General features: G+C 43.7%; 2 long non-coding RNA genes across 3 annotated transcripts; both read right to left on the reverse strand.

Annotated features, from left to right (window-relative positions):
• Positions 1 to 10,498: 10,498 nt before the first annotated feature.
• Positions 10,499 to 23,842, reverse strand: LOC132653068 (uncharacterized). 2 transcript variants are annotated; one of them, XR_009590728.1, is made up of 6 exons: positions 23,081 to 23,842; positions 21,565 to 21,716; positions 20,561 to 20,634; positions 19,146 to 19,306; positions 11,282 to 11,344; positions 10,499 to 10,825 (listed from the first exon to the last, which is right to left on the reverse strand). It is a non-coding gene; the product is annotated as an uncharacterized LOC132653068 (long non-coding RNA). The 2 variants fall into 2 exon arrangements; XR_009590729.1 differs by having other exon boundaries at positions 11,243 to 11,344.
• A 13,454-nt stretch (positions 23,843 to 37,296) lies between these two features.
• Positions 37,297 to 66,473, reverse strand: LOC132653069 (uncharacterized). Its single transcript, XR_009590730.1, has 5 exons — positions 66,136 to 66,473; positions 53,303 to 53,393; positions 52,342 to 52,465; positions 39,768 to 40,014; positions 37,297 to 38,719 (listed from the first exon to the last, which is right to left on the reverse strand). It is a non-coding gene; the product is annotated as an uncharacterized LOC132653069 (long non-coding RNA).
• Between the last annotated feature and the right edge of the window lie 77,706 nt (positions 66,474 to 144,179).

Genomic DNA, 144,179 nt, shown 5'->3' on the forward strand with positions numbered 1-144,179 from the left:
AAGCTGTCACAGTGGTCGGTCCTCTGACATTATAATCCTCATATATTTCTTTTGTTTGTTCCCTCCACCTTTCATTTTGTTTCTCACCTTTTATGCTTTCCAATTATACTCTACAAATACAACTGAAATTACAGGAGGTAGCATACAGCATTGTGCTTAAGAGAAGCAGCTGTGGCCCCAGACAGGCTTTAGCCAGCAAAAAACGACCTTGGGAAATTCACTCAGCTCCCTCGAATTCCATCTGTAAAGTGAGGTTAATATGATGCCACTTACAGAATGGCTACAAATATTTTAATTTAGTTAGAGCACATGTGTAATACATATTCTACATAGAGAATACTTGTATTTTGTGGCTGACATCAGCAGCAAAGCAGTATGGAGCAGAATATAATATCTCTACCGTTTAGATTAAAGGAGAAATTACTGAAGTCACGAACATTCTGGGATACCTTCAATGGGCTGCAAAGGATACCCGAGTTTTGACAAGTAGATTAGGAGGGGGGGGGAGTATGGTTTTGCATGTCTGAAACCTCTTCATCACATGTAAGACAGAGGTCACACGTAAGATCTCCACTCTGAATGTGAACGGCTGTTGGTATGTCTGATGAGTAGAATACGGGAGAAATGAGCCCAAGTGACTTCTGACACTAGACTATAAAATAATCCTTAGAGCCTGCTTGTTACTCTGTGGTCCATCTACCATTATCCACCATCATCAATAATCTACCTACATATCTATCAGTTGGAAAATGGCCCAAGAATGGAGTTGTGCAAGGAGAATTCTGAGTCCCTGTGAAAAAACTCCGAGAAAATAAGACAAAAGTCTTGGGGACTCTTTGAGATGATGGCACACCCAGCACTTACTGTATCTGAGCATAAGGAGATCAGAGACTTCAGGCCAAGCAAGTGACCTGGCTGCTGACTCCAAACTGTGTGTATTTCCCGGTGGAGAGGAGGAATCAGGGAGCTAGGGATGCACAGTTTCAGTTCCAGGCCCCCTGCAGATGGCTCCCAGATCCAAGAGACACACACAGTCCTAGGCTCCCAGCTCCCACGGTGCCTACCACCTACTCACACAGGACTCCCGAGGTCCAGAAGCGTACTGCTCCAGCATCCAGACCCAGCCTCCTTACATCTCCCTAAGGACAACTCCTGGAGACCAAGAACATGGTCCCAGCCTCCAGTCCACAGTTTTGTCAGTCTCCCTGCAGAGACTGGCTGGACAATAAAAACATACAAGGTCCTGATCCAAGATGGCAGTGCCTGGTCTGAGCACCAGGAACAGTGTCTGAAGGGTGAGCAAGCTTCAGTGCTGCTGACTCCAAAACTTAGCATCTGTTTGTGTTTTCCTGGAGAAAAGAGAGGATCCTGGCTGCCATGCACAGTAGCACCCTCAGCCCTCCCTACTCCCACTATCCTGAGGTTGACTGATTCCACAGACATGCAAATCCAGCCTATGTTTCATGGTCTACTGGCTACCTTAAGGAAACCTGCAGGAACTCACAGGATCACATAGGTTAGAAACCCATACCCTAATTCTTTGTCTATAGGTCCAACTGGGACACAACCAGCAGAGTAGAGCTGTAGGCTACTAGAGGAGATTCAACCCTCAGCCCATAACCTAGGACTCCCTCCCACCCCTGCAGGCCCGAGAAGCCCAGCAGTTTTAGGAACAACAAGCCAATGCCAGGGACAACCAGATGCCTAAAGGCCAGCATAAGGACATAATCAACAAAACTCAGGGCAATATGGAAGCAAGCTCTGGATATACTAATACAGCTAAAACACAGGAAAATGACCTTAAAACCATGCCTATGAAGATGGTTGAGGCCTTTAAAGAGGAAATTAATAAATCCTTATAGAAATACAGGAAAATAAATCAACAAATAAAAACCTTTAAAGAGGAAACAAATAAATCACTTAAAGACATATAGAAAAATACAATCAAACAGGTAAAGGAAATAAATAAAATGGTTCAAGACTTGAAAATGGAGATAGAATCAACAAAGAAAACACAAACCAAAGAAATCCTGGAGATGTAAAACTTAAGGAAGAGAACAGGAACCATAGATGTAAACATCACCAACAGAATGCAAGAGATGGAGGAGAGAATCTCAGTTGTAGAAGATACAATTGAAATTGATACAGCTGTCAAAGAAAATATTAAAATGAAAAAAATTCCTGACACAAAACATCCAAGAAATCAAAGACAACATGAAAAGAAAAAAAAAACCTAAGAATAATATGAATAGAAAAAAAAGAAGATTCCCAGCTCTGGGGATCAGAAAATATTTTCAACAAAATCATGGAAGAAAATTTCCCCAATCTAAAGAAAGATATATCTTTAAACATACAAGAGGCTTACAGAACATCAAATAGATTAGACCAAAAAAGAAATGCCTCCTGCCACGTAATTATCAAAACAGTAAATGTACAGAACAACAACAACAAAAAACTGCAGGAGAAAAAGGCCAAGTAACATATTAAAAAAATACCTATCAGAATCATATCTGACTTCTCAACAGAGACTGTGAAAGTCAGAAGGGCCTGGGTAGATGTCTTGCAGACCCTAAGAGACCATAGATGTCAGCCCAGACTATTATATCCAGCAAAGCTTTCAATTACCATAGATGGAGAAAACAAAATATTCCATAACAAAACCAATTTTAAACAATATCTATGCAGAAATCCAGCCCTACAGAAGACACTAGAAGGGAAACTCCAACTCAAGGAGGCTAAGTACACTCCAGAAAATATGGGATATAAATATCTTCACTACAGAAAAAACAAAAGAACATAGGAACAAAAACACACTGCTACCACCAGCATCATAATAAAAGGAAATAACAGTCATTGCTCATTAATATCTCTCAACATTAATGGACTCAACTATCTACTAAAAAGACACAGACTAACAGAATGGATGCATAAACAAGACCCAACATTTTGCTGCATACAAGAAACACACCTCAGTAACAAAGGCAGACATTACCTCAGAGTGAAGGGCTGTAAAAAGTTTTGCCAAGCAAACAGATCCAAGAAGCAAGCTGGATTAGCATGTTAATATCTAATAAAATGGACTTTCAACCAAAATTAATTAAAAGAAATGAGAAGGACACTTCATTCTCATCTAAGGAAAAAAAAATCCACCAAGAGAACATCTCAATCCCAAACATCTATGGCCCAAATACAAGGGCACCCACATTTGTAAAAGAAACATTATTAAAGCTTAAATCACACATGGATTCCCACATATTAATAGTAGGAGACTTTAACACCCCACTCTTACCAATGAGATCATCAAGACAGAAACCAAATAGAAAAATAATGACACTAACAGATGTCATGAGTCAAATGGACCTAATAGATATTTACAGAAAAATTCACCCAAACACAAAAGAGTATACCTTCTTCTCAGTACCACATGGAACTTTCTTCAAAATTGACCATATAGTATGTCCCAAAGTAAACCTCAGCTGATACATGAAAATTGGATTAACCGATTGTATCCTATCAGATCACCATGGGTTAAAGCTGGACTTCAATAACAACAGAAATAAATAAATTAAAGTCTACACACTCATGGAAATGAGTGAAAAAAAAAACCCTGCCCAATGACCACTGGTTCAAGGAAAAAAATAAAGAAATTAAAATGAAGGCACAACATGGGACATAATGAAAGCCATGCTAAGAGGAAAGTTCATAGCACTAAGTGCCTTCAAAAAGAAATTGGAGAGAGCTCATTCTAGCAACTGAACAGCTCACTTGAACACTTTAGAAAAAAAGAAGCAAACACACCCAATAGTAGAAAATAATCAAATCTAGGGATGAAATCAATAAAAAAAAAATGAGAACAATACAAAGAATCAACGAACCCAAGAGCTAGTTGTTTGAGAAAATCAACAAGATAAACAAACCCTTAGCAAAACTGACTAAAATCCAAATCAACAAAATTGAAATGAAAGTGGGGAGCATAAAAACAGACACTGAGGAAATCAAAGAATCATTAGGTCGTACTTCAAAAGCCTATACTACACAAAATATCGAAAATCGAAACAAAATGGACAATTTTTAAAATAGATATCACTTACCAAAGTTAAATCAAGATCAGGTAACCAAGTTAAATAAGCCTGTAACCTCCAAGGAAATAGAAGATATCATTAAATGCTTCCTATCCAAAAGACCTCCAGGGCCAAATGTTTTCAGCACAGAATTCTACCAGACTTTCAAAGAAGAGCTAATATAAATGCTCCTTAAACTATTCCACAAAATAGAAATAAGAGAAACATTACCAAACTCGTTCTATGAAGCCACAGTCACCCTGAAAGCTAAACTACAAAGAAAAACAAATGTCAGGCCAATTTCCCTTATGAATATTGATGCAAAAATACTCAACAAAATACTAATAAACTGAATTCAAGAACACATAAAAAAATATCATCCATCATGATCAAGTAGGATTCATCCCAGGCATGCAGGGGTGGTTCAATATACAAAAAATTTATCAATGTAATCACTATATAAACAAACTGAAAGAAGAAAAACCACATGATCATCTCATTAGATGTGAAAAATCATTCAACAAAATTCAACATCTCTTATATCAGTCATACAAGGCAAATACCTAAACATAAAAAAAGCAATATACAACGAGCCTAGAGCCAACATAAAATTAAATGGAAAGAAATTTAAAGCCCTCTGACTAAAATCAGGGACAAGTCAAGGCTACCCACTCTCACCAAATCTCTTCAATATAGTACTTAAAGTCCTAGCCAGAGCAATTAAACAACTAAAGGAGACAAAAGGGATACTAATTGGAAGTCGAAGTATCTCTATTTGCAGATGATATGGTAGTATACACAACTGACCTCAAAAATTCAACCAGAGAACACCTACAGCTGATAAACACCTTCAGCAAAGTGACTGGGTATAAGACTAATTAAAACAACAACAACAAGCCAGTAGCCCTCTTGTGTACAAAAGACAGACAGGCAGGGAAACAATACCCTTCACAATAGCCACAAATAATATAAAGTATCTTGGTGTAACACTAACTAAGCAAGTCAAAGACTTGTATGACAAGAACTTTAAGTCTCTGAAGAAAGAATTTGAAGAAGAAATCAGAAGATGGAAAGATGTTCTGTGCTCATGGATCAGTAGGATTAACATAGTAAAAATAACCGTCTTACTAAAAGCCATCTACAGATTCAACAACATTCCCATCAAAATAATAGCACAATTCTTTACAGACCTTGAAAGAACAATTCTATACTTCATATGGAAAAAACCAAACCAAACCAAACCAAACCAAAACAAAACAAAAAACCAACCCTGAATAGCTAAAACAATCCTATACAATAGAAGAACTTTTGAAGGCATCTCCATGTCTGACTTCAAGCTATATTACAGAGTAATAACAATAAAAACTGCATAAACAGACTGGTTGATCAATGGAATTGAATCAAAGGCTCAGAAATAAACCTACACATCTACAGAGACTTGATTTTTGGCAAAGAAGCCAAGCCATACAATGGAAAAACAGAAATCATCTTCAACAAATGTTGCTAGTCTAACTGGATATCTACACGTAGAAAAATGCAAATATATCCATGTTTATCACCCTGCACAAGACTCAAATCCAAGTGGATCAAAGACCTCAACATAAAACCAGATACACTAAATATATTAGAAGAGAAAGTTGGGAAGAGCCTTCAACTCATTAGCACAGGAGACAACTTCCTAAACAGAACACCAATAGCTCAGGTTCTAAGATCAATAATAAATAAATGGGTCCTTATGAAACTGAAAAGTTTCTGTGAGGCACAGGACACCATCAATAGGACAAAACCATAGTCTACAGATTGGGAAAAGATCTTCACCAACTCTACATTTGACAAAAGGCTAATATCTAACATATATGAAGAACTAAAGAAATTAAACACCAAACCCCCCCAAACAATCCAATTAAAAATGGGGTACAGGGCTAAACATAGAATTCCCAATAGAGGAATCTCAAATAGCTGAAAGGCACTTAAGAAAATGTTCAACATCCTTAGTCAACGGGGAAATGCAAATCAAAATGACTCTGAGATTCCAGAGTCCAACTATACCACTCATGGGCATGTACCCAAAAGATGCTCTACCATACAAGGACCCTTGCTCAGCTATGCCTTGAGGTAGAGCCATTCCAAATTATCTGAGAAAGTGACAGCTTGATGTCCAAAGTGGTTGTACAAGTTTGCACTCCTACCAGCCATTCGGACAGGCACAGGATGGAATCTCAGAGTCATTTTGATTTGCATTTCCCTGTTGACTAAGGATGTCGAGCATTTCCTTAAGTGCTTTTCAGCTATTTGAGATTCCTCTGCTGAGAATTCTTTGTTTAGCTTTGTACCCCTGACAATAGTAAAAATACTCTGCTATGCTTACAGACAGGCGTCTAGCATAGTTGTCCTCTGAGAGGCTCCGTTCAGCAGCGGATTGAAACAGATGCTGAGACACACAGCCAAAAATTGGGTGAAACGTAGGGAGTCTTGTGGAAAAGTGTATGTGTGGGGGAGGATAGAGGGCCCTGGAGGTGACAGGAACTCCAGAAGAAGGCCAACAGAGCCAACTAACCAGGGCCCAGGGGGGCTTGCAGAGGTTGAACCATCAACCAAGGACCATGCATGGACCAGACATAGCCCTGATGGGCAGCTCAGGGTTCATGTGGGTTCCCTAGTAAGGGGAGTGAGGGCTCCATTGCCTGCTTTTTGATCACTTTCCCCTAGCAGGGCTGCCTAGCCAGACCACAGGGGAAGGGGATTCTCTCACTCTCAGTCCTGATAAGACTTGAAGAACTGGGATGGATTAGTGTGTGTGTGTGTGTGTGTGTGTGTGTGTGTGTGTGTGTGTGTGTTGGGGGGGAGGCTCCTGTTTTCTGAGGAATAGAAGAGGCAGCATGGGGGAAGAGAGAAGGAGGGTGGGACCAGGAGGAGAAGAGGGAAGGGGCTGCAATCAGCATGTAAAGTGAATTAATGAATTAATAATAAAAAAGCAAGAGTCTTGTGACTTCACTTTAAAAAACCATACACACAGAGAATTGTTCTTGGAATGTATTTTCATGTCCCTCAGGTGTAGCGGGTATGAGTAAGTTTGCTTTGGACTATTCTTTACAACTGGCTGTTGTTATTTGTTTCCATGGAAAAACATGTTTTTGTCATGTTCAGCTTGTCCACCATGTATGGCTTATCCTTTTGATTGCACCCTTTACTCATGTGACCCTTCTTAACCCTCAGAATATAAACTGTGTGATGCTCTGGATGAAGTTGGCTTTTGCATGAGACTTCAGTCTGCCTCATTTTTAGGATGTGCTTTCCCAGGTTTACCCCACCAACCAGAGCGGCAATCACCTACCTAGTTACCTATCTATAGCTGGTTAATTAATGTGTTTATGTAGCTACCTAGATCTTCCTCCTTCCCTCCTTCTCTCACCCTTTTTCTTTGTTTCTTCCTTTTTTGAATTCCACTTATATCAGTGAGAATTCTCTAAAGGAACAAAACTGATTAAACAAACAAACAAACAAACAAACAAATAAATAAATAAATAAGTGTGTGTGTGTGTGTGTTATTTTTTAAGGGGGATTTATTAGAGTGGCTTACAGACTGTGGTCTTTTCTGGCTAGTCCAACAGTGGCTGTCTCCTGCTGGAAAGGTCAAGAATCCTATTTGTTCATTTCAGTGACTGGGTGGCTCAGCAGTCCCAGTCTGGTGCTGGAGGTCCAGAGGATTCCTTAGAGAGGTGCTAGTTTTCAGTCTGTGTTGGAATCTTGAAGGTGTTGGTTCTCATACCTGCTAAGGAATGCCTCGGCAACAGAGTAGATGAACCTGTCAGCAAGAGTGAGAGCAAGCAGTTATTAAAGAACAAAATCTTCCTTCTTCCATGTTCTTGTGTGTAGGTTGCCACCAGAAGGAGTGACGCAGATTTAGGGTCAGTCTTTCATGTCAAACGAGCCAGTCAAAAAAAAGATCCCTCACAAGTGTGCCCAGCTGTTTACATTTGAGTTGATATCAGGTGTTGCCGCACTGACAACCAAGACTGATCATCACACCACTCAACTCTGTTTGAGCTCAGGTGACTGTGTAAAACGACCACGAGATCAGGTGGGAAGACTTGCGGACTTAGATTTGGAGAATCACACCTAGGCAGCCGTGGCTGCTCTAATCTAGCTCTTTCATCCTCCCAGTTTTCATCGGACATTCGAAAAGCCTCCAGAGAGCTCCAGTCCCAACCCCCAGAGTCTAGTAACTGAGTGAGAGCTGCCATATCGAATCCAGTCACCCACAAGAACTCTGAGCCATAACAGTAAACTGTTGTTTGGCTGTGAAACTTGGGAGTGGTTCTTTACCGAGCCACAGTGAACGGAGCAATCGCCAAAGGCAGCATAGCATTTCTAAACCAAAGCAAATCTACAAATGCAACCGTAAAACTACAAACAGTAGCATTCGGTTTACACCAGTGAGGTTATTGTAATAGACGATGCTCTATGGGATCCCATCTGATGCTGACATCAATGTGATGTTACAGGGCTCACCGCTGAGAAATTGACATTCACATGCTGTGTGCCAAACTACCCCTCTGCCAATTCTGACTCCAGTCCAGCTAGCAGGAAACCTGTGCTGTTGCTGGTACAGAGGTACCTGGCTGGCACGCAGCAAACAGAGCCATAGCAACATGGCATTCTGTCCTTTCCCCATCAACTATAGCCATGGAAGTTGTTCTCATTGGCTGTAGTGGGATCTACACACACTGAGGTCAATTGTCACATTCAGTTGTCAGGGGCCAGCTAAAGGGTCCCGAATTAAAAATAAATATATTCAGAGTCCAGATGGAAGAGTGGGGGGATAGAAGGACCTGGAGGGGACAAGAGCTCCACAAGCAGACCAACAAAGCCAACAAATCTGGGCCTGTGGGGTGGAGGGGCTTCAGGGACTAATGCACCATTCAAGGACCATTCATGGAGAGGACCTAGACTCCCTGCTCAGATGTAGCTAATAGGTAGCCCAGTCTCCATGTGGGTTCCCTAGTAAGGGGAGCAGGGGCTGTCTCTGACATGGACTCTGTTGCCAGCTCTTTGATCACTTCCCCCTGGCCAGCCCACAGAGGAAGAGGATGTAGGTAGTTCTGAGGGGACTTGATAGGCTAGAGTCAAATGGTAGGGGAGGAGGGCAAAGGGAGGGGGTAGGGGGAAATGGAGGGAGGGTGAGACAGGGAGGAGATGAGGGAGGGGCCACAATCGGGATATAAAGTAAAGAAATTATAAAAAATAAAATAATAAAAATAAAATAAATCTATCCATCTCATTTTATGTTAGCTTGAAAATGAAAATGAAAAATCTAAAATTCTCAAAACTCTTATATGGGATTATCAAGCTCATGGAAAGCTCAGGGAGTTTGGTGGCCTGGAAGGGTGGAGCCTCCAGATCCTTGTAAGTGAAAGCTGAGATGAGCTAGGGTTGTCCACAACAGAAGACTCTGAAGGCCACCATCTTGAGTCTGCACTCTTAACTGCAGCTGTCATTGATCCTTGGGTAGGGGAGTGACAGGATGGAAGTCTGGAGGTTTAACAGAATTTACCTCACTGGCGTGTGCATAATAAATTTGACAAAGGTGAGCTTGCAGTCAGGAGGACTACACAACCATCTATCCTGCTAATGCCAGTACTCTGTAAAGAAAACAGTGTTTGAAAGGGCACACTTTGCTCCGTAAGTATGTGTAATCACTGTATCAATTAAAATTAAAAACAAAAATTAAACAGAAAAAAGTGGGTGCTCATGGAATTCTCGTGGAACATGTGATTCTCCAGTGAGCTTTTTGAAAGCTACAGTGTACATTGTGAGCTGATGGGTTCAGGACTCTGAGATTTACAGAGCTCTTCCCTCCACTCCCGCTTGTCATTGACAAATGATACAGCCTTGGTCAGACCATTCATGCCCCAGCTCCTCAGAGCCTTCATTTATCAGGCAAGGAATAATGATATATACATCCTACCCATGTTATAAATATTAAATATATATGTCCTAAATCTTCAAGGAGCTTCAAGCCTTCACAAAGTAGAATGAGTTTATATCCTTTAGAGGACACTTCAGCGTTAGATCCTACTTGTCGGGAGACATTTAAACTGTTGCCAGAAGAGATGATTTTTTTTTATTGCAGAAAGTATATTGTAACAGCATTGATACAAATTTCAAAAATGAAAATGAAGTCCTTAGACTTCTACAGTCACCAACTGTCAGTGTTTTTATTCTTCATGTTTCTTGCCTGTGTGTGTCTCTCTCTGTGTATGTGTGTGTCTACACTCACAATGCCTAATACAAATGTACTGTTGCATTTTTAATGTTAACACTAGGACTTTCATGGCATCCTACACTGCTCATAATGATACTCTTATAATGTCCATCACGTGCTGAGCAAAATTGATTAGCTAATTTCCACACTGGAGCACATGTGTGTGTGTGAACCTCCCTCCCCCTGCCTTTTTCCCTCCCTCCTCTTATCCTTAGAAGAGAAAAAGCAGTTTACAAAGCACCAAGGGTGTCATTATTGAGGCAGAGAGAATGAATATTTTTTAAAAACCATTTTTTTAATACCCTTCCTGTCAAACTCCATAAGAGGGCATTACGTGTTTTTAAAAAAGTTAAGACTCTGGACTATAATTGAAAATTCAACTTTGATGGGGTTAATTAATAGGTCCTTCATTAAAATACTTAATTGTCGGTCCTTGGGGTTCTTTTCATCAGTGAGATGGACGAAGGCAGGCGGCACTCTCCCATCCACTCTGAAGAATCTGTTGAGGAGAATTTCTGTGATTACCAAGCAGGCTGCTGTGGGCATGAGGGCTTGCTGAATGAGTTAAGCCAGCAGCGATGGGTGCAGCCCTGACGGACGTGCACTTTGGAGTAAGTACGGACTTAACCCAACAATGATGTCAGACAGAAAATCTGCACCCCCAGTCAAAGCAGGTAAAGCTCCCAGATTAATCTGCGGTTAGGTAAATCTCCCAGATTAACGTGCAGGTTAGCTGCTGTACTCAGGAGTGAGCAGAGGTCTGTCTCCTGCGTGCATCAATGACAGGGGACAGCTGCTGGCCACCCAGCAGTTGCACAGGACACCAGCCCTTCTGAGAGCCAGGCCCAAGGTCACCAGCTGCCTGGAAGCATGCTCAGCTGGAGGAGTATTATCCTGCTCCTCCAGATTTTCTTACGAGTCACATGGTCGGAGATTAACGAACTGTGATCTGGACCTTGGAGTCAGAATGCTTGACAGTCCGTCCCAAATCCGTGAATCAGGTCATCCAGGCAGGAGGCTAAAGCAGGGAACAGAGACAAGAGTATGATACAGCAAGTTTCCCCACGTGGCCCCATGCCAGCCTTACTTAACTGTGCTGTATAGAGTGTGAATATGAAGTGTGTTTGTGCGCCAAGCCTCGGTGAGGGAATACTGAACCAGTGGTGATGACAGCCTCCGAAAGAGCAGTTAGTCAGGTGAATTTTTAAAAGGTTCCAGTTTTGTTCTTTGTCTTTGATGGACGTATGGAAGCACCTGCTTCTGGGGGTAATGCGTGAGCGTGAGCACCGCAGCTCTCTAACACATCATCACTTCCAACCCTGAAATACGGAGAGCCCGGTCCTGTCCGTATCTACCGCATTGGAAACTTCCATGCATGTTCCGCTTTGGATCACAGCTGAGGAGCACTGGCTTTGTACTATTGTAAGAGTCTTGTGGAACCCAGATTTACAAGTAACAAATGCTGACTGTTACCTCTGAGTGCATGTTCCTGTGCTTGGTGTGAAGAGTATGGTGGCTCACAGCTCTCCCCCACCTCAGGACTAGCTACTTATCTGCAGTGCTCAGCGTTTATTCCTCAATTTTCTCCCAAACCGCAATTTAAATGTAGTCAAGCACCACCTACAATATCTCCTAGCGCAGGAGCCGCAGTGTCATTAAATAGCTAGGAGAGTTCTGACTTCTCTTGGAGAGAGGGAACGGCGTTCTCTGCCAAAGGTGGAGGCAAAACTTGGAGCTCACTCAGCTCGGAGGGGCTGGAGGGACTCCAAAAGAAGCCAGCAGAAAGGCGTAGAAAAGCAAAGCTGGCTGTGCTGTCTCACCACAGGCTCCAAAGCAGCAGAGCTTACCAACCACAGACCTGAACTGTGAGAAGCCATAATAAACCTTTTATCTTTTTAAGATGGTTGTCCAAGGTGTTCTGTTGCAGTGATTGAAAGCTGAGTAATATATAGCATAATGCTTAAGGCACATTTTGAACACAAAGAGGGAGTCAATCACTTCTTTGAGGAAGGGCTGGATAGAGAAGATGGCTGAGGGGCCTTACAGGCCAAGTCTAGGAAAAGAAAGAAAGTTTGCCAGATAGGAAAGAAGGTTGGGAGACAGTGGAGGAGCTACTGTGAGCAGAAACACACACATACACACACACACACACACACACAAAGGAGGAGCACATAGGGGCTTCAGGGGAACTGTAAGAAGATCTTTATGTTAGCATATAGAGCAGGAGGTAGGAGGCTGTGGAAGCTCTAGGAGAGCTTGTGGGTCATACAAAGGGACATGGAGGTCTTTTGTACATTGGAAAGCCATTCAAGAGCCATAATTCCATAAGAGATGTGATCAGATGTGTTCTTCAGGTTGGCCTGAAGTACACTCTGGCTGGCTCTCAGTTATTTCTGATACCACTGGTGGCCTCCCACATGTGACAGTCTCCCGAGAGTAGTCACGAGCAATAACTGGACTGTTCATTTTCCCTATTCAAGCAAGCACATTGGAAAGCACTAACCAGAGGGCTTCAGAGCACAGACGAAGACAGTAGCAGCCTGTCTGCCCTAGACTTGAAGGGAAAAGCACACTTCTGCTCACTCTTTTTCTCTCCTGGACTCCTAACTCCCCCACGGGACCAAGCCTGGCTTCCCAGCTCTGGGATGAGAGCTTGTGTAAACCAGCTCCAAGCTAGCTCTGCCACCCGAAGAGAGTCCTGGGTGTGAGTGAAAGAACCGAGCCATGCCAGTGAGCACTCGCAGAGCCCAGCCCAGGTTTCCAGCCCACTGCGAGGGAAAGAAACGGTGGCTCTTTAGTGAAGCTGGCTGATTAGCCTAACTAGTAGTTAGGATGGCTGCTTGGAATAAGTCAGCTGGAAAACTGCCTAGTGGATGGGATAAGGATGAGGTAGTTCTGACCGTCTGATCTGTCACAGAGCCACTCACAGCCTTTGACTCACAGAAGTAACACATTGCTTGGGACACGTTGGGATGCGACAGCATGAAGAGTGGGTCTCAGAGCTGTCCTTCAAAGGCTTCTCACCCTTAGGGGAGCTGAGATAGACAGGTGTTATCCCACACTCCCCCAAGCACCACTGAAAACTCTGGATTTTACATATAGAACAAAGAAGACTGGGAAGGGTGGAGGGAAACACACACCACCTGTGGAGCCCGGGCTCAGAGACCAAGGGTACTTTTTGGTCCATCTGCCCTGGACTTGGACTTGAAAATGGCACTTTGGACATGCTAGCAGACACAGGCAGAGAGTCCCAGTGCAGTATGTTCTTTCTAGTCAAAAGACCAGAAAGGAAACAGCCTAGCAAGACAAGCTTTCAGACAATGACCATCTTCCTCAAGTCAAGTGTCACTGGAAACCCTGTGGCCCCCTGCTCCAGCCACTATTCCCACAGGCTGTTTGAGAGTCTGGATCTCTGCCCTGGAGCAGCACTGATGAGGGAGGCGAGTCAATGTTCCCACGAGGGAGAGAGAAGGAAACAGGTCAGAGGAGACTAGTAGTAGGAGGGGACTTTCTTCCTGACAGCTGGTCATAAGCTGCTCCCTACCCACTCTGTGACAGTGGGGACCATCTGGGAGGTAGGCTTCCATCCTGTCCCCTGTAGCATTAAGGAGTCTTCCTCCCTCCCTTGGGGATGATGTCACAGGAGACCAAGTGGAAAGGCAGGACTATCACGGCTGCCAGCAGTAAAGAGGCCACCCCACTAGCGCTGGCAGCAAAATCCACACAGAAAGCCAGGGCTCCCCTTTGTCTGGCAGCAATAACAGAGCCCTCTTTGGCAAACAGGAGCAGCTGGGTGGAGAGCATGGCCTTCGACCGTCACCTGGCATGAATATTGCAGCATTCTTCATCCCTTTCCACTGGGGTGGGAGTGGAAGTGGAGACAACAACAGAAGGTTAATAAGACCAGCGTCTCGTGACATAATATGAACATGGCTGTCAATAGCAAATCACTCATCATGGCAACAGTTGGCAAGCTCATACACGGACTAAAAAGACCCAAGGTTGACAGAGACGACAGAATCATGTCATAAAGATTTCTGAGCAGCTGCGGAAAGAACGCTCCCAGCAGCAGTTAAGAATGACCACGGCTGGCACAAGTGGAAAGGCAGAAAGCCTCCGCAATGAATTGAGAATAGAAAGAAGAGTTGATCCAGGTGTGGCGCCTCACACCTGTAATCCTAGACCTTGAGAGGATGGGCAAGAGGATTGTCACAGGTTCAAGGCCAGCCTGGCTACAGGATGAAATCCTGCCTCAAAAACCAAACCAAATCACCATCACCACCAACAAAGTGAAAGGCAGGTGTAGAATTGAGCAATATAGTCACAAAATAATCACAGTGGATAATGGGGATAGAGAGAAACAATATTCAACTGTTAGCCAGAATAATAAAAATGCCTACCTAAACAGCAAAGAGAAATGAGATGAATGAACAATGGGTAGGATTCTGGGGAGCAGGGGATGCCAGGAAGGGCAGAACGCCGGAGCACCTGGGTCCCTAAATCAGAGGGGCTACTTAGCCTGCAAGCTTGCTGTTTGCCTTGGAGACATGGCTCTGGCCTGATTGGAGCACTCTTGCATTGCTGTGGGTCTGTGAAATGTCTTACAGAGAGAATGGGGTGGAAAGATTGTGGGGGTAGCCATAAAAGTTCAGTCTGAGCATATTTGTGATGAAGTGTTCCATGTCTTGACGGTATCTACGCTTCTGTCCTGGCTGTGTGACTGTGTCTTGATCTTACTTAGGTTACCACAAGGAACTGGGGAAATTGCTGTGTTTCCTTTTTTTTCCCTACTCCTTTCCTTTCTCTTCCTTCTTCTGTGCTTTCCCTTTCTCCCTCTTTCATTTCCGGTCCATGGTCTTACTGTGCATCCTGAGCTGACCTCGAACTCACCATTCTCCTGCTTCAGCCCTCACAGTGCTGTGACTGCAGATGTGCCCCACCCACCCTGCCTCCCTTTCTCTCTGTGTGTACCCTTTTCTTCTCAACTACTTGTGAATTATACAATTACTCCATGATAACATTTAATAGGATAGGTTTATCTTTGAGGTGACTATACTGTACAGATAATGGCACTCCATGGAAAACACTTCTACGAGGAACCATGTTCAGCAAGCAGAGAACAGAGGACAATCAAAGCTGGCCAGGTTTCTTTGGACTGGGTTCCTCAGAGGCTACATTTGCATGTTCTGCTGTGACATCTGTGATCTGCTGTGGAGGATTTCCCATAAGGCTGTTGTAAGAATCCAAGGTGATGATTCATGGCGGGTGTTCACTTCCTGACACAGACAGGAAGGTTCTCATCATTGTGACCTCATTCCCTATTTACAGTGATCCTGTCACTTGGGCCTGGCCATATTAAGTTAAAAATAATGAAGTTAAGGCTTAAGGAAATTTTAGGATTTGAAAGGGCACAGCTGGTAAAAATCAGACCCAGGGTTTGGTCTCCAATCAGTTTCCTGATATCTACTATGAATTTTGATGCAATACTTTCTCAAACATTTGATTAAAAAGTACCCCAAAGTACTTTAAAAGATAAGATGGAAAGCAGGAAAAATCTTACAACTGTTTCATTTAAAGGGTTTTGTTTATTACTATATAAACAGCCTTCATCAATCAATAATCAAACTTACCAATACAATAACAGGTGTAATATCAACCCACCAGTTAATGATAGTGGACAAAGGATATTTAAAAGTGTTCAAATTCAAGCTATATATACATAAATAGATAGATAGATAGATATACACACACATATATATGATTTCTAATCAAATAGACAAATGTCATTCTTCTCTATTTCTTCCCCAACTTGATAAAACTCTTAACAGTTGGTGGCCCTAGAGAAGCATATACAACTGACTTGCATCATTACCAGCACAACTTTGGTGGTGGGTAGTTTGACTTCAAATTCTTTGGCCTATTTACTTAATTTCTAGAAATTAATGTGATTAATTAAACATTTGAAAACAAAGGCAGGCTTTCTACTAAAGGCAATGTACAGATTCAATGCAAACCAAAATTCCAGGGCTGTTCTTCACAGACATAGAAAAAAAACCATCCAGTGTTTATATAGAAGGACAAACTATCAAGGGGATCCAAAGAAATCTTGTCCAAAGAAAAAATACTACAGGAAATGTCACTCCACCTGATTTCAAATTATACCACGGTGCTATAGTAATTAAAAGCAGCATGATACTGGCATGAAAGCAGCGACACTGATCAATTGAATAGAATAGAGGACCCAGATATTGATCCACACAAATATGCTGTCTAGTTTTTGACAAAATAAAAAAAAAAGCCAACAATGAACACTAAGTAAAAAAAATAGAATCTATAACAAATAGTGCTTAGCAAGAAAGATTTTAACATGCTGAAAAATGAGCCTGGACCTTACTTCTCACTCTGTAGGACACTCAACCCTAAATGGACCAAAGGCCTCAACCTAAGATCTGATACTCTGAAAGTGCTGAAGGATAAAGTATAGGTAAGGACTTTCTGAGTGGGACTATATAGTGCCCCGAGTGAGACCAGCCATCAACAAATAAGATCTCATGGACTTAAAATGATTCTGTCAGCAAAGGAAGCCACCAAAAGAGTGAACAGGAAACTCATAGGCTGGGTTTCCTTTGCCTAGAATAGCCAAAGAACTTTAAAAATTCAACATCAAGAAATAAACAGCTCAGTTAACACACTGTGTGTTATGTGTGCTATGAAAATTATCAAAACAATAACTACAAATGGCTAGTGTGGCGTTTTGAGTGAGTAATGTCGATTATAGGCTCATAGATTTGGACATATTATTCCCAATTGGTGGACCATTTGGAAAGATTATGGAACTTTTAGGAGGGGTAGCCTTGCTGAAAGAAGAATGTCACTGAGGGTGGGCTTTGAGTAAGCATACTTGGCCAGGCTTCCTGTTTGATCTGTCTGCTTCCTGTGTGTGGATGAAACGTGATCTGCTTCCTGCTGTCATGCTGTCACCACCATGATGGACTCCATCCCCCTGGATCTGTAAACTAAAATTGGTCCTTTCTTCCCTAACTTGTCCTTGCTTATAGTATCTTATTACAGCGACAATAACCCATAGAGCTTAGAAACACCTTTAGAAGTGTTCAACAGCCTCAGTTATCAGAAAAATGCAGATGAAAACTACCTTTAGAGTAGTTTCCTGCCCTCGTCAGAATGGCCAAGATCAGGACTACAGATGACAAGTGCCGGTACAGATGTAGGGAGAGTGGAACCGTCACATCCTTAAACTACACTACATAAACTAGTGTAGCCACTATGAAAATCAGGAAAATAGAAATAGAACCAGCATATGATCCATCTGTACCGCTCCCAGTCATAAAAAAGACCTTATATCCTACTAGTGCACATCATGTTCATTGTGGCTCAATTCACAGGAGATGGGAAATAGAATCCGCCAAGATTTTCATCACTTGATGAACAGGTAAGAAACATGTGGAATGTTTATATACTACAGGATGGAGTATTACTCAGCTATAAAAAATATTAACAATTTAGGTAAATAGATAAAAACAAAAAATACACAGAGAAGGTCATCTAGTTCCAGAAAGACATACGAATATGTTCTCTTTTATAAGTGGATCCTAGCTTTAGAATCTTTTGTTTTAAATGTCTAATCTGGAGTATAGGCAGAAGCCAGGAAGCTGTTTCTAGCTATTGATGGAAACAGAACTGTTCAAGTGTGGAGGCAGGTAGGAAACGGGGAAGTGAAATGTTGGTTGATAGAAGGCTTAACCAAAATGAAGGGTGCATGAAAACGCTTTATGGAAATCTATGACTTTATAGACCAAGGTATGGGGGCACTCAGTTAGAGGAGATAGAGCACAGGTGACGTGAAAGGAAAGGGGAGATACACTGAAGGTTAAAGATTTAAGTGGAGATAGGAATCTTGGGAGAGGAGAGGGTGGGAGTGGGCTAGTTAAGGATACACGAAGACACCCTATAGAAATCCACTAAATTTAACAGAAACATCCTGCAAGATGGACAATGGTTCTCAGAAGACATGTGTTATTAAAGTCCAAATAGTCTATGCTAGCAGCGTCCACTAAGGGCTCTTTTCTTATAGACTGCTTAGCTTCGTGTTGTGCCAGAGGGACCTGAGGACTCAACGTGGATGGACACCAACCCTATGTACCCCAGTGAGCTAATCATCTCCTGTAGGCCTCACCTCTTTATTTTTCAAGAAAGAAAATGACCATTTATTCATACATTTAAATATCTGTAGGCATACACAGAAACAAGAAATTTCAGTCTTAGAATGAGAAAGGCTGGCTACTAAAACTGACCCAAAAAGCTGGGTATGGTGGGGCAAGCCTGTAGTGCTGGTGCGCAGTGGAAGGAGGCAAGAACATAGCATCTTTCAGGTCAAGAAAGCCCAGAACTAAGCAAAAACAAAACCAATGAAACAAAAGCAAATCAGAAATTGCCCAGATTATAGACTTAGTAGACAAGGTTATTAAGATATCATGACTGTACTGAGCATAAGGAGTTACATAAAATGGTGCTACCTATGTCGGAATATAAAAGATAAAAATGACAAAAACTTATAGATAAGGAAAATGAAAGGTCCAAAAAAATATACTATGTGGGATCAACAGATTAGAATCTTTAGAAAAAAAGGACTGGTGAATTTGAAAACAGTAATAGAAACTAACCAACGTGACATATAGAAAAATAAGCTAATCCTCTCACCCTCAATGCCCATTATCAAAGACAAAAAAAATAGAAGAAACAGAGACAACATTATGAATTGATTTTGAGGTAGAAAATATAGGGTAGGGATGATGGCTCACTCAGTAAAATGCTTGCTGTGCAGTTATGAGGACTTGAGTTTGAATCCCAGAAACCATGTATATTTCCAGATACTGTGGCATGTACTTGTAATCTCAGGCTATGAGCCAGAGCCAGAAAGATCACAAGGTCTTGATGTCCAGAAGGTCCATCCACGTGGACTCTGTGAAAACAAGAGGGAGAGTAACAGAAAAACACAGGACAATGGCCTCAGGCATCACCAGGTGCATGAACAGATCCACTCTCAAATGTGCTCATGGATGTCACACAAACAAATTTTATGCTAAAAACAGGAGGTGTGTTTGTTTTTTTAAACGGTCAATCAGTCTAACTGACCACATTCATAGGATAAAAATAAAAAAACACATAAGATGTGGAAAATTGTGTTTAACAAAACCTCATACCCACTCTTGATACGAACTCTCAGAAAGCTAGAAATGGAACTTTTTCAAGTTGATAAGGGCATTTGTGAAAACCACAGATAGGAAAACCACACATAGTTATTGGGAAGCATGTTCATGGCAGCACTGTGCTCTGGCTATGACAATAATGGGCAGAGCTAGTAACTCGGCTTAATCGTCAATCAGCTTAAGCTTCAGGCAGAAAGCAACAAGCAAGTGTGCTTCTTATACTAACAAAAATTAGAAATTGAAATGGAAAAAATGACCATGGCTAATATCACAAAACAAGAAATCTTAGGGATAGGTATTGCAAAATACATTCAAGTGACACCTTTAAAACATCAGGTAGGGGATGTAAAGAATCATTGTTTAAATGAGAGTTATCATGTTTGTAGATGAAAAGATTCAAAGTAGTCGATGCCAATTCTTTTCAAATAAATTCAACATAGTTTCATTGAAAATTTTGATTGTTTCTTTCATAAATTGACAAAGAAATAAAATATAGAAATCTTACAACAGTCAAAACAATATTTCAAAAGTTCACAGACCAATGATAATATATAACAGTAAAGACAGTATGATTATGGTATAGACATAAATGGATCTTTACCAAAAATATGAAGAAATAAACCCCCATGTACATAGTTGTTATAGTTTGGATATGGAATGTTCCCCAAATGCACATGAGTTAAAGGTTTGGTTCTCAGGTTAGTATCAAAGATAGAAACACTTTTCTTATGACAGATTTTCAGTTATCAAGTGCGTGACCTCAAAAAGCGTGTGGGAACTTGCTCTCTTTCTTTCTCTGTTTTCTACCCAACCTGAACTGATAGGCCTCAACTCTTAGTGGCATCACTGGTTTAAGATCCAAACACATGAGTTTGGGGAGTAGAGACACCCAACACCAGGTCCACAATAACTCTTGCACACTTCCAACCTTTCCTGGTATCAGCCTTGCTCCCCCAAATGTGCTCTAACTCACTTGTGTTTTGCAAGCCCTGGTTATCTGGACTTACCCGTTTGCCTTAGATGTTGCTCTACTTCCGCTCCTGACCTGAGAGTCTCTTCTCTGTCCAGTAACTCAAGTGACCTGTCAAAACATGTAGGTCAGAGCATGCTACAAGCTTCCTCTAAGCTTGCTAATGGCTTCTCATATGCTTACGGGGGAATCCCCACTAGCTACACGGGTGTCAAGACTGTTTCTTTCACTTGGTTCTCTCCACCAAGCGCCTTGCAGAATCTTTTTACTGGCCCTGGGGGGTGCCACCATCATGTGTCTGTCCTCCTTCTCCCTCTGTCTGAACATTTCTCCTCCACGTCCATTCATGTCTCATGTCTCATTCATGACTTCACTCATAGACCACCTCTTCATCGGTCACCTTCACTAACTCACTCTCCCTTCACCCTGTCCACCTGCCTCACTCATCTACCCTTTCACAAGGGTGTTTTCAGGCAGATTAATACCTGCCTGCCTTGAAGGATAAGCGTGCGCAGCAGGACTCGAGTCCATCCTGTGTCACACATACCTAGAAGACTACTTGGCAGGTAGAGTATATATTAAATGAAAGAATATATACTTAACGTTTAAAAGTAGGCATTCTCTTATTTGACACCCACTGAATACTCCAAATCTCATCTATCATCTAAAAACCGTTTTCAAACACAGCTAGATTAACCCAGGGATGAAACCTATTGATCACTAAAACCGAGTGACTGCTTATCTTCAGTCGGTGGCCCCACTTGGTCATCAGAGGATTCTGTACGTGCAATGGAGTGACAGGTAATGGAGAATTGACGGTGGGACAGGACTGTGAGTGTGGGGGTCCTTGAGCAAAGCATAGCCTGCCAGGGCGATGTGGGAACAGAGAGAGGCTTCAGGAGCAGCTCGCAGAGATTGCAGATGTCAAGCCATTTTGTAAATTGCCAGAACAGCAAAGAGGAAAAGCCTTAAACCAGAGCAGGAAGTGGGAGGTGACACAGGTCACGAAAGCAAGAAGTTAGACTAGGCGACCCTGCTCACCTCCGCAGTCAGGGTTAACGCTGAAGATGGAGCCTGGCTCTGAAGGCGCTGGTAGCAGTCCGCAGCCGAGTGGGCTGTAGCTCAGAAGCATCTCCATCCCGCCCAAGGTCTGCTTGGCTCTTGAGCGGTACCCCACTGACATCAGAAGAGCCCTGTGTGGAGAGCCGTAAGAACCTCACTAAACCCGAGCACCACACCGTGGGCCTCCGGTTGTTAGCGGACGGCTCTAATAAGCAGCCAGAGCTGCGAACCTCGTCTTCACGGACCGGGGCAGCCTGAGCCACACATGGAGGGGTCGACAGGATCCCTGCTGGTGGGAAGGGGCAATCAGGAGGACTTGGAAATGAGGCAGAGTCTGTTCAATTCTACTCCAGCGCAAACGGCCTTTGCTCGATAGTATCAGAAGATAACTTTTGGAATTTTGCTAGAACTGATTTCATTATTTATGAAGTGCAGTTTTAATTTTTCATGTCATAGGGAGACTGAACTTCAGTGCTGTGGCTTGGGGCCAACATAGGCGCTAATTATTTTGTTAGAAGTGGTATTGCTTAGTAACTAGGAAAGCAAGCTCTGGAGTCAGACAGACTTAGGTTGAGGCACGGCTTGGCCACTTTTTCAATCTCTCAATGAGAAATGAGATTAATAGCAGAGGCTATCTATCTGAGGAGGTCTTTGAAAAGATTAAGGAGGCTTCTATATGTAAAGCAGGTCGCCTGGTAACTAACTCAATTAACAGAGCACTCAGCACCCCTCCCTGGCCGCCGTGCTATTTTTTTCTTAGCCGAAACCTTTCTTTAAAGATGACATCTTTCGTTGTTTTCTCTTTATGTTCGTACTACCCTTTAGGTTATTTTCTATAAACTTTCAGAACATCCTTTTGTGTTCATTGGGGTTCTTTTGGTCACAAAGAACAGCAACCAACCCTGCCTCATGGAGGGAGAGAGAAGGTAAGTTGCTGGGAAAGCTAGATCACACACAATGAGGGAAGAGCTGTGTTAAAACCACTCACACTGGTTCAAGATAGGAAAGAAAATAATGTAACCCAACGTAAAGTTCCCCAGCCTCGTGTCTCTTCCAGACTTTACGTCTCTGCCACCTCAGTGTTTGAAGAGGAGACTGCAGGAAGTCACCAACATGCTACACTTGTTTGGTGTCATCACAAGACATGTTAGCTACTGCCCACGCTTCTGTGACAAACGTTATAACCCTAAAGCAACGTAAGGGGGATGGGTTTGTTTGGGGACATAGCTTGAGAGTACAGTTCATTGCTGCTCACATGGGATCTGCAGTCAGGAAGCAGAGAGAGGAATGCTGGTGTGCAGCCCACATTTAGGGTCTTCGCACCTCAATTCATGTAATCCAGAAAGCCCCTCACGCACATGCCCAGAGGATTTGATTGATGGTAGTTCTAAATACTCAAGATTAATTTAAGATTAACTTCCACCAAATCATTACAAAATCCAGCAGCTTTTTAATGATAAATTCACACCATGGATAGGAACCCGGATATACTTACCTGGGTCCTATACTCAAGGTGTCATCTAGCTGGGTTCTTGCCTGGAGACTTTGAAAACAAAAAAAAACATCCATTTCCAAGCTCATCCAGGTTGTTGGGAGCATGCAGTTCCTTGTGGTTGTAAGAATGAGTTTCTATTTTTTCACTGGCTGTCAGCTGGGGTCATTTTCAGCTCCCCAAGTTCACTCTCAGTTCCTAGCCATGTAGACCTCCCAAACAGGGCAGAGTCCTTGCTCAAGCCATCAGGTAAGGTGCTCTTCAGCTTGCTGTGACCTAATGGGAACACAGAATGGCATTCCACCTGCCCTCAATGGTGTGCCCTGCATAGGGTGTACAGATACTAGAAGGCAAAGATCTTGGGATACTGCAGTGGACTGGCTTGTGCTGCCCCTGAAGCCATGGCTCTGCAAAGGCAGTGAATGTGGGCCTACTTGGAAACTGGCTCTTTGCCAATATGATGGTGCTACGATGAAGTCATACTAGAAGGTGCGGCAAAAACCTGATGGCTTTTCCGTACGGAGAGGGAAATTCAGTCTCAGAGATGTAGGGATGAAGGCTACAGAAATATCTAGGAAAAGCTAGGGCTGTGCTGCCGTGAGCCAAGGATTCAGGCAGCTGTCAGAAGGCAGAGGGATTAAGGAAGGAATCTTCCTGACATTGGAGGGACCTTGGCTCTTTCTAGCCTTTAATGAAAGGACCTCCCTGCTGTTTAAGCTCCCAGTTTGTATTAGTTCACTAGGGAAGCCTATGAAAAGTTCTTCCCATGACTATGAGAATGGGTGGCCAATCAGGCCTTATAAAAGAGACAATCATCTGTTGAGGGTGACGGGTTATGGAGTACATTCCTCCACCTTCCAAAAATATGTTCACATACTTTTTTCTTTAAGGAAAAACATCATGTTCACAGTGACAAGAAAAGCACCATGACTCCTGCAACTGATTTGCAAGGACACACCTATGTTTGTTTGTTTGTTTGTTTGACTTTTTGCATATTTTCTGCCTGAAACCATGGGCGGGATAAAGCGTTGAGTGAGAAAGGGGAGGAAAATAGTTAAAGTATTCACCATCCCTGGCTTTGTGATTTGATAAATGTTATTTTTAAATACCTTGAGCTTCCATTTAATCATGCGCAAAATAAGACGAGTGTTGCCCTTACCTCAAGCAAGTTGGCATCAGATAAGGAAGCACCAGAAAGCAGTGGCAGCGAGCCTTCACGCACAGGGCTTTTCAGTTCTTCACTCGGGTTTTGAGGATTTTTTAAAGTGAAGATTTCTCTGGCCTCCTTCACTTTAGAAGGACGGCTCTTTCTGGATTCTCCTTCCTCCACGGCAGGTATCTCAGGCAGCAGCTGTCTCCCGAGATGAAGGGGTCAGCTTCCCGTTGATAATTTGTGCTGGCCTTTGCACCTCTGCTTTCTCACAGAGAACCCCCAGGCTCTTGAGATGCCAGACCTGCCCCCCTCCCCACCCCACCTCCGGAACAGCTGCTGTCCCTGGAAGGTGTCTCTCAGGAGTCTTATGGTCCTACTGAACACATGACACTTCTAACCCTCACCAACTCTCCCTCCTTCCATATGGGCAGCCATGCTCTCTGCTATAGCTCTTGTGTTCTCTGCTTCCACATTGTCATGCACAGGACTTACCACTGGAGTGGTAAGTTCTGGAGTGTTCCAGGGGTTGAATGCCACAGTCACTCAGGCATGCTAATTGGGATAAGACAAAAGTACATATACCCTTATTTTCTTAGGACAAGTCTGTCTAAAGGGGCTCTGAAACCTACTTCTCCTCCTGGGTTCCCAGATAGTCTCCCCTGTCCTCCAGAAGTGCGTAGATGTTTCTGAGTGCTAGCAATGACCACAACTGGAGCTGTTTCCAGGAGGCTCCTTAGTAACCATGACAACAGACCTCAGTAAGCCTACCTGTCCCCGTAGGGCCAGACCGTACAGTGAGCAGAGGCTTAAGTCAAATATCAACATCAAAGCATCATTTAATTCCCTTCCTGCTCTTCACTGATCATTTGTCCTCCCATTATTTCCTGTATCTTCATCAGAATTTTAATCCAAAGGGTATGTCCTTCTGAATTTTCTTTTAACAAAGGAAGAAATCCAGAAAGAGATAAAGGCAGCGAAACAGGGACATCAACCGAACAATATATTTACTTCAGTTGAATTTATCAACTTGGCACTAATAAGAAATATTATGGTTGAATAGGAACAAATGGAGAAACACAGTTTTCTTCCCCATAGTTTACAATTCACAGCAGCATAGGCATTCTGTCTGCCATTTGAAATGTCCCTCGTGGGATACATTCAAAGCCTAAATCTCCACCAGCAATGTAATTCAGTACTTAAGAAAAATAACTATGTGTCAGGCATTCCTGCTGGAGAAATGTTCCAAAGAGGAAAGCTTGGTCCAGATAAAACATACACCTCACTGACTCTGGAAGACTCCGCTTCACAGTTCTTTGTTAGTGGTTTCTCTGAGGAGCCTTGAGGTTCTAAGACTTAGGAGGCAGACAGTTATAGTCAGTTTTTCCATCTTTCTCAAGCATGTACAAATATCTTTTTTAAAAAGTGGTTTGTTAAAGTTGACATATAAAAGAAAATTCATTTTAATTCACTGATGAACTATTGTATGCCAGTCATATGATAATCTGAAAACAAACTTCCTTCAGTGAGGGATTTAAAAAAAAAGTATCCACATGGAAGAAAGCTAATTAACTAGCACTATTCAAAAATAGGAATTTATTGCATATTATAGTGCTATCAGTGTCAATTTGTCCTTATCTACACCGTTAGACTGTTATCTGAGGTCGGATTTAGTCACTCTTAAGCAAAGAACGCTGTGTGGAGGTTGTTCTTTAAATCCCACCTAAAATCTGCCAAGAAGAAAAACATATGGGATCTGACAGCATGAACAGCACGTGTGCGCTCCAGTGCGCATGCTCTTGGGAAGGTCCGTGGGAGCCTGATGAGAAGCCAGGGAAAGAGCAAAAACAATGATTAACTGACACAGGCTGCAAGTCAATTATCTGCATCAAGCAGATCCAATATCAAAGGGATCCCATCTCACTCTGTGAGAACTACAAGCCCGGAAACAGAAACAGATGACGGCTTCTTCCCTGAGTTCCACCTGTGGGTAGGGAAGCGATTGAAAGATGCTCCAGATTTCTGGCTATTATGAATAAAGCTGTTACAAACATGGTTGAGCAAATGTCCTTGTTGTATATTTGAGCAACTTTTGGATATATGCCCAGGAGTGGTATAGCTGGATCTTGAGATAGTACTATTCCTAATTGTCTGAGAAAGCGCCAGATTGATTTCCAAAGTGGGTGTACAAGTTTACATTCCCACCAGCAATGGAGGAAGGTTCCCCTTTCTCCACATCCTCTCCAGCATGTGCTGTCACTGAATTTTTGATCTTAGCCGTTCTGATGGGTATAAGGTGAAATCTCAGGGTCATTTTGATTTGCATCTCCCTGATGACTAAGGATGTTGAGCATTTCTTTAAGTGTTTCTCTGCCATTCGATATTCCTCTATTGAGAATTCTGTTTAGCTCTGTACCCCATTATTAAAATTGGATTACTTTATTTATTGCTGTTTAACCTATTGAGTTCTTTAAATATTCTGGATAATAGAATCTGGAAACAATCCAGATGTCCCTCAATTGAGGAATGGATACAGAAATTGTGGCACATTTACACAAAGGAATACCACTCAGCAATTAAAAAACAAGGAAATCATGAAATTTGCAGGCAAATGGTGGGAACAATCCTTCTAAGTGAGGTATACCAGAACAGAAAGACACTCATGGTAGATACTCACTTATAAGTGGATATTAGACATATAATATAAGATAATCATACTAAAATCTGTATACCTAAAGAAGCTAAGCAAGAAGGAGGACCCTGGGTAAGATGGTCAATCCTCATTCAGAAAGGCAAACTGGATAGACATTGGAAGAGGGTGAAACAAGGAACAAGACAGGAGCCTACCACAGAGGGCCTCTGAAAGACTCTACTCAGCCGGGTATTAAAGCAGATGTTGAGACTCATAGCCAAACTTTGGGCAGAGTGCAGGAATCTTATGAAAGAAGGGGGAGATAGAAAGACCTAAGGGGATAGGAGCTCTACAAGGAGAGCAACAGAACCAAGAACTCCAGGCCCAGGAGTCTTTTCTGAGCCTGTTACTCCAACCAAGGACCATTCATGGGGGTAACCTAGAACCCCTGCACAGATGTAGCCCATGGCAGCTCAGTATCCAAGTGGGTTTCCTAGTAAGGGGAACAGGAACTTTCTCTGACATGAACTCAGTGGCTGGCTCTTTGATCACCTCCCCCTGATGGGGGAGCAGTCTTATCAGGCCACAGAGGAAGACAATGCAGCCAGTCCTGATGAGACCCTATAGGCTTGGGTCAGATAGGATAGGGTCCTCCTCCGCTATCAGTGGACTGGGGAAGCGGCATGGGAGGAGAAGAAAGAGGTAGGGAGAGCGGGAATGGGAGGGGTAGAGGGAGGGGACTAGAGCTGGGACACAAAGTGAATAAATTGTAATAAATAAAATAATAATAAAAAGGAAAGATGCTCCAGGGTCAGGTGCCGGCATCCAGCACCCAGAACAGGTGCTCCCTGTTCCTGGGCCCAAATTCTGATTTCAAATGCTCCTTGGCAATGTGATGCTCAACGAGCAAATATAATCCGAAGTTGTGCCCCTGTCCCAGCCACACAGAAATGCTTAAATGTGGCTTTTTAATTATCTAGCAACATGTTGTTTACTGGCAGATGAGAACCCAGAAATCTTTGAAAGGAGAAGTGTTTCCAGGACTATGAGGCTAAATTGGAAAAATGCAAATTGGTTATGGTTGAGTAAGTATCACTGCCTGGGCTTTTGTTTTTCCAAAGCAACCTTATCTTATCTTTCTTTTGTGAGGGAGAAAGACATAGAGACATAAACCTCCCTCTTTATCTAAGTACCTTTTCTTGGTACAGAGAGAGAGGGTCTTTTTTTTCTTTTTCTTTTTTCTTCTACTTTTTTTTTTTTTAAAGAAATCTCAGGCTGATTTTCCAGAGGATAAAACAGAAAGATTAAGATTATGTTGGGAGCTACTTCTTGTACCTGAAACTACCTCTTTTGCTTCATGGTCAGGTGAGAATAGGGTGAGTGTGTGTGTGTGTGTGTGTGTGTGTGTGTGTGTGTGTGATGTGAAACAAAGAGGAGATGAGACAGCAGCTCTGAGGCATGTCATTCTGAGTGCATGTCATTCTGTCATTTCTTAGTTCTTCTACATAATCTCACTGGCCCACTAACTTGAAGATACTAGGAATTGAATAAATATATGAGTTAGTTTCTGTTTGTTACCCCCAACCCCCAGCTTCTAGGAAATCCTATAGAACCTCTCACAAAGAATCTTCCAGAAGCAAAGAGGCACATTATAGCTGTTAGGCTGAGAGAGTGTCACAGAAGGAAGAAAATGGGACTACCAAGTTTGGAGGTTGGATTAGTCAGGATTTGCTATTCTTATAGTCATGGAAGACAATGCAGCCACTCCTGATAGGCTAGGGTCAGAGGGAAGGGGAGAGGACCTCCCCTATCAGTGGACTGGGGGAGGGCCATGGGAGGAGAAGAGGGAGGGAGGGCAGGATTGGTAGGGCACAAGGGAGGGAGCTACAGCTGGGATACAAAGTGAATAATAAACAAAAAAATAAAATAAAATTTAAAAAATATTCAACTCTTGCACAAGGGAAAGAAAAACTCTGGAGACTCTGGGGTTTTAGAGCTGGGTCGGTGGTTAAGAGTGCATACTGCTCTTGCAGAGGACCCCAGTTCAGTTCTCAGCACCCACATGGTGGTTCATGACATCCTGAAACTTTACTTCTAAGAGATATGACATGCTCTTCTGGTTTCTAGGAACATCGGGCACTCACATGATACACACATGTGAGCAAACACTCATATGCATAAGATGAAAACAAATAAAAACAAACCAACCACTTCAGACTCAATGCAACAGAAAAGCCCCATGCAGCTACACCTGGTTAGGTGTTTCTTTGGGTGGCTGTGCTGCAGGCAGTGACCCAGGAATCAAGGATATTCCATGTAGCACTCTTGTCATCCTCCAGGTTGTAATTTTCTTATCCTCTATATGTTCCAAACAGCTAAACACAGAGCGAGAAGAACATGTATTGACTACCTTCTTCTAGAAGGTGTGACTCTCTTTCTGGGTCAAAGTTAGTCTGCTAAAAACTATTCACATGGCTCCAGAAGGCACGAGAGGACTCAGAATATCTCTCTGAGAGAGACAAAAAAGTTTCGTGAATATCTAGCTAAGCTTTGTCTTGCTAGAAACCTGATAACAGTACAATAAGGAGAGTAGCCAGACAGAGTTAATGACCCCAGAAGCCTGGACCGTGGTAATATGTGTTGGTCAGTGGTCATAAACAAAACTCCAGAGAGAAAAATGAAGGCCAGTGCAGCCACACTGACATGTAGCAGATGAGCAGAAGCTAAGGCTAGGTGTTAGACAATGAAGGCCAGGGCCGAATAACGTCTGCATCTCCAAGGAACAGTTATGGTATTGCTAAGAAAAGGAAGTTCCTTGGAAGGTGGGGTTTGGGAAGGAATCCTGCTACATAGGTGGCTTTCATAGTTAGCTATTTAGTGGCAATAATCTCTGAGTTTCAGACAGATGGAACTTGTTATGAGTCAAATAAACTTAAAGCTACATGTGTACACAAATACACTAGTATCTTTCATTGATCAAGCACCAACTGTTTGCCAGGTACTACACACACACACACATACACACACACACACCACACACACACACACACACACACACACACATCTTGCCCTTCCACTCTTTCTTCAATCTACTAGTTTTCCTGATTTGTCGTGAAAACACACACACACACACACACACACACACAAACAAACTATCTTGCCACAGAGTCTGTAAGTGGTAAAGCTAGGATTTGCGCACTTTAAATCCTACCCGTTATCCCAAGGCACGACACACTAGCGTCCATGCCCACACACCCTGAAAAAGCACATGCATATGTAAAATGAATATTTAATGACACAGAGAATCAAACAGCTATTGTTGCATAACAAACCTCCCCAAAATATAGTGCTTTAAAAACAATTCGTCATTATTTCCCACAAAGCTGTGGGTTGGCTGGGCAGTTCTGCTGCTGTGGCCTAAACTTGGCTGGCTTGGGATACTGTCTTCCCTGTATTTATGGGCAGTCGGCAATTTGACTGAGGGACTGGCTGGTCCAGAATGGCCCCAGTTGGCCTATCTGCCTTAGCTACCCTTGGCTTCTCTTCCACCAGGGTTTTAGTCTTGTGTTAGTCACACAGTGAAGGCAAACTTCAAACCACCATGCTTGTCTTGTTGGCCCAAGAGACCCACAAGACCAACCTGTATTCAAAAATAGTTAAGAATAATCCATTTATTTATTTATTTATTTATTTATTTATTCTGTAGAAAAAGTGCTGAAAAGTCACTTTCTCTCAAAGGCCTGAGTAGAATGAGGGTTAGAGATTAGGGCCTTCCCCATCTCCCAAATCAGCTTACTGAACTTAATATCTCTAGACATTTTTCTTCTAAGAATGCTATCCTAAGATATGGTTGCAACGTTTAATCTTTTTGTGCGCTAGGCTGGTTTTAGACACAGCTCCGATGTGCCTGTGATGATGTTTCCAGAGAGTATTAACTGAGGAGGGAAGACCAATTTAAAACTATGTGGCACCATCCCTGAGCCTGGGATCCCAGACTGAACCACAGAAGAAAACTGAGAACAGCGGAAAACCACCACCATGCCCTCTCTCTGCTTCCTGCTGTAGGGAACCTGTGAGCAACGCACCACCATGTTAACCCCTGGTCCTCTCTGCTGTGCCTTCTGCACTGTGCAGGATGCTATACCCCACTCTGTGAGCCACAGCCATCCTTCTTGTGCTTATGTTGCTTTTGTCACGTGTTTGATCCCAGTGACAAGTGACCAGCACAATGGTTTTTCCCAACCTGTGCAAAAGCGCCCCAATCATCTAGGTTGTATATGTTATTCCTTCCCATTGGCCTAAGAAGTGTAGAAAAGTGTTAAACGGATAAACAGCTCTTTTATGCAGGGAGGCAGGGCATGAAGATAGCTACTTCTGGGCACATAAAATAACTTTGCAGTAGAAGATTTTTTAAAAGGCGAAACAAAACTGAAAATTTGACTTCCTGTATGCCCTGCAAAGAAAAGTGGGGTGAGGGAGGAAGCTGTGAATGTGTGATGAGCAGCTGGCTTTTATTTTTAAACATGTATTATTGCTACACAGATTGTGTGTGTGTGTGGAGGGGAACTCACTGAGGACTTCTAACAAGCAGGCATACCATTTCAAGTGAGTGCTATTGAGACTGACTTGGTATTTTCAGGATAGAGTAAGTCTTTGCTTTGTAACCTTTACTTCCGCCTTCAGTAGATAAAACCCAGAAAAGAAACAAAACAAACGATGAGAGATGCAAGTGCTCTGGAGTCTCCCTAGGTAGCCAAGGAATGTTTGGAAGCCCTGAGTCGAGGCTTTCTTCATAGTGGAAACAGATCGTCCTACGCAAGGACCTACAGGGAAAACATCAGGGATGCTCATGCGCGAGCTTGTTAACACTGAGCGCTGCTCGGAGGGAGGAAGGCCAGGCCACCTTGGGAACCAAGCTGCTGCAGCACTGCTACTCTGAGCTGCACGTGTCTGAGCAAAATAAAAGGATAATAGTGACAAAATGCCAGAGAGCCGGGACCAAAGGCCCCGTTCTTCATGACACCTAATGGTAAGGCAGCTGACCCATAGTCAAATTGTTTTGTTATTATTTATTCTTTCCTTCTGCTGGAGACAGAAGATACCGCAGACTGAACGTGAGGCCCTGTGCACACTGAGCGAGTGCTCTACCTCCTGAGCTTCCTCTCTGCCCCATCCTGGTTTTCCAGGGATTCACTGAGTTTAATTCCTGTAGCTCTCTCCAAGGCCGAGTGGGAAAATTGTCCGCAAAGGTGAGGAGGGCAATGCAAAAGAAGGAGGGGAGAGTCATGACCACAGGGAGCTACATCTAAAGAGCACTGAATCCAGTTGAGGGTGGGGGAGGGCCCTGTGCAAAGCAAGCCAAGAAAGCCTGTGGGCAGACCAGCCTGCTGGTGCTGATCCGTGGCCCCTGCCCCATCCCCTATGTTCCGGCAACAAAAATCTAGCCATTCCTAACCATAGCTTACCTTGTCCCAAATCAGCACAAGGAGGCAAGAGAATTTTTTTTCCTAATTACGATTTTTACTCTTTCTTCTGGAAAAGGTTAAAATAATGTTGCAAAATTATGTGCCATTCTCAAGAAGCTTGTTAATACCTGATTGGCAACGCAGAACTGTCACCTTGGGCTTTTCTGTGGGGCTCAGCACCCACATCAGGAAAGCAAAATACACATTTAGGGGTAAGAAAGATTCTCAGACCTCCTATTTCCTCTTGAAACATGGAGCTTTAGACAAAAAAAGTTATTGTTTTTAAGTTATGTAGGTAGGATTTAAATAGTACAATTGTGAAGACAGACTGTAGCAGGAGACCCCAAGGATTCAGCTTTTACACACTGATGATGGAAATGGCAGAAAACAAATCCACGCTAGCTTACATGTCCTCCAGTGGTGTGAAGAAATCGCCATTTTTCTCACTTAAAAAAAAATCACTGAAAACATGACTACATTCTTTTTGATTAATTTTCCAACCACATCCCCCAGGGCACATCTTGATTTCTGTCACAGCTATTGGAAAAACCAGCAAATTTTATTTGTTCATTCGTTTGTTTTCTTAAGGAAGGACCTCACTCATTTCCTATATGGCTTGAGCTGGCCTGGAGCTCACGTCATCCGGCTACAGAGTCTCAAGTCCTGGGATTACGGGTGTGCACCTCTCTACCTGGTGGTCCAGAATTTTGTGACGCTGTCTGTGAAACCATAACTGAAAATGTCCTCTCAAGGATTGAGCATCCATTTGGGTCAAAACTAGGCCACCTGCCTCCATTTTTGTTGGTCTTGTTGGTGTCAACCTTTGATGTCCACGGCGTGAGTGTGCTCTGCTTTGATTCTTGAAGGTCTTTGAAAGGAAGTCCCCAGCCAGCATCCGTCATCACAAGGACAAGGCAGTGTCCTCAGGAAGAAGCTCATCTTGTGTTCAAGATCGAGGCTGCTCTCTTACAGATGCCACCAGCTGACTGCTGACTCATTTTGATAGAGATCATTTTAGTTCAGGGTGCCTTCTCCAGACTGCCTCTAGCAAAATACACTAAATGATAGAGGGCTTGTAATATGTAGGGTGGGTTGATTCCTGGCTTCTCTGGGAATGTTTTTGAGAGAGAACGCTTATGTTTCCAATACACAGGCACGTGTGCGCACACACACACACCAATCAAACCATTGCCGTGTTATTTAGTCTTACAGAAAAGATCAAAGGAATGGAGTGGGACAATGTTCGTAGAGGGTAGCAAAACCTCCTTGTCTGGCCCCCGCCTCTGCCTCACCCACAGGCAGCAGCTGCGACTCCAGTTTATCCCCTAGTTTATCCTCACTACAGAATCAATCCCCGAAGCACCCGCTCAGTGTCACCCACGTGTCAGTGGCTGACAATCTGCTGTTTTCTCTTCCATCTCTGCCTTCCTCTCACACCTGCAAAGCTCATCTTTCCTCTCTGGCCCCTACCTGCACCCCAGAGACTCTATTTATGCTCCTCAGACCGTACTCTAATCTCTTCCGCCAACTATTTTATTGGGGGGGGGGGAATCTGCTCATTTCCCAGATGCTGCAAAAAGGTAAGTACAGGTGCGGACAACCAGAGGGCAAGGCCTCTCGCTTCTGGAGGGGCAGAGAAAGCCAGTGTGGCTAGAGATCTTCTCTAACTGCCGCGTTCCTGTGCGTCAGCCTGTGGAACCGTACAGCCGCTTGCCAGCCCTGCAAGCCGCTAGGATGCCGAGATCTCAGACTCAGCTCTGGTGCCCTGTGCTGACTTCGCACGTGTGTTTCCGTGAACACTGGATGGTGGGGCGGTGTAAGCTCGCGCTCCAGAAACAGGGTCGGCTGGCGGAAGCTTTGCCTCACTCGGTCTCCACAAAAGCGGAGAGAGAAGTAATTTTGAATCAATTCTGGGGATGTCCACCCATACCCTGTCCTGATGATTCATAAACTAACTTCAGAGAACAAGCAGTCCCGAGGGTCATGAACCAGGACGGAGCTGAGATGGGTAATTCTTTTGCCTGTCTGGCTTCAGCTGGGGGAAGTCTGTGGTTCCCAGTCCCCTGGAAAGGCCCGGATGCCGCCGGGCACTGTGCTGGAAATGCTCGCTTCTCTGGCTTATCTGGAAGACTGAGGTTTGGGGTCCAGAGATCAGGACCCTCAGGATCCTCAGGCTCCAGGCGGGGAAGGGTGGAGCTCAGAATGAGTTCCATGCCACAGGATTTCTGGTTCGGCCAGAGAGGTGGGAGAAGAGATTTCTGCTCGACGAAGTGTTCCGGCTGTTTTAGCTGGACTGCCCACACCCGATTCGGGCAGCTGCTTCAGGGACACTCAGATGGGCACTGAGGGAGCAGAGCGGCGCGAAAGACCACAGCGGCGCTCAGCTGACTCCTGATGAACAGCGGATGCCCACGGCGACAGCCTGGTCAGGGCCAGCGGTCCAGCGCTGAATTCTTCGGGGAGAAGGGGAGCCCTTCTTTTCCCAGTGTTACAGCCCCGAATCAAACAGCCAGTCTCAGATGCTCTTCGGTGAAATAGATGCTGTGCGCTTCGTTTTATGTGAAATAGGGACTTACAGACCTTGGGGGTTTGGGGTGTGAATGCGTTTCGGTGGCTGGGACTAGGATGCTATATCGATGCTCTGTTTACATCGGGGAAAGACAGCAGGTGGCAAGCCCACCTGAGTGACCGCCTGTAACCACCTTGGGGCTGTGTCACGTGCTCCTGAGGCAGCACAGAAACGGGGAGAGAGCTTTGTCCCATACACCTTCCGTTTTCTCAGGATGAGGTTTTAAATCTCACCTATTTGAACAGGTTCCATCTTGCCGGTTCCATGCCGATTCGCTTGTAGGCACAGTCCACAGAAAGTCAGTTGAATTCAGTGGATAGCCGATCTTCCCAAGAGCAACTAAGTCCTTGTAGCTTCCATGCCTGGTCCCTAGTGGTAACGGCTCCACCTCGCCTCTCTCCTCTCCATTGCTCTCAGAGCCTTTCTCCGTAATCTCTCTAGGGTCTTCAGACTTTTCACAACGCAGTTCAGGGATTCAAGACTTGGGTATTCCAAAGGACAGAGGAGGAATACGAATGCCCTGAGAGCTGAGGCAGAAGTGGACACATTCATCGCGTTCCGTTGGCTATAAGCATCAGACACATAACATCCATGAAGATACAGCTTATGTTTTTTTTTTTCTTTTCCATAATAGGAGCTGGCAAATTGTGGCCTTCAGATCAAAACTGGCCTGCTTCCATGATTACAAATATAGCTTTTTGGAAACAGTTGGAATTATTAGTTATGTGCTATCTGTGACTATTTTCACACTACTGTAGCTGCTATGGAGATCACATAAATCATGAAGTCTAAAGTATTTACAGTATGGCCCCTTTTAAAAAAGAATAATTTACCAATCACTATTCTATAGCAGCTTATCACTGAAGAGTTTCTTTGTGGCCCCGGTAAGCTGCCTAGCAGGGGAAGGGGGTGGGGCGGGACAGGAGAAGAGGAAAGGAAACCACAGACATATAAATTTTCCACTCAAGATGGCAAGCGGCTTGCTCAGCTGACGGTCTTAGTGGTCCTGGTAGCGGAGAAGAGAAGTCGTCTAGACAACCTAGGCTCAGGCACTGCCGTATGAGGGTGCACACTACAGCACACGGCTGAGCTGCACACACTTGCGTGGCGCTGGCATGGGGTCGTTAGTCCCTATCAGCTTCAGCACAGTGTGCACAGAGGTGGACGGTCCTGGACCGGCTTGGAGAGTTTACAGTGAGGGAAAATGTCTGGAACAAGATGCATATCTGTGGTCGGCATTCTGGGACTGGACTAGGGTTTAGCTTGCAGCAGAGGGGGGAGAGTCTGCAGCTTCCCTCACGCACACAGGCCCTTCTGCTCTATGTGGCTGTTCCCCTCCACAAAGGGTCAGAAGAGGGGGAGCTGAGGCCATAAATTGTGGCAAATTCATTTTTTTTTTTAAATATGAGTTCCCCCTTGCTACTCATCCAAAAAAATGTCGGCTTATGTATTGGAATCAGACTTCACTATTGTTTTTGTTTTGTTTTGTTTAGTTTTTTTGCATGCCTGCATGTAGAATATAAACCTTAGGCCCTGGTGCTGGGACAGTCTATGGGTTTCTTTGATTCTTTTAGATTAACTCTATACTAGGAAGGCTATCATTGCCAAGCCTTAACTTTAGCCTCCTAAGTAGCACTGGCATGAACCTCCTCTTGGGGAGATGAAGCCCATTCCTGTGGAGGGTCATAAAGTGCAGTTTATGAGCCCCTTGGCCCGGATCCACTGGAGTTTGGATGCATAATGACCTTGGGCACTGTAGTGCAATATTAATGGTGAAGGGAAGCCATTAATGCCAGGCTCCTACCAAGAAAATAACAGTGGGGTTAATTCAAGTGACTCCCTCCAAAGTTCCAACCTCCATCCCAACAACAAGATCACTTTGTTTTACAAGTTAAAAGCTTCAAGGCCACTTTCTTTTTTCTTTGCTAATGAGGAAATCACTGGGTGCCTGAGAACAGAGCAGGAACAGTAGTTTTCCACTGGCTGTTTCAAGCATAGAACATGGGGCCCTGTTCCTTTTTTTCTGATGGGGCCCAACATAGTTGACAGTAGTTGCCTGAAGACCTGGGGGGGGAACCAATTTTTAAGGCAGGTTGTACACTACTGTGTATCAAATAAACCTCAAATCTTAGTGCTTTAATCAATTTTCTACATGCTTGCAGTGCCTTGGGGTTGACTGAGCTTGGCTGGGAAGTTCTGAGTCATCTTGAGCCACAGGCCTCTGAGACTCACCTAGTTTTGGAAAATCCAAGATGGTGCTACAGCCACAGAGGGAGCTTGTTATGAAAGCGCTGAACATTTCTTATCTTCTTAATCATCATGAGGCCAGGCTTTCTCAAAGCATGGCAGCTGGGCTATAAGAGGAAGGAGCAGGAGTTCCTGTCCTCTGAAAGCCTGGACTTTCAGGATGCCATATCTGCCATATGCCACTGGCCAAAGCGATTGTAGGACTAGCACATATGCCAGAGGAGAGGGAACAGTACATTGCTACTAGGTATTGAGCCTAGGGCTTCATGCATTCCAGGCAAGTGCTCCAAGACTGAGTTATAGCCACAGCTCTCCTTATTGCATGTTATTTTGAGACAGGGTGTCATAAATTGCCCAGGATGGCATTGGACTCACTCTGTAGCCTAATCAGGCTTTGAATTTCTGAAAAGCCATATATACCCTTTGACATGAACAGTGACATGGGAACCCATGGAGGGATGACTGAAGGCTTATCAGTCAAGGTTCTTCAGAGAGATAGAATCAGTGGGGACAAAACCTATCCTATCCTGCCCAGACTGATGGGGCACACATCAGAAAGCAAGACAAAGGAGAAGTAAGGGGAGTGTGAAAGAGGGAGCCTGGGAAGGGAGAGAGAAAGAAGGAGGGAAGAAAGGAAAGAGTGATGGAGAGAGGGAGAGAAGGAAGGAAAGAGAGATAGAATGAGAGAAAGAAAAGAGGAGGGAGAAGAGCTATCACCAAACTTTGCAGGAAAGGCAGTCCAGTGATCTGCCCCAATCTTTTCTCCTTGCTCAGAGGAGGTCCACCTTTTCCTACTAAGGTCTTCCACTGATTAGCGGCCCGTGAGCACACACAATGAAAGGTAACCTGCTTTACTCAACATTCACCGATGTACATGTTAACCTCATCCTTCCCCTGCCAAAAACGGACCAGAACCATTCCCACAAAAAACATCTGGAACTGTATTTACTGAAGTATCTGGGTACTTTGACCCAGCCAGGCTGATATATAAGATGTTGTATCTATCACCAGGGCCAATCTTGGAGCCTGGCAACCACAGCAAGCGAGGGGTCACCACTTCTTCACATCCTCCTACCCTTTCTCTGTTTGTATTTTTCCTTTATTTCTTCCTAGGTTTCTACCTCCAGGATTCTCCTCTGCACCTAAGCCTCTGGACCTGTGGTTTCTCCTCTCTTCTATCCGTTCATCCTTCAAGGTCATCACAGTCAACACAATCCCTCTGTCCCTGGCTGCTGGATAGGGGTGTCCCCTTTGTGTGGCACTTGGGGGGGGTGCAGAGTTCTGAAGATCATGGTGAGTGAGGCAGGAAGAACACCAGATTAGATAACCCAGCAAATGTCAGCCCTGGGTACCCAGGCCTGGTGGCCCTCCCTCTCCCATCCTGAGCTTCCCCACCTTAGACTTACCATTCTAAGACCTTCAGCCTTAAAAGTCCCAGGTTAGCCTGTTCCTCTCAGATCCCTCATGTGCTCTGCAACAGGGCCCACCTGGAGAGATGGCTGTCTTTTTTTCTTTTGCTTTGATTTTAAAAGGCGTGAATTTCCTAGTCCATAGAAGGAGAGAGCAGCACCTGTCTGGGCTGAGGGGAGAAGGTGAAATTTTAGTAGGTGAAAGTGGGCTGGTGTTAGGCGAAGCTTTGTGGTGAACAGCCCTGCTCGTGTCCATGTGGCAGCACTGCTACCCTTCAGGGCCGGGTGGGACACTTTGCTGTCACTTGCGTTTCTTCCTTTCCACCCGGCACCTGGCTTTGAATGCCGAGAAGTGGATCCACCCGAGCATGCTCCTAGAGCTTTTCTACTTCATACGCTTTGCCTAAGGGAAGTCCTTTTGTTTGAACTTTTCTTTCTTTCCCGCAATGCTTATGGCAACCCAGGGCTTTGTGTATGCATGCACGTACACACAAAGACATTTCCGAATCGCCCTTCAATAGGTCGCTGAAGAAAAAGAACTCTTGAACCATGACCAGGCAGAATCAGAAACGCTATCTAGGTATCTAGACAGCAGTAGCGTGTGCAGTGAAAAGTCAGAGTAAGGAGGAAGTGTGAGGTGGTGAGGGAGGGTGAGGCGCTTGCCATGTAAACATGAGGATCTGAGTTTGGATTCCCAGCACCCATGTAAAAGCTAGGTGTAGCTCATGTCTGCAATTTCAGTGCTGCAGAGGCAGAGACAAGTGGATCTCTAGAGCTCACTGGCTGGCCAGACAAGCCAAATTGGTGAGCTATAGGTTCAGTAAGAGACTTCATCTCAAAGAGTAAGGTGAAGAGTGGTGGAGGCAGACACCCAGCATGGACCTCTGGGTTCCATCCGTGTGTACACGTATGCATATACACGTGCACATACATATGATCATATATATCACACACATAATAACTATGCATGGGCATATCTACAAATATATATGTAAATGCACACAAAATGTTCTGGAAGGATACCTACCTAGTATAACCATGGTTAGACTGAGAAGGGTATCGGATGGAGAGGGGACATTTTACATTTTGTTCTATGTATTTATATTCTTCTTGTATCTTACACTAAGCAAGAAAGCAGTTATTTCTTCAACTTGAAACCTTGTAAAGCAGGCATGCGCTAGCTTGTTGTTAGGGCCGGAGCTATAGGATATACTCTACCTTGAAGGACAGTGACATTAGCTCACTGGAGTTCAATATCCAAGTGCCAGCAGGACAAAGGTCTAGTCATTCTGTGCCTGTAAGGTGGGCTGGGCATGAGCTTTCACTTTAGCAGGGAAGTGTGGCACAGGACAAACCAGGTGATGTAGGTAGAAGGCTTCATCTTGCACAGAGGCCTTGCTCAAGCTCTGGTAGCCATGCTCTGTGAAAGCACGTGGAGTCCGATGCCAGGAAGCAACACCTGGAACTGAGTGGAGAGGAGACAGGCATTGAGTCCTTGTGACCAAGAGGTGACAATGGCACATCCAGCTTCCTCTTTAGAACCCTAAGGTGCTATCATCACTTGAGCCTGAATAGAATTTGCAAGTTTTAAAGTTTTAATTCAGTGAACAGGAAGACAATTTCCTTTGAATGGATCTTTAATTATTTTCTGTGTGCCAAAGCGTGATCTAGGGGAGGCATAACAGCTGAGGGAAAACACATTTCTGACCTTGGCTTAGAGCAAGAATCCATGTCCTTATTGAGTCACAAACTCTTTGTAGAATCTGATTTTAAAAATAAACATAGATGTTTGCTTCAGAAAAGGCACCTAGAAAAATTTGCATATAGTTTCTAGGTCATAAGTCTCATTTGATAATCCTTTTCTCTTTTGCCTGCATATTTAGAAAGTGAACCTAAGGTCAAAAGACAAACCCTTGACCTCTGGGATGTATTCCCAGTCATCTTTTCTTTTCTTTTCTTTTCTTGTTTTGCTTTGTTTGGGGGTTGACTAAGATGTCAGGCTGTTATATATATATATATATATATATATATATATATATATATTAATTACAGTTTATTCATTTTGTATCCCAGCTGCAGCCCCCTTCCTCATTCCCTCCCAATCTCACCCTCCCTCCCTCATCTCCTCCCATGACCCTCTCCAAGTCCACTTAATTAAGGAGGTCCTCCTCCCCTTCCATCTGACCCTAGCTTAACAGGTCTCATCAGGACTGGTTGCATTGTCTTCCTCTGTGGCCTGGAAAGGCTGCTCCCCACCTCAGGGGGAGGTGATCAAAGAGCCAACCACTGAGTTCATGTCAGAGATAGCCCCTGTTCCCCTTATTAGAGAACCCACTTGGATACTGAGCTGCCACGGTCTACATCTGTGCAGGGGTTCTAGGTTATCCCCATGAATGGTCCTTGGTTGGAGTATCAGTCTCAGAAAAGACTCCTGGGCCCAGATTTTTTGGTTCTGTTGCTCTCCTTGTGGAGCTCCTGTCCTCTGCAGGTCTTACTATCTTCCCCTTCTTTCATAGGGAATTAGGGATTAGGGAATCCTATGAAATTTGCAAAAAAAATAAAAAAAAAATAATAATAAAAATAAATAAATAAAAATATGCCCAAAATTTGATTATGAGTCTCAGCATCTGCTTTGATACACAGCTGGGTAGAGTCTTTCAGAGGCCCTCTGTGTTAGGCTCCTGTCCTGTTTCCTGTTTTCTCCTTCTTCCGGTGTCCATCCACTTTGTTTTTCTAAGTGAGGATTGATCATCTTACCCAGGGTCCTCCTTCTTGCTTAGCTTCTTTAGGTGTACAGATTTTAGCATGTTTCTAAGTGGATATGTCTAATATCCACTTATACATAAGTTAGTATATACCCTGTGTGTCTTTCTGCTTCTGGGACACTTCACTCAGGATGATCTTTTCTAGTTCTATCCATTTGCCTGCAAATTTCATGATTTCCTTGTTTTTAATTACTGAGTAGTATTCCATTGTGTAAATGTACCACAATTTCTGTATCCATTCCTCAGTTGAGAGACATCTGGGTTGTTTCTAGCTTTTGGCTATTACGAATGAAGCTGCTATGAACATGGTTGAGCAAATGTCCTTATAGTGTACTTGAGCATCTTTTGGATATATGCCTAGAAGTGGTATAGCTGGATCTTGAGGAAGCACGATTCCTAATAGTCTAAGAAAGCATTAGATTGATTTCTAAAGTGGTTGTACAAGTTTACATTCCCATCAGCAATGTAGGAGGGGTCCCCTTTCTCCACATCCTCTTCAGCATGCATTGTTACTTCAGTTTTTTTTTTTTATCTTAGCCATTCTGATGGGTATAAGGTGAAATCTCAAGGTTGTTTTGATTTGCATTTCCCTGATGATGTTGAGCATTTCTTTAAGTGTTTCTCTGCCATTCTGTATTCCTCTATTGAGAAATCTCTGTTTAGCTCTGTACCCCATTTTTTAATTGGATTACTTGATTTGTTGCTGTTTAACTTATTGAGTTTTTTATATATTCTGCATATTAGACCTCTGTCAGATATAGGGTTGGTAAAGACCCTTTCCCAGTCTGTAGGCTATTGTTTTGTTCTGATGACAGTGTTCTTTGCTTTACAGAAGCTTTTCAGTTTCATGAGGTCCCATTTATTGATTGTTGATCTTAGAACTTGTGCTGTTGGTGTTTTGTTCATGAATTTGTCTCTTGTGCCAATGAGTTCTAGGCTCTTCCCAAATTTTTCTTCTAACCGATTTAGTGTGTCTGGTTTTATGTTGAGGTCTTTGATCCACTTGGACTTTAGTTTTGTGCAGGGTGATAAATATGGATCTATTTGCATTTTTCTACATGTAGACATACAATTAGACCATCACCATTTGCTGAAGATGCTGTCTTTTTTCCATTGTATGGTTTTGGCTTCTGTGTCAAAAATCAAGTATCTGTAACTGTGTGGGCTTATTTCTGGGTCTTCTATTCAATTCCATTGAGCCACCCTTCTGTTTCTATGCCAGTACTATTCAGTTTTTATTACTATTGCTCTGTAGTACGGCTTGAGATCAGGGAAGGAGATACCCCCAGATGATATGTTGTTGTATAGGATCATTTTGGCAATTTTGGGTTTTTTGTTTTTCCATATGAAGTTGCGAATTTTTCTTTCAAGGTCTATAAAGAATTATATTGGTATTTTGATGGGAATTGCATTGAATTTGTAGATTGCTTTCGGTAGGATGGCCATTTTCACTATGTTAATCCTACTGATCCATGAACACAGGAGATCTTTCCATCTTCTGATATCATCTTCAATTTTTTTCTTCAGAGACTTGAAGTTTTTTTCGAACAGGTCTTTCACTTGCTTGGTTAGAGTCAAAACAAGGTACTTTATGTCCTTTGTGGCTATTGTGAAGGGTGTTGTTTTCCTAATTTCTTTCTCAGCTCTTTTGCCTTATGTATACAGGAGGGCTTCTGATTTTTTTTGAGTTGATTTTGTATCCAGCCACTTTGCTGAAGGTGTTTATCATCAGAAGGAATTCTCTGGTTGAATTTTTGGGGTCGTTCATGTATATTTCATATCATCTGCAAACAGTGATACTTTGACTTCTTCCTTTCTGATGTGTATCCCTTTGTTCTCCTTTAGTTGTCTTATTGCTCTAGCTGGGAATTCAGTTACTGTGTTGAAGCAATATGGAGAGAGTGGGCAGCCTTGCTTTGTCCCTGATTTCAGTGGGATTGATTTAAGTTTCTCTCCATTTAGTTTGATGTTGGCTATAGGCTTGCTGTCTATTGCCTTTACTATGTTTAGGTATGTGCCTTGCATCCCTGATCTCTCTAAGACTTAAACATGAATGGCTGTTGGATTTTGCCAACTGTTTTCTCACCATCTAAGGAGATGATCATGTGGTTTTTTCTCTTTCAGTTTGTTTATATGGTGGATTACATTGATGGATTTCTGTATATTGAATCACCCCTGCAAGTAGGGATGAAGTCTACTTGGTCATGGTGGATGACAACTTTTATGTGTTCTTGGATTTGGTTTGCAAGTATTTTATTGAGTATTTTTGCATCAATAAGAAAGATAGGCCTGAAGTTCTCTCTCTCTCTCTCTCTCTCTCTCTCTCTCTCTCTCTCTCTGTTCTATATGTGGTTTGGGTATCAAGGTGACTGTGGCTTCATAGAATGAGTTTGGTAATGTTCCTTCTGTTTCTATTTTGTGGAATAGTTTGAAGAGAATTGGAGTTAGCTCTTCTTTGAAGGTCTGGTAGAATTCTGAGCTGAAACCATCTGGCGCTGGGCTTTGTTTTGGGAGGGAGACTTTTGATGACTGCTTCTATTTCCTTGGGGGATATAGGACTATTGATTTTTTTTTTACCTGATCTTGATTTAATTTTAGTAAATGGAATCTATCAAGAAAATTATCTATTTCATTGACATTTTCAAATTTTGTGGCATATAGGATTTTGTAGTAAGACCTAATGATTGTTTGGATTTCCTCAGTGTCTGTTATGTCCTTTTCATTTCTGATTTTGCAGACTTGGATAGTTTCTCTCTGTCTTTTAGTTAGTTTGGCTAGGGGTTTGTCTATCTTGTTGATTTTTCTCAAAGAACCAGCTCTTGGTTTCATTGATTCTTTGAATTGTTTTATTTGTTTCTAATTGATTGATTTCAGCCCTGAGTTTGATTATTTCCGGCCATCTAGTCTTCTTGGGTGTGTCTGCTTCTTTTTTTTTTTTTCCCTAGGGCTTTCAAGTGAGCCATTAAGTTGCTTGTATGAGATGTTTCAAATTTCTTCTTGAAGGCACTTACCACTATGAATTTTCCTCTTAGCACTGCTTTCATTGTGTCCCATAAGTTTGAGTATATTGTACCTTCATTTTCATTGAATTCTAGGAAGTCTTTAATTTTTTTCTTTATTTCTCCCCTAACCCAGCTGTCATTGAGTAGCGAGTTGTTCAGTCTCCATGTATGTGTGAGTTTTTTGCTATTTCTGTTGTTGTTGAGGTCCATCTTTAGTCCATGGTGGTCAAATAGGATACAAGGGATTATTTCAATCTTCTTGTATCTGTTGAGGCTTGCTTTGTGACCAACTATATAGTCTATTTTGGAGAAGGTTCCATGAGGTGCTAAAAGGAAGTTATACTTTTTGTGAATTTGCATGAAAAGTTCTGTAGACATCTATTAGGTCTTTTTGATTTAGGATCTCTGTAAGTCCCTTTATTTCTCTATTTAGCTTCTGTCTACATAATCTGTCCTTTTGTGAGAATGAAGCGTTGAAGTTTCCCACTATTAAGGTGTTGGAATTGGTGTGTGATTTAAGCTCTAATAACATTTCATTTACAAACGTAAGTGCTCTTGCTTTTGGGGCATAGATGTTTAGAATTGTGATGTCCTCCTGGTGGATTTTTCCTTTGAGGGGAATGTAGTGCCCCTCCTCATCTCTTTTGATTAATTTTGGTTGAAAGTCTATTTTATTAGATATTAGTATAGCTATCCCAGCTTGTTTTTTGGGTCCATTTGCTTGAAAAACATTTTTCCAGTTCTTTACTCTGAGGTCGTCTTTATATTTGTTGCAGAGGTGTATTTCTTGGATGCAGCAGAATGTTGGATCCTGTTTCTGCAATCATTCTGTTAGTGTGTGTCTTTTTATTGGAGAGTTGAATCCATTGATGTTGATAGATAATAGTGACCAATGGATGTTAGTTTCTTTTATTGTGGAGTTGTTGGTGTTAATGTGTTTCATTGTTTGTTTTCTTTTAATTTTTTTTGTCATGAACTTATCTATATCCTATGTTTTCTTGGGTGTAGTCGTTTTTGTTTGATTGGAGTTTTCCTTCTAGTATCTTCTGTAGGGCTGGGTTGCTTTGTAGATACTGTTTAAGTTTAGTTTTGTCGTGGAATATTTGTTTTCTCCATCGATGTTGATTGAAAGCTTTGCTGGGTATAGTAGTCTGGGTTGACATCTGTGGTGTCTTAAAGTCTGCATGGCATCTGCCCAGTCCCTTCTGGCTTTCATAGTTTCTGTTGAGAAGTCTGGTGTGATTCTGACAGGTCTACCTTTATATGTTACTTAGCCTTTTTCCCTTGCTGCTTTTAATATCTTTTCTTTGTTCTGTACATTTAGTGTTTTGACTATGATGTGACGTGATGTGTTTCTTTTCTGGTCTAGTCTATTTGGTGTTCTGTAGGCCTCTTGTGGACATCTCTTTCTTTAAGTTGGGAAAATTTCTTCTATGATTTTCTTGAAAATATTTTCTGGACCTTGGATCCTGGAATCTTCTTTTTCATCTATTCCTATTGTTCTTAGATTTTTGTCCTTTCATGGCCTCCTTGATTTCTTGGAACTTTTGTGTTTGGAACTTTTCTAATTTTACTTTTTCTTTGAGATAAGTATTAATTTCTGCAAGTATATCTTCAGCACCAAAGATTCTCTCTTCCATATCTTGTATTCTGTTGGTGATATTTACCTTTGTGGTTCCTGATCTTTTCTCTAAGGTCTCCAGCTCCGGGGTTTTCTCTGTTTGTGTTTTTTTTATTGATTCTAATTCTGTTTTGATGCCTTACACCATTTCCTTCATCTTTTTGAATGTGGATTCCTGTCTTTCTATGATGGCTTCTATTTTTTGTTCATTTCCTCTCTATATGCCACTAATTGTGCCTCTACTTGTACCTCTATTTGTTTGGCTGTATTTGCCTGTATTTCTTTGAAAGCTTTGTTCATTTCCTCTTTATTTGCCTCCATTTGTGTGGCTATTTCTTTGAGAGGTTTGTTTGTTTCCTCTTTGTGTGCCTCTAATAAACTGGATAAGCCTAGCTTTAAAATAATTTTCCTGTGTTTCTGATGAATTGAAATATCCATTGATTTTGGGGGTTGCTGGCGAAACCAGGATGTCCTGATTTTTGCTGGTGTGTTGTTACAATGACCTCTGGCCATCTGCTTATCCATTACCTTCACTGTTTGTTCCTGGTGTCTGTACTTCAGACTGGGTCCATATTTCTCTGGTGTTTGGAGTATTCTTCAAGAAGATGAGAGAGGTCCACTGGTTTGAGAGTATGCATCGGTGTTTCACCTGTACCTATGGGAGGCAGGTCTGCAGGCGTGGGTACACAAGTGTGGGCTAGCAAGTGTGTGCATGTTCGTGGAAGTATGCCTTGAAGAATAGGGTGCTAGAGAGTGTAGATGCCTGGAATGTGGGGCAGGGGTGTGTGTGCAGGCACAGGAGGGGGTGCGGACACTGACGCTGTTTGTAGGCACAGTATACATGCACAGATTTCCTGAATACCTCAGTGGCCTACAGGCTTGTCATACTGTCCTTCTGGTATTCAGATCCATCTGGGATTCAGGAGTTGTTTGCCTGGACTCCATTGGTAGCCCCACAGAACATGAGCTTCAATGTTGAGAATGCTGTCCCAAGAGTCCCTATGTTATCCACAGTAGGGCTGTGGGTGGGAGGGATCTGATGTCTGGCTGCTAGTGTAGAGGGACCCTGGCTGGGCTCTGCATGCGCTCTCTTGAAGGTGCACTCACTCTCTAGCAGGTCTTATTGGAAAGCACAGGGGTTCCCCTGTTCTCTTCTCTTGGATTTGGGCCTGCCGGGGCAAATGCAAGTGTAGGCGATCCATCAGCTGGGTGGTGCTGCAGCCACAGAACTTGGAGGCTGGTATAGTCATCCACTGGAAGTCCAGCCACAGCAGCAGAATTGGGAGGCTGGTATAGATGCCTGCTGGAGGCCCTGAGGAGCCTCGGACCTGGTTGGCCCAGTGGACCTGGGTGGCTTGGCAGACATGGGTGGCCCAGCGGACCTGGGTGGCCTGTACAGCTGGCAGCCCTCCCACTGAGGAACTGGGAGGCCCACCTTCTTTGTCTCAGATAGCGAACAGGGAGTTCTGTGCTAGGAGCTGAGCCGTGGACACTGCACTCTGTGCTAGGAGCTGCAGGCACTGTGGACTGCCTCCAGAGAAGAGGGAGGAGGGAGGCTGGCATGGTGGCCCAGGAGTGGTAAAATGTCACTAACAGTGTTTTCTCCTGTGGAGGTGGCCTGAAGCAGCACTTGATTCCCAAGAGCTTGGGAAGATGAGGGAGGAGCCTGGATAAGCTGAACCTTATCCAAGAGCATGAAGCTGAGTTGTGCCAATCATGTGGACTGACCATCAAAGATCAGAGAAAGTGTCTCCAAGGGCAGGATGTAAGGTGTCTACAGTGGGGCCTTGTCAGCGTGACACCTTTTCCCTCTCGCCTTCTATCTCCCAGCTCTCAGGCTCACCTGGGTGTAGTGAATGGCTTGGCTGGGTGGCAGTGTCAAAGGGAAGCAGAATTAAGCTCCGATCTGTAAGATATGCCCCATTTCCCTCCCCCTCGCACAGTACCTTTGACACCATGGTGTTTGTAGCAGGTGTGTGCTAAAGGTTTGAAGACAGATGACAGCCCTTGATGTCTCCCTCCCTCCTCTAGCTTCCTGCTTAGGTTATCTGGGCGACCTAGTAGGAGTTCTTTTTTTTTTTCCTCCCCTGTAGGCTGCTGAGCCACATATCACTTTCTTCAATTCTTCTTTCTTTTTCCTTATTTCTCAGGACAGTCTTCTTTTTCATATCTGAATGGGCAGTTGCCACCAACAATGGCTCTCCCTAGAATGATCTCCAAGGTCAACATTTGTAGCTGCATTGTGTCTCTCTCATGCTCTGATCCTTCCCTGCAGAGACAGTCCTGGCAGGGGAGCCACCCTGGTTTGGGGTAGGTGTTTTGTTATAATTTCCAAAGCAAATGAATGCTTTCCCTGGCTGTCATCTGCTTTCTGTGCTCTTGTTGTAAGGTAAGTGGGCCGCATGACAACCCGGCCACTGTGTTCCCTTTGTCCATGTCTTATTGACCAGAAGGTTGTAGATCAATCAGTTTTATAGCAACCTGCAGCCAGCAGCCAGTACGACCAGACCCTTACACACACTCAGCACAGGTACTCCTGTGGGTAGAATTGCTTACCTGAGCTCCTTTACTGTGGCAGTGAAAGGGGGAAAAAACTACAAACACAGTAATAACAACCATCACAACAACATCAAACCCCAACAGCAAGTGCTGAGCAGAGCAACCCCCGGTAAAATAAGGTGGAAAAAAAGCAGCCATGCAGAGCAGTAGAGCTGTCTAGAGTACTAAAGCAAAACACAAGTCAACAATAATTACCACCATGGAATGCTAGCTTTATTTTCTTCTCAGTTTCACATCGTATATGCCGCACACTAGGGGTTTGGCTAGAAGGAATTTACCTAGAGAATACTGAATATGCCATTAGCTGGAAAGGCACATATCTCATCTTACAAACGCTTTTAGTTTAGGTAGAAGATGGGGTTAAGAGTGCATTGGTACAGTCCTTGCACTCTGGAACAGCTAAGGTAAGTGGACCAGAAAACACCCCTCCCTACCTGCAGGTAGGGCTCACCTGAATGCCTGACAGTGAAGGAAGTGCCTCAGATAACACCTGCACCAGGAGTTATCTCCTGACAACTTCCCAAGCACCGTGGTGGTGTCAATCTCCTTTGTAGAAATCCCTGCGATGTCTTCACCCAGCCCTTTTACAAATATCAGTGAGCCACAGATGGAAGCAGGAGGATTGCAAGTTCAAAGTCTCTGTGGGACTTGAGCAAAGTGACTTCAAGACCAGGCTGGAACATTTACTCAGACACATACTCAATTTAAAAAATACAAAAGGGGCTAGAGGTGCAGCTCAGGATTGGACACTGTGTTCAGTTGCCTCAGTTGCCAGTACAAGGAAGGAAGGAAGGAAGGAAGGAAGGAAGGAAGGAAGGAAGGAAGGAAGGAAGGAAGGAAGGAAGGAAGGAAGGAAGGAGAAAAAGTCCCACTTTACTTCCTTTGGAATGCCTCTGTGTGGAAAAAAAGTCTCTTGTACATTGTATAAATGCAACACCTGTCAATTATAAAACCTATGGTCTATGGTCTCTGAGGCAGGAAATAGGTGGGACTTCTGGAACGCAGAAAGGATTCTGGAAACAAGTTAGGTGTGTGAGATTCAGCCAGCAAGATGTGAAGAGAATGAAGGCATGGTGCCTGAGCTCAGGTAACCAGCCATGTGGCAAAACACAAATTAGCATAATGGGTTATTTTAAGTTATGAACTAGTCAGAGAAAAGCCTAGCTTTATGGTCTAGGTATTTGTATAATATGTAATGAGTCTCATGAGACACTATTCAGGGAGCTAAGGGATGGGAGGAAAAACCCCTTCCTGAAACATATTGGCGCCTTACTACACCTCAGAAGTAGGACTGCCCTAAAGATGTGGTGTACAAAGAGACACATTTCAGTCTTTTAGGATTTAACAGCAGAAGGAGACCCATATTTTAGCACCAGATGAAGAGGAGGAAAGGTCTATTCAAACCCAGGAGCTGAGATGGCCCATGGTGTGACACATAAGCACACAAGGGAACTAAGTCCTCATAGCACTGATAGGGAACTAGCTCTGGAATACAACGACAAGTTAAAAAACAAACAAAAAGCAGCAAATCCATCCATGCAGCATGCCGCCACTCGTGAGGACAAGGGTAAAAGCCAGGATGTATCTGTATTTATACATGATTTCATTTGCATCAGGATGCACTTCAACAGTATACCCAACATTAATAAAAATGATAATTTACAGAGGGCAAGGATGGCTTATCATGGGAAAGGGAATAGGCGTAGATAATGGTGCGTGTGAGAGTTCTCAGTATCTGTCTTGCTGCAGTGTTTCTATTTCTTTGACCCATGTGATATTAGCTGCTCAAATATGTAAATTGTTTGAATGAAGGAAAACAGTGACTAAGCCAACTGCCTTCTCTATTTACGAAGCTCAGCCATTTTTGCCCTTTAAGGCATAAGTTACCACACTGATTTGCTCATCAATAAACATGAATGCGTGACGTGTGCTCAGTGTTCGGCCGGGCACCTGTAGGTGAAGCATGCACACTCCTCTGCTTGCACGCACTGACCATTTGTCTGGCTGCTGGCCACCGAGTGCTAACAGGGGGAGACTTCGGGAGCTCCTTTGGGCACCTGTACTCCTGGGCTCCTCTGAGCCACTAACAGTGTTCCCTGGGTTCAATCTCTAGTTACGTAAGCTCAGTTATGTACTCTGGCCTTTGGATGAGTAGTTTAGGAACTACTCTAAGGAACTACCCAGTCATGGATGGCCCTTGCTGGCCAACTCTTTATGCACAGCAAGCTCCCAATGACTTTAAATGAGTGAATCAATGAGCTGCTTCCAGGGGTGCACCACCTGGACGAGTAGAGGCCACCAAGGGATTAGGAGGCAGCAGGATGGTCCCCAGCTGGTGAGAGGTGACTTCTGAAGGCTTGGGGGAGGAGGAAAGAGTGTGAAGTCTAAGGCTTGTTTCTTTTTGATTAGGTCTGAACTGGAATGGGTTACCCCACAAACCTCTGCCCAGGAGCTGGGTCCCTACACAAAACAGAAATACCCGCTCAGGACTGATAATACTCTGTACCTAGAATTCTGAACCTAGGGAGTCTAAAAAGAAATTACCTGTGTGTCTCCCGATTTGGCAAATCCTACTAGATTCCCCACTTGTCTTGTGCCACTGAGGCCATTAAACAGTAAATACAAAGGAAGCCAGGTTCTCCTCACAGAGTGTAATGCTGAGAAACCGGGAGATTGCTCTGCTGGTGTTTGTCTTGGAGATTTACCTGCTGAGCTCTGCCTGAAAAGAGCCTTAACTTCATCAGTTTCAACCCTAAGCCCCTGTTTTTCAAATGTGGCAACTTAAATCATTTGCTGAAAGGCAAACATTTCTTCAAGCTTTGTGTCTTTCTTAAATATGGATCACTTTCTGAGGTCAATTTTCAAGGCAATTTACGACTTGCCTTGAAAGTCTTCTTCTTCTCTTTCTGGTAGCACAGTTCAGGCAGACAATTCTCCCAGCCTTGGCCACCAAAGCAGACCCACTGTCAAGGTGTTTCTTGTTGGGGAAGCATTCATTTATGTGATTTTTCGCCTGTTACGCTGATCCACCAAGGAAGGCTAGCCAGTGAGAGAAGGTCTCCCTCTGGCTTTAATTACTCTAGGCCCAAAGATGAATGACCGTCCTTGGGGAGGGACCAGAAAGGATCAGGGTCACAAAGGGAAATGGCTTGAGCTGTCAGCTTTGTCTGTGGACCTGATAAGGGCAGTGTGAGTTGAAAAAGCAAGCCACTCAGCTTGGTCAGCAGCCGAGGGCAGCCAGCATCAGCATTAAGCTAATGAGACAGAGACAAATTAAAACCGTTTTCGGGATCAACAGCTGTCCTTGGGCCTCTTGCTCATAACTGGCTTTATGTTTTCCCAGGGCTACAGCAGGTACAGATATGAGAGAAAGGGAGAAATGAGATCTGACTGCCAGAAAGGCCCTGGGCAGGGCAGGTGGAAGCTGGAAGCTCCCCCACCCTGCTCCCACGTGCTGCAAGAGAGCAGAGGAACACACAAGCACATTCATAACAATAGGAGAGAGAACTGATTCAAGTGAACAGAATAAACCAAAAACCCACCAGAAAACAAGCTCCATGATGGGTAGAAAACAAAGAAGGCAACATTTAAGAGTCACGTGACAGAAGTAAACCAGACAGCATCAGGGGGCAGGGAAAGGCTGAATATGAAAACACACATGAAAAACCAAATACCTGGTGCACAGAAACCGTGGAGATACGAGGGTTTCAGAGTAAATGTAGAATTAGCCAAAAGCAGAAGACACTTCAAAGCCTGATGGGAAGAAATAGCTAAGTAATGAATGTAAGACAGAAAGGATAAATATGCAGTGTAGAAAGTTAAAACCTTCTGAAATTTTTACTTACGTGTCACTCCTCAAAATGCCCACCAGGCACAGCTCAGAGAGTGCTCGGCAGCTTGATTGACTTGACCTCCCATAGGCAGATGAACAGATATCAGCAGAGGGAGGCAGGGGTGAGGAGACTGAGCCTGCGGGAGAACAGCAGGAAGTATGCAGATATGAAGATGGAGTGGAGCTGCTGGGGACCCCTGTGAGCCTCGAAGTCAGAGGAGATGGAGAGTCCGTTCCCCAGAAGTGACCTTCATCTGATATGGAATGTGCTAGTATTTATTTGAAAACATCATGCATATAACCAATCTTAAATCCAATGAGGTTTAAGGGATGGAGAGGGAGAGAGAGAAAGAGAGACATGGTGGGGGGAGGGAGCACCCAGACAGAGAGAGGGGAGAGAAAGCAAGAGAAGGGAAGAGCAAATGAGCAAGAGAGAGTAAGAGAGCGACAAAGTGGCAGGTTGGCTCTTTTATGGAGCAACTGAATGAAACACATCTACCAGGTGTGACTACCTGGTGGGCAACACATGATGACATCATAGGTTGCTAGGCAACGGAGAAGCAGACTGCCTAAATACTTGCAGAATGACCTTGAAGGACACTGCCCAGCTTCCACCTCTCTCAGGGGACTGTCCTATGGGCTGTTCCTCAGACACTCAAAGGGACATATGGAACTCAGCCCCAACTGCTCACACTGAAAATCTGCTCCTGAATGTATGTTTTCCATGACATATTTCAATAGCCTTTTTCTACATACAGCTTATATGCTTTGTTCTTATTCATCCTTCCTCACTATCTTTCTATCCATCTAACCCCTCTTGCTGGACCATTTCTGAAGCAAGCAAGTATAGAAAATCCTTTAACATGGATCCCTATTTGGCCTTGGTGCCTTAGTTAGGGTTTCTGTTGCTGTGAAGAGGCACCATGGTCACAGCAACTCTTATAGAGGGAAACATTTAATTGGGGCTGGCTTACCGTTAAAAGGTTAGTCCACTATCGACATGAAGGGAAGCATGGCAGCATGCAGGCAGGCATGGTGCTGGAGAGGTAGCCAAGAGTTCTATATCTGGATCAGCAGACAGGAGAGAGAGAGAGAGAGAGAGAGAGAGAGAGAGAGAGAGAGAGAGAGAGAGAGAGAGAGAGAGAGAGACGTTACTTACAAGAGCAGAAATGACTCAAAGACAGCAGCATACCCAAAGCCCACACCAGCATGGGTCACAGCTCATGAAAGCTGTGAACTTGGAAGACACTATACAGCCTGCACGCAGCTCAACAAATTGGAGAATGTCCTTTCCATGTAACTCAGCTGGTCTCTAGTTTTTTTCAGGCAGTTGGTGGCCTTTGTTTCCAATCAGCTTAGCTGGTCTCTGCTTCTTCCAGGTGGCTCTGCTAGTCTAAGAGTGTCTCTCAGAAGTTCTTACTGCTTAAACATTCTTCATTCTTGAGGAGGGAGGGACCTAGTGAATCTTGTCAGCTTTAGGGACTTCCTGAAGCCACTGAATTGTTTACCTCCTGAACTTAATGAGCTTCCCTGAAGGATGTAATGTTTTGCTTTCCCTTAGAATATTCTGTTGTTTCACCTCCCTTTAACATCTTGTGTTTTAACCAGCTTCCTTCTAAGATGGAAGATGTCAATCTTGGAATAAATCGATACACAACAACCTCCTGTAATAATGCAAATGTCAGCCCAGTTCCTTCATCTGCATGTACTATGCACATACCCCTCTTCAAAAAAATGCACCTAGCAACCTGCCCCCACCCACCCCATTTCCTCAAACACTTTCCTGCATCTAGCTACATACATCCACTGGGCAAACAACAATAAAAATCAGATGCATTGGAGGAAGAGACACACATAGTAGAAAAAAAAATATGATCTAATCTATCAATCGAAAAATCATCTAAACTCTGCCCCTTAGTTATCAACTCCTTTCCCCTTAGATCCCATTAAAAAGCATCTCAGGCTGTGGCTTGGGGTCCTCTTTTCAATACTCAAGAGGCAGAGAACCTGGAAACATCTGCTCAGACTCAGCCGCTAATAACAGATCCTCCCCTGAAGCAGCCCTGCTTCTGCTTTCATGCCACAAATATTCCATTACACACACTCTCTCTTTTTCACTCTCTCTTTGTCACTGTCTGTCTGTCTGTCTGTCTCTCTCCCTCCTGATACATGTAGAATCACTTCTCTTTCCCTGTCTTAACTTCCTATTTTCAAAGCAAAATAAATTAAAGCAAAACAAGACAAATGTTCTGGCTGCAAATCCATGGTTCGGGGGCTGCTGTGGAGAAAACTCAAGCTACGAAAGAACACAACAACAGTGGGAATAAGGACACTGGATGACTCACTGATACGTTTAGGACATGATCTGTGCAATAAAAGGAGAAGGAGTAAAGAAGGAGGGCCTATCAAGATGACTGAGGATTCTTCCTTTTACAACTAGTTAAATATTAATCTAATTGGCTAATTATAGTAATTGAAGAAGTGGGTTCCCCCCTTTCTGGGGAATGGGCCCAGGAACAGGTGATGGCCTTAATTTTGGCCACTTTGAGGTTCACTCAAGGTCTTCAATAATTCATGCCCAGTGGCATTTTCCAAACTGGAGGTCTGTGAATTATACCTCTTTTGGCATATAAAACTACAATATACATCATCATATTACAAGCTCTGTATGTTCCCCAGAAACGCAAATTGTTTATTTTTCTGTTAGCTCTTTAGACCCAGAATTTATTTCTGTGGTATACATGCTTGGAAAAGCTTTCGCAGCTTCCAATTCTTCATTAAGTGACTTGGAAAGAGCTTGAGTTTCACATGTGGTCAGGGCACTATGAAAATGGAGCACTTTACCAGTGACAGAAACTGGTCCCTTTCCCAATAGCCATGTTCCTAGCTGAAGGTTGCTCTGTACTCACTGTGTGGGAAAAATGCTCATGTGTAGTGACAGTTTATGCATTTGAAAATTTGTGACAGTCTTAGGACACATCGCTTGAGACAACAGAAACTGTCGAATTAAATGAGGGGAGGGAAAGTACACTGATGTCTCTTTTAATCTTCTTATTTCTTCTTTAACAATTTGAACTTTCCCATGCATCTTTAAGTACACAGATTGTTCTTTTCATTCTCTGTATAAGCAAAACCAATTAACTTATGTGGAAAACCCAAAGCAAGATGAAGGTAATTAAAGCAAACTTGAGTTCTGAACAGAAGCAAGGAGGCTGGCTGCTGTAACAGGCATCAGGAAGGAAGGAAGGAAGGGGGAGCATTCATGTGCGGTGTCAGTGTAAGGAGAGGAGCGTAAGTCCTCTGGTCAGGTCATCTCAGGATGCAGCAGCTTCGTTCCAATCATGAGGTTGGTGCTCAAATAAACTTTGATTGTCCACTTTGGCTTTCTTTCATGTGCATCATTTTGATATTCTTTCATGGTGCTGCACTGTCCTCATCTGAGGCTAGACATACACTTTCAGAGGCACCCAACGGTAATTTTAAAAACATGGTTAGATATGTGGGTGGATTTTCAAACTCCATTGTGACCACCAGAGTTCAAAATGTTATGTGGATATGGTCTGAAAAGGTCACTGGAAAGCCAGAATTAAATTAAAGGGCTCTCATGGTTTCCTTAACCATAAATAATATTTTCTCTGGCAGAGAGCCCAAGCCAAACTTCAACCCCCTAATCGGTAAAATTTTCCATTATAGGCACTTAACTCTATGCAAGACACACTGTAATACCCAGTGCCAATCATTTAAAAGACTCAGGGAGGCTGCCAGGTGATACAGGCCTTCATGCCATCAATGACTGTGATAGTCTTGTAAATTTGGAAGTCCTGAGCCCCTACGCCTTATCAACACAAATTCTCTTGAATACCTCCTGTTTTATGTCCTAGATATTTTTCCACTTTTAAAAATTATATTTAAATTGTTTATTTACTTACTGTGTGCAGAATAAAGCAAATATACACTCTCATGCTGTTTGCCTTTGTTAGTTTTTTTTTTTTAGGATTTCACACAGTACTTATATCATTTACAACCCACCTCATGTGTATCCTCCACTTCCTTTCAAGTCATTGATCTCTTCTTTGATTATCATTGTTTTGCATACATACATACACATAAACATATGTACAACCTGCTCAGTTCATTTACTGCTAACTTGTGTATATATGTATTCAGAGCTGGCCAGTTGGAACTATGAGAGGGCTCATCCCTGGAGAAGAATGATTGTCCCTTCTCCACAGCTGGTCATTACCTGTAGCTTTTCATCCACAGATGGGCCCTGTGAGATTTTCTCCAACTCTGTTTGCATGTCATGTTGACTGGTATTGTCCTTGTAAAGGTCTTGAGATTTCATGGGTGCAACTTCCAAGTGCTAGCTGGAAGACACTATCTTGCAGCAGACATTCTGGTCCTTTGGCTCGTACCTCCTACCCCTCTTCTATGATGCCCCCTTAGCTTCAGGTGTAGGAGTTTAGTTGTAGATGTATCCGTTGGGGTTGGGTACCTCATGGCCTATTGTTCTCTGCATTTTGTGTTTATGACAGTCTCCACCTGCTGCAAAAAGAAGTCTCTTTGATGAGAGCTACACTTCTCTGAGTGTAAGGACAGATGTTTAGAATATACTTAGGAATCATACTGATTTAGGAAACTGGCAGTAGTTGGATCACACAATATATTGTAGTTGATATACAATATATATTGTGTATATATATATTTTTAAGTAAACATAAAATAACGTTCCCCTGTGGCTTTTCCAAACACCACTAGTTATCCCTTCCCCTCCCCAGTTAAAGGCTCCCCTCTACTTTTCCATCTCCTCCAAATCCTAGATCTTAAAGACACCTTCTTTCTTATACTTTTAGCACCTGAGTCTCAATTTCATTTTACTTTTTGATGGACTATGTACAAGTTTGGAATAGACAACTCACCTGGCCTTTGTTTCCCAGGTCTTTAGAGACAGCCCCCACATTTCACACAAGCCCTATACAACAACCTGGGTGGCTTAACTGTACCTGATAGAATGTCTTAAGACACACAGAGCATCCCTTCTCCATTATTATTCCTTAAAGAAAGCTCCTGACAACCCACTCTGAGCTTTGTGTTTTCTAGCTGACAGAGAGAACATTCAGTCTCTAAGCCCAAGGCCAAATTATCATCCTGAAAGGTATTGTGTCTGGATTCATCTTAACTCTAGGGCACACAGCTCTTTATTTTGATTCTATTCAAGCCACCTAGGCTTTTCTAATTCCAAGCACTAGTAAATATCCTAAGCTTTTTGAAGGCTAATAGGTTACTGTTGGCTTTGAATTTCTGGGTATGGCCTTGTGGCTAAGCCTTTGTGTAAGTCCATGAAGAACCATAATGACCACGTTCTCCTTTCTTGGAAACAAGAACAGAAAACTTTTGATAAATTAAAAATCCCTTTTAATTTCAACTTTAGGCTTACCGTGGCTCAACAGACCTTTAAATTATATGATTTTGAACATTACTGTGTAACCCATGGCATGGTTATCAAACCAGAGCTTGACATTTTTATGGTGAAATTACTTAGACCTATTACTTGAGCATCTAGCTGCTGCCTTCATTCTCTTCTCTCACTCTCAGTCAATTCACTTTTAGACAGTCCTGTGACTATCTAACTCCATGTGTCTTGGTTCCCATGATTTGTTCTCAAGGCCTGAAAGTCAGCAATGGTGAAGACGTTAAATCCTACATTTCATCTCAGGTAGAAGTAGCCAGAGCCACTTGACACCCACCCACTCCCTGAATCATTTTAAAGCCTCAACTCTTGAGGGAAGGAACTAGGTAGCTGCTAGATGTTAATAAGCTTGAAGGTCATTGGGATTGGACCCTTCCTCATATTCAGAGGAGTGTAGAACCAAAAACTGAAACTATAGGGCTCTGGTTACTGGGAGCCAGAATGGGATCTGAGTTACATCTCTGACCATGAGTGGAGACATAATATTCTGGACTTTCTGGAAAGTCATTCATAGCTAATGTTCTAACCATCAAAAGATTACTGTCTAGCTGGAGACTTTCTGGTTAAGAACAAGAATGTCCCATTGTTTTCTTCTGGAAAAGTCAATCTGAAATAGGCCTGTCAATCATCTGGACAGAAAACTGCCTCTCAGGGAGAGCTACCTGTTCTGCTCACTTTAGAAATAATATACCGTTTGCTAAAAAAGTAGTAATGGTTCCTTTAGCCACTGTCCATCCTCAACCCTTGAAAATGCTTTACTTTACTCCATCATATACTCTAGCTATCTTGTACATGTGCACACATACTCAAAGATCCCTGGAGATATTGTATGGGACCATCCAAGTATTTTGACCAGTGTCTGGGAATGAGAGCTTAGACATATATAGAGTATTTCTTCTTGAAAGACAATATTTCTTTGGATAAATAAATTTTGCTTCAGTTCTTAAAGAAATAGCTTGTGTCATGACTAGACAATTATACTCTTGGGGTATATAGATAACAGAACGAAAGGTGTAGTTGTGGAACCAATTCATGCTCTGTACTATGGGCCCAGAAAAGATAAAATAAGAGTATGGTAATGATCGCAAGGGGATTAACAGCAGGGATCAGAAGCAAAGGCCAGGCAGCCCACAGTATGCAGGAGAATGGGCAGATGGAGAGGGGGAATGGGCATAAGGAAGGTAACAAATGATATGGGGAACAGAGGGTTCAACAGGAGAAAATCTTACATGATTAATTAAAGCTGTTCATTTTATGGGCAAGGAAATGAGGAGATGGAGAAGAATATTAATAAAATTAATCACAGCAACTATAGCCATAGGAAAGTGAATAATGATTGAGTCAGTGAGTAGAAAGAATGGATGAGGGAAGGAGAGACTGAGCAAAAGATTGCATGAAACCACGGGAAAGAAACAGGGAAAAAAAACAACATATCCAAAGGTGGAAATACAATTAAATTAGGGAATGAAGGACATGTGATAAGAAATGCCCATGGGACCAGAGTGATCTGCTCTGAGGAGACCACGAAAAGGGCTGGTAGTTCTTTCTAAACTGATCAGAACTGGTGAAAATTGCTAATGCTTTCTTCTGGAGCTGTCTGCTACTTTTCCCTCCATCTGAATAGCTGGAAAGCCCTGGGTAGTGGGGCCCTCAGGCTCAAGAGCCTTGGGTAGTGGGGCCAGAAATCTGGAGAGCCCCGGGTAGTGAGGCCAGCAAGCTGGAGAGTCCCAGGTAGCGAGGCCAACAGGCTGGAGGGCCCTGGGTAGCAAGGCCAGCAATTCTGGAGGCATGTAACAATAGACATAGCCCAGAACTGCAAGATGTAGTCAGGTTAGTCTCCACTTACAGTCTCCAAGAAAGAGGAAAACCCTAGGCCTATACTCTGCTATGTCCTTCTCATTTGGCTGGTTATTTTGCAATTGAATTTCATCCTCATCTTTTCTGTTTGTTTATATTTTCTTTTTTAATTAATTTTTTTAATAAATTAGAATTTATTCATTTTGTATCCCAGCTCTACCCCCCCTCCCAATCCTGCCCTCCTTTCCTCTTCTCCTCTCATGCCTCTTCCCCAGCCCACTGATAGAGAAGGTCCTCCTCCCCTTCCCTCTGACCCTAGACCATCAGGTCTTATCAGGACTGGCTGCATTGTCTTCCTCTGAGGCCTGGTAAGGCAGCACCCCCATCAGGGGGAGGTGATCAAAGAGCCAGCCACTGAGTTCATGTCAGAGACAGTCCCTGTTCTCCTTACTAAGGAACTGTCTTGGAGACTGAGCTTCCATGGGCTACATCTGTGCAGGGGTTCTAGGTTATCTCCACGAATAATGGTCCTTGGTTGGAGTATCAGTCTCAGAAAAGATCCCGGTGCTCAGGTCTTTTTGGATCTGTTGTTCTCCTTGTAGAACTCCTGTCCCCTCCAGGTCTTTCTATCTCCCTCTTCTTTCATAAGATTCCCTGCATTCTAGAAGCCCAAAGTTTGGCTGTGAGTCTCAGCATCTGCTTTGATACCTTGCTGGGTAGTCTTTCAAAGGCCCTCTGTGGTAGGCTCCTGTCCTGTTTTCTTTCTCTTCCGATGTCTGTCCTGCCTTTCTGAGTGAGGATTGATCATCTTCATCCTAATCTTAATCTATTCTTTACAGAATCAAAGAGGAGGAATGAATCTTATTTTATTATTGGAAGTTCAGAAAATAAAACTATCATGCCGTCCCGCCCCCCCAAGTCTTTTTAGTTTGGCATGAGCCCATCCATCCATCCGTCTGTCCGTCCGTCCGTCCATCCAGAAAGTTCGTTTCCTAGCCTCCCTTGGCACTAGGTGTGCCCATGCAACTGTACCAATAGGCTGTGAACAGAATCAAGCCCACCAAGACCTGGTCTAGCTCTTAGCGGAACTGGCTATGCGTCGCTGCTTGCTTTCTGCATTCCTGCTCCTGGAGGTGGTGGTGGTGAGGGCAGGGGCCACTTCAGTGCCCAGTGCAGTCCATGTGACCAGAAGGTGGCACACCAAGCAGAGCCCGCCTCCAGATCTGTCCAGAATACATCTGGATCTTTCTGTAAGCTAGAAATAGTCTCTTAGGGGACTGCATCTTAATGTCAGCTGAACCCATGCCCTAATTAATTGTGCACTAAGTTTGAAGATAAACATTACATTGAAAGATACCACTGACTACCTCTTAGCACAGTGTGTGTGTTTTCATATTGTCTGTATTTATAGATGTAGATTGCTTGAATGTGTGTGTATTCAATATATGTAATATACATACATTTCCAGTTCAGGGATGGAATAAGTACTGTTCCAGATATAGTGCTGAATATATAGTATACATGACAATGTATTATAGATAGACGTAGTTTGGTAGTTTGTCCTCATATTTGTTTTATGTTTTCTATATATCAAACACACACACACACACACACACACACACACACACACATACACACACACACATACACATACACACACACTTAATCTTCACTCCTGCAAGAGCTTCAGTGTTTAATTAGATTATCACGTTCAGAAATGCTCTCCTAGACTTTGAGTAAGGTCTGTGTCTCCACTGTAGTATTTTTGGCTCAATCATTGCAAACATTTATCCTGAGTGTGAACTGACTTGGGGGGGGGGATGGCAGGGTGTGAGGGAGTTTGTTCAAGTGTTATGAGAGAGGAGATTTCAGAAACTGCTGGGATTGTGAGCCATGGTCTCTCACGCACTGACAGGGAACTTTTGGAGAACTTCCTTTCCTAGCCCTGTTCAGTTGCAGAGGGAGATGGGTAAAAACCGCACACAGCCTGTATTGTAGGACGAATAACTCAGGTGGGGAATATGGCGGGCTCAGGACAGAGTCTGGAACATAAGGAGCATAAAAGCACTTGCTATGGTTATTTATGATTATTAATTATTACTAACATTTCACCATTCACACCACTGTCTGTAAAACATCAGTAATGTCTTCATTTAATGGGTGAAAGCAAATGACCTGTGAAGCTCCTTCTGAGTTCTTAGAAGCGGCTCTCAAGTCTGATGTTTCCTCAGAATCTTCTTTATTGGTAGTGTGTCCCCCCTGCCACTGCTCTCATTTCTGGGACCTGGGGACTTACATATTTATGCTGAACAAGCCCTGTACCACTAGCTAGAGCCCCAGCCATTGTGATTTATTTAATTTTATTTTGGGAGAAGGTCTCATTAAGTTACTCAAACTGGCTTTGAGCTTGCCATCCCTCTGCCCCAGCTTCTCTTGTAGCAGAGATGAAAGACCCTTGCACTGGGCCTGTCTAGCAGCTGCCCTTAGTAGTTTTACCTTAAAATATGCCTTTGAATCACCAAGACGGAGACCGTTATGTAACCCCCTACGAGCTTAACTACAAGCCTCATTATCAGTAAATACTTGTTAAGAGCCTGAAACAGAAATACAATTAAGTTAGCTCAAATAAACGTATGGGGGAAAAGAGAACATGCCTTCTTCAAGGTGACCCAGGGTGAGGAGCTGAGACGCCAGCTTGACACTGTTCTGGAAGTATGGCCTCTCCCCGACAATCCCAGATGCTTTACTTTGCTCCCATGTGCTCAGCTTGCCCTGCCTGAGGGTTAGCCCTGTTACGGCTCGGATCTCAGGAGAGAAACTTCGTCGTCCTGGATTGGTGCGATCTCCCCTGATTCTACCAGCTGAGGCCAACGACCTGGATCTCTTGATACAACTGAGCTTTCCAGACCTCTGTATGGGTGGAGGCTGTGAGGGGAAGTCGTTGCTAGAGGAGAGAACCCTCACCACATAGCTAAACAGAAGGACTAACTTCTAAACCAGTGTTCTCTACCGTGCTAATGCTGCGAACCTTTAATACAGTTTCTTGTGTTGTGGTGACCCCCCCACCATAAAATTATTTCGTTGTTGCTTCATAACTGTAATTTTGTCACTGTTATGAATCACAGTGTAAATATGTGATCTGTTGGAGATCTGCTATGACAGGATTCACGACCCCTAGGCCGAGAACTCCTGTTCCAGTTGATGCCAAAGACCCTGTGATTTGTAACTGGATGAGAAAGTGAGCTGATAAGCTCACAGGAACAGAGCAGGGAGAGAAGGAATTAGCTGTCACACATGATTCGTGGACCATGTAAGGCCATGCTGATCATCAGGGGGAAAACCTGGGGAACATGGAACGGTCAGAACAGCAGCGGATGGAAGGAAAGGTCCTGCGGAGGAGCCCGAGGCTTGTGGCAACACTCTAAGGCATCCCTTTGCATTCAGCAATTGGAAAGTGCGGCAGCTTCCCTGGAAGCATACAAGGAGAATGAAGCCTGACACAGATTGTAAAGCGCTGACCAGAGTATTGTAGAAAGCCAGCTGTATATAAAAGACCGGAGTCCATAAAGGCTGAGTGTGGAAGGAAAAGAGAGTCCTAGGTAGGTAGACAGAAGGCGATGTAGAGAAAGGGCTCTTAACATTTTGTCTGTGTTAAGCATGATTTGGAAACAGCGGAGAATCAGTGGAAAAGAATGGGCTGAAGATGGGAGGAGGGAATAGAAGGAGGCGAAGATGGAAGTTTGGGGGATGGCTATCAAGAAGGTGACATGTTTTTAAAACGTGCCACACATTTTATGGAATTGGCTCTACCATTTCTGAGCAATATTGCGGGACAGGGGCTGAGCCTTTTTCTTAATACATGAGCCTTTGGGAGAAATTGCACATCCAAAGTATAGTGTTCATCCCTTCACTTATCCTATATCAACATATCAAATATCTATATGACCCAGAAGCAAGAGACAGAGATAACTCCAAATGATGTCAGTCTTTTCGAAACCTCAAAGTCCACACCTTGAGTGACACACTTCCTTCAACAAGTACCTCACTTCTTAAAACAGTTCCACCAGCTGCGTAACAAGCATTTAAATATAGGAGCATATGGGGACCATTCTCATTCAGACCACCACAAAAGCCCATGAAAGTAAGGGTATAAAATCATGTAAATGGACCTAACATTCATCTACCCCTATCTCCACCCAAAACACCCATAGGAATGAGGAGGAGGAGGGCAAGGAGGGAGAAGAGGAGGAAGACAAGGAAGACGAGGAAGCGGGGTATTCCTTTTGGACAAGTGACCTGAGAGCTGTAGGCCCTTTCCCTTGCAGCCCTTTCTAGGAATGGGGTTAGGGTTGCCAAACCACGTTATCAGGACTTAATGTCCATGTCTTTCTACATTTAAAGGTTTCCTTGCTTTACCTCCACACTTGGCTCACGGCTTCATTAGGTATAAAATTATAGCTGAAAATTGCTTTTGCCAGAAGTTTTGAGGACTTTGCCCTTGTCCTCAAAACGATTTTTATCTATTCTTTGAAAATTCTATACATGCATATATTTTAATCATATCCATACCATCCATCCCTTCTACCTCTTCTAGACACCCCAATGAATGCCTCACTTTCTCATCATGTAAATGTCATATGTATAATATATATGTAGTCTTAGCTTAAGTATATATATACATATATATGAATATATATTTATACATATGTGTGTGTATATGTGTATGTGTTTTGTGTATCTGTGTGTGTGTGTAGTCTGAGCTTGAGTAATGCTGTCCATATGGGCATCTGTGTAGGACCATCCGGTGGAACACGGGCAACCTTCTAGAGGTGACCCCAACAGCCATCAACTGCCAATAGCTCCTCAGCCTGGGGTGGGCTCTTGAGTCTCCTCTCCTCCCCATCTTGGGATTTTAAACTTCACCTTGTGTAGATCTTGGGAAAGTAACCAGAAGTGCTGTGAGTGGGTGAGGGCCAAGGCCACACCATGTCGGCCCTTCCTAGCACTCTCCCCCTCCTCTGGCTCTCTCCTCATTAATGGTCTCCGAGTCTTGGGCAGGGCTTGATATAGTGTCCAATTACGGATGTGTACTTGAAGACACTTAATCTCAGCACTTTGACCAGTTCCGAGTGTCCATTTTCCTTCCGTAAGATAACCTGATGCCATATGATTCTGTGTCTTTGCACAGGGCTTTTCTCTAGCTCCATTACAGCACTCTTCTGGCCTTACCTTTCACTTCAGTATTCTGAGCCTTCACAATCGGCTGTGAGTGTTTGTGGTTTTCTGAGTACTATCTGGCAGGCTCTAGTGTGATCATGCTCATTCTTATGGCCTTAAAAGTTCTTTTACATTTCTCCATAATTTTTTCTTCTCCCTCTCCTCTGTTCTCTTATTAGTCTGGTCTCCTAGACTAATACTACATAGCTTTTTAATTTATTATTTTCATATGTCTTTCTTTCTGGAGTTAGTTCTACTTCTAAAAATAATTTCCATTTATTTTAAATTTTAGTGAGTTTAATTTTTATATCTAGGTGCTCTTCATTTTTTTTTTCCATTTCTTTTCCATGGCACTCTGTTTTGTTGCTGTTGTCTGTATTGCTTATTTTACTTATTTGGAGATAAGGTAGCCCAGGCTGGCCCTGAACTTGCATCAGTTCTTCTGCTTCATGCTCCTGGGTGCTGGGTTTGCAGGGCTTGAATTCCCCAGCTCTTCCTATGTGTTTTAATGGTACAATATTCTCTCAAGCATCTCTGAACATGATACTTTCCATTTCAATCTTCAACCACTTTTGACTTATTTATTCTTTTGTGCTAGATTTCCCCCTTTCTTCTTTCTTTCTTTCTTTCTTTCTTTCTTTCTTTCTTTCTTTCTTTCTTTCTTTCTTTTTCTTTTCTTTTCTTTTCTTTTTTTGTTTATTTTTTTATCTCTTTCTTCCATGTTGAAGCTTTCCAGAGACAACTCGTAATGCTGGCTAGCCGTTCATGTTTTTAAAGATGAGGTCTTGACATGATATGAGGGAGCGTGTTGACCAGCAGGATTTACTTTAATGTGATTAAAAGCAACACTGGGCCTTAGTCTGAAGTGTCGGTAGCAGCAGACTTCAGAAGTCTCTGCCTTGCAGTCACTCAGTTCTGCTGAGAACCGCATTCCAATTAGCCTGAGGTGGAGCAGATTTCGTGACAGTGTGGCTGTCTTGAATTGAATCAGAGATTTACTATGAAGCCTTCTGGCTTTTCTCTTTTTAAAATATAGAGAGACCTGCTTCTCAAGGACTATAAGACACAGAGTCGCATTGTTTTGTGCTTGTTCTCCAGAGTTCAGTTGTGACACAGAAGCCATAGTGTTCATTTCAAATTTTAATTTTAATTTTAGACGTTCGGATGAAGTTTCCTTGTATCACACGTGACCCCTCTGCTCCTAACATCCTACCTCGGCGAGATACCATTGTTAGAGCTAATGCGGCAGCCTGGGCTCTACGCGTGCTCCCTCTGCTTTGTTCACCGCCTTTCCCTTGTTTCAGGATCCCCTGTGACACTTACCCATCATGGCTCCTGGGCTCCTTTCGGCTGCAGAACTTCCTCAGCCTTTCTTTACCCTTGATGACCTTGGGGAGTTCTGGTCAGATGCTGTTTAGAATGTTCCTCGACTCTGATTGGTGCGATCTCCTCTGGGAAACTGAAGAGGAGGAAACTCTCTCCATGGCGGCAAGGCCTGGCCGGGACAGCCTTTGCCTGTGTCTGTGCTAAAGTTAGCGTCCTCTCTCCTGGAAGAGGACTACATCTTTGGAAGGGAGTCAGCAAGCAGTCTGCTGTGAAGGTGTAGGGACCTCTGTTCCACGCCCCACCCCAACCCCATCAAGTACAAAGTAGCTGCCTCAGCTGCTTGGGATTCTTTCTAAGCAGAACACACTTTTAAAAGACCGACTATGCTATTGCAAGCTTTGATTCAAATGTTCCAAAGAGTTCTCAGCATGAATGGAATCCAGACTTATTACCACGAGCATCACTTAGGCTACCTGGTCCCAGTTATGGTGGTCCCTATAAAGCACAGGCCTACATCATTTGCATTTACTTACAAGCTGCCGATTACGCCTCAGACCTGGTGTGTTCTGTCCTGATTTTCCTTCTGGGCTCAATCCCACCTCACTTGCCGCCTACTTTGCTATGCTCACAATGACCTAAAATATCAAGCACACTCTCGGCTAACTCTTTCTCCTACTTTTGTTTTGTTTTTTTCAGAGCTACTTTTGTCCACCGGAGGAGATGTTGGCTAATATGTACCTAACAGACCACGCCTGACTGCAGTTTATGGTCAAGCCACCCCCTTTGACCTGTTCATGCCTTGGGCTACCTCTGACCGTTATTACCATGGGTTCCCTCCTCTCTTTCAAAGATATGGCTAGAGCAGATGAAGAGATGGCTAAGTGGTTGGGAGGAGGACCCAGGCCCCCATGGCAGCTCAAAAGCATCTGTTCCTCTTGTTTAGGGGATCTTCAGGCCTCCACTGACAATGCATGTGATAGACATACATGTAGGCAAAACACCCACGCATACAAAATTTAAAAAATTAAAGAATACAGCTGGATCTGTTCCTGCTATGTGTGTATAACAAGCGCACATACATATCTATACATGCACATGCAAGATACACAGATTACTTAGCCGAAAGGGAAAGCGGAAGGTGGCCCGCACCTTGGTTCTTAAGTGGCTTGCTCTAGTGTGTGCTTAGCGTGGGAACTGTGACATGCTCTCAGTGTGACATGCTCTCAGTGTGGGCACTGTGCTCTAGAGCGCCGCCCGCCTAGCTGATGGAAGGCGGGGCTCCAGTCCACACGCCTAGAGGTTCCCAACCAGCATCCAGCATTTCCCTGCCTCGACTCCAAAGAGAAACAAGTACAACATAAATCAGAGTCTGTGTATAGAGCTGAGTGCTTTCACCTTGGCAGTCACCATCAGCTGCTGTAAAGTCTTTGTGTGTGATATTCGTGTGCGTTTATGTGTTTGCTATGTGTGTGACAATAGACATGTATATGTGTTATGTATGTGGTATATATGTGCATGTGCATGATAGTTTGTATGTATGTGTATGTATGATATGTACCTTGTGAGAGACATATATGTGAGATAGGTATATGTGTGTGTGTGTGTGTGATATGCATGCGTGCATGGTAAGTGTGTTTCTGTGTGTGACATGTATACATGTGTGCTATATATAGATGATGTTCATGTGTGATATGTATGTAATATGTATGTTTATACATATGTATGTATGCAATAGGTGTGTGAGTGTGTGTGTGTGTGTGTGTGTATGGGCCTACGTGTGTCACAGAGTGTACGGAGGTCAGAGGGCAGCCTCTGATGTTAGTCCTCACCTTCCACCTTATTTGAGATGGGGTCTCTGGTTCACCGCTGTGTCTGTCAGGCTCATTGGCCCACAAGCTTCCGGTGCCTTTTCTGTTTCTGCCCCCACCTTGCTGTAAGAGCAGGAGGATTACAGATGCCCTCTACCAGGTGTTGTAGGTGGCGATTAATATTTACTATTTGTTTATCTTCTGGTAATGCTGCTGTTAATCCTCAGCAGCTGTATAACTCAGAGACTGGGTTTTCAGTTAACCTTGATCACAATGCTGGGCAATATTTACTCCATCCTAAACCTCCAACCCCTCAGTTTCCTAACATTTAGATTTCCCACATTATACTTGCTTTTTGTGAAATCTTAGGTCTGGTTCATGCTCCATGTCCTCCAAGATCTCTCCTCCAGCTCTCTCTCCTCGCTCTCCTCCTCTCTCTCCTGTTCTCTAGCTCCTCCCCTCTTTCCTGCCCTCTGGCTCCTCCCATTGCACAACATTGTATCTAGTTGCTTTATTTTGTCCTGTTTACACAAGAGTTGAGACAGGATGCTTATAGTGAGTATCACAATGCAATATCCGGATTGAAACCAGAGAGTTGTGAAGGGGGAAATCAGCATTTGAATTAACAAGGGTAAGGCATATACATTTTAAAAGAACATTATACCAACAACCAGGTTTGCTTTAATGAGCTCTGGGGATTTGAACTCAGGTCTTAGTGCTTATGTAGTGGTTACTCATTGAGCTACCCCCTAGCCCAGGAGATCCTGTGGTTTTCTATTACCACCTGAAGATGAAGGGTCTTCTGTTATTGCTTGTAATTATTTCATTTCTTTGTGACTTATTATTGCTCCTTTGCTTCTGTTATTTATTTTGTTGCTGTCACATGATTCAGCCTGCATAGCTGTTTACATCTTTGCTGCTTCAGTGGTCCAGGGACACATATTTGCCGTCTCTTGGAAGCTGATTGGGTGGGAACACTTGAATCCCACTCCTGACCTTGTTAGTCAGAGTCCGCATTTTACCAGCAGATGGGATGAGTGGTTTCTGTGCTCATCAGAGTCTGAGAAGCATTCATCAGTCCTGCCCCGTACTGTAGACAATGCTGCAGAAGCAGCAGGACTCTAGGCTCCAGGCTGCTCATAGGCTTAGTTCTCGGTCATTGCCCTGTCCTTTGGGTTTGAAGTTCAAGTTATTGAGATGCGAGAGGACATCTAAGAAATAATTAGGACATGGACCCTCTAGCCTTTCACAGTTGGAAAGGTCTCATAGCTTTAAGAACTTGAGGGGTGGAATTAGTTACCTCAAGAACGGGTTGTTATAAAGCAAGATTATCCCTGGTGATTTGGCCTCTTCAAATGCTCACTTCCACTCTTCCACATGCTACTGTCAAGTAGGGACCCCTACCTTGAGGCTCTCAGCAAAGGCAGAGAGCCCCACGCTCTCGGATCACAAGAATGGCGAACTAAATAAACTTTGTTTCTCTCTCTAAAGTGCCCAGTCTCGGGTCTTCTGTCATAGCCACAAAACAACACAGATTGTTTTTGTTGTCCTGTGGCTTGTCCTTCTCTGGGACATCATTGCTGATATCTGGTATTTGATGCTGCTGTTGGATTTTTTTTTTTTTTTTTTTTTTTTTTTTTTGCCTATTCTTCTCCCCTTACTCAGGGTGAGGGTTCTTCTTCAGGTCCTCTCACCAAGGCAAGTAGAGGCAGGTGTGAGAAAAGCAACGAGGTTAGAACATAATAGAAAGGTGACAAATTTTGAAAGTATCTCAGAGTATTTCGTACAACATTCCTGGAATCCAAACTGCAAATTAAGGTCGCAGGACTCAGGAAGGAGGGCTGCTCCAGGCCCCTCCCTGGCAGCAATAAAGGGGGGTTCATGTCAGTGCTCCACTGTCAGTCAGCTCCATCCAGTGCTATGCTCTTCAGAGTTCGAGAATTGGGGGGAACTCCCATTCCCAAGCTGTGGTTCGGGGGGGATTTTCATCATACAAATCCCATAGCCAAAGGGGAGGGGGAGGTAGGCTCTCCCAGCACGGAGAGCAGTTGGTAGCTCTAATACAGTACCTTACACCCCAGAGAGGAGGGGTTCACTGAGCCTTGGGGTGGCTTCTGTTTCTATGTCTACAGATCAGCCCAGCATAACACGACCTATGAAAACATGGTGACAGGTTTAACATGGCGTTAGAACTGGCAATTAATGCCCAGTGTGTTCAACACAGATTTCATCTTCAGCCACTTGTAAGATTGTATCCAACTAAAAATCCTCATTCAAAATACAAATCTCTAGACAGCTATGAGAGGGCTTGGAAATCATTTAAATATCAGTTCATCTCATGCTTAATGTGGAAGGTGCTGATGTTCTAAAGATTTCAAATGGGCACAATTCTGGGTCAAGCAGTTTCAGCAAATGGTTTCCTTAAAATCTTTGGTTTAATAAAGGAAAAAAAAGTATTGCATGTGGGTTGCATTCTACAAAGAAGGATGGTTCATTCTGGTTTTGTTCATGGAATATTTAACTCGAGGTCTTGATGAGTGTGTGGACAACACAAAAAGTTCTTGTTAGAAATCTCCAAAGGGCAGGGAGACAACCTAAGGCTCTTATGTTCCTCCAATGACCACAGCAATTGAACTAGACTGCTTGATTAGTGGGTTTGGGTGATAATTTTAGAGTTCTTCCTGGCAATGGAGATGCCAAGTGTCTTTGGCTAGACTGTTCCAGCCTGCTTTCCCCATGGGATGGCTTCCATATAATGAATTCCTCACACAGCTGTTTACATTCTTGGCCTTATTTAAGCAGTGTGGGTCACTGCTTCACAGATGGCTGTTGAGGTCGTGAAGAGTCAGCCTTTTCAAGTCTCACAGAAATGACGTTTCTGATGCACAAGGAGCCTTAGAAATTGTTAACTATGAGGTTGGTGGCCACACCCTAATCTAATACTGGGCATGCCTAGCAGAAAACCCAAAATACACTTAGCAAGCCAAAAACTCGTGAAGCTTTTACTGTCATTAAAGGATACCTCTTTTAATGAATGAGTACCCAGGAAATGGTAACCACTGAGAATTTAAAGCCTCTGCCTGCTTTTATCCGCTTTCCCCAATCGTGTCTTTTTGAAGCAGCAATGAATGGCATCTAAGTGAGTGAAGTAATTATTAAACACTGCATTTAATTTGAATTTGAATTAAAATATTTATTTTACTGGGTAAAATCTTTCCCTCTCTGTTAGGTGGATGAAGGGAGTGAGTTCATTTTAATAACAAGTGAAAAAGACTAAAATAGAATGAAACTGACCAGCTAAGATTACTCAGCAGGAAGAATGACATGTAAAGACAGGGAAGACATTCATTCTAAAACCAGTAAAGAGGACCAGAGACATTTAAAGACCATGTTTACCCTGTGTGTGGAAAAAACAAAACAAAAAACTAAAACAAAAAAACAGCCTTAGTTTCTCACATTTAATATGCAAATCTTAAAGGACCCTTCTTTATTACCTGCCAAGAACTGTATATGAGGAGACACCATTAATGATGTCCTTGTCATCATCCTACGCTCTGGTCTAGAAATCCATTTAACCATGGTCTGTAGCCACACCAGCCTGAAGGTGCTAGATCCCCTCACTATACTCCAAAGCAGTAAAATATTCCTGACGCAGAGTCTGAAACCATATAACCATTTCCAATTGCTTCACTTCCACTTTACTGGACTGTGTTCCAAAAAAAAAAAAAAAAAAGTTTGAGGACAATGGGACAAAACAAACACAGCTCAGGAGATACTGTTTCACAACCTGAACCAACCTCCAAGGAGAACTGTGATGAGAGAAAACACAGCTACAAGCCAGGAATTACTCACAGGAACCAGTCTGGATGTGGGTGGACTGACACCGCCTCCCTTGAGTGGTTATGGTGACCGACAAGTTACAGACACAAGACAGCCTCTAGTCAATTAAAAACTAGTTACAATTTCCCGAGACAGAAGGGTAAAAGATCATGTAAGGGAACTGCTTCATCCTGAAAGATATATAGCAAAGCTGACAGAAATGACATCAGCTGTCAAGGCCTTCAGGTATTACTTGAAGCTCTCTTGCTTTGCCTCCAGGCCCCAGAAGCGGCAGCGTGTGTGTGTGTGTGTGTGTGTGTGTGTGTGTGTGTGTGTGTGTGTGTAGGAGGAGGATACAGTTGTCTTCCTGGCCTAGGGTCATGGCTGTGTCAGGTCATAGCCCTGGCTCTGAGCTGGCAAGAGCGAAGACTGTAATGGTTGTGTTTAAATGGAAAAATTCTTGGCAAGAGGATGGCACGGCAGCACCTGAGTAGAATTCTAGCTCCCCAGAGCTGCTCTGGGTGGAAGCTCTGGCCCAGAGGCCTCATCTGTTTATGGATTCCGTAATCTGTACTTTAAAAGCAAGATTTCAGCCCAGCTGGCCTTGAAGGAGTCTCTTAAAATGCTATTTATGAAACACAACCAACCTAATCCTATTTGCGAGTGCAGTGTCACACATAATGAACCATTTGATTTGCAAATTTCCTAAAGTCTCTCCTCTGACAGCTCCGTGCCAGGTCACCCAGGTGAGAGGAAGGACTGCTTCCCAGGAGAAGGCGGAAAGGCACAGGGTTTTTCTGCTTGTTTCCGTGTGTGTGTGTGTGTGTGTGTGTGTGTGTGTGTGTGTTACAGAAAGAGAACATCCTGGAAGGAAGGGTCTCTTCTGCACCCTCGAATCAGGCCATGTGTATGACTTGATCAGGTCCTTCATTCAAGGTTAGAGGACTGTTGTAGGTCACCCTGGTGCTATGTATTCAAACGCTAATTTCAGTGCCTTGAGATCTGGTTACTTCCCTGCCATGGATACTGTTACAATGTTGAACTGATTCCTGTAACCATATGATAAGGAATGTTCCCCAGTTATCCCTGATTGGTTGATTAAAAGGCCTACACCTGGACAGGCAGGAAGGAGGTAGGCATGGCTAAGGACCCAGACTTTGGGGACAAGAGAATGACGGGAAGGAGACAGATAGACAGAGAGGCAGACAGGCAGACAGACAGAAAGTGGAGGAAGCAGGAAGCTGTCGTGGATTAGGTGAAGAGAGAATCACGTGGCTCAGGAAAAAGGACTCCGAGAGTGTCGTGGAAAGAAACACCAAGATGAAGAATATAAGGCAGTATTTACAAGATTGTGGATGGAAGGTATCCCAGATAGGAACGGCTAAGGCAGATATGATGGGGCCGTGAGGAAGGTATGAGAGAGCCTAGGTGGAGCATCTGCCCAGCCCAAGGTGAATTAGGGCGAATCTAAGTTCTAACAGATGTCCATGTCTTCTTGATTGTGACAGCAGGTTAAATAATGGCCACCGTGATAACTATGAACCAATAATCAACGTTATTTAGCCCTGATACCATTTATTTCCAACAACAGAGGATTAACGGTGGGATAACAAGATTCTGTTCTGGCTTGTGTGGTCTTGAATCAGCCCTTTCAGTGGTGACTGGGCTGAATGGAGGTCACGTGACCCTCTCCTCCAGGGAGCCCTTCCTGCAGCTTTTCAGGACCACACCTCACAGTCTCAGCATCCTGGCCTCTCATGTAATCGGAGATATGATCCTAAGGCCAAGTTCCATGCAAGGCTTGAATGTCTCTGTCAAAACTCATTGTGTGGCCGGGAACGGTGGCTCACACCTTTAATCCCTTCATTTGGGAGGTGGATCTCCGTGAGTTCGAGGACAGCCTGGTCTACAAAGCGAGTGCTGGCGCTGCACAGTGAGACCCTGTCTCCAGAAATAAAACCAGAACTCATTGTGCAAGGCAGGAACTGGGGCTCAGGGGTGAGGGCACATGACTCACAATCATGAGGACAGGATTTTGGGTCCTAGAATCCACATATCAAGTCGGACATTTTCCCCAAATGCTTGCAAGCCCATCTCCAAGGTGAGGAAGAAATAGGTGGGTTTCTAGGGCTTGCTGGCTTCCAAAGGCCTCAGGCTCAAAAGAGAGCCTGCCTCAGAGGAACAGGAGGAAAGTGATGGAGGTAATCAGCCATTTACTCTCCCAGCCTGTGCGTGCAAGCTCCACACACACATACTGCCATCACCACCCAACAACAATAATAATATCTTAAAAGAGAATAGAAGCTCGGTCCACTATTATATTCGGCAGTGAGACTGTAGGGAGGTCAAGATGAAATAAGGCCATAGCCACGTGAGCAAGGATACTCTGTCATATTACACGCAGTTCCCACCTTAGGACCCTACAGTGTCTTTTTCAGCAAGAAAAAGCTCACATTTCTTGGTCATTGCTTCAATACCTTTGCTAATCAGGGCTGAGCTGGGTCTCTTTTGGCCGTGTGAGTCCGTGATTTCTAAAGTAGGTACAATCTGAGAAATTCAGAGAGAAATAAAATATCAAATACAGCCAGGTCATATTTTCTAGTGAATCTTATCATAAAGCAACGGCCAAGAAATTTGATGCTAATGATTTTCATGCTTCGAGACAGATTAGAATCCTCTAGAGAATGTGAAATAAACAAAACAATCTCCAACATTCAAGGTCCTCATTTAACTGGTTATTTTTCAGGCCCGTTTTTCTAGGTTGGGATCATGATTAGTTTTAACCTCCAGTCCTTGGGGGCTTCTCTTGGTGGCCAGGCTGATAGCAGTGGGGGAGAGATGTTGCTCAAAGGCGGTATCACACCAGCTCTTAGTCTTTTAGCCTTACGAAACCTCTTAAACAAAACTTTGAACATCTAATACCCATTTACTGTATGTGAGAAACAATGACTTTCACTTCATCATAAGGGAACCGGGGACTATGAGTTGGGAAAGTGAAAAAGCGAAGCAGTGTTGTTTTTTTGGTTTTTCGTTTGTTTGTTTTTAACTTCGCAGAGTAGGGTATTAGCCTAGAGAAAAGACAAACATGGCTGCTGTGCCAATTTGCTTGAGAATACTGGCTTTTAGAATCCCTTATTGAAAAAAAACTTGAAGTTGTTTCCTCTAACAGAAATAAATTGATAAACATCTTCATCCCTCTGCCATCCATCTCTTTATACATCTTTTCCTCTAAGAAAAGTAAAGACTGTGTTTTGTAACTTGCTTTTGCATTCTGGTATGCTGTAAGCATCCTTCTGTGTCAATAAAAACATTCCTTCACCACAGCTAACAAAAACTCCACGAGCAAAACAACACATCAAGCTTCTTTTTACACACCTAGGTAAGGTAGAAGATTATTTATACAGCCAGGTAAGGCACAAGTTTATTTACTTACCTAAGTAAGGCACGTGGAATATTTGCACACTGAGGTAAGGCACAGGTTATTTGCATGCCTAGGTAAGGAACCTGGCTATTTACAAGGCAAATTTGATTTGAAAACACTTTCCTTAATATCTCCAAGAATCATTTTCTACAAGTGGGTTTAATATGAAATGTTTACTAGTTTGTGGGTATCTATTTCTTAGTATGTGTAGCTTTTGAATATAACCTGCAATTTGGGCAAAAAATATCAAGCCAGATTGGATATTTAATTCTCTCTCTCTCTCTCTAACTTTCTGTGGTTGAATTAATATAAAGCAGATTAAAATTTTTGGGAGCGTTTAATAAATGTCTTGAATTCTGCACGAAGGCGTACGAAACCATAGTAAGAGCTTCTACCTGTAAAAATTGTACAGTTAAAAATTTAAAATAAGTGCTATATAAATGCATTTACTGTTTAATCCTTTCACGGGCTAGCAGGACTCAAGAACGGGGTTGGGGGAGGATTCCTAAGTGTTCATCACAAGGAAATGATAGATGGAATGTTGGGAAAGCTAGGACTGATGATGTAGTGACTGTATAATACACAACGTGTCAAAACATCACACTGTACCCATAAGTATTTGTAGCTATTATCTGTCAGTCAAGGCTGGGCTTTTATGTGCATGGACTCTTTCCACACACATGGATTTGTACCTGATAACACTGCTTCTACGTGAAAATTTACTAAATGGAAAAGTGTTTTTCTGGTATTTGTTTGTTTTTACTTTTACTTGTTTTAACTAAAATTTTAAAACATTTCTTTATTTATATATGTTTCGATGCATGACTTAGCTGGCATCCATGTGGGGGTAAAGGGCAATAAATTTTTTAAGAAAAATGTTGGTTTATTTCTTTAAGAATAAGTTGTATTTGATTTTTAAAATATTATTTCTCTTGTTATTGAGATTTTAATGTAATTACATAATTTCCCCATCTTTTTCCTTCCTCCAAGTTCTTCCATATACCCCTCCTTGCTCTCCTTCAAATTCATGGCCTTTTTTTTTATTAGTTGTTGTTACATTCACACTTGTCTATGAGATACACACACACGAATACACACACATGTATATATACATTCTTAAATATGTAGGCTCAGTCTGCATACCGTCATGTTATATGCATGTTTTCAGGACTGACCATTTGGTATTGAGGAATCAATTGGTGTGCACTTCTCCCGAGAAGACTATTTCTTCCATTCTCAGCGTTTCTTAGTTGCTTGTAATTCTTTGTGTACAGATGAGGCCTCGTGGACTCCCCCCAGCCCCCACTCACACCCACCTTAACACGTGTCACTTACGTTTCCACAGTCATGTTGGTGAGACTTGACGGTTGTAGCTTCTGACATTTCTAGGAGACACACTATCACCGCAAACTCCCTGATCCTTTGCTCTGACAGTCTTCCCACTGCCTCTTCTGAAATGGTTCCTGACCCTCAGGTACCAGAGCTGTTTTGTAGAGGTATCCATGGGGCTGAGCTCCACAACTTTGCAACTGGATTGGTTGTACTTTTCTCTAATGGTCCCAGTCTGTTGCAAAGAGAAGCTTCCTTGATGAGAGGTTGAAGACTACACTTATCTGTGTCGTAAGGACGAATATTTTGAATGTAGTCGAGATCGTGTTGGTAAAGTGGTGATTGTGGGCTTTCCTCCAAGACCTGTGACTCCTCTAGCCCTGAATAGTTGGCGAGGTTTCTAGTCCCAGGCATGGGTTTCCCTCTTTTTGAGTGGTTCTTAAGCCCAATTAGAGAGCTGTTGGTTACCCCCAAGGAATGTGTGTCACTCCTGCGTGCTTAAAGTTATCTTGCCATAATTGTCATTGTTGTGGTTCATAGGCATCATAGATAGGTAAAAGTATTGGTTGATTCCTTCCTTTGGAAGCTTGCCTGGCAGCTCCTGGTGCCATGAAAACTAGTCCAGAGGACAACGCTGGAGATTAACTCCTCTCTTTCTATCATGTGGGTGCTGAGACTGGAACTCAGGTCGCCAGACTTGGTGGCAAACACTTGACCTCTCCAAGCCATCTTACTTAGCTTTGTTTTAGTTTGCTTTGTTTTGTTTTGAGATGGGTCTCATTATACAATCCATGTGGACTGGAATTTGAGATCCCCCGTCTCTGTTTCTGAAGTGCTGGGACTACGCACTGGGCTTCATCCATTTTTTAATGAAATAGACGATTAATTTAGTCCCAGTTCAAGATATCTGTCCAGTGTTCACAGATTGAAACACTCCAGTTGGATGCTTAAGAAAGGTTTATTTAAGTGACACACAGCTGGAGAATAACAAACACAATTCGTAGATGAAAAGAGACAAAGGGAAGGAAAAGGCCCCTTGAAAGATGGTGGTGGGTGCGTAAGTGTGCAGGCTGAGAGGTGGAGGAGGGCAGTCTACGGTTGCCTCAGGAGATGCTTTGGGGCTTTTGAACGCACTCAAACTACAGTGAACAGTAAAAATGAAGCAGAGGAACCCTACTTTGGGGAGTTCAAAGATGGTTCAGAAAAACATGCAAAAACTTCTCAAACTGAGGAGCCAAGACCTTTACTACCTGTCTGTCCTATTTGCTGACTAGAAACTGTTGCAACAGGGGACAGGGTAGCATAGGATTCCTCATGCAGCGAACCATTGCCGTTTTATTTTATTGTTGTTTTTTTTTTTAACAAAAAAATTCACTAGGCTAAAAATTAAATGAAGACAGGCCACTGTCTGAAAAACAAGTTTAACTTTCCAAGACAGCGAGGGAACTGTAACTCATTAACTGGAGGTCTCTCTGTCATGCAGGTCTGTCCAAACACGGCAGCGTCTGGGTTGAAGCATGGGTTGTTCAGAAACGAGGAATGCACTTGGGGACGTGTCATTCGTATGGGTCATTTCACTCTCTTGGATAAAGTCCAGGATTTTTTTCATAATGAGCCTGCTTTTTAATTTTTCTAATTTTAATTAACAATAAAGGGACAATTTGCCGGCAACTCGGAGATTTATGCGGTACAGGATGGACGGAAGATAATGGTGGAATGCGGAATGAACACACAGAAGCCGTCACGCTTGTCAGGATTGGTGGAGTTTCAGAACGATGAGGTCGCCCACTGGTGTGCAGCCCCCCCTGTTGATAACCGCCCAGCCATAGTCACAGGCATTTACATATTTACAGGCCTTAAGCATGCCATTTCGTTAGAGCGTGGGAAACTGTTGACGTTAGGAAATAGAGACACCTTAGATGTGACTTGCTAGTTGCCTGGCCTTAGCTGTTCAGCAATCAGCAGCATCTTTCCGGGGGGAGTGAGGGATAAAGCTGAGCGCTGTGCTCGCCCAGCTTTCAGTGGACTAGATGACACCTTCTAATCAGAGCAAACCTTGGGTCTTCTCAATTTTAAGGGATACAATTGTACGTTTAACATCTCAAACAAGTCAGAAGCAGACTGAAGGGCAAAGAGTAATTTTAATTTTTGCCATGAAGGATGTGGAAAATAGGAGAATATATATATATGTGTTTATATATGAAAACATTAGAGAGGCTCTAAAAATAAAGTGCTCTTTTTTGGAGTTCATTAAATAGCCTACCAACTGCAACCAAAGCTAAAAGGGGGAGGAACTTTCAGTGATTTGATTTGAGTATTTTTTATTATTTTTCTTTTTTATGATAAAGGTGGGGGCTGGAGGCAGGGCATAAGTACGGCGTTGCCTGGCTCCTCTGCAGTTTTACTGTGGATTTATTGGGTGTGTGCTTTCCTCTCTGTCATACATTATGTACTCCCTCTAGTGTCAGAGTTTGTATATGATCCGGAACCCACTTTGACAAAGTGCTGCTGTAGACATTAGAGAAGGGTTCAGGCTCCTAATTATGCCATATTTCAAAGATATTAAAGGCCACCCAATAACACAAAGAATAGCCCTGTGTGAAATCTCCCAGCTCAGAAAGGATGCATATTTTAACCTGTGCCATAGAGAGGCTTTTCAAAGCCCTTTCCTCCTCCTCCTCCTCCACCCAAGTGACTAATAAATAAGCTTAGTGCTTTATTAAGGCCTTAACGTCCTTCAATAAGCTGAACTATTTATTAAATTCTAAAATTCTCCAGCAAAGAGAAACCCCTGCACAAACTCTAATAGCCCAGCATCTAGGAAGGGGCATCTCAGTTAGGAAGTCAAGCCTGTGGAAATGTGAGGTGTTGTCCAGATTTTGTACACATTCATTACCTAGCTGTCTCCCAGCCTACCAGGAACCAGAAGTTAAGATGCACACCACATAAACACTGCTGCCGGTGGCCTGTCCACTGCAGGTCCTCTCTTTCTTCTCTGCGGCTCTTCCATCTCTTCCCCGCCCAGCGAGGAGGCCTGTAGGACAGCTGACAGTGAGTCTCAGCTACAGGGTGGCCCTGAGTGACCCTCAGCACTCTCCTTCCTCCTGGTAGCTTAGGAAGAGGCATGTGACCCAATTCTGGCCAATGGCATGCATCAAGGAAAATTCTTCACTCTTCTGGGCAAGCCTCCAGAAGCTATATGGCTTTTGGACGTGTGCTGATGTGAAGTGTTGGGCTGTGGCAAGTATCCTGTGACCTAGCATGAGGGTGAGACGGATGCTCGGATGGGATACAGGAGGGTGCTGAGGCAGATGCTTCCAGAGAAATCTATTCTACAGCTGACCCACTGGCTAGGCTTATAGGTATGGGGCCACTATGCGTACTTGTGATTTTTATTGCTTGTAGTCAAAACTAGTTCCATGTTTTAATTGTTGCCACATTTAAGTAAGCCATCTTCCGATACTGAAAACCCAATTTCATATAAACCCAGTTGTACAGCCACCCTCATGCTGTTTCAGAAAATACAGTAGAATACAATTCAGTCAGTGAAGGTTGTGTCCATTATGTGCTATTATTTACAAATTACCCCGAATTCAATAGCTTCAGTTGTTGTAATTACCATCTATTCTCCCTCAGTGTTTCCGTGGATCTAGGACCCATGGGCTGCCTGGCTCCTGTGGTTTCTGTGAAAACATCCACAGGGGATGGATTTATCTGACAGCTCCACAGCTCCTGACTCCAGCTGTTGGGGTGTCCCCGGGACATGACAACTGGCGGCCCTCAGAGTGAGTGATCCATGGAGACAGGAGTCGTTCTCCCCTGATCCAGCCTTCAGAAAGCACCCGGCATTGTTCTCCTCTGCAGTTCACTCCCCAGAAGGGAGTTTCTGAACTTGGAAAGGAGAAGAATACGTTTTTTAGTTAATAAAATTTTATATGTAACTTTAAACTTTAAAGTATTTTTAGTTAGTACATCTCATTTTGGAAGCACATTTAGGATTACAGAAAAAATCATCAGAAGGCCCACAGTCCTCATGGTCCACACACCTCCTGTCCTCACCCACAGCCTCCTACTACCGGCACCCACATCTGTAGCTTATTTGTTGTAAGCCATGAGCTTTTCCTAACCCACCATTATGGTCCAAAGTCTACCCTTCACATGGGGTTGGGGCTGTAGAGGCCCTGGGTTTTGATGAGTGTATGACATCTAGTCACCATTTACCATCGCAATGTTATGCAAAATAGATTCTTGCCTCAGACCCCTTAACACCCCATAACCCTTCACCTCCAGGAAATCTTTTTGCTGAGCCATTGTTTACTCCTTTCCAGACTGTCAGTTGGCTGAGGTCAAACTATTAACATTCTTCTCAGGTTGGCTTCTCTTACTCAATAATAAACATTTGCATTTCCTCTGCATCTTCCCCCCACCCCAACATGTGTGGTCATTCCTTTATGTACTAAATACTGTGCACTGGATGAACGTACCACAATGTGTTTATACATCTACTGAGGGGCATCTGGATTGTTTCTAAGGGACGGTGTTTAGTTTTGAGAGAAGCAGCCAAACTGTCTTTCAGAATGGCTGTGTCTTCATTTGGAGATGCCAGTGTTTTGGACATTTTGCAGAGCTGGGCTCCATTCTTTTAATTCGCAGTTTTCTCATAGCATATTATGCTCCATTTGCATCGTTTGCCTACTTGCTGGCTGTGCATCTTTGCTGAGCTGTCTGTTCAGGTGCTTTGGCAGTTTTTTAATTGGTTTAAAATTTTTCCTATTGTTGAATTTTAGGTGTTATTTGAATAACGTGGAAAACATTTTTTAGTTAGTTCTTTTACTTCTTGCTTTGGAGGCTAGGGTCCCTGCGTGTCCCAGTTAGCTCCAAACTCACCCTTCTGCTTTCTTTGGCCTCCTTAGTATGGGTGGTAGACGGTTCAAGGCCACCCCCAGGTTTGGAATATGGTTCTTTGTTAGATGTCTTCTGTCTTCTTTTGAGAAAGTGTCTCTCCCAGCCTGACACTTGTTTTCTCATTGTTCTGATATTGTCATTTTCAGTGAAGTTCAGCATCTCACGTCTTTAATAAATGCCATCACTGAACCCGAGGCCACTTGGGCTCTCTCCTGCATTATCTTCTAGCAGTTTTACAGTTCTGCCTTTAGACTGAGGTCTATCTCACTTTCAAGTTTATCTGTTCAGACTTACCTGTGCGCGTATTTAACCCCAGACGCCTGGTTATTTCAGCACCATTTCCCAAAGAGACATCTTTTCTTCATGGTATTGCTACCTTCAGATATCAAATATAGACTCTCTTCTGCCTAGGAGACCTCTTAGTTTCTTCTTTTACTATCTTTGTGAAACAAAAGAATCCTAGTTGGAAAACCGGAGAACTGCTACAGCTGATAAACACCTTCAGTAAAGTGGCCGGATACATAATTAACTCAAAAAAAGTCAGTAGTCCTCCTGTATACAAATGACAAGTGGGCCGAGAAAGAAATTAGGGAAACAACACCCTTCTCAATAGCCACAAATAATATAAAATATCTTGGTGTCGCTCTAACCAAGCAAGTGAAAGACCTGTCTGACAAGAACTTTAAGCCTCTGAAGAAAGAAATCAAAGAAGATATCAGAAGATGGAAAGATGTCCTATACCTGTGCATCAATAGAATTAATGTAGTAAAAATGGCCACTTACCAAAAGCAATCTACAGATTCAATGACTTCCCATCAAAATACCAACACAATTCTTTGCAGACCCTGAAAGAACAAGACTCAGCTTCATATGGAAAAACAAAAAAACCCAGAATAGCTAAAACAATCCTGTATAATAATAGAACTTCTGGAGGTATCTCCATCCCTGATCTCAAGCTGCTCAATAGAGCCAAAGTAATAAAAACTGCATGGTACTGATATAGAAACAGATTGGTTGATAAATGGAATGGAATCAAAGCCCCAGAAATAAATCCACACAATACAGACATTTGATTTTTGACAAAGAAGCCAAAACCATACATAGAATGGCAAAAAAAAAAAAAAAAAAAAAAAAAAAAAAAGCATGTTCAGCCAAACATTGGGTGGTACACAAAGAGTCTTGTGGAAGGGTGAGGGAAGGAAAGAAGGACCAGGGGGTGACAGGAGCTCTGTAAGAAGTCCAACAGGACCAATTACCCAGGGCCTCAGGGGGCTTATGGAGACTGAAACACCAACCAAGGACTATGCATGGACTGGACCTAGGCCCCAACACAGATACAGCCAAAGGGCAGCTTGCTCTTTATGAGGGTTCACTAGTAAGGGGAACAGGGAGGTTGTCTCTGACGTGGACTCTGTTGTCAGCTTTTTGATCACTTCCCCCTGGTGGAGCTGCCTATATGGGCCACAGGAGAAGAGAATACACTCTGTATGATGTGACTTGATAGGTAGGACTTGCTCCCTTTCTCTGAGGCGTAGGGGAGGGAGAAGAGGGAGGATAGGCCTGGGAGGAAAGGGGGGGGGCTATGGTCTGGATGTAGAGTGAATAAATAAATAAATAAAAATAAATAAATAAATAAATAAATAAATAAATGTAAAGTTATTTTTTGAAAGAGTCCTACTTAGTTCTAAGATTGGGTCTGAATAACAAAAAGCTTTGAGTTTTCAATAACTCAAAGATGTGGAAGGCAGCAGAAACACATATACTACTACTAAAACCCACAATATTGTTTCAAAATGGGTTAAATTTAAGATATCTGCTATATATCTAAGTAGAGCTATCTGAATGACTGTTGGCTACAAGACTGGATTTGGGCTGGGCACAGTGGTGTGAAAGCCGAGGACAAGTCCACCTAATGGAGGAGTGAAGACAAGCAAGAGGAGATACTTGAGAGCTCAGCCTTGCAAGTGCTTATGTTAAAGAGGGAAAACAAGAAATCTGCAAACAAGGGAATGGCTGAGGCAGAGACATCCAGAGTGGCATTCTGGAGGCTGAGGCTACAAAATTGACAGAGTGTTTCTTCTAGAAGGTGGGAATCTGTAGTCAAATAATAATGATAGAATGAGTCAGGTGGCTAGTGAGAACTTACTACTGGATGAGAGTGAATTCATTGAGACCGACTAAGTCCAAGTCACAGCCGGAGCAATGGGCTGGTTGACAGTGGAGACATGGGAGGTGTGAGGTCAAGGATGCAAAGTCTCAAGGTTCTTGGAGAAGGGGCTATGTGGGTTCTGAAATCACTAGCAGTTAATAACAGGTCTTGCTGAGGAGGAGGGAGTGGATCTGTTGCTAAAACAGCATGAGGAGCGGCCTGGAGGTGTGTGATGACTGAAATTTTTACCACAGGCATTAAAGGCAACAGAACACGAAGCACAAGTCTCAGCATAGACCTGTATCTCACTTAGCTTCTTCAGAGGCAGTGAAGGAAGTCATTTATCTTTGCTGCCAGATAAGCATAAGAGCTCTCTTTATGGATACAAGTTGGTGCAGGGAACCATAATACCTTAAAATTTCCCGGAAGTGCCTGAGGGACTTCAGCAGTGAGGGTGAAGCAGAAGGGCTGTGCAAGGAGTTTGGTTAGTGAAATAGGGAATGAAAGATGGTTTCTGAGTCCACAACAACCCCCAAATCTCTGCTTTAAATTTTTCTATTCAAGATTTTTTCATATATAGGTTGATTATATATACATATAATATACTAGATATAGTGTGTGCGTGAGTGTATGTAGTGTGTGAATGCGTACATGTGTGTGTCTGTCTGTGGTCACATGTGGAAGTTACAGGAGGATACTGTATATCTTTCTGTATTGTGCTCCCCTCAGTTTTTTTTTTTTTTTTTTTTTTTTTTGAGACAGGTCTCTCACTAAACCTGAAGCACAGAGTTTTGCTCAGGTTGGCTGTTCAGAGAGTTCCCAGGACCTACCCGTCTCCATCTTCCAATGCTGGGGTTACATATGCTTATGGCCCTGCCTGGCTTTCACATGGAAGCTGGGGATTTGAACTCAGGTTCTCTTGGTTATATACAAGCGCGCTTACCTGTTGGGCCATCTCTCCAGCCCCACACACCTCTTAGAAAGCATGCTGTTTTCAAGCTTACGAGTCAAAGGTGATTCCAAACACATTCATTGCAGAAACATTCAGTTGACTATGTGGGTTTTCATCAAGGAGAACAATTATGATAAGGGGCCTATGGCTTCAATCATGACCTATCTGTACCCGTGAAATAATGACTTGGCCTATAAAGATATTCTAGTCTATTTCAAATAAACTTTTCATGAATTCCACTTTTATTGGGAGCAATTCATCATTCCTGTTTCATTTGCAAATGGAAGTTTCCTCTCGTTTCGGCAGAGGAAACTGAAGACAGAGGTATGTAGCGCAGTCAGACAAATACAGCTCCTGACTCCATTCCCTTGTTTTGCGATGATATAATTTTATTGTGGCATATGTTTTATCAAGATGTTGTGACATTACCTCGGGGTAGGCTGACACATTATCTTGACTTTACAGTCTAAATGTTTTGATTCAGAGAATGTCTCCTTCAGGACAGACACTGAATGCTGGCAAATTCTTTTGCTAAAAAGCCTCCTGGATTACATAGCCTTCATCCCCAAAGACAAAGCCTGACCACTAAAGCCTTGGTTTTTGTTGGCTTTAAGTCATAGAGAAAGACTTGGCGTTTTATGGCTGCCTCTTTATGTGAAAGCCATAAAATCGATCTTGTCTCCACTTCCCTTCTCCTGGGACCATGATCTTGTCTCTTCTGTTAACAACAGACTTCAAAAAGTATCTCAGCAGAAGCAATTGAGCAAATACCAGCTTCCCTGCTCCAGTGAGCAACGTACAGGGAGAAAACAGGCTTTGTTTGCCGGATATTTGGGCAAACTTGCCTGGAGATAACGTTATTGGCCTGATTCTCTGAAAGTCAAGCATGCCCCGGGTGCCACCTGCTCCAGGGATCCCCTGACGGTGGGGGCTGCCCTCCCAAAGCTGTCTGTGCAGAACGGCGCACTGGAAGAGAGCAGACCACTGATTTGATTCACGTGCAGCTCTGAGCCAGGCAGGTGCTGTTGTTCTTTCACTAAATCTTCCAGAGAAGTTTCAAAAGACTCTTTGGTGGATTTGTGTGGGTGGGGGGGGGGGGAGTTGGGGTCCATGGCTAAGAAGCTGGGCAGTGGCTCTGTCTGCCTTTCCTCTTAGCTGGTATGGAGGAGGTTTAGTTGTCAGCTTCCAATGCTGCTGATAGTCTCCATCACTGGTCTCCCGGACATTCACTCTCTGAACTTCGTTTGACTTCTGTGGCTAAGAAAGAGCTGAGGACAATGAAGTGTGGACATTTATCTATGCCCTGTTATCTTGCACAGGTCTACCCCTCAGATGTGGATGTGTGGTTGGGAGCTGCTCTTTATTCAAATAGGACAGAGCAGGAAGCCTGGATAGCTCAAGTTATAAGGCTTTAGACCCTGAATCTGAGGGGCCAGGGTTTGATTCCTTGCTATCTCTCATCTCCAATGTGGTTCAATTGGTTAGTGCGGTCAAATAGGACAGAGCATTAACTCCCTTTACTCCATATCAAAAACGTGTAAGCATGACAGCCAACCTCCACAGGCACTGAGACAGCAGGGATGCTGGATTTGGAGTTGACAGACACTGAGCCCTGGCTATTCCACTAAGGGTCTGATTATCAGGCCAGCACTTAGCTTACATGCGTTTCAATCTTTCATCCCCTCACAGCAGGAGGGACTTCTCAAATGGAGCTTTCTAATGGCTGTTCAAGTACGAAGGTTATTGATTATGAGGCGATTGTGTGTACTGGAAAGACACTAAAAAATCACTGTTGTTCAGTCTCTTCTTATAGATAAATAGTCGCCGAGTGCTTCCTATGAAATGTGCCCTATGCAGAGGCAATCCCCGGCATAGTTCCTGACATGTACCTCCTCACATACTTCCCGCTTGTTTGGCGCGTGAGCATGTGATGTAATGAAATGTTTAGAGACACCAGTGTGCAGGCTTAGCTGGCCTTTCTCTGTTGGATCCACCAGGTATTTGTACACATGCACATTCGTTACTTGTTTGGGATAGTTTAAGTATTTCCACGTTCTGTGGTGTAAATAGATGGCCCAGTTGGTGGGTACCATGGCAGACCTATAACACAGGGATTGCTGAAAGGGTGTCTCTGAGAATTGAGGGGCGTGGGAGGAAAAAATGAGAGAGGCGGAGGCTCAAGGAGCCTTTGCTTCTACACGGACCTCTTCATAGTCTTCTAAATTGGTTCCAGACATTCCCAGGAATAGTCACAGGTCCTGGTGTACCGGGGAATGTCAGTCAATGGTGGGTTTCACTTCTAGTGAATGACTGAGAATGTCCTCCGAAGGCATTCAACAGCCTTCACCGGTCCCTCCACACATGGAGGAATGAGGATTTACTTTCAAGTTCGGTGCATCAAGTTCTACTTACTCCTGGGATGTAGAAGGATGAGGTGTCATCCCATCTTAACAGACAAAAAGTTTCATGAACAACAAAGGCATCATTGTTGTTGAAACCATTAGAGAGCCGACAACCTACTAGAATGAAATCTAAGATAAGGCAACGTCCTCTGGAAAGAAATGGGAGGACAAATCCTGTTGGGTTGAAGAGATATCAGGACCACACAGGTGAGCATGGAGTCACCTAAAGCTTTAAACCATTAGAGAGGGCAGGTGTGGACTAGTTTGGGCATATAGGATCCTCAGCAGACAGTCACCGAGGGAGGCCACAGGTAGACAGATGCTCCCCACTGCCCAGCAGGCACTCACCAGACTCCCAGGCACTGGGAAGAGACTGCTCTGGAGTAGAGGAGCACTTCCCTTTTCTAGGAAGTAGAGTTCAATACTCCTCCCCTTGAGGATGACAGCTTCCAAGGAACAGAGGAAGTGAAATAGCAAGCTCATAGTGGAGAAAACTTGGACATGATCAAGGTCACTCTCACCAATGTAGACAAGATGGTTTGAAGCTACTGCAAAGATGCTGCACCTCTGTAGCATTTATTCCTCCAAGAAGATAGCCTCAATCTCATCATAAGAAACCAAAGGACAAACTCAAACCAAAGGTAACACTGAGAACCTCACTAGGACTCTGTTAGAAAGTTTGAAGGTTGTGACAGAGGAAGATGGGCTTGTGGCAGCATGGTAACTAAATGCAAGTAGGTTCCTGGCTGGGAACCGGAACGGAAAGCTGACATTAAGAAAAGGTTGGTGAAATGTGAATGGTGCCTTCAGCTTACTTAATGGTGACTTTCTAGCGTTGATTTTTTAATGTTGATATGTGCCTGGCACTAATGTAACACATGAACTTTATGAGAAGATGGAGAAGGGTATAGGAGGACTCTCTGAACTAATTTTGCAAATTTTCTGAAAGTTAAAAATTGTTCCCATGCCAGTCGTGATGTCATGTGCCTTTAATCCCAGTGCCTGAGAGGCAGAGGCAAGATCTCTGTGAGTTCAAGACTAGCGTGGTCTACAAAGAGAGTTCCAGGACAGCCAGCAATATACAGAGAAACCCTATCTTGAAAACAAACAAACAAAAAAAAAAAAGAAAGAAAGAAAGAAAGAAAAGAAAAGAAAAAAATGTTCTCTGAAAGTTATAACAGAAGCAAAATTTTGTGGTTAACAGGAACTGTGGCTGTGTAGAGAGTCTGATTCTAAAGGAAGAAGGAAGACTCTGAAAAGAAAAAAATATTCTGTGTGATCTAGATGAGCTGGTCACTAAATTAGCCTTATTAAGCTTATTAAATTATATACTTAAAGATCAATGTGCAGAAACAAACTGGTACATTTTAAATTACATCTCAACAAACCTGACTTTTAACCTGTTATATGTCAGGGTGGTGAGATGGTCATAGGCCAGATGCTTGGCATGCAGGCATGAGGAGTGGAATTTAGATTCCCGGACACTGTGTGCTCCTAGGGAAAGTTGGGAGGGAGAGGTAGGAGAATTAATGAATGCTCTCAGGCCAGCTAGCCTGTTTTATGCATCCATGCACGCACACATCATGTCTTGTGCTTGCCGGCGCTAACATACACACAAAGACAAAAATGCCACGTATCATTTTGAGGACTTAGCAGGGAATAGAAATGAAAGCGCTACTAATGAAATCACCATGCCCTTGTCCTTCCTCTGCCAACAATGCTTCAACAGAGAAAAAAAATCATGTTTACCCCAAATTGATAGTTCAACAAAATGTAAAATATGACAGATCACCAAAATGGTCATCATCATAATTGGTCAGATGATCACCAAATGGTGACATGGTGGGGATACTTGTAGGACTCTCAGAGTTCTGGCACAGCACACAGAGCCAACAAGCTCCCACTGTGACAGAGGCCTGGGGTGGGACGGTGGGCGTGAAGGTAGCCCAGGTTCTCCTCCACGCTAGATGGTTCTAAGACTCCAGAAAACCTCTCCTGTGGATCCCACTTTAAAAAAGCCGACACGGTGAAAAGTCCGACGTTCCTCCTACTCTGATGTTTTCACACCATCCATACAGATCAATCCCTGCCCCTACGCAGAGAGCTGGCTCAATCGGGGAAATGTGGAATCTGTATCAGTCAGGACAATGAGAGGGATAAACAAGTAGATAAAAGATGGCAGATAGATTCTTAGATAGATGATAGATCATTAGATGAATCAATGAATATATGTGTGTGTGAGAGAGATGTGTGTGTATGTGTGTGTGTGTGTGTGTGTGTGTGTGTGTGTGTGACTGAGAGAGAGAGGAGGGAGGGGGAAGAATGAGAGGGAAATTGACTCACATATTATAAAGACCATCTTCATGCTGGAACCCTGGGATGCTCTTAGCCTGTTTCAGCCCAAGTCTCAGGCCTCAGAGCCCAGGAAGCTGATGGAATAACTCTGAGTTTAAGTTTAAGGCTAATGACCTGAGAACCCACGGAGCTGCTAGTCTAAGTTCCCAAACTCTGAATAGGGAGTTTGTTATTCCTGGTCCCTCAGATTCACAGACTACTGCTGGGGCTGGGGGTGGGGTGGACTCTTAGCGACACACTCCAGAATAATGCTTTTCTAGGTATTCCTTAATACAAGCAGGGTTTTACCTGATACTATCATGGAGACCCAGTCAGCACATAAATCATGGCATATCATGATTTATTTGATTTATCTCTTATTGGCACCTACAATGTTCCTAGGATTTTGCCCTAGATGAATCCCTGCAAGCGTATTCTCTTGGGAAATGAGCGTGGCTATTGTTTATTTGACATGTATTACAACATTGTTCTTTCTAGGCAGTGTAACGATGTTCATTTTCCTCCTTCATATCTGACCATAGGGACAGGCTTTCGATTTCTCCTCTTCCGTGTAGCAGGTGTTCCATGAGTGAGTGATCCCTCTACGGTCCACTGTTTAGAAATGAGGACAGGCCATTGAGGGCGACTGAAGGGACCCCAGAGCGACCTTCAGCTCTTCCTTTGCTGCAGCTCTCACCTCTAGACACTGCCTTCTTGCACTTTGGGCAGCGGAAACCCAGGAACTTCAGGTTGAGAATTTTAAGAAACCAGTTTGGCCCATAGCCCACAGTGCCAGAGGGGCAGCCTGTGTGCCCAGGACCTTGGCAGGACTGTGAAGAAGCTCACCTCTCACACGATGCTCTGGTTAGATGAGGTTTCCAAACACTCTGTCTGTTTGTCTTTCTGTCTTCCTTCCTTCCTTCCTTCGTTCTTTCCTCTCTCCCCCCACCTCCTTTTTCTTTCTTTCTTTCTTTTTTTTTTTAGTAAGCGTTTGTCCAGGAAACGTGCCCTTCTCTGGGTGTTCCACTAGAGGGTGCTTCAGCTATGCATATTTGAGTATGGGTAAGTAAACAAGACCTATGTTGTTTGGGTGGGCTGCACAAGCATGCTTAAGAGCTGCCTTTTCCCATGAACCTTCTGTGCTGGAGAACTAAAACTGATTCCTTGTTCTCCATGTTCCTTCCTTGCCTCTCAGGTGGCCGTCCCAATATCCTTCCTCTCTCAAAACCCCAGGGTGTGGGGACTAGACAGCCTCCAGGATGGAAACCATGAGCCATGCTGGGATGAGGGCTCATGAATTGGATTGCTCCCTTTCCCTGGAAGATGCTTTTGGGGAAAGATTTGGGATGCTCCAAGGGTTTCTCAGAAACATGGGAAAGTGATGGTTAAATCATGGCGAAAAGTCACAGCTAGGAACTCAAAGTTCTAGGGTTCCAGAGTTTTTATCTCTCTGATTTTTTCTTAGCTCAGCTTTCTCCTAAGCTCAGAGAGAGAGAGAGAGAGAGAGATTGGGAGAGAGACAGAGAGAAAGACAGAGAGAGCTCAGAAAGGATCCTCCATCTTCATTGTCCTGGTTAGTTAATTTATAAAATCAGGAATTTGGGACACTGGTCTTTTTGCTCCTTAAAATGTGGACTTGGGAACCAACCACATCGACATCTTTTCCAGGTTCATTAGAAAGTGAATATTAGGCCCCAACTCAAACCATGGTTAGAATTGGAAGTCCAGATAAACCCTCCCTCTGTAAATCACCTGGTCCTGGTGTTTTATCACGGCAACAGAAAGGCAGCAACACACACAGTGAGTCCATTGCGATAGATGGAAAGCTCCCAAAGACTGAGTCTAAATAAATTTTCCTCCTTTAATTTGTTTTGCTAGGAATTTTGCAGCACCCAAAATGAACAAGAAGAGACAACAGTGTGCCACTGTTACTGCTGAATTGCATCCCATCCGAGAAGATCCTTCACCATTGTGGCTCTGCATCATGCTACCCGAGATTCCTCAGAAGCAAAGCTAAACCTTTCTGGTTTACAGCCTTGTGACTGACAGACACCCGGCTCCGAGCGTAGAGGCCCTGCCCACAAGCAAAAGCTTCCAGAGCTTGGACACACGTGGCTTGGGCATAGGCTCAGATCAGCTCAGGAGCTCTTTGAGAGCCACACCTAAGGAAATCGTTGCCAGAGAACCCAGGGCTGGGTTGATTCCTCTTAAAATAGAGAATTACCCTGCAGCAGCTGACGGGTCAGGGGCTGTTGAGTCTCACTGGCCATTGTTCCCAAATAATCCTAAAACCAGCTTTCTAGAACAAAGTGAATTCTGTCACTGCTTCTGTCACTGTTAGCCCTTACACACACATTAAGCTGACACGCTCTCCCCCTTTCTTTAATTTAAAGAACTCTTGCAAAAAGGCCATTAGGCAGAGGTACATGCATGCCTAACCATGACAGCTGCCCTGTGGCAGCTGCACACAGCCCTTCCGGAAACTACCATGACCCCCTCCCTTTCTAACTGCAGAAGAATCTCCTTGGCGACAGTACCTCATCCCTGCTGCCATGTTATACTCAGCCTGTCCTGGCTTGAGGGCTCTCTTGATGGGCAGACGAGGGGAGATTTCTTTCACTCTCCTTCTGAGAGCTGCTGGTATCAGTCTGCTCAAGTTGCTTTGACAAAAGAGCTTAGCCCGAGTGCCTTCGATGCCAGGAATTAATTTTCTTCCATTTGTGGAGGCTAGAAAGTTTTGGAGTAACTCACTTCCTGGTGAATTCACTTCCTGGTGAAGGCTTCTTTCCTCGGATGCAGATAGTCTCTTTCTCCTTATACCCTTTGTAGATTAGAGAAATACAGCGAGCCTCTTCAGTCTCTTTCTAGAAGGATGTCAACAGTGTTTTATCTTGGCCCATATAACTTCCCCTAATCATAGTTACCTTTTTGTACTGTTATCTCCTAAAATAGCTGCACAAGAAGCCATATATGGCTTTGGCATCCAAGTCGGAGAAGAGGCATATGATTCTGTCCCTAACAGCCACAAGCCAGGAAGAATGATTTCAAAAACCCCACTTTGGTGGGTATGATTGTTCTTCCCCTCTGCTGGGGAGAGGTGGAAGAGCAGGCATGGAAAACACCTGCTGTAAAGACAATGCCAGGCCTGAGTCAGGCAAGCAGAATAAAGCTCCCGGTCAGTTATGCTCCCATGGATAAAATAACTATCGTGGCAAAAAGGGAGAAAGAGAGTGGATATCACTTCATCCTACCCAGAACAAAAGGGAGGAAAAGGAAAAAGAAGCCTTCTAATTCAGGCACAAATTGGGTTGCCTTAATTGTCTATGTAGCCACAGTGGCACAGTCATATCTCAGCATTTAGCAGGGGCATTAAAGTATACCAGATCTCTGTTGGGGCCTAATGACAACAGGAATCATCCCAATTCGGAAGGCAATTATTTATCTGGTGACCTTTTACAAAGTGGCAAGTGTTCCTTCAGGATTTTTTTTTTCTTTTACAGTGACTGATATTTCCAACAGACTTGCTCCTCTCTCCCCTCCCCCAATCAATTGTTGCTGTTTGAATGTCATAAAACTAAAAACTGTGAAATTAAACCTGCTGTGCAAGCTATGACAGCCACGCCGCCGAGAGGAGGCTGTCGGTCCCTCTCATGTAATAGCAGCATGCCATTATGATGCACATTATGGGAGACGGCGCCACGCTGAAGGTGTACCAGACCGCTGTGAGGATGACACAGCACGCTGTGAGCAGGGTGGAAGGGCTCACGCAAGTTCCTCCAGTGTAGCACGGCCCCGGGTGCTGGCCAGAGTCGGGGCTTCTTTGGTGATTAGGTCCTCAATTTCCATTCCCAGCAGCTTCGAGACAGCAGGCAATTTCCTTCCCAAGTGGTACAGGTCTGAGGCTGACCGGAAGGGTGCGTGGACCAGCCCGTAACAACCCACAGACTGTCCCAGTTTCTGTGCAGATTGGCTTGTGATGCCCCTAATCTCTAAGCACCTGTGCTTAGTGGGACAGCACACACAGCTCTGTCATGATGGTTCTCAGAAACACCAGAGAGAAGCTTCCACTGCCGTGCAGGTGAGAATGGTGTGGGCCATAGCGTTTTCCACGGAGGTTTTACTGATGTTGTTGAGTTATAGCTAGGCTGGCAGATCAGAAGAAAGCTGCTTCTGTGTGACTTTGGGAGAGACGTGAACAAGCATCTCTCCGTCCCTGATAGGACCCCAGTGGCAGACCAAAGGAAAGATTCCACCAGTGGTCTAGCTGGGTGAATCAATGGGGGAACTGAGGTCAATTAGAGGAGTAGTGAGTGACCGATGGGAGCGCCTTCACCAAGATGCCCCACCCCCAGCATGGGTAGTGAGTCAGGGGAGTTCTGCCTTTAGAGTTCCTTGCCCAGACTGTAAGCAGCTTCACTGGAAAAACTTTCTCTCCTCGATAACCGTTTACTGTTTACGTAATCTTGGAGCAGAGAAGGCAGATCTTGTCGCTTTCTGAGTTCCCCACATCTTGTCAGTTTCACAAGCTTCCTGAGCCTGGTAAGGTTCACAGGCTTTCTCAGCCTTAGGAGACTCCCTCTTCTCTCCAGCATAGGGTGTTCCAATCCAGAGGAAACACCTCACAGCTGCAGTTGAGGATGATTCTATGTGCGCTACGGGAGCAGCTCAGTGGCTGAGGAGATGGGACACAGCGGGAAACCTGGGCAAAAGCTTTCACCCTGGCTTTTGTAGGAAGGGACAGTTGACATAGGGTAAGAAGAGCAGGAGGAGGCTGGTCTGAAGGCCTTCAGCAGGTTCTGGTTAAGGATTGCCTTTCGTGGTCTGACACCTGGCTGTGGGGCGATTAGGACTGGGGGGCGGTGACCCACAGAGCCCAGTAAGGGAATGGTGGTCAGCTTGTGCAGGCTGTTCTCTAAGGCCTGATTTACCCTCTCCAGGGTCAACAGGCCACTGCCACCAAGATATCAGAAACACGCGGTCCATACTCAGAGAGTACATCAGAATTCATGCAAAATGCAGAGGTTTCTCACGTGCAAGAGCAGAAATCATAGCCCTGTCTTGAGGAATAGACATGAGTCAGCCTCCTTCTTATATTTATGAAGGAAACTGAAGTCCAGAGAGACCAGATGGCAAACAAGGTCACCAAGTATTGTGACTTCTTCCCTTCTGGGCTGTTTCTATGCCATCCTACTTTCCTGTCTTCCCACTTCAGAACTCCCTAGCCCTTTCCCAGACACAGGCCTACACAGATGCTCTGCCAATTCCTTTACCCAGCGTCTTTAACATGAGTTATGACTGTTTCATTTTGGTTTTTTATGAAACTATCATGTGGAACTGTCCCTTCTGCATAGATAATCCTCCTGTCAAGAGTCTCAAAGTCCCAAATAGACTCACTTCCACGGCCTCATAAAATGTGGCCTCAACTTTGTAACTTTTCCTTTGATTCTGCCACAATCGCCAGCACCTGGAAACTTCCTCCTGTACTGAGGTGAGAGAAGGGTGATTTGAATGCTGTAATATGTAGGTTTCTCACTCCATTACAATTCAGATATGGTGCACAAGCCATATTCCTCTTTGTCTGTGTTGTGGAGGGACTCAGCGAGCTGATCTTAACACAGATACCTCTGGAACCACCGGAGGACCCCTGAAAAACCCAGATGCTTCAGCTCCTCTCCCCAGGAATAGAAAAAAACTTTAATGTTCTCCAAAGACCCTGCAAAGCCAGGAATGAAAATTGATGTGCTAGAAGACAAGGACGAATGAAAAACCAACCAGCACGGTCAGAAAGGTGACAAGCGAGATTCACCTCTAAGAAGGATGGTTAGGTGATTCCAAAACAGCGACTGGATGGCCATTTCACATGAGGTCCCCTGGTGTTGCTTCCCAAGCCCCAGAGCATTGCACTCCCTGAGAAATGGTTCAATGATTCCGCATGAGAGTTATATAAAATCCAAAGCCTGATTGTATTGGTTACTATTGTTATGCAACAGATCACTCCCGGATTTAAACTATTTTGTCACATTTTGGGTTCTGCGAGCCAGGAATTGAGATAGGCCACAGGAGCGATAGCTTGTCTGTGCTTATGCATCTGGGGTCCCATCTGAGAACACTCAAGAGCTAGAGGTGGCTTGACAGCTAGCGGTTAAGTCATCTGGAAACATTACTTTTATGCCAGGAGGTTGGTATGGCTGTCAACCGCAGCTGAGGTTGTTGACTTGAGCATCAATATGTGGGCTTGGCTTAGAGCCTGGCGACGGTATGGCAACCAAGGTTAGTGGGTTGGAACTGGCCACTCAGCACAGCAAGTGTCCAGAGGACAAGGCAGTGGCAGCGCTGGCTTCTCTGAACTGGCTTCAGCAGTCCTAGACTGTTCCATGTTTGTCAAGTCAGTCGTGAGCCCTGCAGAAGAAACATGGCCTCACATTGTCAAGGACAGTGCGTTCTGGGGGGAAGCGGGGCAGGCACTGACACTGAACTCTGGGAGTTGAGTCCGCCACGCGGTAGCAGCATGGCCAGGCTGAAGGGTGTTCTGCTTCCAGAGCACATCCATGGCCCTGTTTCTTCGTGTTTTTCCATACAGTGTCCCTCTTCATTCCCACCCCAGTTCCCACCTGCCCTGTGAGCTTCAGCTCAAGGACTCCCTTAGTAGGGTGGATTTTCCCTGGTAGCCCAGGTGTCTCTCTGCGTGGCCACGCCTCCCTGACACCTCAGACGCAGACTCAGTACCCTTGTGTACTGTTTGGTGATTCATGGCTACTTCTTCCTCCCTAATCGTCAATTTGTTTTGTTTTGTTTTTATTTTGGCATAGAATCTTTGTTTTTTTGTCTCTTAACACAGAACAAGGCTTGATATGTTATTTTAAAGAAAAATAGTAGCACTTATTACAGTCATTATTACTATGATTTATACACACTTAAAATCAAGTTGAAAAATTATACTTGCTTCCTAAGCTTGCAATAGCTCCTCAGTCTTTAAGAAGTTGGGGGACTCAACCTACTTGCAATAGAGAATTGTTGCCTTGTACCATAGTAAGACCTGAACATTAGCTTTCAGGAGCCATTTACACCTCTCTTGGCTTCTTAATCCAGTTATAAAAAAACACCTCCCTTGGGTGCTGATGAATAAGTTTATTAATGTTGTAAGGTGAGCAGAAGATTGAAGGAGCTGTTTGTGAACCAAATTTTATTATTAATAATGGTATGAGATTGATTATTCATTTCCATAGCATGTCTATTCAGTCTGTGCAAAACTGGAAATTGGTTGTGCTAAATTGGCTTACCTGCTCCATTTGGCCCTGTCAGGAAAATCAATGAGACATACATGAATATTCTCCTGTGCATATAGCCATTTCCAAGGCTAGACAGTCATCAATATTTATTGTAAGTGGTTATGGAGAAAATAGATGAATAGTTAATAGATGAGGGCATTTAGATATCATTAAATGTACTTGCTCAAGCAAATTTGAGGCTATATTTGGGCTTTAACTTAAAGCAGAAAAATCTATATTTTAAAATTAGATACATGAACATATTTAAGAGACTGTCCCTGGAAAGGTTTCAGAACCTGAAGGCAGAGACAACTTTTGTAATGGCAGGAGCTGTATTTTATACCTAGCTGGAAATTCAGACACTATGAAGACTACTCTTAGAGATTTCCTGATTTGACTGACAGAATAGCATCCTAAAGACCAATAATGAAAGTACCCAATTTAGCATCACACAGTCTTCTATGGGCTCTGGGTGCCTCCTATGAGCACTGGCGGCAATTTTTACAAGAAGAAATGGTGGTAGGTAAGTAGTTTGAAGGAGTAGATTCTTATTTCAAAAGCACAAAACGACCATGAAGCAGAGGCTGAAAAGACTGTTGAGGTGAGAAGCAAAAATAGGTGAGCTCCAATCCAGCTTCGCTACTGACTTTTCCCGTAGCCCAGGAAATGAATTCATTTTCTCATCTGTCAAAACAACTGAAGTTCTTTGGTATCTGTGTTAGTCTTCTGTCACTCTAATACCTAAAATAAACAACTGACAAAAAGGAGAAGGTTATTTTGGTCCTGTTTTGGGGGGGTTTCAGTCCATGTTGTCTGGCTCTGTTCGAGCCTAACATGAGGCATAGTCTCATCGGAGAGCAAGATGATTATTCCAATGCAGCAGGAGAGCAAAGAGGGGAACATAGAGGGACTGGGGCTCTGCTGGCCCTTTTTAGCGGCCCCTGATGATCAACAGACTTTTGGCTAAGCTCTTAAAGATTCCACTAGTTCTAACAGTGCCGCGGGCTGGGTGCCAATGCTTTACTCCATGGACATTGGAGTGACTCCTATCCAAACCACAGCAATTTCTCTTATGGAAATTTCACTTTCCAGTGTGTATAGATGCTATGCTGAACTCAGTATTTCAAGGTTCTAACTGATTTCTCTCACTTCAGACCAACTCTGTGGAAAGTTCCAGATTGTGTTCTCCTATTTGATTTCTTTTTAGGATCCAGATAGGCCCTAGCTCCTGGGTCCAATCAAATGAAAGACTCTGGCGCCTTTCATTACTTCTGTTTCAGAGCACCAATCTGAAGGATTAAAGGGGTCAGATAATGAACATTCTAAGGATTAAAGGGGCCAGATAATGAACATTCTAGAAATCTCTGTTGCAGCTAGTCAACCTTGCCCATGAAAGAAACAACCAGAAGTACCAAGAGGTACAGCTATGTTCCACCAAAGCTTGATACATGTAAATCTGATTCTTAAACAATTTTCATATTTCACAAAAATATTATCCTTCGTTGGTTTTCTTCCTAATCATTTAAATTATAAAAGCCATTCTTATTAAAATCAGGAGGGATGTCTACATTGTGCCTGGGAGGAAGTGCTGTCCTGAATCCATACTGCCTGTGGAGAAAGGTCCACTCATGTTTTTCATAGTAAAGGAGGTGAGGTAAGATGTCCTGAAGGGCTGCTTTATCTACTTCTCTGCAAACACAGTGTCTTAGTTTGGGTTCTATTGCTGTGAAGGGACACCATGACCAAGGCAGCTTTTATTAAGAGCGACATTTAATTGAGGCTGGCTTACAGTTTCAGAGGTTTCATGGTAAAAAGCCTGACAGCGTGCAGGCAGACATGGTGTTGGAAGAGCCGAGAATTCTACATGTTGATACACAAGCAGCAGGAGGAAAACTGTGCCACATTGGGCATGGCTTGAGCAAAGGAGACCTCAAAGCTTGCCTCCACTGTGACCTATTTTCTCCACACATACTCCAACAAGGCCATGCCTTCTGGTAGTGCCATACCCTTTGGCCAAGCATTCCAAAACCTGAGTCTGTAGGGCCTAGTCCTCTTCAGACCACCACACAGTCTGTTCAGTAAACAGCCTCTGGTTCCATCCTTTCTTAAGGTCTAAATAGAAGCAGCATCACAGAGAAAACACACTTTACTAGGAAATGGGCTGTGTTACACTTCTCCTGTCTTGCTCCTTAGGTGTCCATCTTCAGGGAAACCCCCTGAAAGCAACACAGACAGGATGAGCCATGTGGGAGTCCTCTCTGTTGGGTGGTCCCTCAGAGAAACAAGAGCAACCGTCTTATGAAATTATCGCAAGGAACGGATCTCACTAGGATGGGCACCAATGCATCCCGTCATCTTCTATAGAGTGGATGGCCTGTGTTCCAGCCAGTATCAGGGCACAAAAGATCAACGCCCCAGGCAGGTAGGTAAAGTCCCTTCCTACTCCTTTTATTCTATGCAACCTTCCTATTGTTTGGGTGGCACCTACCAGACCGGGCAGTTTGTGTTACTCAGTCAGTGGACTGGCTCAGTGTTGCTCTCATCCAGAAACACTGTCAGACACACCTGGAAAACGTCTGACTATGTGTCTGGGCAGAGCATCCTTAATCAAGTTCACGTGTAAATGTAGACATTACATGGCCCTGGCAGCGCGGGGAGTCGGTCTGGACCTCCTTACTTTCAATCTTACCTAACGTAACCCCAATGGAGACGGGCAGTCCGGCAAGCACACTGACACGTGGTGAAAGCCATTGTGAGTTCATTCTCTGGCAGGAACAAAGAACTGGATGACAGACAGAAGACCAAGCTGTAGAGACAGGGGAAGTTACAGCTTTATACAGTCGGGGCTGGAGAAGCCTAAGGCTGGGTGTGCACGGCACAGACACCGACTTGAGTGTTTTACAGAGCCTCCAGCCCCTCCCTTTTCCTATTTAGATACCTGCCCCTCTGCCTTCCTGCTGGCTCCCCTGACAATGTCCACTAGGAACAAAAAGCAGCCACCTCAGGGAGTCTGCTTTTTCTTTTCTTGTCTGTCTATGTCGTCCTAACTCTGCTTCATTGGGACATACAAACTGCGTGTCTGTGTGCTGCCCTCTCCTCTAAATGATGACTATGTATCTTTTCACTTACCCATAAATCCCTTGTACTGCCTTCTCTCTCCCCTAGGCTAATGGCCTTGCTTTTTTATTCCACTGAGGAAACAGAAGCAGCAGAGGGGAACTTAGCAGAGTTGCCAGAGGCAGGTCTTTGTCAGTGTCTGCTCATGCACTCTGCTTCCCTCCAGGGCCTGTAGAGGAGTCACTTCTACGCCTGTTTATGGCCGACTTCCACATACATCCTGACTTTGCAATCCTTGTCATCTGTGTAAGTGCATCACTCTGTCAGTTCTTCCTTGTTGTGTTTTCTTATAATGAATTTTCCTTTCTTCTGGATTTTCTCCAAATGCATATAAATACAGAATTATTTTCCATCTTCAACATGTGCACACATCTGCCTGCATACAAATATTATCTCTCAACCCGTTAGTGCTTGCAGCTACTGCTCAGTTTCTTGGCTTCCTTTATAAAAAGAGCTATGGCCAATATTGCCAGCATTCTGCCTCCTAATATCTCTAACAGATCCTTCATGGCTCTCAATCCAGGAGAATCACTGAGTCACCTGCACTTTGGTGGTCTTTTCCCAGTTATGATTTCATCCCCTGGGACATGTGACGTAGCTGCTCTCTCCATCTTTCCTGAAACCCTTTCCTACTTTCTTTGTTGTCCCACTCACTTTTCAGATGACTTCTTTGCTTTTTTTCCCTGGTCTTCCCTCCAGCTTTGGCATTGAAGTCCTCCTTAGAACTCTCTATATCTGTTTGCACTTACTCTTAGCACTGGTTTTTTTGTTTTGTTTGTCTTGTTTTTTTATTATTTTTTATTTTTTGCTGGTTTTTGTATTTTTTAGAGTTAGTCAGATTTTGTGAGGAGATCAAACCCACAGTCTAGGAGGGCTCCTCAGGCAAGGACTCTACTGCTGAGCTACGCCTCTATTAGCACTCACTCAAGCCTCTAGATCTTGTCTTTTTCCAGGCTTCAAATACCATGCGCACACCTACTCCTCACAAAATGAACCTCTAGTCTGAGCTTCTCTGTGGATTTAAATGTTTGGCTTGGAGCTGCCTACCATACACCTACCCTTACATAGTTCAATAGCCACCTCACACTGAGAGAGGCTCAGTGCAGACTTCTAGATCCCTCCTGGGCTTCCCACTGGCTGCCCATAGCTTGCTGGCACCTTGGGATTCCTTTATGTACAGGTCCTACTCTTCATCTTCATGACACTCTGCTAATGTGTCTGTCTAAATCTCTTCACCTCATTTCAAAAGACATTAAATTAGAGGCCAAGCCTATTCTAGAATGACTCCATGTCAGCTAATTGCATCTGTAATAGATTCTACTTCCAAAAAGGTCAGTTTTAGAGTTAGGACTTTACCTGTGAATCCTGGGAACACCTTCCATGCAGGCTTTCTCATTTCATTTAATGTCAGCTCTACCCTTCCAACTGTGTAGATGCAAATAAATCATTATTATTATTTTTTTTTTGTCTCTAGACCTAAACCTGTCAAGAAGTTGTACCAACTCTGCCTTTGAGATGAACTTTCCAACCATCTCCCACCAATCTTAGTGCTGGATTTGGTGCAGGCAGATCTCTCCTCTCTTCTAGCTGGCTGCAGCATGCCTTATCTGGCTTTCTGGCTTCCTTTGCCACGGTAGTCTAGTGAGTAACTCTCACTGGAACAGTGTCAAGAATGGTTCACATGTAGCAGGAGCTAGATCATGCCATTACTTTGCCCTGAACACGCTAACTGGCATTACACCCACTTAGAGGGGGAGCTGATGTTTCAACAAAGCCTCCTACTGTCTGGCACCCTGTGATCGCTCTGACCCCTGTCACCGGGTCCACTCACACTGCCTGCTTTTTTTTTTCTCAAACGCTCCAGGAATTCGCCTTTCTGGGATGTTTCTTCCCCATGTTTTCTTTCTTCTCTTCTTTCCATTTCTTCACTTCCTTTGAAGTGAAGCTTTCCCAAAGCATAAGATTTCAACCTTTCCCCAGTTTTTCTTCATGGATTTCATGGCAAAATTAAGGTAAGAAAAATTCATGATTAACATATCTTGTTTTCAAGACAATTAGCCTCATTTGTGCAAATATTTGAAAACAGTACCTATCTGATGTGTCCACAAGTAAGAAGATGGCAACAGTCACATAGATCAGATGGATTTCAGAATGTCATCATTTTTCTCCCTTTTGGAGTGAGCAAGCTCAGATCTGCCAAAATGTATGGCCATGAGTTGGCAGCAGCCAACGGTGCAGGGGATCATAAATCTTGCTCAAGGGCAATGTAGATGGCCCCGCAGGCTCATACAACATTCATGGAATCCCAGCTATTTTCAGCCTGGATAGTCTTAATAGCCATGGGATTTGAGACTTGGTCTCAAAGGAATTAAATTAATGTTTTCATACTCTGATCTCATAAACAACCAAATCTTTGGTATGAATTTAATTGAAAAACATGGGCTGCTTCTTTTAGCATGCATTTCCTACAGTGGTCATTGGCATTGACAGGGGCTCTGAAAGGCGTGTCGCTCCAGCCAAGGAGGAAGAGTGGATTCGGAGCTCTCACCCCCGTGGCACTGCCTCACGGTCATTGGCGCTGCCTTGGTATTGGGGGTCAGCAAACTCCTTGCCTTCCCGCTGGTGGATGCTGGTTTCCCATTGGCTTGCTGTGCTTTGCAGAGAATGGTCTTGCTTCTTCAGCTTCTCTTGCGTCTCTCAGACACACAGATGTTTGCTCTCTCTCTCACCCACGTGCCCTCTGCTACCTGCAGTGTGTATAACTGGCCTAGCTTTCCCTGTTTGTATTTTGAGGATTGAGAAGGGGCTTTTTCACCAGTTTTGCTTTAAATGTTCCCAAGGCAGGTAGTCTCTATTCTAGCCTCACATTTTTAAACATTATGGTAGGCTTTATTATCCAAAGGATAATGCCCTAAAGATATAGGAAGTAAGGAATTTCCCCAGTGACCCACAGCCTGCACCTGAGCTTTGAACCCAAAACTTTTTGATTCTGGTCTTTTTTCTTTTCACATGCAGGAGAGTGGCCCCCATACAGCCAATATTGTTATTAGTGATGTGGGCATACATTTTGGTCTATCTCCTGTTACCATTACAAAGTTATTTGAGAGTGGATACACTATCAAGGAAACAAGTTCACTTGGCTTATATTTCTGGAAACAAAGGAACCCAAGAGTAGGGTTTCTGGGGACTGGCATCTCTTCTGCTGATGGCGAAATCAGAAGGACAAGCAGGAACACTCAAAAGGCGTGAGGTTCCAGGACAGACTTACCTTGAAGCAGCATTCTGCAGTCAATCAACTCACTTCCCCTGAGACCCAAGCCACTCACAGGAAAGATGCTCTTTAGGACATCACCTCCCAATGCTGTAGACCAGGGACCAGGTTCCAGCCTTTGTCTTAGACAGGATGGCCCACAGGCACCCCACTGCTGCATCAGATGCACCATTTACTCTCTGGGATGACCGCATCTCTTCCTCTGTATCCTTTAATCCTTAACTCAGTGCCTTCCTGCTATTCTATGCCTACACTTGCATTTATTCTGCTGATCTCCTCATCACTTTATATACTGTTTCTAAGTGTTCTCCAAGCCCACAGCTATCTCTCCTTTAGTTTCATCATAGATTTTACATGGCCTCTGGGACCACTAGGCATAAGAACTTGAGCACAGCCTTAGATTCAAACTGTCAGACAAAAAAAAAAAAAAAAAGATGCGTTGGCCGGCCAGCACCTTCCCATGCTCTCTGTGCATTTCCGCCTGCCTGCTCGATTTCACACCATCTGCTCCATTAAGAGGCAGTTCTCAGTAGAGTTGTCACAAGCGTTACAAAGCGTTAGCAACAGCTGGTTAAGCATATTTATGCTACAGAGGAAACATGAGGGTTGGATACAATACTACGACATGGGCTTTTCTGGCAAGCAGGAGTAATGGGAGACAGATGTCTGCATGATGCCGCTGTGCTAGACACCAGCATGACCCGGGCAGACCTCAGAGGTACCGCAGTAAATCCAGCTCAGTCATGTGGAAGTAAAAATCAGTGCCGAGAAAGCGCCAGATCTGGAAGTAAAGCTGGGCGATATGCTTTGGGGCAGGGGAAAAATGACGACCTGAGATGGGAAATATTCAGAAAGCCACTGAATTTTTCCTGTCTGGGTTTCCTTTCCTAAAAAGGCTAACTGTAAAAGCTACATGATAGGATTTTAACAGCATGAGTGAAGTAATAAATACAAAATGTATCGTAGTAACAGGAAAGAGAGCCCAACGATCATTTTCATCTTCCTCACCACTAGCAACTTGTTCCATAAGGTTGGGCATGCCCACGGAAGTTCTGCGGCACTTGGTGTGTGAGAGAAGTTATGGAGCTGTTAAGAAGGTAACCAGCCTTCATAGTTCCACTCATCAGGAACTATTTACCAAGGGCTTCTGCATGCTGGACTCCACACGCCACATGGTGCATACTGCAGTGAGGGCGAATCTGGAAAAGCCCCCGTCCCCAGGAACACCTTGTTCCAATGCAAGCAATCAAAGAAGACTGAAAAACAAACAAACAACAACAACAACAACAAAATACCACACACAGACACAAAACAAAATATCAGAATGAAGCTGGGCCAGATAGCTCAGCAGGTAAGGGTGTTTACCATCAAGCCTAAAGATCTGAGTTCAGCCTCCAGGACCCACATGGCAGAAGGAGAAAACTGGCTCCTGCAAGTTATCCTCCAACCACCACCCAGCCCACCCACTGCAAAAATAAAGAAATGTAAAAAAAAAAAAAAAATTAAAAAAAAAAAACATTAGAACGTTTGCATTCTGCAAAAAATCGTTGGCTATTCTGGCAGGGTAGTTTCATTTGGACGATCTGAACGGTAAGTGGAAGACAGCAGGTAAGGATACGAGACCCAGTAGAAGGCGCATCAGAGCAAAGACCTGCAGTTAGAAGCAGCCTGGGTCTGAGGCATGAGGGCTAAAGGGGAGGGGTGCTGGATGTATTCAAAGGAGCGGTACTGAATGGATCTGACGAGGGTGGAGGGACAGGGTTAGACGCAGTTGTATAAACCAGGACAAGAGGCCTGGATTTTATTATGGAGCTCTCTAGCGAGCCCTTGGTATGTGGGTAATCCTTCTGATGCTCTGTCTTCATTTCTGATGTGAGTGGATTGAGACCCCTGGGAGATTGGGAAAGTACTCCTTGAGGTGTGCCTGTGTGTGCCTTCCCAGAGACCTCTGCTCTAATCACTGGTTTGTTTAAAGGGATTTGGCTGTTGAGAGATGGTGGAAACTATAGAAAGTGAGTCTAGCAGACGTAGGTCCCTGGCGAGTGTGTCTTTGAAGGAAATATCCTGTGTTTCCTGGCTACAAGAATTGATGGATGACACCTCCAGAACCATGCCCTAAAATACAGCCTTTCTTGCTTAAGTTTCTCTCTCAGATGAGCCATCACAGCATGAAAAAGGCGGCTAATACAGTCCTCTAGTGATAAGCTACTAAACACAAGGAAAATAGAGGAAATAATATCTTTCGGAGCATTGGATAAAAGGCGGAGTAAAGCAGTGATCTGGGAGAGAAAGGAACCCTGTGAAGTGTGTCTTCCTGTCTCTGTGGCTCTGTGTGGGCTGTTCTGGAACACTGCACAGGAACTGGAGTGCCAGCCTCGCAAAGGGAGCCTGCTGGGCTGAGCAGCAGGGTGTACAGATTCAGGGCTGCTGCATTCACAGGCGGGGTGCTGACATCCACTGCTGAGAGAGAAGGGGTAGATGTTAGGTAGGTCACTAAGCCAAAAAGAGATGAAAACTTTCCTGAGTGACGAGAGAAAGGGCCTTGATAACATACACTATGGATAACATAAGCCCATGGAGGTTTAGGGAAAGGGCCCTTGAGGAATGGACCTTCAGTCAGAGGCTGGAGAAGAGAAACAGGGTGAGGATGGGGCAAGAGTGTTGCAAGCAGAGAAACACAAAGCTCCATGGGAAGGAAGGGCAGCGGGTTAACTGGAAGGGTTACAAATAGGCTAGCAAAACGAGAGACAGGGGCAAGGAGAGAGAGAGACACAGTCAGACGCGCACAGAGAGATGGGTTGAGAGAGAAGGAGAGAGAGGGGAGAGAGAGATCATCAAGGATTCCCCATCTTCATTGTCCTGGTTAGTTAATAAAATCAGGAATTTGGGACACTGGCTTCTTTGCTGCTCAACATGTGGATTTTGAACCAACCACATTGATATCATTTACATGAGTCTCTCTCTCTGTGTGTGTGTGGGGGGGTGTGGGTGTGGGTGGGTATTGGAGGGAGACAGAGAGACAAGCTTAAGAGAGACTATAGAACCAGAATGCTTCAGGCAATGGAGTCTTTCCCAGAACAGTATAGAAGTCAGCATTCAGTATAAAGCTGCAAATTTTAAGTTACACAGTTCAAGATAGCCTCATGTGGGTCTCTGGGAGCCTACATTTTTGTTGTGACCAAAGTCTGAAATGCGTTCATCTTGGGTTTTAAGATTCACAGAGAATCGACACAGGATCCTGGGTTGTTCTGGCGGGGACAGGTGTGGTGCTCGGTTTTGGACAAATCTTTGAGATAGGAATGTAGGGGAGTCCCAGGCCCATTGTCTCAGGAGCTGAAGGAACCACCTGGATACCAGACTACATTACTCGGGAACACAACATCCTCTACCATTCATAAAGTGTCTGAACTCGAAAGGGGGTGCTCAAGATGAATGGAAGCTTTTAACATTAATCACCACCTAATGATGGCAAAGCCTGGGAGGTGTCAGGTTTTATTTGATAGAGTTATCCTGAAAGTGATATGTGTACTGACAGTTGAGGAAATTAATGGTTTGATTTTATGGAGGACCGACAGGATAAACTGATGCTGACAGGTTAAATTAAGACAAGGCTCTTACAGAATGTAAAACGCCAACTTCATATTTCCAGTGTCATGTTTCAGAGGTCTTGATACTTACGTCGAAGCCTGGCAAACGTGCGTAGGTGGCTGAAAATTTAGGAGATACTGTTTTGAAGGGATGGCATTGTATCGGCGTGACAGATTATTTGTAAGTGGCGTCTTCACGGGCGTGTTTAAAGTTTATAGACTTTTAACTAGAACTGAGTGGGGTAACCTCAAACAAACTTATCTCGGGCGTATGTCTGAAGTTCTAGCCTGTACGCAGTTCTTTGAGGGCAGTCCTTGATGTCGTGCAGGCCCATTTCCAATGCTTGCACACCAGGAGGCATACAGCTGGCATTTCATAAATGTTAACTGCAGAAACCTGTCATGCATAAATCAGGATTCATGACTGACACCAGGTAATTGATAAATGTTTATTATCTTCTAATTTACCTGGTACTGCATAGTAAACACACAATTATTTCATCGCAAGGATGACTTTTATGGAAGACAAAGCTGACTACACTTCCTAGCCACTAAGAAAAATTTGGAAAAAAAGATTTAATCAGAATGATACTGTATATTCCAGACACTACTCCACTGAAGTAATTTAATGACCTTGTTAATTTTCTGTATAAAGGATATGGTGTCTTTACGGTTCTCTGTTTTTTATTTTTCCAAGATTACTTTCAGTGTGATGAATTCCTTTTTAAAGGGAAAACTTCCCAGCACAGGTCTGGGTTCCTATCAAAGTGTACTTTTTATAGTGACTGTTAGGTGCTTCCTTCTGAGGCCAGAATTTGTACCAACCCCAACTTACTTGCCTTAAAATTTCCAGGTAGAACTATTGATACTATTTCCCATCAGTTTTTAGTTACACAAAATTCTACACGCATTTCCCATCAAAATACCAACTCAATTCTTTACAGACCTTGAAAAAAAGATTCTCAGCTTCATATGGAGAAATAAAAAAACCCAGAATCTCCAAAACGATCCTGTACAACAACAGATCATCTGGAGGTATCTCCATCCCTGATCTCAAACTGTACTACAGAGCAATAGTAATAAAAACTGCATGGTATTGGCATAGAAACAGAAAGGAGGATCAATGGAACCAAATAGAAGAACCAGAAATAAACCCACACACCCATGAATACTTGATTTTTGACAAAGAAGCCAAAACCATTCATTGGAAAAAAAGACAGCATCTTCAACAAATGGTGCTGGTTCAACTGGATGTCTACATGCAGAAAAATGAAAATAGATCCATATTTATCACCCTGCACAAAACTAAAATCCAAGTGGATCAAAGACCTCAACATAAAACCAGATACTCTAAATCAGTTAGAAGAAAAAGTTGGGAAGACCCTAGAACTCATTGGCACAGGAGACAACTTCCTGAACAGAACACCAACAGCACAGGCTCTAAGAGCAACAATCAATAAATGGGACCTCATGAAACTGAAAAGCTTCTGTAAAGCAAAGGACACCGTCATCAAAACAAAACGAATGCCAACAGATTAGGAAAGAATCTTCACCAACCCTTTATCTGAAAGAGGGCTAATATCCAGTATATATATATAAAGAACTAAAGAAGCTGAAAAGCAACAAACCAAGTAATCCAATTAAAAAATGGGGAACAGAGCTAAACGGAGAATTCTCGATAGAGGAATATTGAATGGCAGATAAACACTTAAAGAAATGCTCAACCTCATTAGCCATTGGGGAAATGCAAATCAAAACGACCCTGAGATTTCACCTTACACCCATCAGAATGGCCAAGATGAAAATCTCAAGTGACAACACATGCTGGACAGGTTGTGGAGAAAGGGGAACCCTCCTCCACTGCTGGTGGGAATGTAAACTGGTACAACCACTTTGGAAATCTATCTGGCGCTTTCTAAGACAATTAGGAATAGTGCTTCCTCAAGACCCAGCTATACCACTGCTAGGTATATACCCAAAAATTGCTCAAGTACACAATAAGGACATTTGCTCAACCATGTTTATAGCAGCTTTATTTGTAATAACTAGAACCTGGAAACAACCCAGATATCCATCAATGGAGGAATGGATACAGAAATTGTGGTATTTTTACACAATGGAATACTACTCAGCAATCAAAAAGGAGGAAATCATGAAATTTGCAGGCAAATGGTGGGATCTAGAAAAGATCATTCTGAGTGAAGTATCCCAGAAGGAGAAAGACAAACATGGTATATACTCATTTATATAGACCTACAAGATATGATAAACATAATGTAATCTATACACCTAAAGAAGATAAACAAGAAAACAGACATGGGGTAAGATGATCAATCTTTACTTAGAAAGACAAATGGGATGTGCATAGGACGTATGACAGGAGTCTACCGCAGAAGGCATCTGACTCTACCTAACAGTGTTTCAAAACAGATTCTAAGACTCATAACCAAACCTTTAGCAGAAGGGGAGTTAGTATGACGTGGAAAGGACAGGAGCTCCACAAGGACCAAATATATCTGGGCACAGGGGTCTTTTCTGAGACTGACACTCCACCAAGGACCGTGTATGGATATAACCTAGAACCTTTGCTCGGATGAAGCCCGTGGTAGCTCAGTAACCAATTGGTTTTCCCATAGTAAGGGGAACAGGAACTATTTTTGACAGGAACTCAATGGCAGGCTCTTTGATCTCCCCACCCCCCAAGGGAGGAGCAGTTCTGCTAGGCCACAAGGGAGGACTCTGGAGATACCTGATCAAACAGGGTCAGACGAAAGGGGAGGAGGTCCTTCCCAGTCAGTGGACTTGGAAAGGGGCAGGGAGAGATGAGGGAGGGAGGGTGGGATTGGGAGGGAATAAGGGAGCGGGATACACCTGGGATACAGAGTTAATAAAATGTAACTAATAATAAAAAAATAAAGAAAAAAATTTCCAGGTAGGACTATTGATACTATTTCCCATCAGTTTTTAGTTACACAAAATTCTACCATGTGTGCTTTTAAGTACTATGAATTTTATTTTGTGACCTATCTTCTAAAAGTGGTCTTTATGGTTTGAAGAAAAATTCATTAGGAAGTTACGGAAATATGGAAATGGAGAGAGACAAGGGTGAGGGGAGACAGGAGTGGTTTGGATGAATGAGATGAGCCCTGAGCCGGGAGAGAGACAGAACAACGCTCTTGTCTGGGCTCCCTTCTGAATCTCATCTTAAAGACACAGCTGCTCACACTTGACTGAGGTGAAAGACTCAGCCTCGGGCCTGAGAATCTGCATGCGCCTTGGACATCCTATCCAAATGCTGTCTTGGTGAGTGATACAAAGGAGCCCTTTTCCTGTAGATTTTGACCACACCCTTCTTCGTGACGTCTGCTCAAGTCGTTCTCCCCACTCACAGTGGGTTAACTGCCATTTTTTAAATGAATGTTCCGGCACTCTTTATATCTGTGAACAGTAGTTTTTGTTTATTGCACGCGCTACACATGCCTCCTGAGCAGTGGGACTCCTTTTTGTCTTTGTGGGATCCGTTGATGAACAGAAGGAGGTTGTTTTGATGTAGTCAGGTTTAACCATTTCCTTTCGAGGATCCATCTTTTTATTCTCGTGTTTTTTATTAATTAAATCTGTTCTTCGACAGTTTCACACATGTGCAAATGCATATCGAGAACTTTCACTACCTCCTCCCTACAGCCACCACCCAGCTGCCCCCTTTTCTCTTTTCCTCTTTCTCATATTCATGTCTGTTTGTTTTGTTTTGTTTCTGATGTAGTTTAAGCAGGGCCCTACTGATGCGTCTTCAAAAATAAAAATACTTTCTTACCCTGAAGTCTTGAAACCACATTCCTATAATTTAATCTAAGTGCCTTACTGTTTTGCCTTTCCATTTAAGAATTTAATCTACTTGGAATCAATTTTGCATACTCTGTATGTTATTCAGTGGAGGTCCATTTTATTTTTTACCCACAGACCAATTTTCTCAGATTCATATGTTGAAAAGAATAGTTTTCTTTGCTGATTCTTGTGGCACACAGGATATCTCTATATAAATCTTACTTTTGCTGCTTTGGCTTTGTGTTCTCAGAACTATTCATTCCCATCTTCCTACCTCAAATAAATTCTTTAGAATTCCTGGTGATGACATTTTTAAAAAAATGTCACTTTTGTTTGACAATGTATTTTACTCTTATTATTTAAGGAAGATACTTTTGCTAGCAGGCTATGGAGCTCCAAGCCTGTAATTTTTTTTTCTGCTCTCAGCCTGCTACCCTACCGTATTGGGTTGCAATAACTGCTATTGCAAACAAAGTCATAGCTCCTATTGCTCCTTTACAGGCAAACTATTCCACCCAGCTAACCTACCTGGCTGATTTTAGGATCTTCTTGTCTCCAGCATTCCACAGCTCTAGTTTGTATAGTTATCTTGAGATCATTAGGACTCTTCCACTAAGAAAACATTTTATCAAAGAAGAAGAGATTTTTTTTATCCCTCTTTTCTTTTTAAACTTGGAAAACTTGTATAAGAGAGTGTGTGTGTTTGACAGAGAGAGAGAGAATGGATGAGAAGAATTTAAGATGTAGAAAGAGGCCAATAATAGATTGATAAGGTCCCTAGGAAAGAGGCAAAGCATGAGATCTGTAACTCAGGAAGGCCTCAAGTGGAGGAGAAAGATTGGTATGGAGATGAGTTATATTTGCTGCTGAGAAATGAACAGAAAGGTAATGCTTGATTGGTAGTCTCTGTTTCGTCTGTGAGGAAGGGGCGAGATTACTTGTCATTTGGTAACTATGTCAGTCAGTTTGTGTGTAAGTGTGTGTGTGTTTATCTGAGAGAAATAATTTTCAAAAAAAAAAAAAAAAGATTTGCTGGGGTTTGTGGTTTTAGAGCCTTCAGGCCATAGTGGACTGATTCCGTTGTATTGAAGCCAAGGATAACACTGGAAGGATGTGTTGGGTAGAGATGTGTAGGTAGAGACACGCGGGGTGGAGATGCGTGGGCTGGAACTCTTTAACTTATAGAAGCCAGGAAGCAACAGACACACACAAGGGCCATCCCCAAGGATATGCCCTCATGGTCCCCTTCCTCCAACTAGGCCCCAAAGTCCCCACCACCTTCCAATAGTTCAGTCGTTATTCTATGGGCAGAGAATCCATTGACCAGTTCTGAGCCCTCATGATCCTGTAACTTCTCAGTGATTGGAGCCACCAACTGGAGACCAAAGCCTCTAACACACGAGAGTCTTTAGGGGACACTTTAGAAGCAAGCAGTAATGGTGTCAGGTCATTGCCTGGAGAAGACTGAATAAAATGAACCCTCTCACCAGGTGGAGGCGTTCACCTTTAATCCCAGCACTGGGGAGGCAGAGGCACTGCGATCTCTGAGTTTGAGGCCAGCCTGGTCTACAGGATAGCCACGGCTACACATAAAATCCTTGTCTCAAAAAACCAAAACCAACCAACCAGCCACACTCTTTACCTTCCACGAATCTTGTATTCTGAAAGGGGAAACTGACAGTATGTTATTAACTGTGTCAGTTACTTCCAGCGTTTCTGGGACAGAAGGCCTGACAGGAGCGACATGAGGAAGGAGGGTCTATTCTCGTTCACATTTGAGAGCACGGTCTTACGGTTGGCAAGTCATGGTGACAGGAGTTTGGTGAGGATAACGGCACTGTATCTGCAGAGGGAGGCAGAGAGATGAGGGCTGATATTCAGTTCCTTAGCTTAGGACCCTAACCCCAGGTACTTAACTCTTCTTGAGCATTTGTCCATTTAAAAGATTTCATTTGCAGCCTGCCACCCTAAAAGACAAAAAAATTTAAATAAAACCAAATGAACGAATGAAAGACTGTAGCAATAGTTTTGTCTTTGGAAACTCCAGGGTGACTGGAGTTTCTGGGCCAAGGTCTCAGACCTAGGTCCCGTCTTATGAGCTCCCTTTGTCCCAGCCTGAACAGTTCAAGGCTTGTCTTGAGTAAGCTAGGCCTGAAGGGAGCCGTTTGACTTCCCAAGCGTCTGGGGTACCTTTCTCTGCTCTGGTCTCTCCTTCAGAGCAACACACCTGTTGACCAGGGGCTGGTGGTCAGCAACTGGCACCTCTGTGGCAGGCTGCTGCTGCCCATGCTGGCTGCCCTGACTTCCCTCTACTTCCTTCAGCAGGCTTTAATTGCATTACCCAAGGGGTGCTGCTCTCTGTCAATCCATGCTCACTTCAAGCATTTGTCAATACAGTGGAAGGCTGTAAAAGATCAGAGCAGCTTCTCCCACGTACTGACCTTTTCGTAACCCTCCTGCATCCCCCTGAGTACCTCCAACCTGAAATTCCACAGTTCCACTTCTGCTAGACTTTCTTTCCAAATGCTCCTGATGTGTTTGCTAAACACTTCTTAACTTGTTACTTTACCCTTGCATCAGTGCATCATTCATCTCCTAAATACAGTTTGGATGGCCAGGTCCCCTCTTTCCATGCCTCTTCAACCCGAGTCATCACCCCAGGCTCCTGCCTGACAGAAGCTGCTTCATCTGCACAGCTGTTACTTTCCGGCTTCAGTTTCCATTCTGCACTCTGCTGTGTCCAGCTCCCCTTAGAACCAAACACTCAAATGAAGTGCTCTAGGCTGTGCTGGTCCCCAGATCAGCTGAGTGATTTCAGAGTCTGTGTGATCGTAGAGCAGATGGTGATTGCCCATGTAGACAGCAAAGGGGACGAAAAACTGAAGATGATCTATTTCCCAACAAATGGAAAAGAAGAGGCCTTCAGTAGAGGGCCTGCGGCAGACTCTTCAGCCTTCTGCTACATTGACTATGGATGAAAACAGGCAAAGCCTGACTTATACTGGAAATCCCTATTGGGTAGCTTAAAACCTTCTCATCTTGAGAGAGAGAGAAAAAAAATCACTGGATAAAATCTTCAAAACGCCCATTCCATATGGTTTAAGCTGCAACAAAATAGAAGAAATCCTTCTAAGGAATACAGCTAATAATTACCAAATCCAGAGCCACTGTGGGAAATGTGGGTAGAAGCCACGGGAGGGGCCTGAGCACAGACACTGCTGAGCCCTGTAAAAGGGTCGCTGTGGGCAAGAGAAGACTGGCAGAATCGTAGATAGGAGCTGACAGGAAGTCTCCTTCAGGATGAGGTTATTAGGGGAGAGAGACTGGTGATAGTGGACAGCATAGTCAGGCCTTGGAGTGGAAGGACATCAGAGGAGATGGCCATTGTGTATAGCATGAAAATCCTGAAGGGGAGGTGGACCCTGCAGTTCCAGGGAGTCAGACCCTGTAGTTCTGGGGATAACGGAGAGTTCCTGATCCCATGGCATCTAGTTTTGTCTTCAGGACTGACAAGACAGGAGGACACTGATAACAAGCCGGAGGTTGTTGGTCCCTCAAGTTGTTGGTCAAGGGAATCCCAGAGACTATGCAGGCTATGCCATTGCTTTAGGATGCAGACCAGAACTTGATAGTAAGACCCCATTGCCGAAGACGCCTCATACTTTGGCTACAGGTCATGAACAAAAAAATGAAGTTGGTACTGGCCAGGAAGCTTCCTCCACACTGGCTAGCCTTTAGAAGGTGCTATGCCGGCTGCTAGAGGAGAAGTGATCAACAGCCTTACCCAGCTGTGAACTCTGTGAGCTGCAATAATGATTGGCACGGCAAGATATACCCATGGTGCAATGGTGGTATGAATGTTGCGGGAGTTTCTGAGCAGATTTAAGGGTCACTCCACAAGAGAAAGCAGCTGATTCTGTCAGTCTGACCCGGACCCCGTGGTTGGGGAGCTCATAGGCCCCAAGGGTGAACTTACTTCTATTGTTTCGCTTGAACGGGCATAGTTTCAAAGTGCCATCTAAATCTGTATCTCTCTTGCCACACAGTAGTGCTGCCTTCAGACCTCAGCAGAGAAGTCTTTTTGTATCATGGGCATCAGGTAACACAGAAACCCACAACTGTGAGAAAACAAGTTTTCTCCGTGGAACGCCCAGCCACAAATCTACATCTGCCACACACACCCCCACCCCAAGACTCAGGGACCACATGGAAGAGCGGGTGGGAAGACAGTGCCAGAGGTAGGTGAAGAGCAGAGCAAAACAGCATCTTCTGGATACGGCAGGACTGCTGCGCTCATGAATTCACCGCAATTGTGACTTCCGGTACCAAACTTTCACAAGATCAAGTTAGCCAGCACCCCAGCTTGAAGGGAGCAGGGACCCATGAGCCCTGGCTCTAGCTAAGGAGGTATTGAAAGTTGATCTCTCCTTGGGGGAGGGGAGAGTCAGTTTTCTTTAAGGGTTGAGCCCCTGGTAGGGTTGACTGTGCTTCAGTGAGTGATCTCACACCCATGGGCAGCACAAACCAGTTGGTTATTTAAAAAAAAAAAAAAGTGGACACAAAGTTGGAAGGGGGGGGGTCTGGAAAAAGTTGGGGAAATTGGTGGGATAGATCTGATCAAAATATATTATATTGAGGTGTGAAAATCTTAAAAAATAATCAAAGTATTGTGTTTAAAATAAATAAATAGATAATAAATAAATAAACAAATAAATTAAGCAGTAGGAAAAACACACATAGAGAGACCATTCCACATGTCCCTCCTTCGTCCTGGGTGGCAGGATCCTGTGCTGAGCTGGGACACTGAGTGCTCTTCAAACAGGGGCAAACCAGGGAAATTCCATTGCCTGGAGACAAGAGGGGAGAAGAAATCTGTCCCAGCCTCAGACCTGGCAGGAAGCAGAAGCAAAACTCCTTGGAGGATCTGGAGCTTAAAGCCAAGTAGCAAGATCTCCCAGGGAACCGTGCAAAGAGTTCAAGGAGACTATGCCTACAGGGCTGACAGTGAAGGGGCAGGGGGAAAGGGGAATAGAACGGTTTTCAGAAGAAAAGCATCATCAACAAGTATATAAAAAAAAACAAAAAACACAAAAATCCCCAAATTAAGTTCCAGTCGTGGTGTGTTTGTGGCAAAACACAAGTCCCTGGGTGCAAAATCAGCAGAAACAGGAAATCATGGAAGCAGGAAATCATGGAAACGGGAAATCATGGAAGCAGGTGCACAGAATGTAGAGAGACACACGCATGGTGCTCCAGATGTGGTTCAAGCATGTAGGATGTGCACTAAGGAGACAAAAGGCAAACCAAACCCCAAAAGCTGAAGCTAAACTATACAATAAAGTTGTTTACTGTGCTTGAAGATCTACAAAATGATTGCAGAAATAAAACTGAAAAGAAAACACCATAACGAGCACTACCAAATAACATGACAACATGAAATCTAACTTTGCAGACTGAAACCAAACTGGCAAAAAAACCGGGAAAAAAAAATGAAGACGTGACTGCTCCAAGGTAAAGTTTAGTAGACGGTGTATTGTAGATCCGAGGAAGACAACAGCCAGAGGCGTCTGCAAGAATCCAGACTGAACGTGGCCAGCAGCCTGAACTGGGACCATGATGCTGGGGCAGTGAGCTTGAGCAAAAGAGGCAGAGGAGGTAGGGGCAGGCAGACCAAGAGAGAACAGGAGCAGAGCTAAACAGCAGCCAAGAGACCAAGATGGCTTAGTTATACAAGTATCAGAGGCTGGGAGCTGGGGGGAAAGGAAGCAAAGCCTCACCCCTGGCTAGAAGAGGTTTAGGGTAGGGGGCCAGGTGAGGAGTGCTGAAGGAGCCTCGGAACTGAGGGAGACTCATGTTTCTTTGAGACCTAACGTATTCCAACGGTTAATTTACAACCAGATTACACAGCCTTTACCTTTACAAGGAGGGGCCATCTCCCATTGGCCTCATTCTAAAAGGCTCGCACACTTTTGATACTTAAAACTAGACAAGGCCAAAGTGAGGAGAGGAAAGGGGGACCACTTTCCTGAAGACAGATGAAAGTGATGATCTCTAGTAAAATGTTAGCAAACTGAGCCTGGTGATGTCTGAGCAGGTGGAGTTTATTCTAAAAAGCTGATCTCCCGTGGCAGAACCCGTGGCGCACTTCACCATGGAATCAGGAAAACAATGTGGTGATTCCACTGAATGAGTAACTGCTCCACACTCTCTCATCACATTGTTTGTGTCTCTCTCAGAACATCTGCTATGCATTTGTTAAGATTAATAGATAGAGGAAACATCCAACAACATCATAAACAAATCATACCTTAAAAAAACAAAATTAGCAACTGGGATTGAAGGATGTTTCTATAATGCTGTACTGGGCATCCATCAGAAACTGATGTTCTGTTTGCTTTCTTTGTAAGACTAAAGACGTTCACCATCACATCCATTCCTCTCTTACACACACGATAAGGAGAGATTCTGGAATTCTGTATGAGAATGCTCTAAACAGTCTTTTCTTTAAAGCAGAAACAACTCAAGTGTAAACTAGTAAATTAATCAATAAATTTTGGTGCCCTCATGTAAGAAATAGCACACAGTAGCAAAAGATAAATGGCTATTAACACAGGCAGCATTAACGGGGAGAGGAAATGTCATGAGCTGAGTTGGATCCTTACCAAGATGCCATGATGTTCTGACCTTCAGAAAGCCAAAATGGAAGTGTATTTAGAAATGGAGCCTTTAAGGGAAAGGAGGGTCATTTGAATGGGCCTTAGTCTAGTATGACTGATGGCCTTTTAAGAGGCACTTAAGATTTGGACACACAAGCAAAGAGTCAGCACTTAAACTCACAGGAGAGAGTGGCCTCAGGAAGAGGGTTCAGAAGGAGCAAACCTGCCGACCTCTTGACTTGTCCTTGCAGCTTCTGGACTGTGAGAAACAAACCTTCCCTTGCTTAGGCTGCCAAGTCAGCCGTACTGGCTATGACGGCAGCCTGGCAAATTAGTAGAGGTCTCAGATATTCATGTCAATAAAGCAAGCTATGAAAATTAGTTTGATACTCTTCAAAGTTGAAAATGAATTTCACTTGAAGGATGCTCATTTGAAGAATTCATGTGTAGCTTAAGAAACTATAAAGGGAAATAAGGGCTAGAGAGGATGCTATGTCCTACCACTGTTAGCTCCTTCTTGACAAACCAGGGAAGGGGCAGGCCAGGTGAGTGCCACCAAGCCTGGACATACACAACACAGGTCAAGCTCTGTCCGGAAGCCACCTCTTCCTGCCCCTGACTTTAAAGACTCACTCATGCAGGAGGCCCTGCAGATGCTCTTCAGGACTGCTAGCACTCTGGGCTCCAACACGGCCAACAGTCGTCCATCAAGCCCTGTAGACATGGCTTACTGCAGCTGTGTTGGTGCTGGAAAGAAGCAGGAGTTGGATATGTGTGTAGCTATTGTCCCAGATCCTTAGCTACTGTGGGAACTGGCCTGATGTCTCAGTGGGTACACGTACCTGCTGCCAAGCCTCATGTCCTGACGTGGTGAAGGGACGCAATTGGCTCCTACATAAACTCCTACAAACTTTCCTCTGATTCCATACACAAGGTGTGGCACGTATCCAGTCTCTCTCTCTTTCTTTTTCTTTCACACCCACTTAAATGTAAAGTTCACTAGGACTGCTGATCACTTACATACCTCTTCAAGCTGAAGTTTTGTAATGCATGCATATTCTCTGCTGACAATATGACACTAGCAGGGAGAATAGGGGTCAGTAGAAGTTGAACCCTTGTTCTCATGGAACATCATGTCCAGTAAGGTACACGGAGCTCATTCGGAGGTAGCCAACTGCAACTTGAGGCAGCCATGGCAAGTGGGACTAGAGGGGCCTAAGCAATAAGGGTTTAATCAGGGCTGCTTGGGGAGGCTCTGCAGAGGGCACAGCTCCTATGCAGAGGCGTATAGGATGCACTGGAGCTTTCCTTAGCAGAAGGGAAAAGAGGACTCTGCAGGCTCAGTGAATGACCTGTGTGCTATCCTGATGGCAGTGGAAGAGGTCAGACAAGAGCCTAGGAGACAGTGTCAGGGTAAACAGCAGGGAGCCTAAGGAGAGATAATGAGGTTTGGACTGGTCTTAAACCTAATGGGAAGTCACTGACTAATAAGAAGACATGGGAGAGGCAAGAAGTCAGAAGCGATCAGATTGTATTTTGAAGAGGTCATTGTGCCTTGGACGTGAAGAGAATGTTTTGTGGCCATGTTGGGACAGAAGGGACAGGGTGGGTGGCTTAGAAGTATCAGGAGTTTAGGACTCAGGGGAGTCCTATCACCCCAAGGGGATAGGGTCTTGAACCAGTGTGGCCAGAATGAAGCTTGAGGGAAATGAGTGGATTAAAAAAAAATTCATCTAGGAGACAAAATGGATTGGTTTGGAATCTATTGGTACTTATAACATCTCTGTGAGGCTGGTTTTATTATAGGGCCAAATTTCAGCAGAGAAGATAAAGACACAGAGAGCTTAAACCAGTCAGTCACCTAGGCCAGGAAGTTGTTTCCCCATTTACAACTGAATTGGATACATGGCAAGAAGATTAGAGCAAGAGGAGCTGACGTTAGGGTGACTCCAGAGTTCTGGCTTGTGCAAATTGGAGGCACCGTGGGTAGTCACAGTGGGCCATGCCCTGTGGCCATGCATTATGGGCTATGCATTGAGCAAAGAGCCTTTGGAAGAGATCCAGAAGTAGGGAAGGAATTTAATTATAGTTTGGTTTTGAACTTTGAACATGATGAATTTAAAATACTTATGAGACATCCAAGAAATGTCAAGAAGGCAGCTGCGCATGTAGGTCTAGCCTCATGGGAGATTTCCAGGCTGGGCACGCAAGTGTTAGTCACCAGCAGAGTCATCAGCATCATTGACGCTGTGGGCACTAATGAGATAGTGGGGAACAGAGGAGGAGAAGGGGCACCTGGGAACAAGCCTTGAGTAATTAACAGCCAGTGGAAAAAACAATGAATCTGAAAAGTATAAAGGTACTTATACTTAGAGAAATCAGGAAGCCAAGACTTCCAAACCCAAGATGGGAAGAGGAGAAAATCACTAACAGTGTTCAGTGCAGCTAAAAGAGAAATCAAGTCAGACGAACACAATGAGAAGTCTGGATGTATGGGAAACAGAGGAGGTAAGAGAGAGAACAGATAAAGATAAACAGTTAGCCTGGGCATGTGGTCCAGGATGAGATAATGCTGACATGTAGGAGGTTATTGTGGCATGGAGCAGAGAGGATGAATTATACATACAGGTGATGGGCAAAGCTTACAGATGGCCTGGAATCAAGCATGGCTTCTGGATTTCAGACTAGAATAACCTGAGTGAATGGTGTTGCCACCAACTACAATGAAATACAAATGAGGTGAACAGAGTAGACCAGGATAAGGATCAGTTCTGTTTAGGCCATGTACATTTGAGATGTCTAAAAACTATTTTGTGAGACTCTGGAGCAGTTTGGGAGACAAAGAAGAAGCCATGGCAAGACTTTAAAATGACGGAATTTTCATCATTAAGGTGACATTGAGAAGAGAGGCTCCTAATAGATCAATGCCAGTTAGAACAAACATGGCATTGACTGAAACTGAGATGAAGAGAGGTGGAATATGTGGCTGAGAGAGGGTGTTGATTGTTTGGGGGTGGGGTTGGAGGGTAGGAGAGAGACACAGAGGAACTTGAAGGCCTCATAAAATGCAAAGGCCGTTCATGTTAGCAGTGCTGTATACAAATCCATGTGATTCTCTACCCTGAGCACAGCCATCCAACCACAAAAGTCCAACTGGAAGAGGCTGAGGAGACGGCTCTGCAGGCGAAGTGTTGTTCTGCAAGTGTGAGGACCCAAGGAGCCACACAAAAAGCCAAGCAACTAGCCTGTCATCCCAATGCCAGAGACGGAGACAGAGTTCCCCCTAAGAGCAAGCTGGCCAGCCAGACTGGCTGAAATGGCAAACTCCAGCTAGAGACCCAATACATAAATCAACCGCAGGCGTCCACACAAATTTGCCTGTACATCCCCAATGTGAATTCTGTGTGTGTGTGTGTGTGTGTGTGTGTGTGTCTGTCTGTCTGTCTGTCTCTGTGTCTTTCTGTCTCTGTCTCCCTTTCTCTGTCCAATTCTCTCTCATCCTCATTGTCAAGTGAAGAGCCGAATCATTTGTATGCTAACATTGTCCCTAGCTCTTGCAACTTTCTTCCTAATTTTCCATGCCCTAAAAGACTGCCTGTCAGTTCTGCAGTGAACTGACCAGCTGAGAAAAACAGTCAGACCGTCTCAGTATTGCTGGCCCATCTGCTCATTGCAGGGACTCAGCATTTCCTCAGTTCTTGCCCCAGTCCCGTTTTCCTTCCTCAGGATCCCCTTTCCTTGTTTCTGGGGTCCTAATATGTGAGTGAATGGTTCACAGGCAGGCCTGCCCAAGTTGTGACTTTCATCACCTCTCCTGTAGGTTGTGGCAAGAGTCTCATAATTGCTTTTCCTGCTTCCGGTCTCTTCTTGCTCCAATTTGTCTTTCAGTTGCCAGATTAATTTTTTTTTTTGAAACATAGCTCTAACCCAGTCCCTGCCCAGCCCAAACACCTCCAATGTCTCCTATTTATAGACCAGCAAGGTTCAGGTTGCATAGCGTTGCCTAGGGGTTCCCAGCAACTGAGTAGGCCTGTGGCTGAGGTGGCTGGTCACCCTGCTCATATCTGACCGGCTCTGTGCAGCCCCGTTTGCACTCCAGCACCTGCTGCCTCAATGCAGGATCTGAAGAATCAGAGCTCACTACTTCCTGGAGAGGAGGAGGCCTTCAGAGCTGTGAGCTCAGATTTCAGGCTGTCTCTTCCACTGCTTTCCCCACCTCTCTTTCTGTAAGTTGCTGGTTTTAGACCTCTTCATCCTTGCTTGTGTTACGTCCTTTGTTTAAATTTTTCTGCTATTCCCAAATGGACAAACGCAACTTATGTTTGAAGGATTGTGTTGTCTCTTCTTCACTATGCTTTATTCCCTTCTTCCATGCTTGATTCCCTCAGCTGGAATAATTTCTTTCTGTCCCAGACAGCAAGAACATTTAACCTGCTTCCTCCTCAGGTATTTCGCTCCTCCGCCTTTTGTCTCTGTTAGTTTGGAACACGGGTGAATGTGCTTTCCAAACTGGGGTGCAAATTGGTCTACATCCACTTCAACAGCACATGTTCATTAAGTACCTATCACAGACCAAATAGAATCTTAGGTGTTGAGAAAAGAGCAGGAAATAGCTGTTAGGCCCAGCAAGAGCCTAAATATAAGAAGGTATGACGAGAACTCAGGAAACCAATTATCCATCGATGCAAAAATGCAAGAGATTCTTTTTAACCATTGTACAATGGGGTCAGCCCTGCTGGTCAGCTAGGAGTGGCACCGGGAGACAAAGAGCTTAGGTTTTTAAAAGACACAAGGCGGGAATCTCCTGGGGTTGACTTCTTGGCAAGTTAGGATTGGATGAAGTGTCTAACTTTTAAAATAATTGGTTGGTTCTGGGCATCCTTAGGTCCAGTCAGCCCTGTCGTAAATATCTGATCTTCAAGTCAGGTTGGAATTTCCTGCCATCCACACTTAAATGGGGGGGGGGGTGATTACCTCATCCCATGTCTGTTCTGAGGAGTGGGGGTTACAGGCTTTGGGTCAAAGGTCAGGAGAAGGATTGGGGCCATTTGGCCCAGTTTCCAAACAAAGCCCGTCTCATCGGCGCCAGCCGGTGATTTTTTCTCCATTTAGTAGAGATCTCTGCTTGTTCTCTTCCTTATCTCTGCCCTCACAGATGGCTAATGTCAGGAACTTTTACATTCCTTGGTTCTCTGGAGAAGCACTAAGAGGCTTTAATTAACATGGGCCTAAAACTTGCAAATATAAGTTATAAGGCAATTAAAAGAAACATAGGTTACAAAGTTAGTCTGATTCTTTCATTTCCCCCTTCTCCTTGTAACTGCTTCAATCATGAAGCAGCTGTAGAGTGAGGATTCTATCTTAAGAAAATTTTGCCTTTTGACTCAACATTTCAGCCTGTAGAATGGGACAGTGGGTCGAAGATCCGTCTTCTGGAATTTCTTCATGCTGATGACTGGGCTATTGATGTCTCAGTTTGAAAGAGGCTGAAATGCTGGTCAAAAGTTGGGGCGAGTATGTGGGTAGTTACCTTAGTCTGTAATTATCTGGGTTTTAGTTTTTATTCCATGCCCAGTCATATTTACTCTTTGGTAATGTTATCTTAGTGTAAGCACTTGCACTGCACTAATCTTTTTCCTAATAAACATAACCAGATGATTTACAATGCAGGGTTCAAACATTGAAAAAAAACAAGCAGAGTAGCTAAGGGTCCCATTTCTTGAGTGCCCAAGGGAGTTGCTTTTAACTGAATTTTTTCTGGATCTTTAGAGCTCTCACCCAAGATACTAGAATCTCTTATTTTGATGCCAAAATCATGGCCTTTTGTCCAATTATAAGTTTTTCCTAATTTAGTAAAGATTACTAGGAGCCAGTCAAAGGCTGGTCAATGAGGCAAGGCAGTCCTTAACAATCTCTGGTTAGTTGATTCAATTGAAGAGATGGGGGCCAGTCATGTCAGCTTCCAAAAAGTCCAGATTTCAGCTTGTAGTCCATAGCTGGTCCCAGAAATAGAGTCAACCAGGTGAAAATCTGCTGAGACAAATTCAGACTAGAGACAGAAGTTAAGATTTGTCTATTACATGGGAAAAATGAGGAATCCTAAGACCAGGGAAAAACTCATCTGGGATCTGTGTGAACTATGCCAGATCTAGGTCTCATGACCTTTTGATTTTTATAAACTCATATGAATTGTTGGTACACAAAAGAAAATATATATTAAAAGACTCAGAAAAGTAACATATCAGCAAATCTAATACAACAACATTCTGAGAGTAACAGGTAAAACTATATCTAATGGAATGGGCACCAGTCAGGTGTTTGTTTTGTACCTTTTATAAACAACTTAAGTTTGTCCACAGTCTGAAACTCTAATATTTTAGCTGTGAGCCCTGTTAGTAATCAGCCATCAAAGGAGCTCAGCTACCTTTTGTACATTTAGACAGGAATACATTAATGGCTTTACTGCTAAACCCTGGATGCTCAGATTTTTCTTAACAAAGCAACTAGAAGGAGTAGGTTTAAGATATTTCTGTGTCAAAGTCTACCCCAGAAACGGCAGACATTAAGAATACCATAATAAAAACTATGACTTTTGGGTCAGATATATACATTAAACAGATGTTTTTAGCATGATGATAAGTACCTTTAAATCTATTTCCAGAAAACAACCAAAGGAAATTAAAATTTCAAGCTTGTGACTGAATAGTAAGCAGTCAGTGCCCCATCAACTTATCAGAAGTCTATTGATCAATGCCAAAATTCTGAACTTCTTAAATCTTATACCAGTATAAGCACAAGGGTAGCAAAGAGAAGAAATCTAAAATATCTCCCCCTTTTAATATGTCTTAAATCATTTTTTATCATTATAACTCATTTTTATATATTTTAAAATATTTAGACTCTCTAAATTTTTTGCATTTATTAACCCTGAAACATTTTTTAGACCAAACAACATTTTTTATTTTTATAACCTAAACTTTTGAGCACTGAGAATGTAGCTCAGTGGTAGAACACTTGCCTAGTAAGTCTGAGGTGCTAGGTTCAATTCCCAGCTCTGCAATAAATAATTAAATCATCATAACCTAAACTCCTATATCCTCAGACCCTACATAAGCTCTATATCTTTTTATCCAACTACTTATCATAAGACACAGGCAACTGATATAAAGCCTGTGAGCAGGGCAAACCTGTTTTTCTTTTTACATAAAAGATATAGTACCTAGTAGTTCTAACTAACTAATGAACTGTCCAATGAGCTGATAGTGGACCTACTTGTCTGCTCTTTAGCTGCCAAGCTACAGTTAACTTAGCCTAGCCTTCCAGCCTAGCCGTCAATGTGATCAGAGACCTGAGAAGGATAAATTATGAGCTAAGTAAATGTAAGAATCAAAATGACAGAGATGACTAGTTAGTCTATCACCTAGGCAGTGTCCCTGACTCCTGTGGTCTCCTGGCTTCCTGAGCAGAGGCAATCCAGCCATCAGGCATAGAGGATGAGAAACTGCTGCTGTGGAAAGAGGAACAGGAGAGATTGACCTCACCTCACCTCAGACAATGTGAAACAATGACTCTGCAGGTGTCCACAGCTGTATCCACAGTCAGGCTGGGCTCTAGCAGTGGGCCAGTTGAGGCAGTGTTGCCCAGTGGTTAGCATACCACAATCCAGAGTCACGGTCATCTGTCGTTGTCCAAATCTTCTCAGAGACCTTGGGGAGCTACTGCCAGGATTTTGGGACTTTCTGTCACAATTAACTTACACATGTTAAAATGCCATATTCATCAGATCTCTGACAAGCTTGAGGGCCAGCATATCTGAGTTACTCTTTGTCTATTTTTATCATCTGCTCTAAATTGTGTCCTATAAAACAGAATGCTATGATCTCTAATTTGGCATATTCCTTAGATGCATGTTTTAGAAATCAAATTTCAAGTAGATCCATATAGGCAAACTTCATAGTTACCCATCCTAAATTTAACCTTAGAAAAACAACCTAAACAAAAGGACTGGGTAAAGCTTAGTCTATAGTGTAACTTTAAATCTGCTCTTTCTGACTAAAATAAAAAAAAAAGACCTTTAATCAGGCACAATTTATAAAGGGGCTAGCAAATCTTATGAATCTCCCCATCTTTTTAAAACTTAGGAGCAAAAAGCTTTACACACTGGGATCAAATAAGTTTGAGAACCAATTGCCTAACAGAACAGTTCAGAACAAACAATAGCATAGAACAATTTTAAACTGTATGAATTATTCTGTCCACATCAAACCTGTCAGCCAGATTTTTTTTAAAGAGAACATAAGAAAACATTTTGCAATGAAGAATCACCAGCCTTTTAAATGAAGTACAAGATATTTTACAGTTTTTTTTTCCCAAATAATATTTGCAGGTATAAAGAACCAAAGCAAACATCACTCATATGCCCCCTGGCTTTTTTTTTTTTTTTTATTCTTTTTTTTTTTTTTTTAATGCAGTTTATTCAGGAACATTGAACAATCCTCGGACCCCGGGGAAAGCCAGCCCACAGCTTAAATAGCCTCTGGGTAGCCAACCCAGGCGTGCCACGGGGACAATGCAGATAGGTCCACATACATGGAAGCAAGCCAGATCCTCGGCCTTAGCCAAATGTGGAGTTGTTCGTGACAGAGAGCACTCACCATCGGGAAGGTGGAAGGCGGAAACCAGCTCCATCTTTAAGGCATAGCTGGCTTTTATATACATACACAGACCTTTTATAACATTCTGTATACCTTTAGGTTCATAACTTCGTTCTTCTGGCTTAACCAGACACTCTTGCTTTAGACAAGCTATTTATTTCTTTAATATCTCTTGCTCACTCTCTCTTTCTTTTAGACAACAGAAAAACTCCCATCAAATTTTTTTTTTTTTTATTTTTCAAAGGGTTGGGAAACTGTCCCAAGTTCATTGTTAGACTGCCCAAGAGTTATTGCTCAAAAAATCTGATAAACTGTAAACGTTTTATCATGTTAAACATTTTTAAAACTCGTATTTGCAATATCAAAACAAAGTATCTTTTTCTGGAGTAAATTTATAAAGTATAACCATAATTTTAAAAGTCAAAACCAGATTTTTGAGACCAAAATTTATCAGTGCAAACAACCCAATCTTTGGAACCAATACCAACTCAGAACAAGACTTCCTTCTTATCCTAAAAGGAAATAAAATCATTTTGACTCAGAGATTTTGCAAACTTTGTTCTTTTCCTGAGCCACAGCATGTGGCAATTTACATTGTTGTTATTTAAACATATGCATTTATAGACCTTATAAACACATAGGCACATATACATGTTTTAAACAAGAATTTGAATTTTAACCTTAAAACATACCCAATTATTTTTGATCATACCAACCATTTAAGACCAGTTGAAAATAATTATAAAATGGCCATATATTTAAATAGACAGACAAAACTTTTTTTTTTTAATTTAGACTCAGCTGTAACTCTAAACATTACAGCAACTGCAGTTTTCTTCCTACATCTTTGTTTGATCTGTAAATTGCAATTGACTCACGCCCCCCTAGGTGGGAGGAGGGAAGAGAGGAGCAAGAGGCCTTGGTGAGCTCCTGCTGCTCACTTCCCTGCTGAGCTGACTTGAAGGCAAGGGGGAGGAGTTTTTCCTCACTTTTAGTGGCCGGAGCAGCTCCTGTCGGGTGCTGTTCCCTGCCTAGCCACGCACAAGGAATTCCACCAAGGGAGCCCACGAGCCTTGCCTGCTCCCTTGGCTCTCTTGTGAGCTTCACTCTAACTTACCTCCCCCGCGGGTCCTGAACCCGCTTCCCAGCCGGGCCTCTCCCTCTTTGGCTGCCCATCACAAGGGGCCACATCAAACCCGTGCCCTGCTGAGTGTGCATTGTTATTCCACAGAGGCTCAAGTGCCTAAGCTCAGCCCCGGCAGCCAGCTCCACCTCGTCTCCCCAGCCACCTGAAAGCACTCCCTCCTCGGCTCCCTCGGGAGGGAGAGCACACTGCTTGGTGTCACCTGCCATGCAGCTGTGTGCCCTCCCCAGCCGAGAACAAGTCCTAATTTTAACTGTCCTCTGTCCAAATTTTTGTCAGTCCAAGTCTACAAAGAAACAGACACAGAAAAACACATACATACATGAGAGACACAGGAATTGCCACCTTGCCTTATTTGGCCAAGGCGCACAGACTCAGATTGTTGGGGGAGCACCCCAATCCAGGTTGGAGGAGCGGAATCTCTCCATCTTCTCCCTGTTCACAGAAAGGGGCAAGCTTAGCGTCCTACAGGATGCTCCGCGGCCTCAGCGTTAATGACACGTCTGTCCGCCTTAATGAGACCGTTCCAGGCGAGTGGCCTCAAACCACTCAGGGGACTCGAACCCCTTCGATAGATGCTCGCGAGCCAGACCATAAACCCAACACTGCCACTGTTGGTATAACAGAACAAACGTGTAACAGACAAGAGACACAGGACAAGGACAACCGCGGTACCTACTTCTGAGCTCAGATGAGTCCCCCGATAGCCAGTGTCCAGAGTTCTCCTCAGTACCCCTAAATCCCGGACGAACCCCCATAATGTTAGGCCCAGCAAGAGCCTAAATATAAGAAGGTATGAAGAGAACTCAGGAAACTAATCATCCATCGATGCAAAAACGCAAGAGACTCTTTTTAACCATTGTACAATGGGGTCACCCCTGCTGGTCAGCTAGGAGTGGCACCGGGAGACAAAGAGCTTAGGTTTTTAAAAGACACAAGGCGGGAATCTCCTGGGGTTGACTTCTTGGCAAGTTAGGATTGGATGAAGTGTCTAACTTTTAAAATAATTGGTTGGTTCTGGGCATCCTTAGGTCCAGTCAGCCCTGTCGTAAATATCTGATCTTCAAGTCAGTTTGGCATTTCCTGCCATCCACACTTAAATGGGGGGGGGTGATTACCTCATCCCATGTCTGTTCTGAGGAGTGGGGGTTACAGGCTTTGGGTCAAAGGTCAGGAGAAGGATTGGGGCCATTTGGCCCAGTTTCCAAACAAAGCCCGTCTCATCGGCGCCAGCCGGTGATTTTTTCTCCATTTAGTAGAGATCTCTGCTTGTTCTCTTCCTTATCTCTGCCCTCACAGATGGCTAATGTCAGGAACTTTTACATTCCTTGGTTCTCTGGAGAAGCACTAAGAGGCTTTAATTAACATGGGCCTAAAACTTGCAAATATAAGTTATAAGGCAATTAAAAGAAACATAGGTTACAAAGTTAGTCTGATTCTTTCAAGCAAGCGCCAAGCAAGCGTCTGGCAATCCTCCTTAAAGGGGAGCGGGGAGCCAGCAAATACACAGCATGAGATGCCGGCTCATTCTGATAGAGCAGAAGAACCATGCAAAGGTAGGGAGAGCTATGAGGCCACGCAGGAGGACATGGTGTGTGAGCGGAGTTCTGGTTGTTCAGTGGTTTCCAGGAAGAGCATCTGAACCACAGGGGCCAGCAAGTGCAAAGGCCCCGGGCTGCATGTATTCAGGAAATGGCAGAGAGGCCAGCTAGATCCCAGAACCGAGGGTTGTGAGAGAGAACTTAGAGATGAGTGTGAGGATTCGGGCTTTTACTCATGTACATAGTCAATGGACTTGAACACCCATTTGTTTCTGTTAGAAGAAAGCTATTAGAGCACCTTTGGGACCTGACTTCCACCCCATATCATTAACAGCTGAGCATCCAGTTGGATCAGAGAAGCTGCACTATTTACTCCTAAGCGTCCATTTTCACAAGTTGGTGGCCACTGTTGCTTTACCTGTTCCCATGTGAGGTGTCTAGTCAACGCGACGCGGCCTGGAAAAGGAGTCTCTACTGAGTATTGTCTTCATCAGGTTACTTTGTGGGCATGTCTGTGGAAGACTGTCTGGATTGCTAATTTACATAGGAAGACCCTGCCCACTGTGGGTGGCTCCATTCCCTGGGCAGGCTGTATAAGAAAGGCAGGGAAGCGGAAGCCCAGGAATGGGCCAGCACAGAGTGTTCTTCCATGGCTTCAACTTTGAGTTATGCCTCCTCTCTATGACTCTATTGACCTGAAGGTGTAAGCCAGATAAGTTATTTTTTCCTCCTAATCTGCTTTTGGTTAACGTGTTCTACCACAGCAACAGAAAATAAACTTGAGCACAGGTTTATCATGGGACACTTATCTCCAGCAACTTGACAGATGATTCCCACCATTATGGCTGTGCTTCAGTGGGTCAAAAGTCCTCGGAAGGCCACAGGGGATCTCTTAGCTAGAGCCAAAAGCTTATAGATGCTACATCTCGTTTTCTCAGACACAGTTGGCAACTCTAGCTTAAACACATGCTCAGCCTTGTTGGTAAATAACGATGTCTTGTGAAAGCCTGGGCTTAGAGGGACCACCTGCCATAGCAGGCCCCTACCCCACACAAACCCCAGCTCCTGTCAGAAACTATCAGAAGTATCCAGCAGACTCACGCCACGCACGTCTCCAATCAGGTCACTTCTGTGCATTCAGCTCTGCGGTCCGATCTATGAATGCTGAGCATCCTAAGGCGGCTTCAGCTCTTGACATGGGAGGGAAGGCTGGGAACCTATCCGGATGCACCTCACCAGGTGTCACAGGCTCATTTCTTTGATGGGAGTCAAGTTAATCGGCCAGAGAAATCTGTGTGGTTTGCCCGAGTTACCATCTCAGCGCCCATTCATGAGTGGCGCTCAGAAAACATTTGGGGAATGAAATCTGATACATTGAAAATGACCCAATCAATCTTTCATTTGTTGTGAAGTGTTTTTGAATGGGCGACTGGGGAGGAAGTTATTTTTCTGCTCTCCTTTAAGTAGCTGATATTTGTGCAGTGGCCAGCACTCTGGTGCGTTTTCACATTTCATTCTGATGCACTCTCCTGAGCCCTGTGCTCGTACAGCCCTGTTAGCTGGCCAAGAGACTCCTTGAGAATAGTTCAGAGGCAAGAAAGGAGAGCAAAGAGACTGAAGGAGGCCGCAAAGTAGGGCAGAACTGCAGTGATAAAGAGTGAAGAAAGAAGGCCCCATCAGGAGATGAAGCCGCTTTCCCAAAGTGGCTCCTTCCATGACCTGAACCCCAAAGCACAGAGACACCACGACACCATGCAAGCACCCTGGGAACACCATCAGTGCCTTCTCATGGGTTGCTTGTATCATTTTCTACCTTGAATTCGGTAAGCTATGAAGTTGCCTCAGCCTCTATTCACAGTTGCCTCCAGAGGGTCCAGGCAAACCTGCCTCCCAGACCTGAACAGAGGGCTGGCCACATGAGAGAACACTTCCATTTTCATAGCCCTCTTGGGATAGCCATGATTTCTTCTGAGGGCCCTGAAAAACCTAGATTTATCTGCTGTGTGATTGTCTCTTTAATCTATCACCCGGTGCTCCATTAATTAGCAAGACTCTTCTTTAAACCCGGCTGACTCTTCATCCTCCTGCCTCTGATCACTGTTAAGTCCTAATGCTGAATTAGGTACTCCTCATTATTGCCATGGCAACCCACCATAATCACCCATGTAAAAGTTTGTGCCTTCACTCTAGGCTCCTGGGAGAGAGAGGCAAGGTGATGAGAGAGACAGGCTCTTATTCAGATACAGATGCCCGCAACAATAGCTTCACAAATTACTCCCTAAAGTAAATTGATTTGCTAAGTACTTTCTTAGTTATATTTGACACATAGTCTTCTCCTCCTTTCTCTCCCAGCTCACCCTGTCATAAATGCTTAGAGGAATATTCTCTATTTACCTCTTTATAGTAACTCTTCTTTTCGATGTCTGCTTCTGATGAATACATCGGAATTATGATATGTTAATATTCTTGACATTCTACTTAATTTAAGAAGAGTGTCTTTTCTTACATTTTCCGTATCTTTTTACTGCAACCCCTCTTCTCCCTCTAAGTAAAACACGGCAATCAAATGTGCTCATGAGCGCACACATGAGCATACATCACAGAATAGTCTAGAAAGGCCTCAGTGTAGCCCTCGAAGCTTTCTTTGATTATTTGATCCTTGGATGGTGATCTAGCCCGAACTACACCACAGATTATATGTTGGAGTGCAAGTCTAGTTTAAATTTTACTAAATTAGGATTAACCCAGAATTCCTCTTATCCCGATAACTGCCAGAAATTTTCCTTTTGGCTCTTTTCTGAAATGTTATTGATGAAGCCAAAGACCTCCCTAAACCTTGTAGCAGAGTGAGTGACTGTGTACATTACACACTGTATCATCAGCAGCTCCTTCTCACCAATCAAGTTCCACTCATGCCGGCTGAAGTAGAGCCTTCTGGGAAATGGACACCTGCTAAGAGACATGAGCCTGCCTGCTCATACCGCTGTCATGTGCAGAATGAGGTTCTCCTGTCTGAGTCACCGCATGAGAAGGCGGGTGTGCGAGTGGGTGGTGAAGGGACTTTTCCAGAATTCAGTTCCTCAAGCCCTTTGCTCCACCTGTCAGAAAGCATGAGGGCTGGGTTCCTACGTGGCAGCACTTCCTGCTCTCTGTGCCTTGGGAATCATCACCACCCTTCTTCACCCTAGTCCCTTCTTTCTATATTACTAAAATGTAGAAGGAATCTCTTACGTGGTGAATGGATGCAACACCTATCAATTAAAAAAAATCCATGGCCTATGGCTGAGACAGGAAATGGGTGGGACATCTGGCAGGCAGAAGGGATTCTGGGATAGAGACCAGCATGTGAGCTTCTGCCGCCAAGATGTGAGGAAGATGGATGCATGGTGCCTGAGCTCAGGTAACTAGCCATGTGGCAGAATTTAAGTTAGTAGAACGGGTAAATTTAAGTTATAAGCTAGTCAATGAAGAGTGTAGCTATATGGCCTAGGCAATTAAATAATATTTAATGACTCTCATGAGTCATTATTCTGGGAGCTAAGGGTTGGGAAGGAAAACCACCCACAACAATAATGAAATACTACTACACTAGTGTTTGCATACAAGTGACAAGAAGGCAGTTTTACAGTTAGAACAGTTGCTGTGTCACAGTGAGAAATGTAGCCTCCATTCAGGCTAGAAGATACTCTTGGCCAAAGATGAGTCCCTGAGGTATATGATCCAATTTTAATGACCAGAATGCAGAATACATGCTAGTCTTCCCAGTGTGATGTGATGTATTGCCATTGTATGTTGTCCAGAGCTGACAGCCTTTGGATGACATGGACACGGAGCACAGGGCCCACAACAGTCACTTAATTTCTTTTAAACTTGGAAGAAAAAACCAAAACATCATCTAGCCTGGATCCTATTCCTCCTTAAATGAATGTAGCCCTAAAATACCATTTTAAGCAAGTGTGCGCATGTGTGTGTGTGTGTGTGTGTGTGTATGTGTGTGTGTGTGTGTTTCACTGAAGGTTTTCTACAGATCTATATTCCCATATCCTTGCATATTCTTGACCTTGGTCAAGTAACTTTCTTCTAAATTCTTTCTGAAAATTGAAGAGTTGTCCTTGCTTCTTAAGATACTCAGGAAACTAAGTTGGTCATTTCTCATTATGAGACGGTTCATGTTCCAGGCTCCCTGGAAGGGCTGGGTGGGCGCTTTGGAAAGCAGAAAGCTGGCTATTTTAGTTGAGAACATTAATCATGCTGGATCTGCTGTCAGCTGAGGTTACAGCATCTGATCTCCCATTTCCCCTGTCAGAGTCATTTATGCTTTGCCCTTTGACATGACACATAAGTCCTTTTTATTATATTACATATTAAATATACCAGAACACACTAAAAATCTCTTTGTTACCTAGTAAAGTATAATATACAGGGAGTTCATCTTGATCTTCTCTTAAAGGAGCTAGTTACTAACATGCCTTAATACCCTATTTGAGGTACTGTTACCTATGGGGGCCAAACTTGACAAAGGCTAAAATAAGTCTACGTGAGTTTAAAGGGGCTCTTTTGGTTTTATGTTTTGTTTTTGTTTTACTTTGTAGAAGAAAGTTTCTGGGAGATGAGGGCCATCCAGGCAAGGCAGTTTTCATCACCTACTTCTGTGTGTCAGGCAGCAGGTTATCTGCAAGACTATCTTCCTTGGGTCTCGTAGTCCACCTGTTACTGTCATAAGCAGGGAACTGTCTCCAGTCAGGTGACTTGTCCTATGTAGCTAACTACTAATAAGTACAAGTAGGGTGTTGGTCCGACTTTGCTTTCTTAAGATGCTGGGTGCCTTTTCATTTCACTCCCAATAAACATCAAGACCCTGTGAGGTACATCGCTATTCCTTACCTTCTACTATTCTTATCTTGAAAGTTCACTTTCAACTCTCTTGGCTTCCTCTAATTTTTGACCATCTCAGGCATCATGTCTCTTCAGTGCCTTTGCATGTGACTTCCTTCCTTCTTCCCTCCCTTCCTCCCTCCCCCTTCCCTCCCTCTTTCCCTTCTTCCTTCCTTCCTTCCTTCCTTCCTTCCTTCCTTCCTTCCACAACTCACCTTCTTGATATCTACATAGCCATCTTCACTTATTTAACCTTTGCCTAATTTAGTTTCCTTACGAGGTTCTGTGACTACATTAACACCGGCCCACCCTCTCCCCTCTGAGAACACCCTTGTAGCTCTCCGTAAGGTTTCTTACCTTATGACCCAGTGAGTGTATTACTTAACTTTTCTTGTCACTGTAACAAAATACCTGGCAAAAGCAACCTAAGAAGGAGGTTCCTGGTTTCCAGAGCCCCCACCATGGTTGCTTGTAGCCTCCTGTGCATGGGCAAGAGCATCACGGTGGCAGGAGCATGTGGAAGAGGGGGAGGCCGCACGGCTCGTGGCGGACAGAAGGAGAATGAAGAGAAGAGAGAGAAGTAGTTGAACCTTCAAAATCACACCCCGAGAACCACTTCCTCCTAAAGAGGTCATCATCTGATAACCAGGTATTCAAGACATGGACCTGTGGAGTTTCATTTTCAAACCTAACAGGGTATAAACTGTTTTGCATATGACTGACTCCTCTACAAAGACAGGATCCTTGCCTGTTTGGCTTATCTGTTTAATGCCTAACGCATTGGAAAGACCAATTGTTACTGGGTCAGAAGCAGGTTGTCAGCTTAATGGGCAGTTTCCTAGAGACACATGTAGCTAGGACAGTATCTGTGGTTACGGGCCACCATTCACCTCTGTAATGGCAGAATCCTTTGTTCTGTAAGGGGTTATGCTATTTGAGTGGAGCCATTTCTAGCCTACCCCAGGTCAAAGGGTAGGTACAGGGCTGTGTCTCCTTAGCAAAGCTACTGGAGTTACTGGCCTAGAGCAGATCATGTACAACCCATGGCAATTCACACAGTGAGAGTGCCCTTCTGGTGGAGATCAGCAGAGGTCAGTTCTCCATCAGCATTGTTGGACTTGCAGGATTAAGAGTCTGGGACCATTTCTCATTGCGCGGCAAGGGCCAAGTCAACATGCAGAGGGAGAAATGGAAATCTGACACTCCTACTTGATCTCTGGACTCACAAATTTCTAAAACAGAAGCTGTCCTGGGTGTGTCGGCTGTGTTACTAAATGTACTTATGTTGTTTAAAGCAGGGTTTCTGTTCGGGCTAAAACATAAAAACCCTGAAAAGCTAAAAGGTTTAAAGAATCAGTTTCTGGCACAAGAAAAAAAAAATCTCAATTCCATCTCTAATCTCTTACACTTTGTTCTCCAAAGAACAATTACTATGAGAAAACAGAGGCACTACAATTAAGATTGAATATTCAAGACATTTATGAAAAGATGTTTCATAGGCATTTTCTATTGTTTCATAGGGAATGGTGTCTTTAATTTCTTTTTTTGTAATTTAGACAACATACTTAGCACTATTAATTTTTAGTGAGCTCTAAATTAGCAGATGAATACATGGTACAGATTCTACAGCCCCAAATAAGGGAAGACATAAGGGGAGCTGCTATGCTAGGTTAATGGCAGAAAAGGCTTCTACTGTAATGCAACCCTCATCTTTGTAACTCTTTTGCCCAGTGCCTGCCACATTGCTGAGAGCAAATGTTCAATGGGCAAATCTAAGAATAATTGAATAATTAATTACTTAAGTTATTTGTAGTGCTTTATTGAGTAATAGAAATCAATGAAAGTTTTGAATTGTTTTGCAGTGGGGTTGGAAAGACGGCTCAGTGGTTAAGACCACTTGGTGTTTTTGCAGAGAATCTGGGTTCAGCCCTCAGTATTCACATTGTGGATCACAAGCACCTATAGTTTACAGTTCCAGGGTAACCAATGACCTCTCTGGCCTCTCAAAGCACCAGGCATACATCTTGTGTACATACACACAGGCAAATACTCATACACATAAACATTAATCCTATAAAATAAAATAATCTCATTGTAACATACAGCCTGTGGTGGTATAGATAAGAACGGTGCCCATAGGCTCGTGTATTTAAATGCTTAGTCAGCAGGGAGTGGAACTGTTTGGACGTATTTAAGAGGTATAGAATTTTTTGGAGTGTGCGTGGCCTTATGGGAGGAAGTGCATCACTGGAGGTGGGCTTTGAGGCTTCCTCGAGCCCACGCCAAGCCCAGCATCTCTCTTTTGCTCTCCTTCCCCGTCCTCCTGTCCTCCCCCTCACCTCTGGCCATCAGATCAGCACATACCTCTCAACCTCTGCCCCAGCACCATACATGCCTCCATGCTCTCCGCCATGATGAAAATGGACTAAACCATCAATTAATGTTTGCCTTTATGAAGATGGCCTTCACAGTAACAGAGGACTGACTGAGACATTGCCCAAGGAGGATAGTCATCCAAAATTGTGTTACTGAAAAGTGATAAATCCTTTAAGTCTAGACTGTTGAGGCAGGCTATTGTTTTGGCGGCTGAGTGGCTAAGTGGCCTTGGAGATAAAAGTAAATTGACATGGCTGAAACACACACACAAAGAATGAGAGAGAGAGAGAGAGAGAGAGAGAGAGAGAGAGAGAGAGAAACAAGTTAGTTAAACCCATTTGATCTTGTCTTAAATATGTAAAGCAAAGTGCTCATCCATCCTTCTTGCGCATTTATGGTAATGACCAAATTAAATGCTGCATTTAGAACAGCCAGCACAGTGCACGCTCTGTGGTAGGCAGCCATTCAATGCTGGCTGCTAATGGTGTCAAATCCATTTACAAAAATTAATATTTTAGCTAGAATGAGCTCATTTTGTTCACTATAGCATGAGTAGGAATGCTGCCAACCAACAAAGAACAAAGTGAACTTTTACAGCATTTTTGTTCTATTATTGATGACATGGGATAAAATGACGTTCCGTTTAGGTGGAACCGTTTATGTCAGTACAAGTACATAATCGGAACTCAGAGATGAAGCTTGTGTTAAAATTAAAGGCCAAACAAGTTAGACATTGATCAGGTAACCTGATGAAAGACCCAACCAGAGATGTCACGTCACCGCTTTCTGTTTAGAGACTGAGTCACCTGTCAGTAAAGGTAGTTCTGCTAATTGTTCAGTCTTTGAGGACTTCCATTTTCTCAGGAGAAATAACTAATTTAGAAATTTGATGGAGACAGCTACAGGGATTCACGACTGATCCATGTGCAGAGCACAAGTGACTGGGGTGCCCAACCTCAGCTGATCTGTCTGCAGTTCAACCCCTAGACCTAAGTTCCAGGGAAAGCCATGAAAGAGGGGCGGAGGAATGGGATGGGAGTGCAAAGTCTTGCTTGATCATTAGGAATATAACATCTGCTGAACCTGCTGAGCCCTCTACTCTCTCTTGGGTACCTGCCATGACTTAGGTACTGCCTAGCAGCTGGAACATTAAGTGACCATGAGAGGCTTCCTTGTTAAAGAAAGGGGGCAAATGGATGCCAGAGCTGGACAAACCTCAGCCAGCATATTACGTCTCATGTCCACACAGTATGTTTATCGGCTCACGTGTGTTTACGGCCTCTCGTAGTCACTTAACATTCCAGCTGCCAAGCAGCTCCATCCCAGAACTGAACTAAAGAGGTAACTCTCTAACTTCCCCTGTAAAGAAAAGTATTGGATTGGACTAAACAAACTGTCAGGCCCCATCCACGTTTGAGAAACTTAAAGGAGAAGGCAGAGCATAAAGGCTACTGAGCATACCCTTTGTCATAGCTTCCATCTGCAAGAGACTCTGGGTACCAACCATGTTTTGCACAACACATAAGATACTGTTTTTGACTCTGGCTTGGAGCCCAGAGGATGTTTTCTCACACCACTGATCAAAGTAATTCTCAGGCCAGTCTGGCCGGAGTGCACTGCAATCGTGCGTCCATCAGCTGCCCTCCGCGCAGGATTTCCTCAGCAAACTGCCCAGTACTGCTTCTGGCTCACATCACAGAAACAAACAGTGCTTGCACTGAGCAGGTGAGTCCTAATGTCCAATATCAACAGCACAGGCTGAGCAAAGCTTGTTTAGAGAGCTTAGATTTTTACAGAATAGAGAGAAAATGCCTCATCATGTCCCTTTAGGTAGAACAAGAGGCGAGAGAAAAGCTAAATGAAAAGCCCACACCAGCCTCTGCTTACTGAAGCCAAAATAACCAAAAGGTGATGCGCAACCGCTATAGTCATGAATGAAAGAATCTGGGTCTGTTACAGTGAGATGATCAAAGCAGAGAAGATGAAGTAATTGCTGTTCTGCTCTTTCAGCTCCCTTTTTATTTTCCTACCGGTCACGCTCATGGAAAAATGACTCCTCTAAATCAGAGAACCCTCTCCCACTGCTTGCTAGGACAAGGTTACAGAAAAACCCAAAGGAGGAGTGGGAAGAGCCTTTGGAGAAACAGTGGGATATTGGGACTCAAAAAGACATGGCTTTCATCCATTCATTGTCTGAGATTTATAGTCTCTGGTCGATGGTTAGATGAGATCTTTCTGCTCTGTAAGAGCCTTGTGGAAGTATGGTAGGACACAGAGGCATTTGTGAAGGTGCCCGGATCATATCCGCAGGCAGGTCATCTACACAGTATATGTCTCAGTTTCCCCACTTGTACAATTAGAGGCAATCTGAAGCCTATCTCACGGTAATCAAGGGAAGTAAGCGACAACCCAGCCCACCAGCAGCGAACTTCAACTATGCTCTGTCACGCTGGCCACCGTCCTTTGACTGGAAGGTAAAAACAACGTGTGACAGTCCCGAGATTTTTTTTTTTAATTAATTTTCATCTTTCACTCCTATGTCTGGAGGCAAAGATCCTTTAAATTTTTAATATTTTAATCTGTGAATGTATACAACGTTAATTTTTCTTTTTGATCAACCGATAAGAAAACCTAATGGAACAAATTTTTATTCTCACTCAAATTCCCGGGGTGCTACCGGGGTTGGAGATGCCATGTTTCAACACGATGGCTTAGACAGGAGCTGGCACTTTGATTAAAAACTTCCATGAGAAAAATTGCCCTATAACTTTGGGTCCCCAAAGCACAAGCACGTGGCGGCTGCCGTCTAACAAATACAAATGACACGACTACTATAGGACACGATGTTAATTCAGCTTTAAAGCTCTCTCCAGTCAGTTTCAGGAGCTGATCCCGCTAATGCTAGCATAAGTGCCTGGAGGCGGAAAAAGAAGGTATTTGTTCTGAGGTTATAAGATCAATAAGTGCTGGAAGCCACTAAAACGCAAGGCCCCAAGAAAGGACTTATGAAAATGGAGGATTTGACATTAACACAATGCCTACCGATGTGGTTTGAAATATATGGAAGAAATTAATATTAGCAAGTGAGAAATTAATTATAAGTGAGCTTTCACCTTATTCTTTTCCATGACCTTAGGGCAAATTTATCTGCTAAGTAATTTCTCTTAAAGGGTCAAATCAAATTAAGACCGAGGTTCGGAAAAGTGCGGCTGAAACATCGGCCATGTAATTGTATCTTTTCTACTAAAAGCTCCTTAATGTTAGCACACATTCACTTCTGTCCATCTCACATGGGGGCTTTTCTTGCACAGCCAAAGACCATGTGATGTGAGTTTTCATTTGTTTCAGACATTGTTTTTCTCAATTCTGTGACTCTCTCTATGGATGCCTCTCCTATGCAGGGATCTGGGGCTGGGGTACTATTTCATGCTTATTTGAGTCAGGCCCTGACCTCAGTGATGAGGAGGCTAAAAATGTCATTCTCTCCTTGTAGTGGTAATCTTGTCAAAGAGAACAATCATCCTTTCCCTTTGAGGTCAACGATAATGGAACACCTTCTCCTCCAAGAAATGAGGTAGCAGGATTCTCAGCATTGCTCCCTCAAAAGAAATACTTCCCCACGTATTTTTCAAAGAACTTTCACTGAGTGTGCTAGGCCAGAACACTTGTATGACACTGCTCTCCATCTCTTCAGATACCTGCTTTTCTGTTCTGCAGTCCCTGCTACAGAGGCCAAGCCTTCGAGCTCTAGCATAGGTGGGGAACCATAGTGCGCTTCTCCTTGGCACATTTTTTTAATACAATTTTTATTTATTACAATTTATTCACTTTGTATCCCAGCTGTAGCCCCAACCTCATTCCCTCCCAATCCTGCCTTCCCTCCTTCCCTCATCTCCTCCCATGCCCCTTCCCCAGTCCACTGATAGTGGAGGACCTCCTCTCCTTCCATCTTATCCTAGCTTATCACCTTCTTCTGATGTCTATCCAGTTTGTCTTTCTGAATGAAGACTGAGCATCTTACCCAGGGTCCTCCTTCTTGCTTAGCTTCTTTAGGTATACAGATTTTAGTATGATTATCATATATTATAGGTCTAATAGTCAATAATAAGTGAGTATGTACCATGTGTGTCTTTCTGCTTCTGGGATAGCTCAATCAGGATGATCTTTTCTAGTTCCATTCATTTGCCTGAAAATTTCATGATTTCCTTGTTTTTAATTGCTGAGTAGTATTTCACTATGTAAATGTGCCACAAGTTCTGTATCCATTCCTCAACTGAGGGATATCTGGGTTGTTTCCAGATTCTGGCTATTACGAATAGCTGCTACAAACATGGTTGAACAAATGTCCTTGTTGTATACTTGAACATCTTTTGGATATATGCCTAGGAATGGTACAGATGGATCTAGAGGTAGCACTGTTCCTAATTGTCTGAGAAAGCACCAGATTGATTTCCAAAGTGGTTGTACAAGTTTACATTCTCACCAGCAATGGAGGAGGGTTCCTTTCTCCACATCTTTTCCAGCATGTGTTGTCACTTGAGTTCTTGATCTTAGCCATTCTGATGGGTGTAAGGTGTAATCTCAGGGTCGTTTTGATTTGCATTTCCCTGATGAGTAAGAATGTTGAGCATTTCTTTAAGTGTTTCTCTGCCACTCAAGAAGTTAAACAAAAACAAATCAAGTAATCCAATTAAAAATTGGCACTGCTTTTTTACTGGGACTCTAAACTCTCAGTGTCCCATTGATGGTATTTTTCTGAACCTCCCAAAGCACAGAGGTAAAGACTCACACAACTACAAAGATTGGATTCAGGAGCTCACTAATTCTCCAAGTTAGACACGTGACTAAATTATTAGTGGCCTGGTGGTCATGAAACTTATGCTGATGTTGAAATGGGAAACTCTGAGCACCCCCTCCATAACAAATAATATTACCAAAGAGCTACCATGGCAATGTTTAAACATGGGGAGTCTACCTCAGGGAATGGGAGAGTTCCAGGGGGTAAGAGGAGAAGGAGGAAAGGCACCAGGGTGACAGGATCACCAGACAGTGGCAGCTCTCCCCTCAGGGGACTGGATTACTTCCCTATCAGCAGGAGGATCTTGCTATGTTGTGTGATTCTAGCATGCAGAACATGCATAGTTTTGTTTTGTTTTGTTTTGTTTTTTAACAGGGCCACTAACATTAATCCAACTACGCCATGTTACTCAAGCAAAGAGGCCCATCTGTTCCAAGGGAGGAAGAAATGCTAGTGTTGGTGATCTTATGGACAGACTGAGGTCCTACATGAGTTTTAAAGGGTAATGATGATGAGAGGCAATGCTTCCTTTATTTCATCTTTATCATTCTCATGTGAGATGGCTCTCTCACATTTTTCTCTGTAGATGGCATGCATAAACTGAGTCTAGAGGAGGTCTTCACTGCTTACCTTAAAGGACTTTTTAAAAATTATTATTTTGAACTTAAAATTGCATAGTGCATTGGAGTTAGAGGAACCAAATACCCCATATTAATAACACAATAACAATTTTTGTTCACAGATCTAATTTTCTCTCTTCTGGACCATATCTCATGAGAATCAGAGGGATTCAGAACTGCAAAACAGCTGTTGGCATTGATTGATGAACTCCTGCATGGATGCAGCCCTGGCCAGCTTGTCATTTACATCCACGCCTTGGATGAAAGTTTAGAGGGCACATTGATTTAATTCGTGGATGACAGGAGTCTGGAAAGGATAGAAAAGGCATTGACTGATAGAATTAGAATCTTAAAAGATTTTGACAGCTGTAGCTCTGGGACAATCTGACAAGATGGATTGTAACAGCAAGAGATAGAAGATGGCGTGCCTATCCCACTACTGGGTATCCATCCAAAGGAGAAGAAATCAGTATAACAAAGAGCCGCCAGCCTTGCTGTATTTAGCATTGCACTGTTCACAATAGCCAAGGTATAGAATCAACTAAAGTGTCCATGGACAGATGAATCCATAAAGAACAGCACGCGCACACACACACACACACACACACTCACACACACACACACACACACACTGAGTGTTATTCAGTACATGAATTTTTTTTCATTTTTCATAACATGGATAAATTAAGGGATATTGTATTAAGTAAAATCTAGGCACAAAAAGACAGATAGCAGTCACTTCTACTCTGAAAAGTGGGCTTCAAAGAAGCAGCAATCAAAAGGCAACAACCCTGCCAACAGAGGCAGAGTGGAAAGGGCTGAGAGTGGGGAAAGGGCTGACAGATACCAAAGTGTAGTTACTAAGAGGAACAGAGTCTAGTGTTTGGTAGCACAGTACAACCATACAGCACTGTACGTAACAGTTAGTAGGATGTTATATACGCTGTAAAGAACTAGCAGAGGGATTCATTCAAATTTTCCCAATGTAATGAATTAACAGATGTTTAGAGGGCGGAAATGTGAATTCCCCCAATTTGATCATGTATATGTAGTGCTTGTGTTTAAAAACTCCATTTTGGGGGTGTTTAGGCCTCTACCTCCTTTCCACCAACCCCTCAACCTTAGGTAGGAGAGAGAAGGTTAGTGGGGAGAGGGGTCACAGACATCTTTACTTTTCCAGGCTATTTAGGATCTTTGGGTCTTTGGGGGATATACCAATCTCCGTCAACAGCAAATGCAGCGAGCAGTCTCCTCCAATCCGCTGCACTCTGAAGCAGTTCTCTCCCTCTGTCTTCTCCAACACAACACCGTCCATCTCTGGTCTCTCCAAACTGCTACACACCACAGGCCAGGACCGCACGCCAGCCCTTCTCTTTCTGGGCTCTCATATTCATAGTCTCAGAGTCCTAGATCACGCCCCTCTCTGTGCTGCATGTGGCAGGCTGTTGCCAGCTGGCAGAAGCCATGCCCCACACAAGACAGTTATCAGCTGTGGAAAAACCATAGCCCAACTAAAATCTCACACTTGGGGATTAAAGCAAAAACATATTTACATAACATAACTGAGTTTTTAAAGAAACCAAAACTTCCATTACACACATGTATGTATATATACATATATAGTCTGTGTAGATGATCATGTATATACATGCATACACATATGTATGTGTACATATATGGTCATATATGTCCATAGATATGTGCAACTATAATGCATTACTTTAAACAAAACAGGGACTCACAGTCTATCCATGCAAGTACCTGGTGCCTCTAGGGGGTGGTGTGTTACAGTGACCAGCAGAAGATTTGAGGATTTGGATTGAAAGATAGTTCAGTCTGATGAGGCCATGGAAACCCAATGGGATTAACTTAGTTTGATTCTTTCTTGATGAGATAAAACATTCTGACAAAAAGCAACATGGGGAGGAAAGGGTTTATTTGACCTACACTTCCGTGTGTGCCACAGCCCATCTTTGAAGGAAGCCATGGCAGGAATTCAAAGCAGGAACCTGGAGGACGATGAGGCATGAACAGAGGCTGGGGGCCATGGAGGAGCACCGCTTACTGGCTTGCTCTTCACGGCTTGCTGCCCCACCCCGTGCAGCCTTTAATACCACTGGGAGCCATCTGCTCTGCAGTGTCACTGCCCACACTGTGCTAGGCCCTCCCACGTCAATCACAGACTCCCTTACAGGTTAAACTGAAGGAGGCATTTTCTCAACTGAGGTTCCCCCTTCCCAGATGACCCTAGCTTGCGTGAAATTGACAAAAACTAAGCATCACACGGATCTTAGGTTATGGAAATAGACGTAAAAACAGTGCTCTGTGCCCTTGATGATGATGATGATGATGAGGGCTAGAGCAGTGAGAAGGTCAAGACTGAGTTGCACTACAGAAGTTGCTCCGTCATTTGACACAGCATGCCTTCCAGCAATTTTCCTGAAATGCAAGAAAATTCTGACACATTTGTTGTCTGAGAAATGTCGGACAGTGTGGTACATTGAGTGAAAGTGGCTCCCACAGGGGTCCACAGGGAGTGTCACCATTAGAGATTGTGGCCTTGTTGGACGAGGTGTGTACTTGTTGGAGGAAGTTTGCCCCCGTGGTGGACTTTGAGGTCTCAGATGCTCAAGTCCAGGCTCAGTAGCTCACAGTTCTGTTTCTGCTGCCTGTGGCTCAAGATGTAGAATCCTCAGCTACCTCTCCGTCGCCATGTCTGCCTGCATGCCGTCATGCTTCCTGCCATGATAATAATGGACTAAGCCTCTGAACTGTAAGCCAGCTCCAGTTAAATGTTTTCCTTTATAAGAGTTGCTGTGGTCATGGTACCCCTTCACAGCAATGTAGCTAAGACAGAGACAATGAGTGACCTGGCTAAGGGACCACCTATCAGAAAGGCAGGACCACCTCTACAAGTTTGCGTTGGCTTTAGCAATGCTTGGGAAATAGGTGGAATTCCTTTAGTGAAGCACTAGCATGCTCCAGTCCCCAGATGCCTGTTCTGCTGGTGCAGTCCCCAGAGGCTGGGTCTCCTTGATGCTTGGCTGGGATTCTCCACTGCTTTGAGTCCTAACTCAGAAGGTGCAGCCTTTTCTTTCTCTGTTCTTCGGTGTCTCTTTCTTTCAGATGCCAGCCAAAGCCTAAACATGCTTTGTCTGGTCCTTGGGCTTCCTTGCTCTTTCTCTAATGC

Source organism: Meriones unguiculatus, chromosome 3 (genome assembly GCF_030254825.1).
Source record: "Meriones unguiculatus strain TT.TT164.6M chromosome 3, Bangor_MerUng_6.1, whole genome shotgun sequence".
Taxonomy (NCBI): Eukaryota; Metazoa; Chordata; class Mammalia; order Rodentia; family Muridae; genus Meriones; species Meriones unguiculatus.